The 144,179-nt window shown below is 35.4% G+C and overlaps 2 protein-coding genes across 4 annotated transcripts; both read right to left on the bottom strand.

Annotated features, from left to right (window-relative positions):
• Positions 1-2,912: 2,912 nt before the first annotated feature.
• On the bottom strand, positions 2,913-25,808 carry LOC111064244 (vacuolar protein sorting-associated protein 54). The gene is made up of 5 exons (XM_039429450.1): positions 25,550-25,808; positions 22,185-22,365; positions 11,543-11,695; positions 5,239-5,383; positions 2,913-4,191 (listed from the first exon to the last, which is right to left on the bottom strand). The coding sequence occupies exons 1-4, from the start codon at positions 25,806-25,808 to the stop codon at positions 5,260-5,262; spliced, it is 717 nt and encodes a 238-aa protein (XP_039285384.1). The 3' UTR covers positions 2,913-4,191; positions 5,239-5,259.
• A 14,690-nt stretch (positions 25,809-40,498) lies between these two features.
• Positions 40,499-107,218, bottom strand: LOC111046234 (vacuolar protein sorting-associated protein 54). 3 transcript variants are annotated; one of them, XM_039428179.1, is made up of 14 exons: positions 106,797-106,896; positions 105,867-105,969; positions 85,459-85,741; positions 83,185-83,307; positions 79,506-79,608; positions 72,534-72,730; positions 71,416-71,558; positions 69,752-69,851; positions 68,912-69,054; positions 61,999-62,128; positions 59,643-59,903; positions 57,751-57,945; positions 43,990-44,374; positions 40,500-41,100 (listed from the first exon to the last, which is right to left on the bottom strand). In XM_039428179.1, exons 2-14 carry the CDS (start codon positions 105,878-105,880, stop codon positions 40,991-40,993), a joined length of 2,187 nt encoding a protein of 728 aa, XP_039284113.1. In that variant the 5' UTR covers positions 105,881-105,969; positions 106,797-106,896; the 3' UTR covers positions 40,500-40,990. The 3 variants fall into 3 exon arrangements, with proteins under 3 accessions (XP_039284112.1, XP_039284113.1, XP_039284111.1); XM_039428178.1 differs by lacking the exons at positions 105,867-105,969; positions 106,797-106,896 and adding an exon at positions 88,920-89,124 and having other exon boundaries at positions 40,499-41,100; XM_039428177.1 differs by lacking the exon at positions 105,867-105,969 and having other exon boundaries at positions 40,516-41,100; positions 106,797-107,218.
• Between the last annotated feature and the right edge of the window lie 36,961 nt (positions 107,219-144,179).

Raw genomic sequence — 144,179 nt, 5'->3', positions numbered from 1 at the left:
CCATGAACGCTTTATTAGCGAGTTATACAGAGTGAAAGATTTCGCCCGGAATTCAGTTCCTCTGGTGAAATACACTGATGCTGAATTGTTTGGGGACTATTTTTTGGAAAACTTATGCTGGATTCATATGGAAAAATATCTGAAAATTGAATAAAACTAGTCTGGCAGCTGTAGTGTGAGTAGTTTTTGAGAAAAAAAGTTGAAATATGCGAAAAAATCCAAGTAGAAAAACACAGACTTCTGCGTTTCATGCCAAATAACTTTCTTTAATGACCAGTAAACAAATAACTTTTCGCAATAAAAATTGAAGAGAATTTAATTCTGAAAAGAATTATTTGAGCTGTGTAAACTAAATTTGAATAAAAATTGAATAAAATGTATTCTTATGTAGTACATTACACCACAAAAATGTTCTGTTTTATGAGGAGAGAACTAATAAATCATAGGTTGTAGCTGATTGCAAATAAAACATGGATTTAAATAGCAGCTGTTCCAAAACAGATGATTCATTTTGTTTTAAATAAGAAAATATTTGAAAGAACATATCAGCTAAAAATTATTTTCAGAAATATTTTAGCTCACTGTTGAACAAAACAACAAACTGTAAGTTAGGCCTACTGTAACCGCGCTGTGTTTTTTGTTTAATCTATTAAACAGTTATTTGTAACCATTTCACTTTGCTTTTGTGTTAATTTTTTTATAAATGGCAGGTAATTTTAGACATTATTCATACTCCGAATTAACATTAACATTTAATGTATGGAATGGGACACTGTAATAGTACTGAAGCAAGACGTTTGTATCAAGAGAACTTTCCTAACCGAGTATGTCCAAGTTCAAGGTTTTTGCCACTATTCATCAACGTCGGTCTGGAACAGGTTCTTTAATATCCAAAGATCACATTTATGCAGGCAGACCCCGATCTAATATGACTGTTGAGTTAAAAGAACAAGTTCTTAATAAAATTAATGAACATCCAGAGAAGAGCACAAGAGAATTGTCAGTGCAGTTTAATGTCAATGAATCTATTGTTTGGAGGATACTAAAAAAGAATCAATTATATCTATACCATCTCCAGAAAGTTCATACTCTATTGCCACAAGACTGTATTCCCCGTGCTGGTATTTGCCGATGGTTTTAAAAAAAAAACTTGTAAACCCAAACTTTTTAACAACTGTTTTATTCACCGACGAGGCACACTTTACAAGAACAGCTATCTTTAACGTCCACAACCAACATATTTGGGCAGCTGAGAATCCTCAAGCCATCAATCCTAATCGTCCACAACATCAGTTTTCAGTAAACATTTGGGCAGGAATCATAGGAGATAATCTACTTCTGTTCGAGCTTCCTCCCAGGCTTAATGGCATAATCTACTTAAACTTTTTGAGAGAGGAGCTATTTATCTTACTTGAAGATGTACCTCTTCAGTTGCGCCAAAACATTTGGTTTATGCATGATGGAGCTCCAGCACACCTCAGTGTTGCTGTTCGTGAACACCTGAATCACAGCTTTCCAAATCAATATATAGGCCGAGGTGGGCCAGTACCATGGCCAGCTAGGTCACCACACTTAAATCCTTTGGATTTTCATCTGTGGGGACCCTTGAAAACCTTAGTATACAATACTCCGATTGATACCATTAAAGAACTCCGATTAAGGATTTTGAATGGAATAGAAATGATAAAGCAGACTCCTGGAATATTTGAACGGGTACAACAATCGATGAGAAGACGTCTGAACATATGCATTCAGAACAACGGAGGTCACTTTGAGCATCATCTTTAGTCTTTTGGTATAAGTTAAATGTCATTTAGATATGTTACTTTCATATAAAAATCAAACTTTTCATAAAAAACAGAATAGATTATTTTCAATCAGCTACAACCTATGAGTTATTAGTTCTCTCCTCATAAAACAGCAAATTTTTGTGGTGTAACGTACTACATAATAATACATTTCATTCAACTTTTATTCAAATTTAGTTTACACAGCTTACATATTTCTTTTCAGAATTAATTCTCTACAATTTTTATTGCGAAGAATTATTTGTTTACTGTTCATTAAAGAAAGTTATTGGGCATCAAACGTAAAAGTCTGTGTTTTTCTACTTAGATTTTTTGCATATTTCAACTTTTTACTCAAAAACTACTCACATTACAGCTTCCAGACTAGTTTTATTAAATTTTTCAGATATTTTTCCATATGAATCCAGCATAAGTTTTTTAAAAAATAGTCCCCAAACAATTCAGCATCGGTATATTTCACCAGAGGAACTGAATTCCGGGCGAAATCTTTTACACTGTATAGCTCGCTAATGAAGCGTTTATGGATATATTCTTATAGGAACTTTTCTTCTTATTTTTACCACGTATCAAATTCTTACTTATCACGTATTAAATTATTTCACCATAATTAAGAATCACCCTGTATATTGTTTTATTTTTTTTGTGTGGCGAAAAATAGCATTCGCACCACGGGCAAAAATGTGTTTCCGGCTCTCAATCTTTTCTAGTCCTCGGTCTACGGCCTCGGACTTGAAAACCGATTTCGAGCCGGAAAAGTCTCATTTTCGGCCCTAGGTGCGAAATATACTATTACATTCAAATAATGATTTACTATAACTTATTATCGTCTACAGAAGCATTAAAAACAACCATCGAAAAATAATTTACTATGAGCTGTTTTCCCATCGAATCTTTACAGATGGCAAGTTAATCCAAATTATTTGGTTTAAACCTCCTGCTTTGGAGGTTTTAACTTTCCCAGATTTTAAACTCAATACAGAGTTTGAACTGATACTGTGCAAACGGAATTTTAGTTTAAACCAAAAAAAAATTCAGATTTGGTTTAAGCTTTAGCTTTAACTTACACTGTGCAAACGGCCCTTATTGGGTCAATTAAAAGTCCAATGAATACAATAGATCATTGTAATTCGTAAAAATAATACACATTTTTGTGAAATTTGAATTCGATTTTTGGAGTGTGAAAAGAAATATTCAAGAAGCTACACTCAAGATTTCCAAATAAATAATCCGACTAGACAATAATTCATAGTTATTATCGTAGGTAATTAAATGACAACAAATACAGCGACATAGATAAAAATATATAACAAATCACAGCCTTAAGCAATTTCCGACATACAGCTATAATTGAATACTCTATGCAATCACCATTGAAAAGTCTTTTAAGAACCTATTCCCTCTCATTCATCACAATCCAATTAAGTTATAGGAAGCTTTTTGATTACGCTTATGAATTTTAATTCGTTCTCCTATTCTCCGTCTCTTTCAGTTTATTACATGAACCACATATTGAAAATACTCTTGCAGAACTCAATTGATGTGGAGAATATTTTCAGAAAATGATTAAATACGTTTTGCTCCTCTTGCTGGAGTAGAACCTTTACTGAGTTAAAACTTGCTAATCAAGCCACGTTATAGAATCATGACGAATCTATAGTTCAGGTGGGTTCTTAAAAGAACTAGAAAGTTCTTTACTTCATATTCAACAAGTTCAATGGAGAACCAGTTCTTTACTTCGAATTCAATGGATTCATTACGCCAAAATACTAATCTAACAAAATTCAATTATTCATCCAGTATTTTGAATTGGCGTTTAAAGAAATTGATATTCAATAGCAAATTTTGATAAAAACCTTCCAAATTTATAGACTTGATATCGAATTTGGTCTAGCTGTTTCAATTCACTAACTCACCAAGCAATTCTTAAATATGATTTCAACTCATAGTTTGAATTGATATAAACTACTTCAAAACAGATTCAAAATTAGAATGAGCGATCCTGTGTAGTGGGTGATGGTCACTCCTCCAATATACTTCAATAATACCGCCTGAAATATACGTACCAAATATAATGAAAATATCTCTATTCAGTAATATTTCTTTGAAGAACAGCGGTAGTCTGATTTCACTTAATCTAAAACACTGCATAACATTCAACGGAGATGATGTTGAATCACACACATATTTCTACTAATTGAGAATGATCACTTATAGAAAACTTCATCCTCCTAGTTGAAAATACGATAACCGACAATTTCTCAATACCATTTTCATTCTCCCGCAAATTGGTTCATTGATGGCAATCGTCGTTCACTCATGAATCACCATATCCATACTGTTCTTACTGTAACTCTCTCCAGTAAACTCCAAGTTAACAGTAAAACTACCTGGAAAAAATTGTCAGCTTTGTTTTAAATTTAAATTGGTATGATATAAGACATATTGACCAACAACAATATCAACAATATTGACCAAAAACAAGAGTTTTTAATTACATTAAGTTTAAGTATCATAATTGAGAAAACACGCTATCAATAGTAATCACTCATCATATATGACAGCTATAATATTTCTACCATATTGATAGCAGTAACTGTCAATAATTGGGAGAAGAGATCAGTATACCAAATGTATTCTAGGTACATTGAGTATACCTGTGAAATCGTAATTCAAGGTGGGTTTTGTTTGTGCATAAACTCCCGTCGTCGATGAGGACTTGCATTGTTGTCTGTTGATATTCATTTTGTTCAAACTTCAAATGTGCTAAAGCAGCTGATTAAATAGCTTTACGTTATTCGTACAGTTTATTATCTAAAGGTGCGTACAGATATACGCGCCGCGAACATGAGCAATTCACTTTTAATCAGCTGACTATATCTGTATTTTTATAGAAACTGTAAGATACAGATATAAAAAGCTTGGCATCATCTGATTAAAAGTGAATTGCTATGTTCGCGGCGCGTATATCTGTACACACCTCTAGAATCAGAAAACTTCTAATGATATCAACATATTACCATTTAGAAGTATAAGCATAACCTCCCATCAAACAGAATCTTTTAGGTTATTTAGACAAATTGAAATCTACCCAATATGAGATTTTCACCCTGTCGTGGTCGACGACGGCATTTACGCACAACACCTCCAGGCAGTAATAAGTAGATGATTGCTAAAACTGAAATGTTATTAAAATGAAACTAATTCATTATTGATTTCATTCTTCAAAATCGAACAGCTTCTAGCTTTAATAATTATTCTACACAAAAATAGTCCAATAACCTCCTCAATGAAAAATATTCCAAATATTGTAAATAGCGCTTTGTTGAAAGCAAAAAAGCATAAATATTACTTGAATACGAAGAATGGTATTAAATTCTATCTTCATTTTTTTAAATCATCGTAGAGTTAAATAAAATGAATTTGTGGTTACCTCATCGTTGCTTAAGAGTCACTATCTTATAGCCAGCTGCTTTGTCCAAATATCATCCATGGAATTAAGGCTTAGTTCATTTTCCGGTAATGCTTTTATTCTTTTCAAGTCTTCTAGATAGAATATTAGCTCAGAAGTGACTAGTCTGAAAATAAAAAATCATCAATTTCATGAGAAAAAATGAACTCAAGAGTAGTATGTGGAAGATTTTCAGGAGGTTTTAGACAGTTCAAGGGAAAGCGTCTGCTAACTGTGTATGTGTAAGCTATATTATATAAGAATTTGTGCTCTATCACTTATCTGATTAGGCTATCTTAACAATAAACTTGGTATGGTATCACTAAGACATTGTAGAATGCTGTCTCCTTAGCTTCCTCACCCACAGCTGAGTGAGTATTAGAGATGGGCCTAAAGTTTTGACAGTAACATTTTTCAACTGCCCACTAGTAGAAGTGAAAGTCATAGATTCAGGTAAATCTTATCATTAAATCTTAAAATCTTAAATTCTATGAAGCAAAATAGCAAACAAATATAATTTTATGAATTTTAAAAAGCAGGAACTAAAGAATAGTTATTTACCTTTATTTATAGAACAACTTGATAATTATATGAATTGTTCATGCTTTAATTTTGATTATTCATTAGTGATAGGTGATGTAAATATTGATCTGTTAAGTAATTCTAAAAAAAACGCATGATTATTTGTCTGTTATGAGTTCGCATGGGTTTGAGTCCTTTGTCAATAGAAAAACTCGTCCTGCTTCAAATACTTGTTTAGACCATATTTTTTCTAAATCTAAACATAATGACTCATTAAAAACTGCTGTTTTAGAAATGTCAATTACTGATTATTATGCGACTGCTCTTCTCGCATCAATTAAAAAAGATGTTTGTTCTCAATCTAATCAGCCATGTGAGTTTATTGAAGTGAGGAATGTTGATAAAGAAAAGTTGTTAGAGGAGAGTGCTTTAATGAATTGGGAGATTGACGTGAATAAAAATATTGAAACATTAGTAAATGAATTTGTAAATAATGTAAAAACATGCATCAGTAGAGCAACAGTTATTAAAAAGGTCAATTTAATTTAAAAACATTTGAAGCCTTGGATGTCCAATGGAATTTTAAAGTCCACAACTATAAGAGATAGATTATATAAAAAATTGAGAAATGAACCATTCAATGTAGAACTGAGAAGGAAATTCCTGTCTTACAGAAATGGAATAGTAGATATAATTAGAAAAGCAAAAGATTTTTATTATCAATCAGAAATAAATAAAGCTCAAGGTGACCCTAAGAAGATATGGTCTGTGATAAATCAAGCAATTATTGGGGTAGATAAGAGTTCACAATTAAACTTTAAAACCTTTATTTGTTCTACAAAAGTTAGTTATCAAAACAATAATGAAGTATCCAAGAGATTTCCCAAGTGTCACATTGTTTCAAAATTCCAATCTGTTCACTAAAAGACAATTGTTCATTTTAAAGACTATTAAGAAACATGTGCTCAAATTGAAAAATATGCAAAATTTTCAAAGAGTAACTAGACAAGTCGCTCCAAACTAATTGAAAGAGTTGACAGCACCCTATCCCGTAGAAGTACAATTATTTGTATTTCATATTTGAGAAATGAGCTCTATAATAAAGTTCCAAGAGGATGGTTGATGAAGAAGCCTAAAATAAAAGAACTCCATACCTGGGTGAAAGAAAATTATTTTTATTCAATTAATGATTTGGTTTGATATTGATTAATGTTGTATGAATTTAAAATTCAGCTTTATGTATATCTTTAATTATTGTTATTTTTTAGAATGGAATATTGAGTTAGTTGAATGTTAATTATTGTAAGCCTATATTATAATATTTATTATTATTTTATATATTAATATTAATTTAAAAGTGAATAAGATCTATTAGAATAGAATAGAATATCTTTATTAGCCTCAATAGTACATCACAATTTGACATATAGGCCAGTCAACACAATACAATACAGCACAATAAAAACGGGCAATAAACCACTACAATAAACAGTCACAGTAGTACATTGGATTGAAATTCAAATATACATTACATACAGTTCATAATATACAACAATACACATCATTCAAAAATATACATTTTTTTTAATTCATTTCAAAATCCCTTGGATATAATTTTTTCTCCATATATTCTTTGACGGAGTAGAAGGGATTATCTAAGAGAAATTTTTCTAGCACATTTCTAAACCTTTTGTAATTAAGTTGTCTTATTTCAAAGGGCAGTCTATTCATAATTTTGATTGCGGCATTAGTGGGGCTTTGATCTGTCTTGTGGAGTCTGCTTCTTGCTAAATTCAAAGATTGACTTGTTCGAGTATTATGTGTGTGTGTAGCACTTCTCAACTCCATTTTATCGGGATTAGCTTTCAAGAACAGTAAACATTGTAATATGTATAATGAAAAGAGTGTTGATATACGCAATCCCTTGAAAATTTCTCTACAATGTTCACGAAATGGAGCTTTGGCAATGACTCTGACAGCCTTTTTCTGCAACAAAAAGATATCATGCGCTTGTGCTGCACAACCCCAGACTATTAGGCCATATTGGATATGCGACTGAAAAATGCCAAAATAGGCCTGACGAATGCCACCTGGTCCAGCTCACCACAAAGACGTTTGAGGGCAAATACACTGCTGCTCAACTTATTTTTCAGACTGGCAATGTGATGGGTCCAAGTTAGAGTAGGGTCTACAATGATTCCCAAAAATTTCTGAGCCTTATTATTTGTGCTATTGGAAGCAGATCTACTTTTAAGCCCAAACGTGATTGTTGTTGTTTTATCTGCATTGAGAAGCAGCTCATTCGCATTCAACCACGTTTGAACTACCTTCAAATTAGATTCAGAAAGTGCCACAGCCTGAGTGTCATCTGAATGCCTATTGAGAACTGTGGTGTCATCTGCATATAAGACTATTTTCGATGGGACATTGATGCTCAAATCATCAATCATAATAATAAAGAGCAAAGGACCCAGGACCGAGCCCTGAGATACTCCACACTTAACAGACAAAGTACCCGAGCTTTTACCATCCACACATACATATTGAGTTCTGCCCTGCAAATAGCTGGAGAATAAATCCAGTGCTAATCCTTCAATCTGTAAGTGCTTCAATTTTGCTAACAGGATGTCATGTGAAACACATTCAAAAGCTCTACTGAGGTCGCAGAATGATACAGCAGCAGAACATTTCTCCTCAAAACAGTCCAGAATTTCCTCCACCAATTTAATCAGAGCATGGGTGGTTGATAGGCCTTTTCGGAAACCGAACTGAGTCTTACAGAGCAAGTCATTCTCCTCCAAAAATTTGCAAAATTGCTTTCCAAGCAGAATTTCTATTATTTTCGAAAAAATAGGAACTATAGCAATGGGCCTGAAGTTTGTAATATCTTCATGTTTACCCTTCTTGAAAACCGGTATTACTTTAGTGATTTTGAGTGAGGTGGGAAATTTCCCTTCCGCAATGACTTTATTTACAAGGCATGTGAACGGGGTTAGAATACAATTGATAATATTCTTTATTAGAGCATTGGACAGTCCATAGTGGTCCTTCCTATTCTTTGTAGACATATGCTTTACAACTTCCAAGATACAATTTTCTGTTACAGGTTTGAATCGGAACTTCTTAATATTTTCAGGAATATTTTTCTTTTCTAATAGTTCAGCCGATGTTACTCTATAGTAGCTTACTATACTCTAAGTTTTTTCTTAATTTCTTCAGCTGTATTTACAAAAAAGCTATTAAAATTATCAGGAGATATATTTATTTGCGGTAACTCCTCTCTTTTTGTTTTACTTTTATTTACAATGTTCCACAACATTTTTGACTTATTTTCAGAATTTTCTATAATATTTCTGTTTGCTACTTTATTTGCTTCTCTTATCATTAGTCTATAGGAACTTTTTTCTCTAATATACATATATCTATAATCTAAGTGTGTTTTAGAAAGAAAATACAGAAAGTCCAACCTATTTTTCTGCTCTTTCAGCTCCGGAGTGAACCAATAATTGATTTTATTATAAGAATGCCTAGCGGTTCTTGAGTTAGAATTAATTTTTTTGATCATGTTGAAACTCAGATCATAATAATATATAACTGTATTCTTTTTTTTTTTTTTTTTATTTTACGATTTTATTTGATTTATTCAACGATATGAACCTGTAACGATACTACGCAATTTCGTAATGATAACATGATTGTGATATATCTATCTACAAAGAAAAACGGCTGAGCATGAACGTCCATTCTACGAAATATTCATCTGTGCAACTAGTGCGCAAAGTGACAGTTTGCTGCACCGAAAGAAAAATTTACGCACGAGCCATAGACCAGTGTGGAATGGTTTCTTGAGTGCAGCAGAGAAACTTTTCACACGTATTTCACATAAAATTTTTTCTACAGTTACCATTGAATATGAAAAGTGGGTAATTATCGGTAAAATGATGGCTGAAATCCATCAAATGTTTGTCTGTGTGATGCTGTTATTAATAACAACCTTAATTCATTTAAAAATTAATAATCCAATTGAAGTTGAAATTTTTCAGCCAAAGTTCTCATTTTTATTCATTCAAGAATCAGAAAAAATACAGATAGAACAGAAAATTTGCATTCAAAATATACGCCAACAGCTGATTGGGATGGCTACAAGATGGCTGAACCGACAAGTACGTGTACCTAAGTTTGTTCATCCAGCTAAGAAGTACTGAAACAGGATTCAGAAATTTAGACTTTTGCTTAAATTACCGAAAAAAATGCTCAAAGTAAACTGAAAAATATTTATAAAAATAACATAGACAACAGAGAATATTTTTGTAGTATTCTTAGGTATTTTATTATTTTTATTTATATGGATATCAAACGGTAATTATTTAACCTCAAAATTCAAATTTTATAATGTATATTTGCTACTTTTCTCATTGCTTGCAGTTGAAATAATAATTATCAATAGAAAAGAACTATTATTTATTATTAAATGATGAGAATTCGTAAATGATGATTATTCAATTATGATTTATATGAACATTATTCTTGTTTTGGATTTCTAGATTAGGATTTTATCATAAATGTAGGTTAGCCATTGTACTGATTCTTATCTAAATCTAACCACAGTCATTGTTACCAACTTAATTTTTCTTTTCGTGCACTAATCCTCCATATAACCCACCAACAATTTTGTGTTGTCATGTTGCAAATCTGGAGTATGCAAAGTAATCACTTTGTGCACTAGTGCGGAAAAGTGATTCTTTGCGTTCTGTAATCAGTGCAGGAATGGTCACTTTTCAAGATAACTGTAGGAAAAATGATATTTTCAGTACCTGACATGACTGTAAGATCAATTTTGAGTGAGACAGTTTGTAATTTATTTTTCCTACAGTTACCTTGAAAAGTGACCATTCCTGCACTGATTACAGAACACAAAGAATCACTTTTCCGCTCTAGTGCGCAAAGTATTACTTTGTGTACTCTTAATACTTTGCATACCGGTATTATCTAGCAGCCATCCCAATCAGCTGTTGATATTGACGGCATGTATTTTGAATGCGAATTTGTTCTATCTATATTTTTTCTGATTTTCAAATAAATAAAAATGAGAACTCATTAAATTATACATTTTTAATATTATTAATTATCCATTATTTCAAATGATATTTTTTTCATTCATCAATTGATTGGTTGAAAAATTATTTAGAAATTAAGATTTACTCAAATTTATTCAAATTAATTGGATTAATTTAATTTTTAATTTGAATAAATTATCGATTATTAATTTTCAATTGGATTATCAAGTTTAAAATAAATTAGAGTTGTTATTAATAACAAAATTATACCGACAAACATTTGACGGATTTCAGCCATCATTTTACCCATAATCAACCACTTCTCATATTCAATGGTAACTGGAGGAAAAATTTAATGTGAAAAACGTTCCTCTGCTGCACTCAAGAAACCATTCCGCCTACGGCTCGTGCGTAAACGTTTCTTTCGGTGCAGCAAACTGTCACTTTGTGCACTAGTTGCACAAATCCCCCTCCTTCCTCTTGTCTTATCCCTCTCCTACAATTTTTTGGTGTTTTTTCAATATTCAACTTTTCACTGATATTTATCTTTGCTTTTATCTTCTTGTATTCATTATGTGAACATGTTGTTATGGGTTTAATTGACAGAAAATTAGAGCGAAATCGTTGTTATTCAACCAACTTAAACATTGGTTTGTTAAATGAACCACTTATAGATAAAATAAGTGAAAACTACAGATGACTCTTACCCGTGTTGGGGTCCTCCATTATTTACAATATTCATTCTAATTAGTTGCTCTCTTAGCACATCCTTGAATGTTTTATTTATATTTTTGTACAATTCGGCAACTTGCTCTTCAGCTAGAACATTTGAAACTGCCTCATAGAGTTTTCTTAGCTGCCTGGAATACAAAAATATATGATACAGATATAAATAAATAGTAAAGTAGTAATAATTGATAAGAGTACTATCAGAAAAATATACATTTTTATAATCCTCCAATTATTATAAATAGGACTAAAGTTTCCGGGCAGGTTAGCCAGGTTAGTCATCTGTGAGACGACTAAGACGATGTACCATTCAGTCTGCTAATGCTACCTGGTCGTGAGTATTTACTGGTATTTTCACATCACTTTAAATCTATTTGCGCTTATATTTTGTTTGGAAAGGATCTCGTGAATATTTCTAGTCATTACTGTTATTATATTACTATTATAATTATAGATTATATTCAAAAATAGTGTGAGATAATTTCGAGATGAGTAGCTCGTCTAATACAATAGAATAGAATCAGAAATAACCTTGATCAATAGAAGCTTGACAAGGACTCAGTCAACCAACCAGGCACAGACTTGAACGCACTCTAATTTTGTTGGTGAGGCATACATTAACTATTGGATTATAGTGTTATGGATGAGGCCTTTAGAAGGATGGCAGGAGGCGAGGGATTTCTGGTAAACAACATGGAGGATGCAGGGGGGCTTCTGGATTGTTCTAGTGTGTTCCAGTTTTGATGAGGGGAGCCATCGACCAATGGCAAGCGTAATCTAGAAGTCTCTGGCAAGCTCCATGCACTGCGATTGGTCGGATCGCCACACCTCCAGACCCTTCCGGAGAGTTTTGTATGAGAAGTTAACACAGTATTCTCCACCTTCTAGATTGTTCTGCCAAGCCTATAAAATGGCGCGTGTTGCAGTTGGGAGTAGGTTGACAAACTACAGTGGTATTGCTCGTTTCTTCTCTTATCGTGACAGACTTGTGATGGAGTGATTTTCGTCCAAAAATAAATATGAGATAAATATATTAGTATAGATATGATATATTAGTTTACGTAAGTTTGTGATAATTCTGTGTAATTTATTAGGTGGTTATCAGTTTTTAGTAGTTTCTAGTTAACCTCCGTGTGCTTTAGTGTTATCTATAATTACAAATCTATCTTCTATCTATATAAATAAAAATCGAGCCTCAAATTTTAACATTCAATAACTTATTTATGTATACACCGAATTTGATGATTTTTTTAGTTGTGTTTGTTATGTTTAGGAGCAGGTTTATGGCCTATCAAATTTATGATCCTTCAAATTTAGGATCCTACGGTCCTTCAAAGTTTACATGTAATCCTTATGAGAGAAGATTTGTGAGCTGGCCACACACAGAAATAAAAATCAGCTGTTATAAACATTGCGTCATCCAACAGCCGTCGGTAGATCTGTTTTTTTTTCTTTTTTCTTTTAGTCCAGTCACTATATACATTGGTGCATGCAATTTATATTGTCTGATTTTTACTTTCCTTGCCCTATTACTATAGGTAAGGAAAGTATTGCTTTCCGAAAAAAATTAAGGTACCCCAATTTCCAAATTTCTATACGTTTCAAGGTCCCCTGAGTCCAAAAAGTGGTTTTTGGATATTGGTCTGTTTGTATATATATATATATATATATATATATATATATATTATATATATATATATATATATATATATATATATATATGTGTGTGTGTGTGTGTGTGTGTGTGTATGAGTGTATGTGCGTCTGTGTACACGATATCTCATCTCCCAATTAACGGAATGACTTGAAATTTGGAGCTTAAGGTCCTTACTTGTCTGCAGCGTTATTGTCCTGTCACCAGCTGGCTTATTCTTTGAATAGTAGACTTGAGATGCGCGGGAACACTAGCGTCAGGTGATCAATTTTCATAACTGCAAGGAAAGTTGTGTGAGTGCGCCACACCAGATTTTTTAATATATTATTTGGGTACCTAAGAGAAGTCCAGAACCAATTTCTTCATGCAAAATTTCCTTGTGCTAGATACAGAGTGGCCCAAAAACCTCGTATTTTCGGCTCATTTTCCAGTTTTCAGCTATTTCTGCCAAATCTCATAATCGGACAGATAAATCTGTTCTCGCCTTTTTTCTAGATTATAGAATTCTGAATAAAATGAGATCATTCGGAACTCTCATTCTCAATGAGTACAGAGTTATAATTTTTCAAAAATGAGTGAAATTTGAAGAAAAAATTAATTTTGATGAATTTTAGTTTTTGATCAACAATATCTTCCGATTGTTACCATTTAGATGTATAATTCAAAATCCCTCTGGGCATATTTTTGTGCTCTACAATCTGAGATCTGGTAGAGCGCTCTATCTCATATAGATTTCCAGGTACACCTGACAACAATGCTCCTTGTATTGTGAAAAACACCTAATTTTCAGCTTCAACCATCATCACCAACTACATTGTCCTCACATTGATATTTCGCACAATGACATAAGTTCATGAGATTATGTTCTATAAGAATAACCCGTTAGAAGCACTTTATTTCAGTATTTCCTAGTGGAGAGGCGCGCTTAAGGACACCTCAAAGATCAAAATTTCAAACACTTATAACTTGTGACACAATGCTCAGATTACATTGTACTACACTTCATTCTTCTCGCAGAAATAGCTGAAAACTGGAAAATGAGCCGAAAATACGAGGTTTTTGGGCCACTCTGTATATGAAGAAATTGGTTCTGGACTTCTCTTAGGTACCCAAATAATGTATTAAAAAATCAAAACTACAATATAAATTGCAAGCACATCCCCATTTTTATGTCTATATTGACTGGACTATTTCTACTGTTCCACTAAATCTATTCTAATAATAAAGCCGTACGACGACGTTCAAACTTGGGTCGTAGAGCTCGAAATGCTGTAAATTAATGCTGTAAATTTAGAATATGCAGGGAAAAATCAGCAGCAAAAGGAGATATACCATTCAATTTTCCAGCAAGCTGAATTCAACTATATCATAAAATACAAACTGCTGCACAATTAACTAAAACCATGGACACACAATGAGCTTTGGTTAACGTGTGAGGTTCTTTGAACCTTTGGATCTTTGAATCCGTCTCTTTAAAAACATAAACATAAGCGTGATACAAAGTGTTGATCTAATGGAGATTGCCTTATCACTCCGTTCCACGCCATGCCCGATTCAGTGTGTGTAAGTTCTTCTATTCAAACCAATGAGCAAGAAGCACCTGGATGAAAAATGCCGCATCGAGCCTCCTCAGGTGTGCATCCAGCTAAAGTTTGTCAAGAGATGCATTAACTATTTGGCGGTACGAAGTTCGCCGGGCCAGCAAGTAAGTAATAAATCTAATCAGTATAAATCGCTCTAGTGTTTTATTAGTGTAGAAACCCGCAACAATATAATGGATTCAGTTATGTGGTCGGTTTCTCCCTAGTCATCCATTTAAATCCGCTTCTATAGAGTGATTACTGTGAAACGAATGTTAAAGAAATAATTTCATACTGCAAGAAATTAAATATTCTTCATTTGTTTGATAATAAATTATTAAACATTCATAGTTTATAGAATTAATTAAAAACTAATAAAAAATCAAAGTTTGGAAAAATTGGTCTTAGTGCATTTTCCTAGTAAGCACAAGACATGTTCTTAGGAACTCATATCATTGTGCAAGATCTCACTGTGAGGACCATTTTTAATAAAATATCTAAAACACTATTAAATGATTCCCAGTTCTTTTGTGTAATAAATTGTTTAAAATTATTACATTAAAGTTTCAAGATTATTCCAGTTGGGACCCATAGTTTTTAATCAATAAAAAAATAACTGAAATTTGTTGAAAGAAAGCAATCTTTAATAATGATTGTTGGAGCCAGCTCTAGTTTTCATTTTTCGTTTTTGAATTGGACGCGCGCTCCTCGTTCAGTTCGTATTTCTTTCACTTGAGTGCGTCGCGCTCACTAGCCGGTAGGCTATTTTCTTTCAGTTCAGTCTCGCTTTGAAATAGCTTGCCTCGAGTCGGGAATTGGTAATTTTCGTCGATCATTCCCAGAAGAAAATCGTTCTTCAAATTATTATTTTTTCGTTAGTGTTAAATCATACACCATAAACCTACGTTTGGAAGAGTGTTTGCCAAACTCCCTTTAGTTGAAAGTTTTAAACTATTATTTTTCGATTGGAAAGTTCACCGATCTATAGTCTTTAAAGACATTGTAAATATCTCGTCAGAAATATATGTGCAACGTTTTATGATGGAAGCCGAATTTACCAACAGTAGATGACAATTAAGCTTGCCTTTTCACCATCCTTGATTCATCTCCTACCTCGGGGACACCTGAATACCTTACCTGGGAGTTGTAAGCTCAATAATATAAATATTACATTAGGTACTCTGCAGATTTTCGGTGAGTTGTTCTTTTATATATTCATTGCATGTACTTGTTTCTGTAGAGATATCACTTGTTTCTTTTCTATTCAATACAGTCCACTTTACATCAAAATTATTGATTACCAATTTAAAATCAATATAAATTTCTTAAAGTTGAACCTTAGAGTTTACACTGGTCATCCAGGCCAGATTTTATTGGCTATTTTTTATTCAAATATTTGGCAAGCACTTATCCAATTTTATTGTAAATCGTTTGTGCATGCTAGGGTTCAAACCTGTTTGTACATTATGAATTGAGCCGATCAAGTTGGTTCACTCTTATCTCTATTGTCCGATCGGAACCGTTACTTTGCAATGCTGATAACGTTATCGCTTAGCTTGCTTCGTCTATTGAGCTTTCTCTGTTCAATTTGTACTAACATTATCATTTTGCTTGCTTGAATCATCAATGAAAATCGTTCATTGTTGCATTCGTAATTTTATTCGAAAATTAGTAAATGAAAATCATTAAGACCTTTCCAATATCCAATCATGAGTGAAAAGAAGTTAAAGCTCAAACGAGCTAAACTTGAGCAATATTTCTATCGTATTCAACGTACTTTCGATTTGTCGAAAAAGGCTTTAAAAGAAGAAGCTAGTGCTAAACAATTTCTAATTCTCTATAGTTCCACTCTTAAAACTGTTCAGGATTATGAAGCTGTTGAAATGGAAATACAGGAGCTTGAAATGGAAAAAGACCCGGAATTTGTACCCAAATTTAGTAGTTCACATATGGAAATGTTCGAACATATGGAAGCAATTGCTAGTGAATTGAAAAAACGCAGTCAGGTTGTACCTAGTGTTTCTACCCCGGCTCAACCTGTATCTTCCAATAAGGATTCGTCTAATATTTTACCGAAAATTGAAATTCCTGTGTTCGACGGAGATCAATCAAAATGGGCGGTATTCTACGAAATGTTTAAATGCATGATTCATGACAACAAATCGATTCCAAATCAACAAAAGGTCCAATATCTGGTGTCCAAACTATCTGGAGAAGCGGCTAATATTTCACGTCATCTACCACCTATTGCTAATAATTATGAAATTATTTGGGATGCATTAATTAAGCGGTTCAATGACCCCCGCTCACTCTCAAATGTGTACTTGAAACAAATTTTCGAATTCAATTGTCTAAAATCTGAGTCTCGTGCAGGTTTAGTTTCTATAGTCGATCAGTTCTGTGGTTCAATTACTGCTTTAAAACGCCTACGAGGTGAAGATGTATCTGATGCAATATTTCTGTTCCAAGCGTTGAAAATTTTAGATCCTGTTTCTCGAAAGGCATTTGAAGCTTCAGTTCATACTAAGGATGATCCCACATATACTGATTTTGTTTCATTCATCGAAAGGCAGATTAAATCGTTACCGCATGACGAATCGTCTAAACAATGCAAGCCAGTAGTGAAACCAATACCAAAATCCAAAGTGTTGGTTGTTCAATCGAATTCGCAAGTGACCAAATCACCGGTAAAAATATCAGAATGTCTGAAATGTTCGATGACAAATCATAAATTGATCAATTGTCGTCTTTTTCGTCAGTTATCACCTTGGGACCGTTTTCGTTTTGTTAAGGAGAAGGGTTGCTGTTTGAAATGTTTCTCGCCAGCCCATCGTAGTAAAGATTGTACTTCTTCCAACTGCGAGGAATGTAGTCAGAAGCATAATTCGCTTTTACATTTCGGAAATGCTTCAAATTCGTCATCAAATTCGGATGCGAAAAAGGTAGAAAATAATACTATTACCTGTTGTTCTATCGATTCGAAGTCGGCACCGTATAGTGTTCTACTATCAACTGCTCAAGTCGAGGTACCTGATAAGAGAGGTAGATTGCACAAAATAAGAGTTTTAGTTGATTCAGCTAGTCAAAGTCATTTCATTACTCGTAAACTTTGTCGTAAATTGCAACTATCGATTTCTCCTTTCCAATTAATTGTGAATGGTTTTGGCGGAAATTCGCAATCAGTTTTTGGTCGTACTTTTGTCACGCTTCAATCTCGACTCGATTCTAGTGTTAAATTTTCCATTGAACCATTAGTTGTCGAAAAAATCATGGAACAGCTTCCCACTAGTAAAATTGATAATTCTAAATTATCAAATTTGTTTGGTCTTCGACTTGCTGATGAAAGTTATCACATTCCCAGCGAAATTGACGCTATTATAGGAGCTGAATTAGTGCCCCATATTTTCCGAAATGGTCGTGTGGAAATTGATTCGAATTATTTGATGGCCTTGGAAAGTGTTTTCGGTTATATTTTGATGGGTAGAGCCCCTATTTTAACTCAATCTTCAGAAAATTCAACGTGTTTGATGACTTGTCTAACATCACCGTTGGATAAGTTAGTTCGAAAATTTTGGGAAGTGGAAAGCGTTCCAGATGTAGGAAAACAACTCACTGCTGATGAGTTGGAATGCGAGAAGGATTTTGCATCGTCCGTTCGTCGTGAAAATTCGTGTAGATTCGTTGTCTCATTATCGTTTTCAAAATCCCCTGATTGTCTTGGTGATTCTTATGCTATGTCAGAACGTCGACTCATCAGTTTGGAGAAACGACTGGCACGTGATCCAAACATGCGTTTAGTGTATCACGATGTCCTCTTGGATAATCTCAAACAAGGACACATGGAATTGATAAAAAATCAGAATGATATAAGTGGTTATTTTATACCTCATCATGCTGTAATCAAAACTCAGAGTCAATCAACGCCTTTGCGTATTGTCTTTGACGCAGGCGCGAAAACTACTACTGGAGTATCATTGAATGATATACTTCATATCGGCCCCAAGTTGCAAACGGATATTTTCGTTCTGTTAGTCAATTTTCGGTTATTTTCTATCGCTGTAACTGCTGATATAAAGCAGATGTATAGACAGATTCTTGTCGATGAATCGTGTCGCAAATTTCAGCGTTTGTTATGGAGATTTTCGTCCAATGAAAAATCGGCCTTGTCTAAAGATTTCGAGATGGGAAATTTGTTGGCTGTCCTAGGTTTGAAATGGCAACCTGGTAGTGATTCGTTTTGTTTTTCAGTGAATCCTAATCAGTCTGTTCCTACCAAACGTCACATTTTATCGGTAGTAGCACGAATTTTCGATCCTTTGGGACTCTTGTCACCCCTAACTTTGTTTCTTAAATGTTTAATTAAACAATTATGGAATGCTGGTCTTGATTGGGACGATTCAGTACCTCCCTCTATTGCGCTTCAATGGGAGACATGTCAGAAGGAGTTCCCTTTATTGTCCAATCTCTTCATACCACGTCATTTAGGAGTGATGAATGATTCGAAAATTACTGTCATTGGTTTCTGTGATGCATCGACTTTAGGTTATGGTGGTGTGATCTACATAAAATCTCAAATGGATATGCAACCTGCAACTATCACATTGTTGTGCGCTAAATCAAAGGTCGCGCCATCTAAGACTTTATCCATACCTAGGCTTGAATTATGCGCGGCGCTCTTGCTCGCTGAATTAATACAGGTTGTTGTCTCTGTTTTGAGCCTTCGTTGTCACGTGACTCGCGTTGTTGCATTATCGGATTCTACTGTTGTCTTACATTGGATCAGGGGCTGTCCATCCAGATGGCAATCTTTCGTCGCTAATCGAGTTACGAAAATTCAAGACTGTCCTATCAACGACTGGTTACACGTGGCAGGAAATTCAAACCCAGCTGATCCCATTTCGAGAGGTTTATCCCCTTCTGAAATAATTAATCATGATTTGTGGTGGTCTGGCCCCTCTTGGCTAATGTTAGAAGAGAGTGATTGGCCCGTCAAGGTCGATCTGGAACCTATAGAGTGTCTACCTGAGGTCAGGGTTCACTCAATTGTCACTGTAGTACAGTCGGAGAATTCATCTATTAATTCGATTCATCTTTAATTGCTCGTTGTTCCAACTACCAACGTCTATTGCGTATCATGGTGTTAATATTGAAAGTACTTCGTCTATTGCCTAAACCTCATGAATTAGATTTCGATTTGGCGGAAAAACATTTGTGTAAAGTTGTACAAAAAATTCATTTTTCGAAAGAATTACTGGAATTGAAAGCTGGGAAAGAATGTACTTCTCATCTTCAACAACTGTCACCCTTTCTTGATCATGATATTATTCGTGTGGGTGGACGTTTACAAAATTCTGAGTTGAATTATGACAGCTGTCATCCGATTATATTACCGAAAAATGATCCATTGGTCACGCTTTTGATTGATTATTTTCATGAAAAGCACTGTCACGCTGGACCTCATTTATTGGCGTCTATTTTGAGACAAAAATATTGGATTTTATCAGCCCGTGTCCTTATAAGGAGTCATGTACGAAAATGTAACAAGTGTTTTCACTATCGTCCCACTCTTACACCGCCGAAAATGGGCAATCTGCCAGCCTGTAGAACTCTGTCGTCTAAACCATTCGTCCAATGTGGAGTTGATTATGGTGGACCCATTCGAATCACCATGGCCAGGCGTCGGAATCCTTTCATATTTAAATCGTACATTTGTCTTTTTATCTGTATGGCAACTAAAGCCATTCACATTGAATTAGTTTCGGACTTATCGACCCAAATGTTCTTATCAGCTTTTCGCCGTTTCCTTGCTCGACGAGGTCCTTGTAAGGTCATGTATTCCGATAATGGTACCAACTTCGTCGGCGCCTATGATGAGCTAATAAAATTGTCACGGATGCTGAACTCCAAGGAATATCAAAACCTGCTCCAGAATGAACTTGCTGATCATAGCATTGAGTGGAATTTCATCCCGCCAGGTTCACCTCACTTCGGCGGTCTTTGGGAGGCGAATATAAAATCAGTAAAGTCACACCTGTTTCGAGTTATTGGTAACCAGTTGTTGACTTACGAAGAATTGAACACTGTCTTAGTTCAAATTGAGGCTGTACTTAACTCACGCCCGTTATGTCAAATGAGCGCGGATCCGAGTGAACCCCTCGCCCTCACACCGGCTCATTTTCTCACTTTGACACCTCTTAAGTACCTTCCTATGTTAAATGTGGAAGATCGTCCAATGAATCGATTGGATCGGTTTGAATTAGTCAATCAAATGGTTCAGTCTTTCTGGAGTCGTTGGCGCAAAGAATACTTACACGAATTACAAACCCGTGTGAAATGGTGTAAGGATTCCACCCCTCTCACGGTTGGTACAATCGTCCTAGTGGATCAACCAAATGTCGCACCGTTGAAATGGCATCTGGGGGTGATTGAGGAAGTATTTCCCGGTGCTGACGGTGTCGTTCGAGTGGCTATGGTGCGGTGCGCCAATGGTCGCTTCAAAAGGCCGGCTACAAAGTTGTATCCGTTGCCTACTCAATAATTTTCCTTTTGCATTTTTGGTTTTATTCTCGTTTTGTTTTGTTTTTTATTTCTTTCGTCGTTTATTCATTGTTTTTTTCGTTTCTTTGTTCTCTAGCCTTGTCTGAAAATAGCTTTTCAGCCGGGGGGGGATGTTGGAGCCAGCTCTAGTTTTCATTTTTCGTTTTTGAATTGGACGCGCGCTCCTCGTTCAGTTCGTATTTCTTTCACTTGAGTGCGTCGCGCTCACTAGCCGGTAGGCTATTTTCTTTCAGTTCAGTCTCGCTTTGAAATAGCTTGCCTCGAGTCGGGAATTGGTAATTTTCGTCGATCATTCCCAGAAGAAAATCGTTCTTCAAATTATTATTTTTTCGTTAGTGTTAAATCGTACACCATAAACCTACGTTTGGAAGAGTGTTTGCCAAACTCCCTTTAGTTGAAAGTTTTAAACTATTATTTTTCGATTGGAAAGTTCACCGATCTATAGTCTTTAAAGACATTGTAAATATCTCGTCAGAAATATATGTGCAACGTTTTATGATGGAAGCCGAATTTACCAACAGTAGATGACAATTAAGCTTGCCTTTTCACCATCCTTGATTCATCTCCTACCTCGGGGACACCTGAATACCTTACCTGGGAGTTGTAAGCTCAATAATATAAATATTACATTAGGTACTCTGCAGATTTTCGGTGAGTTGTTCTTTTATATATTCATTGCATGTACTTGTTTCTGTAGAGATATCACTTGTTTCTTTTCTATTCAATACAGTCCACTTTACATCAAAATTATTGATTACCAATTTAAAATCAATATAAATTTCTTAAAGTTGAACCTTAGAGTTTACAATGATAATTGGAGACGTTTACCTGCAAATGACTTGAAATGGTTTGGATGGAACAGGAGGCTTGGCCTCCCACAGCCTCAATTCGGTTGTGATGATGGGCTCGAGAATGGCATGCAGCTTTGTCTGCACGTCTCTCACGTGCGACCTCATCTGTGACGTCACCTGATCCAGCGCACTCATCTTTGTACTTTCCGGTAATAACCCTGAGCAAAGCAAAAGCAACACATTCATCACACCAACAATATTGCATTTTTCTTCTATTCAAATTCAATTCAATTTTTGACCTCGCAGTTCTGTTTAGGGTATTAAGGAGGTAAACATAATTATCAAAAGACCCCACTCCTACCCCATGTGCTAAGGGTGGGGTGTAGATTCAAAGTTACCATTTTTTGGTTTCTCGCATATAACTTGAAAATTATTTTAGGGAAAGCATTCCCTCCAAATTCCTTTGTCAATTTGGTCTACCGTTTTTTTGCAAAACTGAAGATTTCAAACTCAACACTGAAGCATAGAGCTGCTGCAGCAGTAGTAAATGCGTCTTACTTAAGTAAGTGCGAAACTTAAAAAAATTCAACAGCTGTGCTTAGTGAGAGAAGTTGTGTGTATTTTTGGGTTCAACATTTTATAAAATAACTTGACTAATTCAATATGAAATGATAATTAAGTGTTATATTTAAATATAGTTTGGTGTTTTAATTTCTCTAAATTCAAAATGTTTAGCTTATATATTTTTTTGGACGAAAATTGAACTTGAATGTTTCACAGTAGAAACATAACCTATTTTTTGGACATTTTATTAATTTATTAAAATTTGGGAATGAAATAGATTTGGGCCGAGCCTGTTGTTCCTTCCTAATCATATTTAAATGATTTGTGATTCTGTCCACGAATAAATAAATAAATAAAAATATAAATAAACTTGTGAAATAATACATTGAATTGGAGAATTTATTAGCTCTATAAGCTCATAATCAGCATGGATTTTTTCATCAATTTTTTAAAAGTTATGTCAGCAAAAAATTTAGGAAAATGTGTTTTTTTCAAAAATAACACACCTTTAAGAGCAAATATTTCGAAAAGTAAAAAATATATAGACAAAGTTGTAGGAAATTATGTAAGCTTTAATCTTATATAGAATAGTCATGACCGTAAAATACATCGTTTTCAAGATAATAACGGGTGCGGCAGTGAATCGGGCGATTTGGCAACACTGCAAATAGTCAATTGTTGTCGTGGTAGGGGAACGCGACTACCGCCATCTTATAGCGGCTGCCTTACCATGGCAACACTGCAAATAGTCAATTGTTGTCGTGGTAGGGGAACGCGACTACCGCCATCTTGTAGCGGCTGCCAACGATGGAATCGTGGAGCGGTGCACAACGAGCGTACGCACTGCTTATTAAAAAAAAATAAAGCTTATTATAAAAATAATGATAGTTACGTGTCCGCGCAGCGAGCATTTCGCAATCATTTTAACATTCCGCGTAACATTTCTGTACCTTCTGCCCATGCAATTAAAACATGGGTTGTGAACTTTGAAGAAACAGGCTCAACACTGAAGAAACGAACTGGACGCGTAAAAAATATCCGTACACCAGAAAACGTTGACAAGGTGCAAACGGCTATGCTAAGAAGTCCGACCCGTTCAGCTCGACGTCACGCAATTTCACTTGGCATTTCTGATCGCAGTGTGAGGAGGATTTTACACAACGATCTCCATTACTATCCATATAAAATTAAGCTAGTGCACGCTCTGAATAATGGTGATCACGCATCCCGTCTTGCTTTTTGTAATCGGATGTTGGACATGATGAATGACAATGTAGATCTTGTAAACAATCTTTGGATGAGTGATGAAGCGCACTTCCATCTTTCAGGTTTCGTCAACAAACAGAATTTTCGGTATTGGGCACGAGAAAATCCACAGAGAATACACGAAAAGCCGCTTCACAGTCTTAAAGTGACAGTGTGGTGTGCAATCTCATCAAGGGTTATTTTAGGACCATATTTTTTTGAGGACGTAAATGAACGTTCAGTTACGAAAAGCCGCTTCACAGTCTTAAAATGACAGTGTGGTGTGCAATCTCATCAAGGGTTATTTTAGGACCATATTTTTTTGAGGACGTAAATGAACGTTCAGTTACAGTGAATACTCTGCGCTATGTTAAAATGTAAGAACACTTTCTTCAACCTCAATTAGTTCGTAATCCTGTTTACCAAAACATGTTTTTCCAACAAGATGGAGCTACCTGCCACACATCCAGAGATTCAATTACTGTTCTTCGACGCTTATTTCCCAATCACTTAATTTCCAAAAACGGAGACATTTCGTGGCCAGCGAGATCACCAGATCTCTCTGCATGTGATTACTTTGTCTGGGGATACTTGAAATCACGTGTTTTTCAATCACAGCCGCCTCGAAATCTCCGGGAACTTGAAGAACGGATTCGCGAAGAAATGATACGAATTGATACAGCCACACTTAAAAATGTGATGAATAACCTTCGCACAAGATTGATGGAATGTGTCGAGCAAAATGGAGGACATCTTCGGAATGCTATTTTTAAATAATTGTAATTGTTTAAGTTTCATTTGGTATATTTTAAATTAATAAATCTCTTTTTTTAAATTACTTTCAGTGTTTTCATAATCGCCCGATTCACTGCCGCACCTTGTATATACCAGCAACCAAAAAATGATACCTTTTAACCACCTCTACCCCCTTGGCACTGGTGTGGGAACTTTCGATATATTTACCTCCTTACTACCCTAAACAAGACTGCAGGTTTAAAAATTGTCTTCCTAACTTTTCCTTCTATACCCTTTTTTGAGCATTCATTGCCTAGATTGGCGATGCAAACATTGATTGCATTCAATCAATCATTTAACAAAAGACAAACTCCAGTAAAGTACCACAGACATAAACCCAAAACGATTTCAATTCTAATTTATACGACAGTCCACATGTAGCTAGGCTAGGTTATGCGTCACTTTCACATTTTTGAATTACACACTGCAATTTACAATCCAATGTAAACAAAAAACACGTATTATTGAATCTGGATATACTTTAAAAATAAATTTAATCAATTACAAACTATTAAAAAAAGTTCAAACTTTAAAGTATCTGTAAAATTTTGTGACCAAAAAACAAACACCCCCAAACTGGTCCCAACAAAGATGCAAAGTCGAAAATCGTGTTCAGAACATTCCCTACAAATTCCTTGGTCAATTGGTCTATTGTTGTAAAAATGAAGAGTTCACACTGAACACTAAAGCCTCTGCAACAGTTGTAGGAAAATGCGTTAGTGTGAAATCATATATCAAATTAGAGAGAATTCAATGCTGCAACAGCTTGAATTATATATGAATAGAATGTTGACGCACTTTGGAAATGCATTTGTATGTGGGGCACGAGCCAGAGCAGCAGCTGCAGCGCGCGCATCACGAGTGCCAGATTGGTGCTGGTGATCTTCTTGAGGCCGGTCTTGTCGGAGACGGCCTCAGCTCCCAGCACCAGCTGAGCACTCTTCGAGTTGAACACCTGCAGCAGGTCAGCCAGGTGTCGCAGCAGCGAGTGTGACGTCACACCTATGTCCTCTGCCCGCACGCAGTACTCGCGCTCACAAAATAAACCATTAGTCATATTTACTTAATAAATCAATACACATTTTCACCAATCACTATGAGATAGAAACCAACGAGTAAGGACCAATAACTAAATGACTGAGGATAGCAAGAATAGTATCCTATGCTACCATTAGTCATATTATTATTCATCATTCATTTTCTTAATAAGTCAATGCAATACACATTTTCACTAATGAATATGGAATAGAAAATAAGATGACAGGTAATAATGCATGTCGACATACTTAAAAATAATAATAATAATCGACCTACTTGAAAATGACAAGCCAGTCACTAAAGTATAGTGAGATTCACGTTATCAGCGCACCTGATTAACATTGTTGTTGCTATCCTCGTCTGTCATTAGACAAAGCAGGTAGTTCTATCATTTTCTACCTCCGCACTGTTGCCAAATCGTCTGTTGACTATGAAGAAAGATAATGAACTACCAAAATATTTGGTTTCAATAATAGAATTTGATTATTAAATCATGAGAAGATATATTTGCTTGACCAATGTATTACTAAATCATGTAAAGGTACATTGTTTGATGAATAAAATAAATGAATTTGAGATAGAGTTGATCATTATTAAGGAATCCGCGATAATATCCAATCTAATATAAGTTACCGGAATAACTTAGCTACAGCTATGTAATATAGAAGGTGGTAACAGAGAATCGACAGCACTGTAGTCCTATCATTTCCACTGAATTTATAACGTGAGATTATAGTCACGTTCAGAAGTTAGAGGGAATAATAAAACTGGTTGGCTTTATTACCAATTGAGAAATGATAGGACGGCATGGTTGTCAATTTTTCAATGATAGGACGCCATGGTTGTCAATTTTTCAATGATTGGACGCCATGGTTGTCAATTGTTCAATGATAGGACGCCATGGTAGTCAATCTTTCAATGATAGGACGCCATGGTAGTCAATCTTTCAATGATAGGACGCCAAGGTAGTCAATCTTTCAATGATAGGATGCCATGGTAGTCAATCTTTCAATGATAGGACGCCATGGTAGTCAATCTTTCAATGATAGGACGTCATGGTAGTCAATCTTTCAATGATAGGACGCCATGGTAGTCAATCTTTCAATGATAGGACGCCATGGTAGTCAATCTTTCAATGATAGGACGCCATGGTAGTCAATCTTTCAATGATAGGACGCCATGGTAGTCAATCTTTCAATGATAGGACGCCATGGTAGTCAATCTTTCAATGATAGGACGCCATGGTTGTCAATTTTTACACTGCCTACTGCAGTAGTTAGCTGTGCTTCAAGTCATCCCATAATTGTTGAATCTTATTTATAGTAATTCTATCTCAAATATATTATACCCATCAAGAAAATTCAACTTCTCATGTATTAGTGATAATATATATATATATATATATATATATATATATATATATATATAATATATATATATATATATATAAGTTATATAGCTAATTACTTATATAGTCAGCACTCCTCATTTCATTATTGTTGATGTAGCATAGTTGTAGTGGAAGGTAACATTGTATTTAGTAGTCAGTTCCAAGCTAGCGGACATAGTGGAAGGAGCTCTATCGTGAGATATAAAATTATTGTAATATGTGGTTAACAAATAAATTCATTTTTTAAAAAGACTATTTGATTAATCACAATCTTAACTGGCGCAGTCGGTAGGACACTTCAAAAACGAGAATTTGGTTTTTCGGTTTTAACCGTTAATGAAGTGTTCATGAACTTGTTGTATCAGTCACCTAAAAGTTGTATCAGTCACCTAACATTGGGACTTAAATAAGTGAACAATCATCAAAATAACTTCGTAACAAATTGAATAAGTTGGTGAACTATTATATTATTAAAATTCGTGAGTGTTAATTGCAAAATTATATTCTTACTCAGTCACCTAATATCGGGACAAGTGTAAAAAATTATAAAATAAGTGAACAGTATAGTAAAGTGTTAACAATACCGTATTTCATCTACAAATTGAATCAAGAAAAAGCAACAGACTTTCAATATCAGGACAACCAAGGACCTTCATCATCTAAGGACTACTACGGACTTCAAATTCTAAGGACTACAACGGACTTCAACTTCTAAGGACTACCACGGACTTCAACTTCTAAAGACTACTACGGACTTCAACTTCTAAGGACTTCCACCTTTGGAGACTTTCAACCCGGGACTGTGACAAGATGAACTCGATTTTAGTATTGTGAGTAACGAACTTTTGTGATTTACAAACTTGGATGATATTAATTTAACTTACTATTTTCGTATTTCTTTTTCTTGTAATTTTATCTATAACTAAGAGCCATGAATTCCAACAATGATAAAGCAACCAATCCCCAAACTGTACCTACCATTAAGAAAGAATTCTTGGACATGATCCCTGATTATTCAGGAGAGCCTACTATGCTAAATCGTTTTATTTCAATTTGTGACAAACTTGTAGCGAAATTTTACGTAACTGCCAATCCAGATGATTTCCAAAACGAATACTTGCATTCTACTATTCTTGCCCGTATTAAAAGCCCAGCTCTTGACATTGTTACTAGTTCTAACACTTATGCATGGCCTGACGTAAGAAAAGTTTTGATCAATAGTTACATGGACAAGAGAGATTGCTTTACTCTCAATCTTGAAATGGCTGAACTAAAACAAGAATCAGGTGAATCACCCTTTTCATTCTATGAACGAATCCAAAAACTTCTGAATTTACAGATCTCGTATTTCCGAAACAAACAACCTACAATATCAGAAGTCATGTGTCAGTATGTAAATGGATTAGCACTTAGAATATTGCTAAGAGGATTAAGAGAGCCTCTCGGGTCTCTCATGAGAACCAAAAATCCCAGTTCATTGGACAGTGCTCTAAACATGCTATCCAACGACTTCCAGTTCAAATTTGGTTTCTTTCAAGACCACTCTAATTTGAAAAAGCCTAACACTTAAATCCAACACAAAAGTAATCCCAGCTATCAAATGCAAAACTATCCTCAGAGACAACAGTTCTATCAAACTCAAAATCAGAAAGGTCAATTCTTTCAAAACAAAAATCAACACTTCCAAAATCAACACATGAACAGACCTCAACAACATTGAGGTCTGTCAAAACAATCAACCCAAACCACAGTATTTCAACACAAATCAGCCAAGAGCTCAAAATCCAAACTACAACCAACCAAGACCCCAAAATTCGTATCAACCAACGCCAATGAGCATTTCCTCAATCAACAATCGTCCCCAAAAAAGACCAAGACTGTTTCAAATGACAGGTCTTGACGAAATGCAAAATGATGAGTTTGATAATAATTTCGGAGAAACCGCTCAGAAAGAATTATCAGACGAATTCAAACAGCTCTCCGTTGAAAACGAAAATGAAACGTATTTCCAGCCAGCCGAACAAACCGAATCAGAGTGTTTTTTAGAGGATACGAGCCTCGAAAGAAATTTTCAATTATGAACTTACAAGATGACAAAAATGAACTTCCCTACTTCATTGATCCTAAAACAAGATTTAGAGTTCTAATCGACACAGGAAGCACTAGGTCATTCGTGAAGAACTTCATAGGTATGGAATGTTACAAAGAAAACTTGATAGAAGACCCTTTTGAAGTAGCAACAGCGCATGGTATTTCACAAGAGAAATACAGTACAAAGATTTCTTTATTAGGAAAATCGAAACACACGTTCTATCTTTTTGATTTTCATAAAAACTTTAACCTTCTTCTCGGACTTGACAATATGAAAAAACTTAAAATAAATTTGGATTTCATTAATGACAGTATTGATTTCAATGGAATGAAACTACCTATTTATTATTTTAACGCTGAAGAAAATGATTCAAAAGTGAAGCCAACGAACCCTACCAAAAATCAAATGACACAAATAAAATCATTTCTGATACAAGCTAGAACTCAATCCATTATAGAAATTCCAATTGAAAATATGAATGAAGGTGAAGCTATAGTATCATACAAAAACATTTCCGGACTTGAAATTCCTCAGTGTCTGGTGAAAGTGAAAGAAAACAAAGCCTATTGTTCTATTTTGAACCCCACTACGTCAGACAAGAAATTTACCATTCACAAACCAATGTCAGTCGAATCGCTTTAAAACTATAATTTATTGTATTAATCCAAGTGAGTTACGTAATCATAATGCATGCAATAATTTGAATCTACTCCATCACAAAACTAACAAAATCGATCTATCAAAAATTAGAACCAATCATATGAATGCCGAAGATTACTCAGATATATTTCACATTGATGGAAATCCTTTGACTTTCACGAATGAAATAAAGCATATCATAAGAACCACCGACGAAATCCCGGTCTATACAAGAAGTTATCGCTACCCTGAAATCTATAGAACTGAAGTAAATCGACAGATTGATGAAATGTTGGAACAAAAAATAATTCAACCTTCCAATTCACCTTGGAATTCACCAATATGGGTCATTCCAAAGAAACAAGATGCTTCTGGTAAAAAGAAATTTCGACTTGTAATTGACTATCGCGGTTTGAATTCTAAGACTGTAGACGATAAATTCCCACTTCCTAATATTACGGATATTCTAGACAAATTAGGAAGAGCACAGTACTTCACTACCCTAGACTTATTCTCTGGCTTCCATCAGATAGAAATGGATCCTATCAGTATTGAAAAAACTGCATTCTCTACAGACACGGGTCATTACGAATTTTTACGAATGCCCTTCGGTCTCAAAAACTTGCCCTTCGGTCCACCCACTTTCCAAAAAGCTATGAATAGCATACTAAGAGGACTCCAAAATGAATTGTGTTTAGTATATTTAGATGACATTATTATTTATTCAACTAGTTTAGAAGAACACATTGATCGACTAAGACAAGTATTTGAAAGGTTAAGACAATCCAACTTCAAAGTACAACTTGATAAAACAGAATTTTTACGTAAAGAAGTTAGTTTTCTCGGACACTTAGTGACACCAAACGGAGTTAAACCAAATCCTGACAAAGTCGAAGCGATAAAAATATATCCTATCCCTAAAACAACGAAGGAGATAAAAGGATTTCTTGGACTTCTAGGATACTATCGAAAATTCATTAACAACTTTGCTCATTTAACAAAACCTCTAACTAAATGTTTGAAAATAAATGCTAAAATAGATATACAGGACCCAGAGTACATTAAGTGTTTTGAAACTTGTAAGAATATCCTTACTAACGAACCAATCCTTCAGTATCCTGATTTTGAAAAACAATTCAACCTTACAACAGATGCTAGCAATATAGCTATTGGGGCAGTTCCTAGTCAGAACAAAGACGGTGCTGATTTGCCTTGTGCATAGGCAAGTAGAACCCTCAACGAAACTGAAATGAACTATTCAACTATTGAAAAAGAACTTTTAGCGATAGTTTGGGCTACCAAGTACTTCCGCCCCTATCTCTATGGTAGAAAATTCAAAATATTCACTGACCACAAACCCCTACAATGGTTATTTTCTATGAAAGAACCGAATTCAAAATTATTAAGATGGAGACTGAAGTTAGAAGAATTTGATTATGACATATGTTATAAAAAAGGAACAGCAAATCAAAACGCAGATGCCCTTTCCCGAATTCAGTTGAATAATAATAACACACACAACCAAAACTCACCCAGATTATTCAGTGATATTGATGCGATTATTAATGAAGCCATTGAAAATGTAGTGAATATCATACCTAACGAGGATGCACAATCTATGATAGCTAATGTGGATGATAACGAAACGTTATTTCAAACATTAGAAAATGAAACCGGTACAGATGATAATGAAACCCCATTTAGAGGATTTGAAAACGAAACCCCATTTAGAGGATTTGAAAACGAAACCCCTTTTCGAGGATTCGAAAACGAAATCCCTTTTCAAGGATTCGAAAATGATGAACCAGACTTCATAGGTCCTGCTGAAGATGAGTTCATAGAAAATAATTCTCATACGCAACATTCTAATTACGAAAGTAACACATCAGTTAGTAGAAATACCAGTTTCAGATGACCCAGTTAACTATGCTAAAAACCAAGTCATATTGAAGCTTGTGAGCAATAACCCAAAGAAAGTCACTATCCATAAAATATTTGATAGTAAAACAAGAATGATAGTAGAGATATCTGAGAATAATTTCGATAAAAATGTGATTGACTTCGTGAAAGAATATTTAGTGCCTAATGTTAGATATAGCTTGTATTTTGAAAATGAATTCTATGAAAGATTTGCTTCAGTGATTGCCAAAAATTTTAAATTTTCAAAACTCATACTTGTACGATGTAAAGTTAAAGTAATTGATGTAACACATGAAGATGACAGAATAGAAACTATTGATAATTATCATATTGGAAAAACGAATCACAGAGGTATACAAGAAACGTACGATAAGATAAGAAGAAAATACTATTGGCCAAACATGAAAAATTATATTCAAAATTTTATTAACAAATGTGAGATATGTCTCAAAACAAAGTACGAACGAAATCCACTTAATTTAGAAATGAACTTGACACCGACAGCTACAAAAGCGGCCTTCAAATCATTCACGTGGACAGTATAACATTTGAGAAAAAGAAATTTCTCACGATCATTGATAGTTTTTCAAGATACGCACAATGCTATCCAATAAAAAGTTGTAACAGTGTTGAGGTAGCAGACAAACTGCTTAGTTTCTTTTCCCACCATGGTATCCCTCAAACTATAGTTGCCGACAATGGATGTGAATTCAATAATGGCTTAGTAAAGGAATTGACAGAATTGCACAAAATCAAAATGCACTGGATAAGTACTCAACATCCGCCTTCAAATGGCTTAGCCGAACGTTTTCATTCTACGATAATTGAGCACATCAGAATATTCAATAATCGCGACGAGTTCAAAACAGAAACAATTGAAAGTAAAGTAAAGTACACCGTAATTGCTTATAACAATAGCATTCACTCGGTAACAAAACTGACACCTTTGGAAGTTTTATACGGACACATAGAATCTAATCCCATTATCGAAATTGACATTCAGAACAGATTTATTAACGAATATGTTAATAATCACAAAGAAAAAACTAAACGACTATTTGACCATATACAGAAAATAAACCGAAGTAGAAAAGAACATGTCATCAACGAAAGGAACAAAGATCGAGAGGAACTACCAGAAATTCCAAAAGAAGTTTATGTGAGGAATTTACAAAAACAAAGTATAACTAAAAATAAATTCAACAAAGAAACTCTCCTATCAGTGAATCGAGAACTTAAAACTGCCAAAATAAATCCCCGACATCATAACACTAGAGAGAAAATTCATTTATCCAAGATAAAAAGACCTAGAAAGTTTAAGAAACTGAACAAAGATCAAACTAATGAGAGAGCTGAACAAGTAACAACCGATCCTAATTCGAATCCTGTTCTTCCAGGTTCCTCCTCTGCCTAATGAGTATGGCGAATCATTCTTCTAAAGCTGAAGAATTCAGGAATATAAGTAGTAATCTAGGAATAATTGCAGCAGATTTAGGCTCTGCAAAGTCAGAGATTTCAAAACACACTTTCATCCACTATTATGAACTAGAAAGTATTTTTGATCATGTTGATAATTTGAATATGTATTATGATAAGGTATCTGAAAATATTAGAAATAAGATTCCAATAATGGAAAATGTAGAATATATAACTGATAATGGTAGTAAAGCAAGAGATATAGTAAACTATTTGAAATTTATTAATCATACTAGGAATGTAATAGAAGATAAGTTAGATATCATAAGTGTGACTAATGATAAGAGATCTAAAAGAGGACTATTGAATGGCATAGGAGCCGCAATAAAATTTATTACTGGAAATTTGGACTCGTATGGTGAAAGATACGATTATTTACTTGAACATTTGAAAACTAATCAAAACAGTTTGTTTGATCAAATATCAGCCCAATATTCATTGAGTTCAGAACTTATTGCTGAATTCAATCAGACGTTGAACATTGTTAATTATAATTTTAATGAGTTGGAGAATAAATTTAAATTTGTAAATGATAAACTTAGCGAATATGTAGAACTAGAGAAATTTAGAGATTTGCTGAACCAGTTGAATATTTTATATAACATTGTATTAAGTTTGATCCAAGACATTGAAAACTCTCTTTAACATTCTGCAAATTGAAAGTTTTACATCCTAGCATTATTTCAACTAAAGAATTGTATTATCAGATAACCAAGATTGCTGGTTACTATCAGAATAAATTACCATTGAAACCTGAATTGAAAAATATGTGGGAATACGAAAATTTGATAAATGTAAACTGTAAACTAACGTCTAAAGAAATCATTTACTTTTTGAACTTACCAATCGTAGATGAATTAAATTATAACTTATACAAGTTGTTTTCTGTACCTAGTATGTTTCAAAATGTATATGTAACTATTGTTCCTAAGGTCAGATACTTACTCAAGTCAAACAATAATAATTATAATAAGAAAGAAATATCAATTGAAGGTCTAACTAGTGAATGCACTGGAAAAACAAGTTCAAATTTTATTTGTTCTGTAGAAAGTTTATGTAATGACAAATTGAAATGTGAAAAAGAAATTATTGAATCAGGAACTACATCAAACTGTAAATATAGTAAGATGAAAATAGGTAATAGTATTGTAAAATGGATTCCAGTATTGAATAGCTATTTGTGTATCTTTCCAAATGAAGAAAACATAAAAATTGACAAGCAAGCAGAAACGATAACAAAATCTGTAAAAGGAGTTTATTTAATTAATAGCAACAACAATACATATTATTATAATGGTAAAATACTTAATCATTTGTCTGAATCAAAATATCGACCTAAGTTATTGAACCTAGACAACGTTATCAATAGTATGAATGAAGACCAAGAACCAGAATTCACAATTAATTTAGAACATCTTAATTTTAATCCGATTGCTGTTAACAAGTACACCCCCATAAGGGAAGAAAGTATTTTAACTACAAACATAAGTTTTTGGACAATTATTTTGTATGTAATTTTTATTCTAATGTCAATTGTTCTATTGTATCGTTATCTAAGTAGAAAAGTTTCACCCAATGTAAACATTGTTAACAACCCTACCCCCGAAGTTCTTTTTAGGGATGGAGGAGTTATATAGCTAATTACTTATATAGTCAGCACTCCTCATTCCATTATTGTTGATGTAGCATAGTTGTAGTGGAAGGTAACATTGTATTTAGTAGTCAGTTCCAAGCTAGCGGACATAGTGGACGGAGCTCTATCGCGAGATATAAAATTATTGTAATATGTGGTTAACAAATAAATTCATTTTTTAAAAAGACTATTTGATTAATCGCAATCTTAACTTATATATATATATATATATATAATGTATTTCTAATGTAAGTTTTTAAGTGTTTTCAATTTAATTATATATATATATATATATATAGATATATATATATATATAGATATATATATATATATATATCTATATATATATATATATATATTATATATATATATATATATATATATCTATATATATATATATATATATATAAATTGAAACAGGAGACACAGGATATAATTAAATTGAAAACACTTAAAAACTTACATTAGAAATGGGGAAATATTCGGGAACTGAGTTCCCTTCCTCAACCGAGCAGACTGCAATTTTGAATCCAATGGTCGTGTGACCACAGAGTATGCACGGAGACTCAATTGTAGCAGCAGAGACCACAGATTACGCGGTGCAGATGGATGGAGAGAAAAAGGGTACAGATTCAGGGGACATTATGGGGTATTTAGGGGGCGGATACAAATGGGATATTTGAGATTTGAGTGAGTTATGAATAAGGAAAGGTGTAGCTTATGAATTGATAGAAATATATATATATATATATATACATATATATAGATAGATAGATAGATAGATATAGAGAATGTTCAAATCTGCACTTCACTTCCTGGTTGATTGACAAAGGGGGCCCAGCCTCCGAAAATTCTCGTTTAAATATAAGTTTTTAAGAGTTTTTAATCTATCCGTGTTGTGTGTATCCTGTTTATATATATATATATATATATATATATATATATATATATATATATATTGTGAAGTACTTCTTGGGGAATCACTATCGCCGCCCAAGGTTAAGTCGACACACATATAATGAATCTTGTACTGAGTCCCCAGTATTGAGGTTAGGAATTTGATAATGCGTGCGTGGACGCTAATCGAACACCAGACTGACTGAGTCACTACAAGATTCGATACAATCATCTGATTCGCGGGAGGCATGAACACTCACTCACCCTTGATTCTTCTTATGACTGATTGTATAATGATAAAACTTTCAGAGGTAGTGTAGCGGTCGCTAAACACTGAGTACGGTGATCTTAAAACTATTACCTGTGATGAAACAGCATACAAAATCATACAGGTCGAGCAAAAACCCTGAAGTAGATAATCTACAGGACTGCGTCTCTAATAAGTTCTGAAGGATTAAGATAGGGTACTAAGGACCAGAGATCGTTCGGAAAATACTTCGAGAACAGTCTTGTTGGGCTTTATGCTCTATTGTTGGAAATTATATCATCTCCAGCTGCATCTGCCGTACAGTAGAAAAAATTCGCTCCCAAGCCGAAGTTGGTCACAGATAAAAGCTGATATATGAACAGGTAAGGACAGAGAATAGATAATCTCGATCTGACCCCACACACTATATCCACTTAGATCTGTTCCAATTACCAGGTTGAATCAATTATTTCAATGATCATACTTGACCAGTTCTTGATAATATAGAATGTGTCAGACACAATAATTGACAGGCTTAAGAAATAATCGAACTCAGAAGACGAATTGATAAAGTGGAAATATAATATAATAAAATATATAATTTGACAGTGCAGATTTAAAGTTTGGATTACAGATTGAACATAGTTTAACATCAACAAAATAACTAGAAATTTGCTTGTGCTGGCGTGATACCATGCATGATCCAACAGAAATATAAAGAAAATAAAAATCTCAGTACCCTTTTTTTAAAATATTTTATCACAACATGTTTCGGTCATTTATGCCATTTTCAAGTGATATGAATTAAATAAATAAATACTACTGGAAGATTCTTATTTTGATCTTATATGATATATTTAATTCATGTCACTAGAAAATGGCATAAATGACTGAAACATGTTGTGATAAAATATTTAAAAAAAAGGGTACTGAGATTTTTATTTTCTTTATATTTATATTACAAGTAGCCCTATAGAGATAAATGATCCAACAGACTTTATAATTGACAAATTTAACGGTTTTTTAAAATAATGAAAACAAATTATAAAAGATTTTTAGAATTACTCAAGGTCGTGGTGCTGGCAGCGGAGGATACTTAATCTACTACAAGTTCTTATGAATTCTATACCAGATAAAATCTAGGATCTTAATGACTAGAAGCGCTTATTGGCGTGGCCATTAATTTAACAAAGAAAATTTTATATTTTTCTGCACTATGTTTTTTGAAGCGAAGATTGGGGCCCCAAACATAAAAGATAACTCACCTGAATCCTCTTGGTGGTCGTGGTTCTTTAAAATCAAATTTTTGTATGATTGGTGGCTGGTCCAGGCTTCGGTCTTAGCACGTGTGGAATTTTAATTAAATATTTCCTTCACCAATTGAATTGGGGGATAATTAAATTTGAATTTTTAGAACAATCAATTGATAAATAATTTTATGAAATAATAGATTAATTGGCCTTAGATATTGGCTCACAGATAAAAAATACAAAAATCGAATAAAATTTCACTAATAGGTCTTTGGTAACTTTTTAACAAGGTCTTAACGGTGAGGATTTTGAAAGGGAAGTGTCTTGCCTTCTTCTAAGCTTTTGGCTAGAACCTTTTTCTTGGAACCTCTGTGTAATTAATTTGCATGAAAATTTGCCATTGGTAGAATGATTATGACATAGGCATGACGTCAGTGGCAATCAGTAGAATATAATTCCTTTGATTAAAATAATAACTTAATTTGTATAATTTTATAAATTGCTCAATTCTCTATATAAAGTTCCCCTATACAGTGTACATGCACTAGCATAATTATATGATAAGGCAAGTTTGCTGGCTGATAACAGATTAATATATGATGCTTTCAAACGATCATCCCTTTTGGTATTATTTTTATGACATATGATTGGCTTAGACTTGCCAAAGAGATTCATTCACCATGTGACTCAGTTGAAACAATAATTTATAATTTAATATTTCTATAAAATTCTTATTATATTCGAAACTGTTATAATTAATTTTGTTGCTCTTATCAATGATACAATATTCATGCTATGACCTTGTTTGTTACTACAATATTCAACATTATAATGTAATTTTGTGAGTAATGAATAATTTTAACAATAATACATTTTTTTTTATTTGAATTCTTTTCCTTTTTCAATAGTTCTTAATTTTAGAAATAATATTATAGCTTACATTAAATCCTGGCATGACATTGATAATATTGAATCAGTCAGCTGTGTCTGAGCTGTTACAAACTATCTGATCAATTGTAAACAAAAGTATAACCTCCAAAAATTCAATGAGCAATTCATAAATGATTTGTACTTAATTGGCAAAATAATTATAATTTTATTAAATAATTCTTTGAAAAAATGCGTAGTACAAAACGGTACTCTTATCTTATACTCAGCTGTTGATAAGTGAGCCTTATCGCTCGGGTACTAACTGTTTGTTTGACAATCCTTCTATTTTATAAGGGAGATTTAATCAAAAGTATCATCACAATATATATATATATATATATATATACCTTGACCAGTACCTCAAAAAACTCCACCAATCCCTCCTGAAATCCAACTATCCTGAAAGGTTGTTACAGAAACAAATCTCCTCCAAAACAGACACTAATCCAACCACAAAAAATTCCCAAATCCCACAAACTCCAAAGCTCTGCACTACCTACTTCCCTGGAATCGAAAACCTCATCCTGTCCTTGAAGATCTGTTCCATGTTGTCTCCTCCAATCCCTCTACCAAACACATTTTCCAGCAACCACCCACCCTCATTTATAAGCAACCTCCCGACCTCAAGAAAATTCTCAGTAAAAGCAAATCACTCACCTCTGATGAAATCCCAACTCCACCTGGTACCCTACCTTGCAAACGCCCCCGCTGTAATACCTGTCCTATCACTGATTCTTCCATCTCCTTTACCAGTCCCATCACCAACTACACCCACCAAATCCATCAATCCAGTAATTGCATCTCCAAAAATTGCATCTACCTCCTTTCCTGCAACTTCTGTCCTGACTTCTACATAGGTGAAACCTATGCCCTAAACCTCCGGATTAACAATCATAGGTCTTCCTTTAAAAATAATACTAACCTACCCATCCCTACCCATGGCTCTGAGCACAACAAGAACTTTGACCAATGCTTCAAAGTCAAAGTCCTTGCCACCCTCCCTCCCACAGCCCCCTCCATAGATGTCAAGACGAAAGAATTTGTCTTTTATTTGGGTGCTTGGAGCTGCTTCCAGTCCTGGTCTCAACAGACAGCAATAGTACCATAGCTACACAACTGTTTAATTAAATTGAGATAAATTTAATCATATCATAATAAATTTCACAGCTATAAAAAAAATATATATATATATATATATATATAATATATATATATATATATATATATAATATATATATATATATTAAATGTTCAATAAAAATGAAAAATAAATTTCATTCCAGTTCAATTCTACAATTCCTTTCTCCAATTTTAGTACAATTCTTTTTTTATTTCTAATTTTAAATCTCCTCTTTTCTATTAATAGATAAGCTACCATACACCTTTCCTTATTCATAACTCACTCAAATCTTAAATATCCCATTTGTAACCGCCCCCTAAATACCCCATAATGTCCCCTGAATCTGTACCCTTTTCTCTCTCCATCCATCTGCACCGCGTAATCTGTGGTCTCTGCTGCTACAATTGAGTCTCCGTGCGTACTCTGTGGTCACACGACCGTTGGATTCAAAACTGCAGTCTGTGCTCGGTTGAGAAAGGAGACACAGTCTCCGAAAATTTCCCCATTCCTAGTGTAAGTTTTTAAGTGTTTTCAATCTATTTATATTGTGTCTCCTGTTTTAATTATATTACAAACTTTAAAGTGTCTTCTGTTATGTGCTATATTATATATATATATAAAAAAATTAATGTGTGTTTGTTTGTTCCCTTAGAGTTGTTCATATTGCATTCATTGATAATTACTGGAGAATGACAGAATAATTTACTTTTTTTTTAATTTATCTCAGCTTTTATTTATCCTAAAATGAAAGATTGAAAGAATATGGAATTTTGGGTGATTCATCGTACATCGCATATTTCCTGGACCATCTATTGACAATCAACAACTATGAAAACATTAAATTCATCTTTGCAACACTGATTTAACCTATCTATATTTTTTTAATTCAACACTTTACTGATAGATATTATTACCAGTTGATTGAGAAGAATATGTTTTCGGAATAATAAATGCTGCATGACTAAGCACATAGGAAGTCCGATTTGATATGTAAATGAAAATATTGATTGTCAGATAAATTTCATGATTCACCAAATAAAGAATGTCAAGTGTGACATGAGATACATTGACTTTTTGGCGGTACGAAATTCGCCGGGTAAGCTAGTTATATTATATTAAATTGTTAAAAACATTGTTACAAATCACTTTTTTTACCTAAACTTTGGGACAACTTTCATAAATATTATTGCAGTTATCCTTTTTTTATTACATTTAATTTATTTCTTCTTTAAATATTCTATTCATTATTTATTTTTATACTTATTATTCAACACTCCTTTTCTGCGTAAACATCAATTCACAAGAATTTGATTATGAAAATTGAAGTGAAACGTGTTTTTATAACGAAGAGCAGATGAGCTCCAGGGATATCATTCCCATTAACTCTTGAACGTGAGACTGTGAAATTCTCAAATTGTGATAAAGAATGAAAAATTCAAATGTAACATAGAATGCATTGACCATGATTTTTTTCTATGGAAATCTAGAGTTATTCGCTTAAAAAAGGGGTACTTTCACGTTAGAAAAGTAAAGTAAAGATCACAGAAAGAAAGTTGAAGACAAAAAATTAAAATTATATAGCTAGTCACAGAACATCTATTGTTGACTCACCCCACAACAGCATATTTTTCAGTTCCAATGATGAGAAAATGAGACTGTCTATTATTTGTTTGCTCACTCATTTCATCAATTTCTTCTTTGGACAACGAAAACCTTCCTGTAATCAAACGGGAAAACAATAATAGAACTTGAGAATAAGATTATACGCATGTTAGAAGACAATATAAATGTTTAATTCTTTTTATTGATAAAAATACACATCAATTTACCCGTCGCATAATCCCTTATACTATTTATACGTTCAACTATAGTAAATGCTTTCAATAATTTTACTTCATTAACATCTAGTAAACACCAATTTGAATATCAGAGTAATAAACTAATAAATAAAATTCTAGAAGACTTTATTAAGGATAAAATAATAAAAACCAAATTGAGATTAATAAAATCGTGGGTAAAACAAAACTATTATTTCAAAATTGAGAACTGAATTGAAATGTCATAGAAAAACATTGGGGAAGACAAAAACGGATAGAATACGAAACACCAGAATAAGAGAGGAAGTTGGCATGAGAGATGTAAGTGAGAGGATAGAAATGAGGCAGCTTAAATGGTATGGACATATACAGTGGATGGATGACAGTAGAAAAGCGAAACAGTTTGTGAATGTGAGAGTGCAGGGAAGGAGAAGTGTAGGACGACCGAGGTACTCATATGAGGACAGAATTGAGGAGATTGGAAGGAGAAGAGGGAAGACTGTTCTGGAGATGAGACGAATGGCGATGGACAGACGGGTATGGAAGAACTGGGTCGAGGCTACCCCAACGCTGTAAAAGCATAGTGGGGAGAGACAGAGAAGAAGAACAAGAAGAAGAAGAACAAGAAGAAGAAGAACTGAGTTGGCTGAATCACCAATTTTGGCAATTATAATTATTAATTATTGTGTAGAAATTATTAGAACTCGACAATTATTATATTATTCTACTGGACATTTATATTTTGTTTATCAAGTAACAACTTACTTGAATTATTGATGGAATTCAACATCCATAGATTATCATTCATCAACAGAATTGTTTCATTTGTACTGCTGTTATTAGGTTAAAAATGTATTTCTTATTCTTAGAACTCGTGGCTGGAGCTCAAGGCTTCTTTTTCCAGTCACGCCAAAATGTATTTTAATGATTAGGCCTATTTTTTTTGTAAAAATATTTCTTGTATTTGGCAATAAATTCATTATTGATTCTTTCTATTATTAGTTAGTCATCTGTTATCTATACAAAGTATAATTACAGTGGCGTATCAACAAGAATTTATTAGATTCCATAAAAAAATACACCTTTATTAAAACTAAACTATAAGCCTTAAACTTATATACCTTAAACTATATTAAGCAAACCCAGGCTCTATCCAACGGATATGGTTTTTAGTGATTTTGAGGTCATGACTGTACGTCAATTATACATAAAAACCGTAATTGAGTACTTAATAAAATATAGATCCGATTTTCCTCTCACAATAAACTCTACTCTTAATTATTATAATCTAAGGGCCACTGCTAACAAATATGTAACCTATAACACTAATATTGAATGTATAAGGAGGCAATTAATTTACATAGGTACTAAAATAATAAACCTCATTCCAAATCACTTTCTCATGGACAATAAGATCGGCGGAAAAATTAAACTGGATATAAAAAACTGGACATACAGTAATTTCTTCTTCCATTTAGATATATGACTCGAGATTTCTTCTCCAGCATTTTTTTTTTCATCATTTTTTTTCATTTTTCAGTGGACTCGCTTACCTTTATTTTGAGTACCTATTCCTCTGTTTTCTTCCTTCCCCCCATTTCTCCCTTCCTTTTTTCCTCATTACTTCTCTTCTCTTCTTTGCCTGCTCATTACATGGGAAACCATAGTTGGCTAGGTATCTTCCTCTCTTTTTTTTTTCTCTTCTCCAACACACCCAAACACTGAGCCCATGGTTTTTTATATTTGTAACATTTTATTGTGTTTCATTTGTTTCGTAAATCTTTGTAATTCTGTTTTGTCTTGTTTTGTGTGTTTTTAATAAATTGAATTGAAATTATTCATTCCATTACTGTTACTATACAAATCTCTATAAGGATATAAAATAGGACAATTTGTGTACTACACAGGTTCTGTCTACTCTAGTATACAGTATGATTATCACTCAATACCACATATAAAAATGAGTTTTTCTTCTTTATTCCTTCTCGAAGTTCAATATTATATTAAATGTTTACTGTTTACAAACTCGAATTAAAGTTTATGATTTGTTATTATTGTAGTATATGTAACGATATATATGTTATTATAATATAGTTATATTTATAAAATATAACTATATGAAAAATGTTATTATAAATATGTAACGACTCAGCACTGTTTTCGAGTGTGATCACATAGAGAGCAGAGCGGTCAGGCGTTCTTGGAAAATGAAAGTAATTATTGATTTGGACCAAGAGAGATACGCTTATCAAATTGATACTGGAGATACAGATACTGGATTGATAAACCCAACTAGAACTCCTGTATTTGACCGCTGCCATTTTGCCCATTGAAACAACGTGTACCGCAGAACTCAGAACGTCTAACCTCTCCTTGGAAAGAGCACACTAATTATTGACCACCTACGTTCAGTTGAATACGGCTTATTTCGTTTTCATAAAGTATAATTTGTTGTAATATTTCCCAATATTCCTGGATTTTAATTGTGTCAATTCTGATTACCACAAGGCTCAGTTCTTTCAGCCTATTTATTATCTTTGTGATGCGAATTTAATGTGTTTTTTTTTGCTATGCAGACGATACGGTACTAGTCAGTTCGGATAATTCATTGGAGGATCTGAATAGTATAAGTATTTACATTTTGAGTTTTTTATCTCTTATCTCTTTAAAAGTGCACACACACTTGCTCAGGGTGACGTTAAATTCTCATTTTTTTCTTTTAATATAATATTTTGTATTATTGAAAAATAATATCTCTCTTACAATTGATTATGATTGTGCGTTAATACCTTGCTCGGATATATGATTGACGAGCTGCTGGAGGACAACAGGCACATCGGTTTGTCGCCAGGTCTCATTCTCCAGGATGAGAGTAATCTTCATCATCTGCTCGATGTGGAACTTGTGCATGAATCGGTTGGCCTGCGACTTGAACGCGGCGCGCAGGTGCGACTGACTGGGCTGCTGGCCGGGACACATCTGCTCGCAGTTGACGCTGAGCGACTCGACGTGACGCGACAGCTCGCTGAGTTGCGTCAGTGTGGCGCGCTCTGCCAGCCAGTGGAATGACATCTTGCCGGTCTCCTCTCCTCCGCCTCCTCCTCCTCCTCCAATCACCGCCTCCTCCTCTGGCCACACCAGCGACCGGCTTGACAGCAGCTGCGCGCATCTGTCCTGTTACCACACACATAACTAAATTCAATTCATAACTCACAAAAATACAAAGGAAAAATATACAATATATATAAAACAATTACAATAATAGTTATTGTTACTTTATAGTGAATCCAGTGTAATATTTTTGTTTTCTATCCAGTGTCTCAACCGTCAAAATTCAAAAATTCATAGTTTCTGTTGTTTTTAAGTGAAAAAGGACGAAGTTTCAGAGAAGTGGAATCATAACCTCATTTCAGACTTTTTAAATATTATCTAAATTTGGGAGAGAAATAGTACAACGAGTATCCTTAGTTTTACTCTCCCATTCAGTGCTTTCTTGTGAAAAAGATAAAAGGATTCAAGACAAAATTGCTAAGATGATGTAGTGTGCTGGAAAAAAGAGGGGAAAATACCTTGTCAACTATGGTTTCCCACGATAGTCACGTCAAGTCGAGTCAAAAATGGGTATATTTCCAAGATTTTAAATGTTACAGTGCTTAATAATTAAAATATTAAAGATATACAAAAATAAAATACAATTGATGAGATATTCTATAATACCATATCATACCCAATGATTACAGTGTATTAACTGAAAAATAATTTACAATTTCGTGGAAATGCGCCAACATAGAAGCCTCAGAAATCTTTCTCTTAAATATTTCCTAGCTATCAATGATTTTTCAAGTAAATAGGAATATTTCTGTAAAGGATTTGTGGAATGTAAGAGGAATCAGTAACGGAAAATGTTCGAACCAGTCTATCTCTTAGTTGTTTCCAGTATTCTTGTTGTATTGGAACTGCAGTGATTGTGATGTACAAAGGTGTTTTCTGAATTATTATCAATGTGAATAAATAATATTTTCAGATAGAGCTGCCTCAAGTTGAAGACATTAAATTCATTAAATAGGGCATGCGTTAGATATTCATTTATTCATATGCAAATACAATTCAGGTAAAAACAACAGGATATCTAGGACCTTTTCCAAAAGCTGCTTTTATGATGAATTTTTGTATTACATTTAGTTGCAAAACAGATATGTATTCTCCACCCCAAGCTATTATACCCGCCATAAGCAATGATTGACAGTAGGCGAAGTAGCAGAGAAAAAAGAAGCATTGAAAAGGTTGCAACCAAGCATCGTTATCACAAAACTGTAATAGTACGATATTTATTCATTGGCATGCAATTAAAATTACTAACTAAAAAAAAGTTAAATTAAATTTGATTTTAGCATCTCTTCAAATGACAATCATCAGGTGATTGTTTATCTATTGTAAATACTGTGCGTTCGGAAATTCCCTGTGCACCAAGTGACATGACGGGAATAGTTTCACGGTTAGGTTGGTAGCGCTGTGCTGTTGCCGAACACAGCGAGACCTGTTAGTCGTCGAGTTGAGGTTATACGTGTTTCACTTATTGAAGTTCTGTTGTACATCTTTTGTTGTTGGACACGATGGTTCTTTCAGTAGGCGAGCGCATTTTCCTCGTTGAATACGTATTTCGTGAAGATGATAAGTACAGTGATTTAGTGAAGCGTAAATTTTCTGAAAAGTTTCCAGATTCAATTATTCCTCACCGTAATGCAGTACGAACACTGATTGAAAAATTTCGGGCAACTGGCTCTGTTGAGGACGCTGAACGTAGTGGTAGGCCCCGTAAGCTAGACGAACAAAAGCTACTGGACATTTCTGATTCTATGGCTCAAAGTCCCAAAAAATCAATGCGTAAGTTAGCACAATAGCATGATATAGGAATTGCTACCGCATATAAAGCTGTCAGACAAGAGCTTAACCTATTCCCATACAAAGTGAGGTGTGTTCAAGAGCTGAAACCTTCAGATAATGACAAGAGGCTAAATTATTGTCATTGGTTTCAACGTTTCATTAACCAAAATTCTGAAGACATTCTTGACGTAACGTTTTATAGTTATTAAGGTATTGAATAATTTTTTTTTGAAATGCTTAGTCATTTCTTTATACATATTTTCATTTTTCCCTAGTCAAAATTCCACTGCACAGCGACTTTCCGAACGCACTACACCGGATGTAGTACATCATATTCGAATAGCATGTTGAACAGAGCTTACTCTCTATTTTTATTAGGTTATTGATAATTACTTCTTTGTTAACTTCTATCTAGATATCATGAATTACTTCTTCCACAGTATTGATCATGACTTCTAACATTATCACTGTGAAAAACAACAATCTCACCTTACATTGAATTATACAAACCATAATATACATTATATGATATATATATATATAATGCAACAAAAAACAATTTAAAACCCACTGCCTTATACGAGTATAAAATTATCTATAATCAAATTATCATAATTGAATTTCATCTTTTCAGCAGCCATATGTATTTTTAAAGTAAAATTATCATTGCATTTTATTAGTTTCTCGGAAAGAGATAATGTATTTCTTACAAAGTAATTTATTAGGGCTACCTAAATGCTTAAATTATAGAAAATCACTAGTACTCTTGTCATATTTCAATGCATTTCTTATTCATTTTTGATCCAATTCAGCTTCATTAAAAAATATCTGCAGATGTAAGTGGAAATGTGTAAATGAGTGGAAACCAAGTTATAGGCACAATTAGAATAAATCACATAATATGATACAGGTTATTATTTAACCATTTTCAATACAACCTTTCTACTTGAAAGAATCAGAGGGGTTCAAAATCAAATCTTGTGATGTCTCAAAAAAGTGAGAAATGTTTAATATAACGACTAACAGGGGTTATTTTTATGGGGGGTGTTAGAGATATTTTACAGGGTGCAACATTGGTCTCTGTGGATGGGCGTGGTCACCCCTGTGAGAATGAAAATAATTAAAAGAACAGCTAATAAATACATTATTCATTATTTAATGTAGTGTTAAATGATTGTGGTATAAAAAATCTAAAAGAATGAATGTGGGAAGAACAGTGATAATGAGAGAACAGAGATGATGAGAGTGATCATAGTGTAGCCTACACAATCTAGATAGAAGTTATGATAATAGAGTTTAGAATTTAAATAGTTTCAAAAAAAATCAAACTGTTTATTCCTCAAAAACAAAAACACAATACATGTTATAGCAGCAATAAAACCCAAAATATACACAGTAGCCTATGTTGATATTATAATGTTATAATGTATATAAAATACAATTTCTAAAAATACACGACCATGATTAACAAAACTGACTGTTAAATTAATAAACATTGATAACTATTATTGCTGTTAACAAAAATAGCTATAAATAGGAGGAAGGTCCCAGCATGGGCTGTGCCTGTGCGCGGGGACCGAGTTGCATTGTATTTTGATCAAGTACTGCACCGTGTAATAGTTTAAATTATTATTTTTAAGAAGAAAAATAAACATACACACATATGTTCATATATGTATATACAGGCCTACACATACAAATGCATACCGTACATACATAGAGAGAGGGGAGAGAGAGAGAGAGAGAAAAAAAAAGAAAGAGAAGAATATAAGGATAATAAAAAAATAATGTAGAATAGGATCTAAAGAGAAGATATAATATAGAATTGAGAATACAAAGATAAAAATAAGATTGGAAATCATTGAAGATAATATATCAGAAGGGAGGATAAACTATGAAATGTATTTTTAAATATTAGGTAGTGGTGTGGGTTGACCTTAAAATATTTTTAGAAGATTCTCTACCAGATTGAATTGGCCATGAGGTAAGCATTCTTTTGTAGATAATATTTGTGCTTGGTAAAACAGTACGAAAATCTGTTGGGATATTCTGGTAGATAATGTGGATAAGATGGTGGGGGTTGGATGCTGCTGCAGATCTACTGATAGGGGGGACAGTTATCCCAACATTAATTCTTTATCGAGTTGGATAAACATGGTTTACAGGTTGCAACATATTGAAATTTCTTTTAAAACCAAACAAAAGCAGGTTCTTGATAAAAAGTTGTCTCAGGTCCAGCACTTTAAATGAATTGAACGGATCGGAGCACAAGAGCTGCCTTGATAATGGCCTTCTGGGTTATTTCCAAACACTTTACTGATGCATTTGTGGAACCTCCCCAGACTATAATGCCAAATTGAAGAATGCATTGTACAAATGCATAATACACCATTTTCAACTGTCCATGGTTGAGGATTTTGGACAACACAGAGAACACATAAATAAACTTCTTCAGCCTACCATTGATGTATGCAGTGTGAGCCGACCAGGAGAGCCAGCTATCAAAAACAACACCCAAATACTTGTATTTGTCGACCAGCTCAACAACTGGACACTGGCAGCCCTCTGCAACAACACATGTATTGGAATGCAAGTGCAGCACCCTGTCATGAACATCACCTTGAGTGCGCAGGGCTAGCTCCATGCATTTAGTTTTACCAACATTCACAGACAACTTATTGTGGTCAAAACATTGCTTGACTTTCTTAAGCCCCTGGGCAGCCACACTGTAGATATCCGCTCATGTAGGTCCCTCAAACAGCAGGGCAGTGTCATCAGCATACAAGAACATCTGTCCATTCTGGAGGTTTACTCTGCCAAGATTATTCTGATAGATCAGAAAGGGGAGAGGTCCCAGAGTGCTGCCTTGAATTACTCCGTAATCTATGCGTTTGACATCGCTCTCAACTCCATTCACTGACAACGTTTTAAATCAGAGAGGTAACTCCTGAACCAGCTCAAGGCATTTCCATTAACCCCAATACACTCAAGCTTGTTCAGAAGGATGCTCCTATCCAAGGAATCAAAAGCTTTGGCAAGATCAATAAAAACTAATAGAGCCTTTTAATACGATCAGTTAATTGGTGAACCTGGTCTGTGAGGCTAAACAGTGCATCATCCATGGTGAGATCACTCCTGAACCCAAACTGATTATCAATAAGCAATCCATTCTGTTGAAGGTAGTTACAAAGTTGAAGTCTCACACATCTCTCCAGGATCTTTGAGATAATACTCAATAGAGAAATAGGCCTGTAACTACTGCACTCACCCCTATTACCCCCCTTATGGATGGGCACAACCTTGGCGAGCTTGAAGGCATGTGGAAAGACCCCCTGCAATATGCTTGAGTTGACAATATGTAGGAGAGGGACCTTCAAATACTCCAAAGAGTCCTTGATCATATCTGCAGTGATACCATCACATCCAGGTGCTGACCCTCCTCTCAGCTCACTAACGCAGTTCACCAGATCCTGCTCAGTGACAGTCTCCAAACGAAAATTTGTTCTGGCCCTATAATCCTGATCATCTACCTTGCTATACACAACAGGAACCTTGCCAAACCAGCACCCAGTTCACAATAGTAATTGTTTAAATCATTAGCTACAGCCTTACAAGAATCATGAATATTATTATTGTTATTATTATTATTAGAATAAAATTATTATAATAGAATAAAATTACTTATCTTGATTGAGACCAATCTAAAAGAGAACGGAATAGAGTCATATGATATTCCAAATTATAATCATTTGAGTCACTGAAGAGAAGAAAGAGCTGGCGGAGGCATACTAATATATTATAAGAAAGAATAGAATATAAAGATAATAGATTACGATTTTCCTGCTAGTGAGTCACTCCTATTTGAATTCTCAATGAACAAAAAATATTATTTTATTGCAGTATTCTACAGGCCACCTTCAAAAAGTATTAACCAATTCAATGAGCAAATAGAGAATTGGCTGCAAACTGGACATGTGAATAACAAAAAGAATCTTATAATCATGGGAGATATGAACATTGATATCTTGGAGCGAAACATCAATCCACAATCAGAAAGCTATCTTAATATATTGTATACAGCTGGTCTGCAAAATGGAATAAAAGAGCCAACCAGAGAAGAACTGTATGCTGATCATATAACGTCTTCATACATAGATCACATCAATTCCAGAATAAACCCAAATCAGATAGAGACAATGATTATTAAAACAAAAATAGCAGATCATTATATGATTGGTTTCAAGCTGAATGGAATTGTAACAGAAACATCAGTGACAGATGAAAAAATAGAGATCATCTCGGATAGGCCTGTAGGAAATATGATTAGGAATACTAACTGGAATAATCATTTAACATCAAACGATCCAACAAAGATATATGACTCAATTGTTCAAAAATTTGAAAACATTTATGCAAAAGCTACAATAAAAATCCGCAATAAGAGAGATGAAAAAACCCAGCCATGGATAACCGAACACATTAAAGACCGAATCAAAATGAAAGATGTATTGTGGAACAGATTAAAAAGACTAAAAAGACAACCAAATAATAACCAATTGAAGAATGAATATAAAAACCACAGAAACAATCTAACTAACGAAATACGTAGAGTAAAGCGTAACCACTACTACAATAAAGTCAAAGATCATATCGGAGATGCCAAGAAAACATGGAATGCAGTTAACGAGATACTCAATTTAAGGAAGAAACCAATCCAGTCAATAATAAGGGGAAATTTCAAAATCGGGAAAGAAGAAGATCTCAATAAATTATGCAATAGCTTCAATGAACATTTTAAAACCAAGATAGGAGAAATGAACAGAAACATATCAACAGATGAGCTGTACGTACCAACGATTGAAACTGATGAACTTGACTTGAGAAACGAACCACATACCATAATAAAAACAATACAGATGAATAAATTACACAGTATAGTGAAAAAATTAAATAGAACTGCCTCTCCAGGAATTGATAATATCAAACCAAAACATATAAGAGACCATTTTGAATACCTAAAAAGAATTCTCCTTCACCTATACAACACAATAATTGAAACAGGAAAAATCCCAACGAAAATGAAAACAACCCTACTCAAACCTATTTATAAAAACGGACAAAAAAGATATTCAAAATTACAGACCAATAGGTGCAATCTCAATACTAATGAAAATATTTGAATTCATCATTCATGATGATCTTAAGAAATACTCCATTCAGCATAACCTACTAAATAGAAACCAATATGGTTTTGTTCCTGGTAAGTCCACAACCCAATTACTGGAGAAAGTGTCATACTCAATCAATAAGAATATAGATAGAAGAAGTTTGACCTTGGCAGTGCTATTGGACCTCAGCAAAGCATTCGATACGATTCAACATGAAATACTCCTTAAGAAATTGAATATAATGGGAGTATGTGGGATAGATTTGGAAATATTCAAGAGTTATTTTAGTAACAGGGAAACAATTGTTCAAATTGGGAAGAGCAATAGTACTCCAAAATCGCAATCTTTTGGGGTCATTCAAGGCACACCACTATCACCTTTGCTCTTCAATCTGTATATCAGTGACCTGAAAAACTGTGATTTCAAAGGGGAGGTCTACAACTATGCAGATGATACTATAATCTTATCTACACATAAAAACTTATCAGTTGCAGCCGAAAAAATACAGAGAGATATAAACACAATTACAAAATACTTTCATAACAATTATATCCATATAAGCAGTACAAAGACTAAAACAATAGTATTCCATAACCCAAAACTGAACATAGATACCATCGATCCAAACAATAGAGTAACTAGCCACAAATACGAATGTTTTAAAACTAACAACCCCTTGTACCTGCAACAAAATCAAACACTCAGATACAGTGAAGTACCTAGGAATGCATTTCGATTCGAATATGAAGTGGTTTACTCACTCACAAGTGTTGGCTAAAAAACTAAGGTATATAGCACATAGATGCTTCCAACTAAAATATCTGCTACCAATGAAAGCAAAACGTACAGTATACCTTAGCCTAGTGGAATCTCAAGTAAGATATGGAATAACCGTTTATGGACATGCTCCGAATTATATCTTGAATCCAGTAGTTCAACTGACTGACAGAATAAGAAGACATTTTTTCCAGAATCTAGACACAAATGCGATACAGATACTCAACTTCAAAAACTTGTACAAATTCATAATACTACAGAAATACTACTTCGAAAATAATTATAGACAGACCAATGAAAATAGATACAATACAAGACACTTGCACTATAGAACACCAGACTCTTATACAGAAATGGGAAAGGCTATACCGGAATACTTTGTACCAAACATCCTCAACAGCATCCTCAATCACCTCAAGAGCCTCAACACATACGCAGAAGTTAAAAGAGAAATAAAGAGCTATTTCATAACAAAACAATAGAAGAATAGAAGATCAACATATAACTCAATTTAACATATAAATGTAAAAATCATAAAACATATGTATTAATAAAAGAAGAAGAAGGAATTATATTATGTTTATGAACCTCTTGCGAATCTGATAAATAATGTATTAAAACAACACCCCAATATAAGCTAAAATTAGCTTCATGGGGTAGCCACAAAATCTTAATAATAATAATAGGAGATCTAAATTAATTCTTTCAGTTCGTATAGTTATCATTATTATTGTTATTATTATATTATGGAGATCTAAATAGATTCTCACGACATATGTGATAAAATATAAGATTGAATGAAAAAGACTAAGAAATTGTCAAAAAACCACTGATTTATTGATAATTAGAAAGACCGGTTTCGGTTATTACACCATTGTCAATCTCTGATAAACTCTGTGATTCGTGATCACAGCTGTGATTCGTTTATCAGAGATTGACAATGGTGTAATAACCGAAACCGGTCTTTCTAATTATCGATAAATCAGTGGTTTTTTGACAATTTCTTAGTCTTTTTCATTCAATATGAATAATTACCACAATATCAACTTCTCAACTACAGAAAAAGGGAAAATATAAGATGTTATTATTTTATGATCAATCTAATGTAAACTATCATATTATGTAATGTGAGAAAAAATTGAAAAAAAAAAATTATTATTATTATTATTATTAAGAAATGAATCAACCTGTAGATTTCCTTTGCAAGGTTTAGAACCAGATAATTCATTAATATGTTGCCACAGCAACTTTGGCTTACCATGAGATTGTAAAATTTTATTTTTGTAGTAGTTTTCTTTGGCTAACTTGATAGTTGTGGATAAATAATTCCGGTATCTTTTAAACTCATTAAGAAGTGCTAAATTGAAAGGCTGCAGCTTAACTCTTTTACTCAATTTGTCTCTATGTCTGATAGAGTTTATAAGTCCCTGACTGATCCAAGGCTTGATCTTTACGTTTCTGTGTCTGTAGCTAGATGTTATAGATGATGCCTCAATCAATTCCTTCATTTGGCTAAGAAAGATATGAGAAGATTCTCAAACAGGTTCAATTATAGCGACCGCATTCCAGTCATGCTCTCTGATTGAATTCATTAGTCGGATCTCATCAATTTTTTTTATAGGGTCCCTTTGAGAATTACTGAAGAAATGTTGAGCCACCCTTCCCCACTCAACCATCGTCATATAGTGATCAGTTACATTGGTCTTAATCACACCCGCCCGAAAACCATCAACACTCCTTGAATCAACAAAAAGTGATCTATACAACTACTGGAATTAGAAGTGACACGTGTAGGTTTGTCAATGCAAGACACATAACCTGCACCCTACAAAGTGTTCATATACTGTTCTCCTAGAAACGTACTGTTTTCCTCCAAAATACAACAGTTTAGATCCCCCACAATCCAGTTAATATGGTATTTGGATCGGTTATTGCAAAAACCTTGCAATTCATCAATACTCGCATATCCGCGTCAGTAGATGGGCTGCGATACAATGCCAAGACGCAGAACCTGACATTTCCTCTACTAAGAAGGAGATTCAGACAAGTGGCGCCATGTAACCGGACTTCAATGGAAGATACGTTAAAATTATTAGTTACATAGCAGATCACACCGTCGTTTTGGTTCATTCTGGACGTGCTGCTGAAAGGAGTGTAGCCCTGCAGATGAGTTAGACAACCATCATCGCTGAACCAATTCTCTGTCAGGACAATAATATCAAACTTGACTCTACAATCCTCCAACACCACCAAAAGCTCATCAAAATTCTTCCGATAACCTCTGATATTCGTGTGCAATATTCTCAAACTATCTACAAATGAATCCCTAACATCAGATATACTACCCCATTCTACACATTCAATACTTTTAAAAACATTCAAGTTTTGCAATGCTTCCTCAGCCAGTGCTCTAATTTAGATTGACAAAGCCAGCCTGTTCAGTAGAGACAATGAAGAGAGTAGAAATAAACAAAAAAAAAACAAAAATAATAACCAGACGATGAGAGAAACAACAACCACACACCTGAACTGCAGGCAGATATATAGATTACCAGGACGAGAAATTAAGTAAAGCAACTAGCAACTGGGAAAAAAGAAAAATACAGAGTAAGGATATTCAAATCGAAGATTATATGGAGAGATACTATTGAGTTAGGCTGCAAGGAAAGATAAAAATAATAGAGACAATGAGAGGATAATAATGTTGTGTGAGAGAAAGAAAAATAAGACAAAAAGGAAAAAACCAACAACGACAACAACAAAACATTAAATTAATCGGAAGATTACACGATGTAAATGTATCTTCATGTAAGAAAAAAACTAATTAAATAATTAATAAAATGCATTTTCCGCGAAGTTGAAGAACTTTTTATGAGTAAATTGCTTTTAGTAAGTTATGTCTCATATTGAATATTTATTCATGTTTAGCTAGAAATGAAAGTGAAAAAAATATTATAGGCTATGCTTTTCCATATTTTTAAAAGAAAGGGCCTAGTGCACCAGGTACAGTATTATTAGAATATTTAGCATTGGATTACGGTAATTCACAATGATGAATGAAGCATTACTGTACTACTTTGCCTTAGAAATTGATTATACATAGTCTACTTTATGAAGTCAGCTGAAGCTTATAAAGATCATGCACCTTATTGACAAAAAATCAACAAGTTAGCATTTTATCTTTAAATAAACATTCCTATAACTTACTTAATCAGATATACACAACAATACCATAAATTTCAAAGTAGATCATTAAGGAATATGAAAAAGGAAAGTTATCTATTCTATCAGTTGACAGTGATAAGCAGTGATGGGATAGAGATAGCAATCATTAAGATAGAGATTATCAATATGAATGGCAAGAAGATTCTATTCTACACCACTCTAGCAGATTATCATGCTCATTCAAAGGGAGAAATGGAACAGCATACAAATAGTCGCATATAAGTGTAGTTTTGAAATAATCTTGATCTTTTCAGAAGCTTGAAGTCAAAATTTTCTCTTTGTTTTAATTTAATATACAATGAAATATGTGGATTTAGAAAATGTTTTAAAATATTTCTTCCTGGTATGTATTAGAAACATGAAATGTAAATGTAGGTGTACAAGAACTATACTGATAAAATTTCTAATTTTTCTATTTCATTCTGAGCGAGATTAGACAAATTTCATTAAACAAATTAAAGAACATAGACAGAAGGGAAATGAGTTCTTATCATGTGCCAGTTCATTTCATGCAAAGCTGAAAAATTTCATAACCGAGCCTATTGATAAATAAATGTACGTACCATAAATGCATAGTAATGAAGCATAGTACTATAGTGACAGTAATAATGGCTTTATGTTTGATAAAGAAAGATTCATTTTCAAGTATTAAATTTACGAATGTAATATATGTATATCAAACATTATCATATAGATAAAAAGAAAAATCTTTCAAAAAAGGCGAGTGTTCCATTTATTTGTAAGTTGAAACCATCACTTATATCATCGATTTTATAACCAGGAAAACAATTATAAAGAAGGACAATTTGCAAAATAAATTCGGTTTTTCTATTATTGTGAGTTCATCGTTCGGCAAACGATTTTAACTAACATTGCAGGCGGCCATTTGCTGTTCCGAGGTCCAGGCAGACGATGGGAAATGGATATATCTTCATGTTTGTGATGTTTTAAATTGAGTGCTTTCGCGACAGCATTCACTACCAGGTAGACATTTTCACCGACTGTTGTTGGAATTCCGCGAATTTTTATATTCCATCTCCTTGTATAACGTTCAAGCTCCAAGGTCTTCCACTCTAGGTATTTCAGTTGATTAATTAAATGTGCATTTGCCTGTTCCAGGTTTTGATTACTCATTTTCAAGTTTATATTATCTTGTTCAACAGTGGCCATTTTTAGTTGAAAACCAGCCAATGTAGAATTAATTGAGGACAAGATTGTTTGAAGGTTAGTGAAATTGTCTGCTGTCTCCTTCTTATTATCATCTATTTGTTTTTGGATGTATTTTAATATACCGATAATACTTGCGTCATCACCGTCGTTGGTCTCAGCAGTGCAATTTTCGCATCTCCATGCTACACCGCTAGCATTCCGCATTCATGGCGTTCAGCTTAGCCGCAGTGTGTACTCGACAGCATGCTGAATGAAACTCGCAACTACACACCACACACTTCACTGTCTCTTGAGGGTTTGTAGGCTGACTACATTTCACACACACCATTGTCCGAGAATACGAAATCAAACAGAGAAATAATAATTGAACTTTTCGGCAAGTAATTGAGTATATTTTCAGCGAGTTGAAATATAAAAAGTTTCTAATTATTTAGTACCGTACGTCTCGAAGCCACAAACCAGTCACACCAAAAGGAAAACGAATCACCACATTAAATAGCTCCCAATTTTCAATCTATGCTAAGTTCTTTTTCGTATCTATTATTATAGCCACACTTTAATTTGAAAATACCATTGAACACGATTCTACTTCAAGTCGACATTAATCGGTAGGACACGTAGACGGCACGGTTATCGAACCATACGGCTTGGCAGTCCGATAGCGATAATTTATTCTATTACAGATATGTTTCTATGATATTTTTTATTCTATGGCTATCTTCAATACTGATGAAGAAAAAATTCATTAGGGCTGGAAGTAGGCATTTATTGATACTGTGGAAAATAGCTTTGCTCAATAACACTAGCTCCAGGTTGCATGTGCGTCTATAACCACTATAAAATGAAATCATCTAAAGGTGGGGTTTGGTTTGAGCGTAAACTGCCAACGTCGACCACGATAGGCATTTTTGTCGGGTGACATTCATAATGTCCAAATTTCAAATGTGCTGAAAATAGCTGATCAATTATTTTTAATATTTGTGATCATTATTTAAAACTATCAAAACATATCGAATAATATCATTATTATTTGCCATTAGAAAGCAAAACCCTAACCTGTTTAACCTTCCTCTTTGAAACATTATAAGGCACCTATCAGGTTATTTGGACTAATTGAAATATAGCCTATCTGAGAACCTCCCCCTGTCGTGGTTGACGACAGCATTTATGCACAGACGAAAACCCACCTTTATGGTATCAATTCCAAAAGAACCAATAAACGAATCGGAGGACAATGCAGTGAAATCATTCTATGGCGGTTACATTCAATAGACGTACATGTTACATTATTAAAACTGATCGATAAGAATAATGGTATTGACGAACCTGAGCATAGTGACAGGTATAGAGCAGCAACGACCTGAGCTTATGGCTGACTCGCTCGTAGTCCTCGGCGCTGAGGAAGTGTTCGCACATGACAGAGAGCGCTGCAGTGGCGCTGTTCGCACTGTCGCTGTCACTCTGCTGCACTTGTCTGCCGGCGCTCTCGTCAGCCGCTCGCTGCATCACGTCTCTTGCGTTCTACAACAAAACACCATCACATTTCACAAAAACTCACTTCAACCAACTCCTGTTTAACGCATGGTTTTACTTGATACTGGTAATACTTGAAACACCAGTTTGAATAGATTTGAAACCTATCAACCTTTTACTCTTTCTTCATATAAAAAAATAAATAAACAATCAAATACATCCCAAAATGACATTTTGGGATCAACCTCATATGAATTCAAGTGAGCTGTCTTAGGACACATATTGATAATCTTTGTGCACATACAGAAATCACAACATCAGTATCAACAAATGGGAATAAGTTTAATGAAACTGAGCACACCAACATAAACACTCCTAAAGATAAAATAAGCAGATCAAGAACTTGATACAATAGAACAGTTTGGAATATACAAATCTTCTATAAGAATAAGGTCCGCCGCAAAGTAGAACCACGCTAATCCACGAAAAGCAACCCACGCCGTGGGATGTTTTGTAAACCATTGATATAGATTTATTCATAATCTATCAGCTGACAAATGGATTATTAATTGCATGTATAATTATCATTACACATATGTCTGGATAAGCCTATAGTAAACGCAAATTGGAGAGGCAGGTGATGGTGGCACCATATCTGAGTGAAATTGGTAAATTTCAAGCTTTAAATTACATGTGTTATCCTAAATATTGGAGATGTGTCAATCATATGACAATTTTAAAATCAGGTTTTATTTATGTTTTGAGAAAAACAAACAAATACTCGTCACTTGCCCAATTACAATGGTTCAGTGAAGGCTTGAGGTGGTGCTAATCGTTTCTTATTTATGGTATATTTTTTTACTTGAATGTGAAAATGTAAAATTTACATAAATGTATGACTGAATTTGAAAAATCTTGAATAAACATATTTTCAATGAGAAGTTAGCTTCACAACAACAACACTGACATATTTTACAAATATTTTTACAATGCATTTATTATAAAGAAACACTATCATGATGGAAAAAAAGAAAAAAACTTCAGTAGGTTAACAGCTGTTGTTGAAGTTCTACACTATTGTTATTGTACATAAATATGAACGAGGCAGATTATGATGATATTTCGAATGTAAACAAACACAAAGCAGACGAAATTTTTTACTGCTTGAAATTTACCAATTTCACTCCACCATGATCCGCCTCTCCAATTTGCGTTTACTATAGCAATGGTTTACAAAACATCCCACGGCGTGGGTTGCTTTTCGTGGATTATCGTGGGTCTACTTTGCGGCGGGCCTAACCAGGATATATTTGAAATGAAATATTTTATAATATAACTATAATTATACTATAATAACTATAATATTCAAGAGATTCATCTCATTTCAAGCACTATTTTCACGATGGGTGTAGCTTCAAGTATCAAACTGGTACTGTGCAGACGGAATTTTAGTTTAAACGACAAAAAATCCAGATTGTTTACTTTAGCTTGAACTTATACCGTGCAAACAGCCTTGCGAGTAAGATTTTTCAAGAAAAGAATCATTATCAACATTAATAATTGGATAATATATTGTTATGAAATTAGGAGGAATAGAAATTTTGTTTGCATCATGTGAATAAATGATCTTTTCTCTCTCATCACAAGTTTGTTTAAAGAGGTACAGCATTTCACAGGTTTGGGTACCGAACTAAATTGAAATGATAGTTTTGCTGTATAATAATTGATTGTTGTTTGTGGTATACCTTGACCCTGGTGACAAGCCTGAGCAGTGAGACAGTGGTGTTCTTGAGGAGCAGGGTCCACTGGTCGACAGTGAGCGCCTTGAGCTGGTGGTCGAGGGTGGCCTCGGGGGCGGCGTGGGCGTGGTCGCTGGCTGCCACCACCTCTATCACCACCTGCTTCACGGCCGCCTTGATCGCCGCCACTGCCTCCCTCTGGTACGCCTCCACAAATGCCACGCTGCCCTGACGCAGCATGCCCAGAACTATGCACAACAGCTTGTCCTATGCACAACACCAGTCAACACATTCAACTATTACACTATCACTATTCAGTAGTGCTAATGGTACTAGTTTCTAGTAGTAGTGTTCAATGCATTTCTGAGTAGTAGTTTTAAGGCTAGGTTGTGTCGGTTTCATGTTTTATCATGATCGAATCAAATCAAGTTTTATTCAATGACAAAATGTTGAGAATAATGCCACTAACGGTAGGACATACATGATATACATGCATTTTTATCATGCACACACACACACACACACACACACACACATGTTAATCATGTTTTGTCATCAGCATGAGGCTTCTAATATAATTGAATGAAAAAGACTAAGAAATTGTCAAAAAACCACTGATTTATTGATAATTAGAAAGACCGGTGTCGGTTATTACACCATTTTCAATCTCTGATAAACTAAAACTAAATACAAGAGCAGCAGAATTTATATTAGCAGAAGAGTACTGCTATTGGTCGAGGGCATGAACGCCTGCCATTGGCCTAGCTAGACAGTCTCCTCCCCCTCAACGGTGTGACAAAATGGCGGCTCAAGAAACAGAATCGCCATGATAATAAAATTTACTTTTAGTACAAAATAAGAACCAAGAAAATAAGTGTGAAAGATAATAAAACAAATATGTAAATGGAAAAACTATTGACTAATGTATGCTTACAATTTTATGATAGAACTAAATTCGTAGTGTTGTATTGGTTGAAATGAATCTGGTCATTTAAACTATACTGAGAATTTTCCTTAATTACTCTTATTATTTCTAAAGCCTCTAGAATATTCAAAGATCTGCCTTTGTTATTAACATGCAGAAACTCAACATTCTCCTTAACTGTGAAATTGTGATTATTTGTTATCAAATGTTCTGCAAAGTTAGATTCCCCATTTTGTTTATTCCAATCTCTGATGTGTTCTTTAATTCTACTTTCAAAACTTCTACCAGTCTGACCCACATAACAAGCATTACAATCATCACATTTAAGTTTGTACACCACGCTAACCGGTTTTTCTAACTATCAATAAATCAGTGGTTTTTTGACAATTTCTTAGTCTTTTTCATTCAATATGAATAATTACCACAATATCAACTTCTCAACTACACAAAAAGCTTCTAATATGAAATGAACAACCAATAACAATGAATAAACTACTGAAAAATTACATAATTATAAAATTATAATTATAATGATACAAAAATAATTTAACCTCAAATGCGGAGAAGAATGCGAGCGGCAAAGAAGAAATACACAACAAAAATAGGAAATTCAAGAATCTAACAACAAAAAATTTAGCTCGAAGCCTTTCGCTGTGATGACACAACAATGTATGTGTGTCATATATGTTCATCACCGTTAGTGGCCACCCTAACAGTTCTAATGGGGCTATTCTCACTCAACCTCTTCAAGTAAAATAACTTTAATATACCTTTGTAGCTCTAGTAAAACTTTATCTTACTCTAGTGCTTTTATATCTAAATTTTTATATTCCAAGTTTTTAGAATTTATAATTTTGGACTGCAAGTTATATTGGATTGTGTGAATGTATTTTCAAAAATTTTGAAAATTCAAACTGGGAAATTGCTCAAGGTCAGCCTTTTTTCTTAGAAATATTGTTATGAAAAAATAGCATGAAAACATATCTAAAGGAACATATTAAAATAGAACATAAAACAAAGACATTGTCGAATTTCACTAAAAACTTTAAAACAGTACCATGGTTTCACGTTTACCAACACATCATCAGCTGTACTGAGGAATGAGGATACAGAAACATTCTTAACCTAATCTTAGTAGTCTAGAGCTCCTAAATAATTGGATGGCGATAGCTATAACCAAAGTAATGAATATTATACATAATATTAAAATATATACACCTTTTTAGTTAGTTTCTAGGTAAAATTAACTTTTTTCAATGAAAATATTAACAGGAAAGTGAATAAATAAGATTATGGATCTATATGGAAGATTAAGATATAATTATATCTTATTATGGAGAGGTTTCACAACATCACCATCAATTCTAATAATTTTATTGAAATAGGACATCTGAATTGGAGTATTCAACAATGTTGTGATATGTGATTGTTATTTACCCCTTCGAGAACAGAGGACTCGGACTCGCTGAGTGGTCGATTGAGGTCGGCGGTCGCGTACCGCTCGAACTCACCCGCCATCAAAGTCTCAATCACCTTCACCATCTCATTCAGTTCTGAGCTCAGATGCCTGCAACACAAGCCAACACATCCACCTAATAGCACAATATAGCCCAATTAGCCGTCCTACACTTTTCATAATGGACACAATTGATAAACGCCTCAACACGGACAAAGTGTACACTTTCTATATTGAGATTCACTTCAGAACTGTTTATAAATATCCTAATGCTTTCAATTCAACCAATTGCGACAGTTTGAATTGAATTTCACAATAGATAAGTCTCAATACCGTACTAGTTAGCTATCCATCAAATCCCTTCTGCTTCTTCCCTGTTGGTTGCTGGAAATTTTTCTCTAAAATACATTTCTAGTATTGACTGTCAGTGGATTCAAACTTCGAATGGATCAAGCTACATGTCATCTATGGTCATTAACCAAAGACACCATTATCAGTCGTACTCTTGATGTAGAGTCCGCCCATCTTTGGTTGAAACTTCAGTCACAATACCTAAGTATTAGGTATATATTACGCCCTACTATAAGGCTGGTCGACGGAAATTTTTGCTCGTTAATAGGATGCATTGCCTCCTATAGAGAACATTATACAAGCGGATTCCGCTCGTATAATCAGAATTCCCTTTATACAGAGTGTCCCACCAAGGTTGTAACAGCCGTTAATCATAGATTTTTCACAACATTTCTGACAAAAAATGTTCAGTATACTTTTTTCCTATCGACCTTAGTTTTCGAGATATATCGATTTTTCGATATTTTCAGAATATGCCTACTTCCGTTCATTAAATACTCAATAACTCAAAAACTACTTGTTGAATTTCAATTTCAAGGGTATTGTTGGAAAGAGAAAAAACATTTCAAACAAGATTAATCGAATTAGTTATACAAATTTCTGATTAAGTGGACTGTAATTTTAATCGATTTAATATTCAATATATTCTGACAGAAAAGTAGTAATGAATCCATTCATGGTGCAATGAAAAACTCTATTATTAAAACTTACCCTGGCTGATGATCTACGCTGTAAGTCAGAGTGAATTTTACCTATAGGTTTGGGTGGTAAAAAGGTTAAGGAAAGAATTAAGGAATAGAGAAATGTAAATAAATCACTTGACCTCTGATGATTTATGTGTAGCCAGGCACTGCAGAGAGTTGTTGAATCATGTATGGAATTTTGCTTCTCAATTTTACTAGGTATTAATTCACTACTACTTTAGATATAAAAAATACTCAAATTCTCACATGTACTTTAAATTCAATTGTTACTCCCTACGATCGGAGACACGGAATTCCAATTAATAATTTCCGATTGAAATACAAATCAACAAACGAGTCGAACTGTCCTGTCAACGAAGGCAGCTATGCGAACCGACTGAACTTGAAAACTACAGAACAAACAATTAAACAATTATGCACTAGAGTGCACCAGAAGACGGGGAAGATTGGAAACTAACTACTTAGCGCCAAACTCCATTATATTCAAACGGCGTCAACATACCCCCGACCCTGAAAAATTAATTTTCAGCCAAAGCTGGAAACACAAAAAAAATCCGCAAACCCCAAAAAAACATGCTAGAAAAAACCAACACCAAGTAAAACAAAAGACCAATAAACAAAATGTGTGAACTACACACAAAAAAAAAACAACTTGACGAATACAAGGCTACGGGAGCATATAATGCTCATTGATTTGGCAATGGATACAGTTTTGTAGCCGGCCGCTTATAACGTCCATTAGACTGGTCCACTATCACCACCATTCCCACTGTGAGTGACGCTGTATTTTTACACCACTTCTATCTAACCTGTAATTCGTGGAAGTACTCCTTTCGCCATCTACTCCAAAAAGATTGAACCATTTGACTTAACTCGAAACTATTCAAACGATTAATTGAACATTTTTCGACATCCTGCATAGGAAGATATTTGAGAGGAGTCAATGTCAGGAAATGTGCGGGTGTGAGCGCTAGTGGTTCACGCGGATCTGAGCTCAATGGACACAGGGGTCTTGAATTCAGCACGGCTTCGATTTGTACTAATACGATGTTCAACTCTTCGTAGATCAACAACTGTTTCCCAATCACACGGAACAGGTATGACTTAACTGACTTAACGTTCGCCTCCCATAAGCCACCAAAATTAGGACTACCTGGCGGTAAAAATTTCCATTCAATACGGTACTCCGACAACTGAGATGAGAACATTTCTTGAAAGGCTGCTGAATTCAGACAATTCTTCGTTGGCACCAACAAAATTCGTACCGCAATCGGAGTGCATCACACGACAGGGCCCACGACGCGATAAAAATCGCTGGAAAGCATCCAAAAATTGAGGCGTTGATAAACCTGACACCAGCTCAATGTGTACTGCCTTTGTCGCCATGCAAACAAACAAACAAATGTAGGCTTCAAGGATGAAAGGATTCCTGCGCCTAGCCATGGTGATATTTATTGGACCTGCATAGTCCACTCCACATTCTTGGAAGGGTTTACATAACGTGACTCGACAAGACGGTAGGTTACCCATTTTGGGTGTGATCTCTCTTGGACTACATCGAAAACAGATATTACATTTATGAACACGATTACGAATAACTGTACGAGCGGACAATATCCAGAACTTCTGTCTAATTAGTGACAACAATAAATGAGGCCCTGCATGACAGTTTGTTTTATGATAGTGATCAATCAACAATGTGACAAAGTGATCTGTTTTCGGTAACACAATTTGATGACAACTATCAAACTCAATGCTCACATTCTGCAAGCGACCACCAACTCGAATAAGCTCGCTATCTAAAAAGGGGATAGCCGCTGAAAACGAGTAGGACAATCTTTTCCATTTTTCAATAAATTCAGTTCTGATGAAAAATGAGTTTTTTGAATCACTCTGCACAAATACAACTCGGCTATCTCCAAGTCCGAAATTCCTGGTTTCGGTAATATTCGGTACAGTCTTCAAAGCAATGACAACAACACGCAACAAATAATTATAGTTGGAACAGCGCTCAATCAGACGATAGATTACATTATCAGACAAATTTTCTGACTCGAATACAGTCAATACAGTGTTCTTTTTCGCCTCTGGCAGATTTTCCAGCTCAACGAATTCCGTATTAACCGGCCAATGACTCTCATCCATAGACAACCACTCAGGCCCCGTCCACCATAAATTGTGCTCTACAAGGTCACGCGGAGTCAAGCTTCTCGACAAACAATCCGCTGGATTCTCCACACCTGCTATGTGCATCCAACGATCAATCAGACAATCTTGAATGCGGGAAACTCTATTTGCGACAAAAGTTTGCCACCGAGATGGTGATGCTCTAATCCACTGAAGTGTAACAGTGGAGTCTGAAAACGCTAACACTCGATCCATTGTGTCCTTCTGTTCTGAATTCACGAGAAAGTTAAATACGTCAGTACTAGGCTGCCATTCAAGTCCCAAAATAGCCAATGTACTAGCCTCAAATTCTTTTTCGAGAGAGGATTTTTCGCTATCCAACATTTTTGACATTTCCGGAGAATTTGATGCCCACTTCGTCAATTCAAAACCTCCCTTTTTAAACAATTCTTTAGACTGATGATAGAGCGCGTCTGCTTCATGTAATGATGGAACTGACGTGACTAAATTTAACCATCCATGAACATCGAACACGGGATTCTTTTCTCTGCGATCGGAAAATTTTCACCCCCTTCTTGTACTAATTGATGTACTGTTCTCAGCGCTAAATAAGGCGAGGAAGTGATACCAAACACTACACAATTCAACTCGTAAATCTCGACTGGGTCATCAGGAGAAAATCTCCATAAAATTCGCTGAAAACAGCAACAAGACTCGTCAACAACAATCTGACGATACATCTGTTTGATGTCCGCTGTTAAGGCTATCGCGAAAAGACGAAAATACAACAACAAAGAGAAAATATCCGTCTGCAATTTCGGTCCCACATGCAAGACATCATTCAGAGATAGGCCGTTTACCGTTCTAGCACTCGCATCGAAGACAATACGCAACGGTGTACTTGTACTGCGAGCTTTAACAATACAGTGATGAGGAATATAATATCCCTGTTCATCTGACTGATCATTCACTAAAGACATATGACCCTGTCTCAAATAGTCAACCATAATAATTTCATGATACGCAATTTTTACACTTTAAGTACGAGCAAGACGTTTTTCTAAGTTTAACAGTCTTCGTTTCGCCATTGAGAACGAATCTCCTAGATTATCAGACGATTTCAAAAATGGTAATTATACCACAAACCGACCAGAGTCCAAACGACGAACCGACGATTTAAATTGATTTTCACAATCAATTTCGTTCACAGTGAGAGAACTCTTAGCCTTAGGACATTCTTCAATTTCCCAGAACTTTTGTACAAGATTATTCAATGATGGGTTACAAACAAATAAACAACTATCATCTCCATCATTGTCTAATGCGTTCACAACTGGTGCACGGCCCATCACAATATGGCGAAACACACTGTTGACAGTTTTAACTGGACCTAAACGATCAGTAGACTGCTTATCTTTCAACAATTCTGGGATCAACTCGGCGCCAATAATGCCATCAATATAGCTAGGTAAATAATATTGCGTATCAGCAAGATCAAGACCCTTCAAATACGACAATTTAGATCTATCTACTCTTCGAGAAGGCAATTTATCGACAATATGATTTACGACCAAAGTTTGTACAGAAAAAGAAATAACTGGCTCTTTGAGAGAGGAAATCATAAAGGCCGTTTCACCCCGCACAGCTCTCGACCCTCCGCCGAAACAATTAACTGTTGTCGCCAGACGTGTTATCGGCAAATTAAGTCGTTTACAAGGTGTTGTAAGAAAGTTACACTGACTCCCAGAATCTATCAGCAACCTAACCCTACCATGATTTCCCTGTCTACTCAAAACAGTAGCCACTACAGTAGACAACAACACAGTTGATTCAGCATTCTTACTGTCATTGACCTTGGTCGAACAGTTGACCACTTCCTTGTTTACATTATTCACATCACCCTGAGACGATTTTTTATTAAAATCGAAATGCAATAAGGAATGATGCGGCTTTTCACACTGGTTACAACGCACTATACTAGTACATTCACGAACAGAATGACTATTAAGCAAACACTTGAAACAACATGATTTGTCTTTGACAAAACGGAAACGTTCCCACAGTGACAATTTCAAAAAAGAACGACAATCAAGTAAGCTATGAGTACCTTGATTACACTTCAAACAATTTGACTTTTCACGAACATTACCAGTCGAAGTCGTCTCTGATTGAACAAAAATCTTAGAATTTGACAAGTTCTTGACTGGCTTCACACCACTTGATAATTCGAATTTATTATTTTCATCACATGGCAATGACTTGAACTGTCTTTCAATGAAGTGTACAAAATCTTTGTAAGTCGGGAGGTCCTTACTCGACAAGAAATCTCGAACTCTCTACGAGATGTTGGATCTAACACTTTCAATCCCAGGTACAAAAAAATACAATCCTCCAAACCCTCATTTTTTACCCGCTTCAAAGCTGTAATAGAATTACAAAATCTATCTAATATCGATGCTAAGCCGGCCCTAGATTCAACCTTCAAACTTTTGAACTGAAATATTTCATCTAAATGAGAATCTAGGGTCATTATAACGGCTAACCAATGCATCCCAAATAATTTTGTAATTAGTGGCTCTAGGTTGAAGATGTTTACAAATATTTGCGGCCTCATGAGTAAGCTTTGAAACTAAATACTGGACCTTATGTTGATCTGATAAAGTGGTATTGTCATGGACTAATGATTTGAATAATTCAAAAAACGTAGACCATTCAGCCTGATGTCCGTTGGATCTTAGCACAATATTGTGTTTCAAACATTTTATTGACAGATCACAGATAATGTTTGTGAATTTCCTCATTTTGAAGGTGTTCATTCCAGATATTAGCAGTTTTGAATACTTGAATTTATACTCATTTGAAAGCTTATGAAATGGAGAAGTTTTTGAAATATTGAAACCACTATAATTACCTGGAGAAAAATCGGTTTGAAATTTGACTTTGAATTTGAAGAATAGCATTTTTTCATGTTTAAGCCCTGATAAAAAACTACAAAATATCTAAAAACAAATAAAATTAGACTAATCTTGTTTGAAATGTTTTTCTCTTTTCAACAATACCCTTGAAATTGAAATTCGACCAGTAGTTTTCGAGTTATTGAGTATTTAATGAACGGAAGTTGACATATTCTGAAAATATCGACAAATCGATATATCTCGAAAACTAAGGTCGATAGGAAAAAAGTTTACTGAACATTTTTTGTCAGAAATGTTGTGAAAAATCTATGATCAACGGCTGTTACAACCTTGGTGGGACACCCTGTATAGTGTTCCCCTCAACAGACAACGTGTTCAGTAACGAAACAAAAAAAAACGCGGCAGGAAGGCGACCGAAACTATCACGTCTATCCAATCATTTGTGTCTAGGCAAGGTCACACCTTTTAGTACAGGGAGTACTAAAACTCGGATTTTGCTTCCTAATCAGCAACATTGGAGCAATTCATCTTTATCTGTACTATAATAAAGGAAAGAACTGGCTTATGGACTGAACTACTGGACTGATTAAGGCTACTTGGAATTTTGCATATAAATTCTTAATTAACCAAAGATTGTTATAGACCTATTCTCAATTCTTCAAGATTTCAGTTTGTTAAGTTTTAAAATAGACCATGCGAAGCACTGGTTATCTGCTGATTTAAAATAAAGCAAAATCAATTTTGCTTGATTGAATCGTCTCAATTTAAAATAAGCAAAAGGAGAATAGGTTACTGACCTGAAACTGTGGACACCAGCCAGCTCTTGGGCAAGCAAATCCTGAGTGGTGTAGATGAGATCGAGGGCGGCCACATAGTCTGGCGTTGACAGAAGCAGCTGAATTGTGGGTTGAGTTTGTAGAACCGACGACATTAATTTCAACTGAAAACGAAAAAATTCAACTTTTCATTCTAAGTTTACGTCACAAACAGAAAAAGAAAGTAACTAGTAGAAGACGTCACAAACAGCTATAGCAAGTAACTAAAAGGCTACAAAAACAGATATGGGAAGTAACTGGAAGGGTTTAAAGTGTTTCTGAACTCGAATTTCTTTGAGCTTTATAAAATGTGAAATCTGTTTGGGTATAAGATATCTAATCAATGTAGATATGTAGTGATACAGCTCATTGAATTCCAACTTAAAGTAAAATTAGCATCACATTATATAAAACGGAACTCATATTATTTAAAGACTGATTGATTCAAAGAAGAGATGAGTAACCCTTTATAGATATTTCATTACTGCAGATAAATGAAGCACTGGAGAAGTTTTTTAATGAGTAGCATAGACAATCTTATCTTTTTTATCAAAGTTTTTTGTATCCGTATTTTATGTCTTTAGTGACGCTAAATGAAGCTACTCTCACGGTTTGAATTTTCAAACTTCGAAGCGTTCAAAAAGATAATAGTTGATTTCCATCATTAATGTTTCCCATATTATTTACATGGCTGTGTTCAAATTAATGTTATCAATATTGTTTTAAAATCATGTTATAAAAATACTCGCATATTGTTAGCTATCGCGATAGCAAAATGTTTAATTTCTAAGAGGCTCAATATTATTGTTACTCGGAACTTACTTTTTCTAATATAACGTAGTGATTTCGTTTCGTTCGCTCATGATTCATTATGGTAAGGGGTGCATTCACCAAATCTCTGTCTATACTTTGGATCTTTTCCCTGGAAAAATGAAATTTCATTTCTTTATTGTAAATAAACACTTTTACATTTCTGAAACATTAGATAAGCATGAGATCCAATACTTAAAGTGAGGAAAAAATTTCAATAAGATAGTTGAAATTGGAATGTAACTATGAAAAATAAATTAACTTCATGTCACCACTGAAATAACTTATATGCGATTCTCTATTCCTACCCAGTAGATTAGCAATGATTTAGCACAGTTTGCACAGAAATATAATATAATTTTTCATAATAAGAATACTTTTATTCCATTTAGGCATTATACAATGCAATAGGAAACGTCAATAAAAGTATAACAGAAGTCGATAATATGAAAAAAAACTATTACAAAAACCAAAATAACCAACATTACAAAGATATGAAGTTGACGATATACAGCACTATCAGAATTGAAAAAAGCAGACCTAATACAAGAGGAATGACAAAACAAACAATTCTTAAGTCTAAAAATGAACTAACACGGGCAGATGAATGAACTTGGAAAAATGATAAATGGGATTCTTTAAAAGGAGATTCTCCAATCCTTTTGGAATAAAGCTACTGTTGGTTCCCTAACTGTGATAGGGAGGATATTGAAAAGTTTCAAAGATAAGTGGCCAGGACTAGTCAAAATTTTACTCAATTTTGTGTAGGGCACGTCAATTCTGATCCTATTCCTTGTATTATAGCTGTGAATGTCATCTCTACAATGATAGATGTCAATATTCTTCCTTACATTCATTAAGAGTTTGAATGATCAAATGTTTTAATAATCAAATAATTGTGATTTGTGAGTATTTGTGACTCCCACAAATACGGATAAAGTATAAATATAAAATGATAATACTATATAATAGTATAAAAATTATAAAATAATTAAATTAGGTTTTCATTATTATAGAATGAGACTACATAGGCACTGTGCATACTAAATAGCTTGTGCGTAGACACTGGGAATTCCATTATAAAGGGAAAGGGGGAAGAAAGCCAAAATGAAATCAATTGATTAATGAGGGTAATTTAATTCAAATGATTGTCATAGTTTTGTATCGTATAAAGTTATTCTATATTGTATAGTCAGCCTGTATCCTACAGTCAAATTTTATTGTACAGAATCAGTATTGACATTGAGTCAGTAGAAGTAATGTTATTTGTAATTGTAAATGTAATTTTGCAGTCACGTGAGTCCACCGCCCGTCAAAACCAGAGCCACAGCTTCCTCCTCACTTAATTCAAACAACCAATACTTAAATATTTTTCGATAATTGCTGAAAAAAATGTTATTTTGAAGTGAAAATCTCCTGTGATTGCGGTAAATTACTTAGGATATGAAAAACGATTTGTTGTTGAAGAGGATTTCGTTAAATGGACAGCTCTGTCTCATAGTACAAGGCTTTATGAACCGATAATTTTATAATGTTTATTTACAAAACTCTCTTGCAAAAATTAATTCTACACACCACGATTGATAAATTATATATTAAATAGTACTGGAAAGCACATGGGAATACCACATTTTTTTAGATATTATTTGTTTGAAGAAATTATATTACTTTGTTACCTTAGAGTTTTAACAATTGAAACAGTTTGGCCTAGTTGTTCCATAAGCGTGTCATGAGACGTCATAGCATGGAAAAATGCATCGGATTTTTGAGCAACTTGCTGGGCTATTTGCACTTCCACAATGTCCAGGTAATGGGTTAACTGCAATTGCAGAAATTTCATATTAAAATAATGATTATGGCATGAAAAATGGTTAAACACATATATATTATATTTTATTTGAAGCGCTGACTAAGCTGAATAGTTCACTTGTTCCAACATTTCGAACGTGACACCACCACACCATTATAATATATCAATAGAGAAAGAGAAATAGATGGAGAAGATGAAAATATCACTTTTCCACAGAAAAACGAACTTCGGAAAGAAGTTTAATAGTATTCAAATTGTTTGTTTGTGATATTTTTGATTCAGCTTTTTATTTTAAAATTGAACAGAATGATTGCTGATGGCATTGAAAACAGTTTTTGTTTTCGATAAATACTCTATGGAGCAGCACTATATTTCGAGTGCACCAGTGACCAACTGATCGCCTAATAAAATATCGATAGTATCGAGTTCCAGTGCATTTTATTTCATTTTTAGTAAGTCAACTATAGAACTTCAACTCAAGTTATAAGTTGGTTAACTAGTTTGGTAGTTATAAGTTATTTCAGTTTTATTTCCAGTATATTAATTCCAGTTTTATTTTCGATAGCATTGATACTGAAATTCGATACCATCAATATTTTAATATCCATAGCACTAGTGCTCTCAAGGTACAGTGTCCTCCTCTATGGTTGTGAAGCTCGGGTTCTTGGTTTTCAAAAAGTCTTTTATTAAGACTTCCTGAAATTTTTGAGAAAATAGCATCCAATATAATAAGTTAAAGAATAAAACCAGTAAGGAAATCAATGCCATTTTACAGGGAAAAATGTTAGTGAAGTACCTATTAATTCAAAGTCACCTGGCTGGGCCATGTACCAAGACCTACAAGACACACGTATGGTCTACAAGACGTAGGTCTTGCATGTACCCAGAATGAAGCAGTCAAATCAGAGTGCAGGCGAATTGTTGAGGAGGCCAAACACTACTGACAAGTGACAAATGATTCAAGTAGATAAATAGAATACTTGCCTTTTCTTGGAGCAATTTGGCTGAGCTGTTAGTCGAGCTGACAACACTGTCAGTCAGCTGTAGCGGACTTTGAGGTGACTGAGCTTCATCGGCAGTGATGTGGGGAAACACTTCATTGAACGTTCTCTTCGAACTTAGATTAAAATTCTGTTCTAAAAATATTTTCGGTATAGTACTAACGTCAAAATGTAACTTATCTGCAACAATACAAAAAACGCTGTTTATTTATTTCAAAAGAAAATGTTGAGGAATAGAATAGGATGAATTCAATACGCAACGTGAAAGCTGCGGTTCCAAGGCTAAGGCTAAGATAAGACCCCAATAAAGATAATTTCACTACGCCATCTGCAACGTACCGTTATATTACGATTTTCTTAATGATTATTCAGTCTCATCCTTATTAAATAGTAGGATAAATTTACGACAGTTTGAGTTTGTGGCCTAAAGGCCTACCCGACTGAACTCTGGTGAGCCTATTGAATGGTTGCTATCATCAGACTCCCCAAAGTTTGAAGTTAGTATCTATTGCATATTTCGTTACTACGGTTTTCATGCTATAGAATAGGATCAGCTATCTAGTTTTACAACAACTTATCCTCTAGAATGGAAATAGACCTAACCCTAACCGTCCACTGGAACCGTATTCAACCGATCGGCCGTTGGATCGGTCGAATTTGCCGGCCGTCAACTCGGCCGAATACGGTCGTCCATTGGAACCTTTTTTGTCAGTCCAGTTCAGTAGTTATGCTACTTGGAAGTACCTACTAATTATCAATTATTTATCTATTACATTCCACAATCACAATATATTATAACACAATTATTTCTACTTTCTAATTCCACATCAGTGGAATTTTCTACATTTTTTCTTCAGTTTTTTCTCTTAATTTTGTTGTTGTTGGAAACAAAATAGATTAACTCATAATTTCCCTAACACATTAAAATAAATGTTTAAATTCACAGATATTTATTCATATATTCATATCATCATATAAAATAATTATTAAATATCTATTTATTAACTAAATATCAACGAAATTAGAAGTATTTTAACTTAAAATGATATTGTTTCATGACTTTGGAGGGTTATTTGAGGATGAACGCTATGACGCAATTATATGTAGAGTATGATGATGTGTTGAATTTTCAGCCGTCATTGAAATAGAACAATGCTTGTAAAACATCTTTATGACACAGAGCAACTTCTAAAAACAAAAACAAACAAGACTGTGGAACAATTTTAGGTTAGGAACACTAGTTGTCTCAGCCATGGGCGCACCCAGGGGGGGGGGGCTAAAGGGGCTGTAGCCCCCCCCTCAAGAAACAAGAGAAAATTACATTCCATTTTTAAATCCGATATCTACTAAACTTCTACTTCTACTAATTGCCCAAGAATTCGATGGGCTAAAAATGTATTTCCTCCAATGTTTGCACAGAGATAGAAATTTATTTCCTTCAATGTTTGCATTTAAATATTTCATCAGACAGACGCTACTACAGTATCGTAGGTTATGTCACAGTCATCACAGTGAACGGAACTGCTATATAACGGAACGTTTATAAGATTAATGAAAAGTTTTTGCAGTTTGTGCCTCTAGAAACAATAACTGGCGAGGAACTTGGGGAAACACTGTTGAAAGGATTTGAAGAGTGCAATCTTGAAATAGAAGATCTGAGAGGACAAGGATATGATGGCGCATCAGCCATGAGTGGAAAGGTCAAAGGTGCTCAGGCTATTGTGCAGAAACGTTGCCCAAAGGCATTATATGTACACTGCGCATCACACAGCCTTAACTTAGCCATTACAAATGTTGCAGAGGTCAGATCTATCAGAAATTGTTTTGGCACTACTGAAAAAGTTTGGTCTTTTTTTAACACCCCAAAGAGGCAAAATGTTCTCCAGGGTAAAATTAAACCCTAGCACCAAAAACTGAGAAACAAAAACTTAAACAGCTATGCCCAACCAGATGGGTTTAAAGGCATGATGCTGTTCTTGTCATGAAAGAGCTGTACAACCCTATCATTTCATCCTTGAATCATGTGTTGGGATGATAAGGACACATCTTCAGGGATCAATGTCCTTTTGACAGCTATATGTCAGTCAGAGTATATTGTAGCTCAAGTATCAGCTAAAAAGCTACTCAGCTACACTTTGATATTGTGTCAGAAGCTACATTCAAGTGATGCGGATCTCTGGGCTGCTTTGAAGTATGCTGACTATGTACTTCAGAGTCTGAAGTCACTAAGAGAAAAGTTGATGAAGAGTTTTCAGTCTTGTTTCAAGAGGCACACAAAATGGCCGAATTGAATGAAACTACAATTAGTGTTCCAAGGATTGTTGGGAGGCAGACACACAGAGGCAATGTCTCAACTAGTAGTTCCCACTCAAAACTTGCATTCAAAGAGCTTAGATAATCTAAAAATACCTTAAAATACTGGTGTTTCTAAGGAATTTTAAGAAAGTTCTCCATTGGTTGGCCCAGGGACCCCCAGTCAGCAGCCCCCCCCCCCAATAATTATTTTCTGAGTGCGCCACTGGTCTCAGCTCGCCTGGTTAGTTCGGCCGGATAGAGGCGGAGAATCCCATTTTCAATTCGGATCGAAAAATTGATCGGCCGGAGCCGGCCGTATGAACCTGTTGCAATGTACGAGCATCTATTCCTTTCTTTGTTGGGGGATCGTTCGGACGAGTTCGGTAGTTTTCGTCCGATGCTAGTTTGGACGAAAACGGTTCAAGTGGACGGCCCACCTTAAGCAATCATTAACAGACAATTACGCTAAATAATAATTTCTAACGATTCTTCAGAGTAGTTTCCTACTTCCTTTGGCGAAAGTGTTAATGAGATCTTAATAAGATTTTCATTAAATCACAGCCTGGCTAGTTAATTTCCTATTTTTTAATAAGTTCAAGAGTTTCATGAAACATCTATAGAGTGGAATTGTGATCAGTAACCTGATTTCTTCTTGATTTTTATTGTTATTAGATTCTGAAAGGATTACAGAGAAAGGGAATATGGGTGATGAATAATAATAACTTGTAAATTATATCTTGTCATAAGTGAAACGGCAATATCTTTCGGATGGAAAGTATTATTCAAAAGTGGATTGAATTTTATATAACATCAATAACGCTACCTATCATACGTTTAAAGCATATCACTAATAAATGCTGAGTAAAGTTTTTCTTCTATGTTATAAATAAGATAATATATGTTGCCTTTGTCACCAGATTATTGAATTTGTTGTATTTGATTTGATCATTTATCATAAGAAAAAGTTTCAATGACTGCTATTTTACTCATAAATTAAAAGAGTCCAAATCACAATTTCATTAATTTTCTTCAAGTTCAGTGAAAAAAATGTCTCTGAACAAACGAACGTATTATAACGAGGATTTTTATTCTTTCCTAACCTTTAAGGTTCTTTGGATCTTTTCCAAGAGTTTGAGAATGAACTAGACTGAAACATATTCAAGAATACTTTGACAGACAATATAAGTAAATGTAACATTCGTTAGGACCGTTATTTTTGTAGGGCTACTCGCACTAGCTAGTCGACAAAAAAGAAGGCCATTAAAGCAGAAAGATACAACTCACCAACTGGTTTTCCTATTCTAAGATTGGGGAAATTCTGTAGCAATTCTGCATGAGAATGTGGCTTTGGCACAGACAGATTCAGCCTCTCATGTTTTCGTTGTCTCTGTTGAAAAACAAAGAGAATAGCATGAAGAAATTACTAATAAATAGTCGAATTATATCACATTTTTAAAAAATTCCAAAGTTCACAATATATTGTATTCTCAATTATTACTTTCAAATTTGTGGAGGTATTAATTTTTTACTTTCCTTGCCCTATTACCATAGGTAAGGAAAGTATTGCTTTCCGAAAAAAATTAAGGTACCCAAATTTCTAAATTTCTATACGTTTCAAGGTCCGAAAGTGGTTTTTTGGGTATTGGTCTGTATGTGTGTGTGTGTGTGTGTGTGTGTGTGTGTGTGTGTGGTGTGTGTGTGTGTGTGTGGTGTGTGTGTGTGTGTGTATGAGTGTATGTGCGTCTGTGTACACGATATCTCATCTCCCAGTTAACGGAATGACTTGAAATTTGGAACGTATAGTCCTTACACTATAAGGATCCGACACGAACAATTTCGATCAAATGCAATCCAAGATGGCGGCTAAAATGGTGAAAATGTTGTCAAAAACAGTTTTTCGCGATTTTCTCGAAAACGGCTCCAACGATTTTGATCAAATTCATACCTGAAATAGTCATTGATAAGCTCTATCAACTGCAACAAGTCCTATATCTGTAAAAATTTCATGAGCTCCGCCCCATCTATGCAAAGTTTGATTTTAGATTTCCAATTATCAGGTCTCAGATATAATTGAAACGAAAAATTTCGAGTGGAAAAAATTGAGCATGGAAATCTCTTCAATTAATGTCCAGTAACATGTTCACCTAAAATTGAAAATAAGCTTGAAATTTGAGAAAATTTAACTATTCAATATTGCAAACTTTTGGCAACTGTTGATTCTATTAAATCATTCACTATGAAGAGATTGCAGATCTCGTGTGTATCCAACATTATTGTCCTATCACCAGCTGTCTCATATCTTTCAATCAATCAATCAATTTATTTAGCCTGGCGATACAGTAGTACATAAGGCTACGTCACAAAATATTTTATAAAATTACGATACATAATAAAATCATAATTAGGTCAAAATACATAATAAAAAATCCTTAAAATGAGTAAAGACAACAATATCAATGAATAGCATTCAATAGTTCACCCATAATAGGGCTACGTTATAATTAACTATTTCATGTAATAGTTGACATTAATAATTTATTCTACCTACCACTGTCCTGAATTCCTCAAAAGAGTAGAATAGATTTTCTATGAGCCATTTTCTTAAATGTCTGAGGAATACAGGAAGGGGAAGGGTACGGAAGGAGGCTGGTAACAGGTTGAAAAATGTTATCCCCACTATTGGAAAACTTGAAAGAGATTTGCTGAGTCTGCACCTAGGTACATGCAGATCTCCACTGGCCCTAGTCGGATAATTGTGAATATCACTGGCAACCGTCAGTACATTTTCCCTCAATTTTATCTCTTTCAAGCACTGATACAAAAATTCATTGAAGACTGTTAATATTGAATTTTCCTTGAATAGAGGTTTACAATGATCTAGGTAATCTGCATTGCTTATTATTCTGACTGCATTCTTCTGTAAAACTAATATTTTTTTACACCTGAGGAATGGCCCCATAACCTGATACCATAAGACATGATGACCAGCTGGCTCAAATCTTTGAATAGTAGATTTGAGATGCGCGAGAACACTAGCGTCAGGTGATAAATTTTCATAACGGCAAGGAAAGTTGTGTGAGTGCGCCACACCAGATATTTCAATTTTTACATAGGCTTACTATCATAGAAAAAAGATAGCATAAGAAGATAGTATCCCATATGGTACAGTAAAAATCTGGTGTGGCGTACTCAAACAACTTTCCTTGCCGTTATGAAAATTGATCACCTGACGCTAGTGTAAACGCGCATCTCAAGTCAAAGATCTGAGCCAGCTGGTGACAGTTCAATAACGTTGGATACACACGAGATCTGCAATCTCTTCATAGTGAATGATTTAATAGAATCAACAGTTGCCAAAAGTTTGCAATATTGAATAGTTAAATTTTCTCAAATTTCAAGCTTATTTTCAATTTTAGGTGCATGTTACTGGACATTAATTGAAGAGATTTCCATGCTCAATTTTTCCCACTCGAAATTTTTCGTTTCAATTATATCTGAGACCTGATAATTGGAAATCTAAAATCGAACTTTGGATAGATGGGGCGGAGCTCCTGAAATTTTTACAGATATGGGACTTGTGGCAGTTGATATAGCTTATCAATGACTATTTTAGGTATAAATTTGATCAAAATCGTTGGAGCCATTTTAGAGAAAATCGCGAAAACCCCTGTTTTTGACAGCATTTTCACCATTTTAGCCGCCATCTTGAATCGCATTTGATCGAAATTGTTCGTGTCGGATCCTTATAGTGTAAGGACCTTAAGTTCCAAATTTCAAGTCATTCCGTTAATTGGGAGATGAGATATCGTGTACACAGACGCACATACACTCATACACACACACACACACACATACAGACCAATACCCAAAAACCACTTTTTTGGACTCAGGGGACCTCAAAACGTATAGAAATTTAGAAAATGGGGTACCTTAATTTTTTTCGGAAAGCAATACTAAAAATATATAAAAATTAATCTATAGTAAGTATAGAGTAAAAATAGCGTGGGAAGATATCCCATGCTATAGTGTGTTCATGTTCCAAATTTCACTTTTTGTTCAAGCCTATAGCCCACATAGTTATTTTTCGTGAAGCTAGGTGCCGTTGGTAATCTCTCATACTGTGCCATTCATACACTTTCACCCTGCCAAGATAGTAATAATCAACAATAGACTACAGTAATCGACAATAAATGGCCTAAACAAACAGTGAAATTTGGTGCAATAACACACTATTAACATGATATTTTTCTTCTATGTTATAAATAAGATAATATATGTTGCCTTTGTCACCAGATTATTGAATTTGTTGTATTTGATTTGATCATTTATCATAAGAAAAAGTTTCAATGACTGCTATTTTACTCATAAATTAAAAGAGTCCAAATCACAATTTCATTAATTTTCTTCAAGTTCAGTGAAAAAAATGTCTCTGAACAAACGAACGTATTATAACGAGGATTTTTATTCTTTCCTAACCTTTAAGGTTCTTTGGATCTTTTCCAAGAGTTTGAGAATGAACTAGACTGAAACATATTCAAGAATACTTTGACAGACAATATAAGTAAATGTAACATTCGTTAGGACCGTTATTTTTGTAGGGCTACTCGCACTAGCTAGTCGACAAAAAAGAAGGCCATTAAAGCAGAAAGATACAACTCACCAACTGGTTTTCCTATTCTAAGATTGGGGAAATTCTGTAGCAATTCTGCATGAGAATGTGGCTTTGGCACAGACAGATTCAGCCTCTCATGTTTTCGTTGTCTCTGTTGAAAAACAAAGAGAATAGCATGAAGAAATTACTAATAAATAGTCGAATTATATCACATTTTTAAAAAATTCCAAAGTTCACAATATATTGTATTCTCAATTATTACTTTCAAATTTGTGGAGGTATTAATTTTTTACTTTCCTTGCCCTATTACCATAGGTAAGGAAAGTATTGCTTTCCGAAAAAAATTAAGGTACCCAAATTTCTTAATTTCTATACGTTTCAAGGTCCGAAAGTGGTTTTTTGGGTATTGGTCTGTATGTGTGTGTGTGTGTGTGTGTGTGTGTGTGTGTGTGTGTGTGTGTGTGTGTGTGTGTGTGTGTGTGTGTATGAGTGTATGTGCGTCTGTGTACACGATATCTCATCTCCCAGTTAACGGAATGACTTGAAATTTGGAACGTATAGTCCTTACACTATAAGGATCCGACACGAACAATTTCGATCAAATGCAATCCAAGATGGCGGCTAAAATGGTGAAAATGTTGTCAAAAACAGTTTTTCGCGATTTTCTCGAAAACGGCTCCAACGATTTTGATCAAATTCATACCTGAAATAGTCATTGATAAGCTCTATCAACTGCAACAAGTCCTATATCTGTAAAAATTTCATGAGCTCCGCCCCATCTATGCAAAGTTTGATTTTAGATTTCCAATTATCAGGTCTCAGATATAATTGAAACGAAAAATTTCGAGTGGAAAAAATTGAGCATGGAAATCTCTTCAATTAATGTCCAGTAACATGTTCACCTAAAATTGAAAATAAGCTTGAAATTTGAGAAAATTTAACTATTCAATATTGCAAACTTTTGGCAACTGTTGATTCTATTAAATCATTCACTATGAAGAGATTGCAGATCTCGTGTGTATCCAACATTATTGTCCTATCACCAGCTGTCTCATATCTTTCAATCAATCAATCAATTTATTTAGCCTGGCGATACAGTAGTACATAAGGCTACGTCACAAAATATTTTATAAAATTACGATACATAATAAAATCATAATTAGGTCAAAATACATAATAAAAAATCCTTAAAATGAGTAAAGACAACAATATCAATGAATAGCATTCAATAGTTCACCCATAATAGGGCTACGTTATAATTAACTATTTCATGTAATAGTTGACATTAATAATTTATTCTACCTACCACTGTCCTGAATTCCTCAAAAGAGTAGAATAGATTTTCTATGAGCCATTTTCTTAAATGTCTGAGGAATACAGGAAGGGGAAGGGTACGGAAGGAGGCTGGTAACAGGTTGAAAAATGTTATCCCCACTATTGGAAAACTTGAAAGAGATTTGCTGAGTCTGCACCTAGGTACATGCAGATCTCCACTGGCCCTAGTCGGATAATTGTGAATATCACTGGCAACCGTCAGTACATTTTCCCTCAATTTTATCTCTTTCAAGCACTGATACAAAAATTCATTGAAGACTGTTAATATTGAATTTTCCTTGAATAGAGGTTTACAATGATCTAGGTAATCTGCATTGCTTATTATTCTGACTGCATTCTTCTGTAAAACTAATATTTTTTACACCTGAGGAATGGCCCCATAACCTGATACCATAAGACATGATGACCAGCTGGCTCAAATCTTTGAATAGTAGATTTGAGATGCGCGAGAACACTAGCGTCAGGTGATAAATTTTCATAACGGCAAGGAAAGTTGTGTGAGTGCGCCACACCAGATATTTCAATTTTACATAGGCTTACTATCATAGAAAAAAGATAGCATAAGAAGATAGTATCCCATATGGTACAGTAAAAATCTGGTGTGGCGTACTCAAACAACTTTCCTTGCCGTTATGAAAATTGATCACCTGACGCTAGTGTAAACGCGCATCTCAAGTCAAAGATCTGAGCCAGCTGGTGACAGTTCAATAACGTTGGATACACACGAGATCTGCAATCTCTTCATAGTGAATGATTTAATAGAATCAACAGTTGCCAAAAGTTTGCAATATTGAATAGTTAAATTTTCTCAAATTTCAAGCTTATTTTCAATTTTAGGTGCATGTTACTGGACATTAATTGAAGAGATTTCCATGCTCAATTTTTCCCACTCGAAATTTTCGTTTCAATTATATCTGAGACCTGATAATTGGAAATCTAAAATCGAACTTTGGATAGATGGGGCGGAGCTCCTGAAATTTTTACAGATATGGGACTTGTGGCAGTTGATATAGCTTATCAATGACTATTTTAGGTATAAATTTGATCAAAATCGTTGGAGCCATTTTAGAGAAAATCGCGAAAACCCCTGTTTTTGACAGCATTTTCACCATTTTAGCCGCCATCTTGAATCGCATTTGATCGAAATTGTTCGTGTCGGATCCTTATAGTGTAAGGACCTTAAGTTCCAAATTTCAAGTCATTCCGTTAATTGGGAGATGAGATATCGTGTACACAGACGCACATACACTCATACACACACACACACACACATACAGACCAATACCCAAAAACCACTTTTTTGGACTCAGGGGACCTCAAAACGTATAGAAATTTAGAAAATGGGGTACCTTAATTTTTTTCGGAAAGCAATACTAAAAATATATAAAAATTAATCTATAGTAAGTATAGAGTAAAAATAGCGTGGGAAGATATCCCATGCTATAGTGTGTTCATGTTCCAAATTTCACTTTTTGTTCAAGCCTATAGCCCACATAGTTATTTTTCGTGAAGCTAGGTGCCGTTGGTAATCTCTCATACTGTGCCATTCATACACTTTCACCCTGCCAAGATAGTAATAATCAACAATAGACTACAGTAATCGACAATAAATGGCCTAAACAAACAGTGAAATTTGGTGCAATAACACACTATTAACATGATATTTTTCCTCTATACATTATATAAATAGACCTACAATGCATTCATTTTTACTGTTTTACTATTTGTTCTGAATCATTTGATTGATAGTCGGCTTTCCTGCTTCTTCAAGAAACTTTTCAATTGTATATTACTTAATTACTAAAGACATATGATATACATGTCTATAAGAATATACAGTATTTATTATAAGAATACAGAATAGTTTTTGGTTTTGGATTAGAGCTAGCTCGGAATCATTGTACAGTAAAAAGAACAATCACAGATATGTTGTTTGATACTTTAACTAGCAAGTCAGATTAATGATAAATGAAAGATATACACAAGAATGTATAAAATGATTAGAAAATTGCTTTAAATAAATAGACATATTTATTTATCTTATTGAAATTGAGTTTTATATTCCACTCATATAAGATCGATCATCATTAATTTCATAATATTTGAGATGAAAGTTTTCTTCATCCAATTTATTCTTGGATCAATTCAAATGAAATGTATAAAAGTCTTAGCAGCCATAACATGATTGGATGATTACATCATGTTGTATTCAATTATTCAATAGCAGTGACATTTTAGAGTTCAGATTGATATATTACCCAATACGAGTTATTTATAATGAGTAAAGAGAACAGTTAAAACTATCACTGATATTTTTCGAAACATAATTATAGACTGATGAGTAGGATACATCACGCGTAACAATGATAGAATAAGAATAGGAGTCACTCACCTTAGCTATCTTCTTGAGATAAGATTGAAAGTGTTGTATGGTAATATTTGGTAAATAACTAGGTCCAGGTACATCGAATACTTCAACAAAGCCATCTCCCCATGTTTTTGTAAAAAAGTCTTTCTGAAAACGAAATTTCAAACGTTATTGAGAATGAATCATTTTTTACTATTACTATTTTCCTTTCTTACAATTTGCTTGACCACCCTTCCCTGAGCTCTGATTCTCAAGGGAGATTGGCGATAACGTGTGGGTTGGTGAATTCTGAATTCACTTACATTTATTTCAAATTAATTTTCAAAAAAGGCAATTGAACAATTTCATTATTTTTCTGAATGAATTCTAAATAATTTATAACTGAATAAATTAATGATTTCCTAAAACCGAATACAATAAAATTAGTGATTATTACTTGATTTGAAAGTGTTTCACAGTTTAAAACTATGGACTCGTTGAAAATGTATTAGTTATTTTTTATAAAGTGACTGTTTTTTACAAAGCAAGTGACGCTTTGCGCTGCACGGGGTGCCTAGTTTATAAATAATTATGTTATTATGTTATTGTGCTTTCATGTATTTAAAAGCACAAACTCAAAAGGTTTTTAATACGGCTAGAAACACATGAGGAGTTTTTTTTCAGACGAGTCGGCACGACAGTACAGGAAGATCTCTGATTGACTGATAGGGTTGGCGTATCGAGAACTAGCCAATCGGAGAGCTTCCTGTCCTGTCATGCTGAGCTGACTCACCTGAAAAATTCCTCATGTATTTAGCCTAACAGTTATCCCTGGTTCTCATGATTTTGGTAGACGTTGTAGATACAGGAGACATTACCGGAAGCATTCAACTAGAATCATATCGACATTTACTTGAACAGGTTACAAGTTCAGTTACGTGTAAGTACCAAAGTAACTCAAATGTGTAACTCAAACCGTGCCATACTTCGGTGTCTTCAAGTTACATGTTTCCGGTGCTCCAGTAACTGGAACATCTACTGAAATCGTGAAAACTAAATTATTAACGAGATAATATTAATATTAATATAATATTACTTACGAGACAAATTCTTTTGTTTTTGAAGGACAGTGATTTATTAATTTATTTTACAGAATACCACAGGTTTCCACTAGAATATGTCATTGATACATGAAATGCTAACAATAAATACCACAAAATTCATTCCTTGCAATGAACAAATCAGCTTAAAATAGAATTAAATTAAGAAGAACATAACTAACAAATGAAAATAAAATTAAAATAAAACAAACTGAATACTAACTAAACTCACTATCTTACTTACGAGACAAATTCTTTTGTTTTTGAAGGACAGTGATTTATTAATTTATTTTACAGAATACCACAGGTTTCCACTTGAATATGTCATTGATACATGAAATGCTAACAATAAATACCACAGAATTCATTCCTTGCAATGAACAAATCAGCTTAAAATAGAATTAAATGAAGAAGAAAATAACAAACAAATAAAAATAAAATTAAAATAAAACAAACTGAATATTAACTAAACTAGCACCTACATCTACTGTGACTTTGCTCCAACTATTTTAGAATCCTAATTCGAATAAAGGTATGTCAAGAGTAAAAGTGATATTTAAGATTTGCAAGGGAACAGTCCCTTGACACTAATTGACCGAACGTAGTGAGGTCTATGTTTCAACTCGGATTTTCTTTTGTCTGTCTGTATGTAACGCAATTACGGCCCAACGCATTGATAGAATTCGATGAGATTTGGCAGGAATATTCATTCCTTTTTCAACTGCGCGTCGATGTATAGGCTACACAAGGTTTTTTGAAATTTTGCATTTTAAGGATAATATGAAAAGAAAAGAAATTCCTCCATACTCTGATATCACTATAAATATATCATCTACTTTGAAGATAGGATTAGTCAGACTATAGAAATTATAACATTCTTGATTGAAAAAAAATTAATATTAAAATAGTTGAGAAATATTTTCATCAGATGGAAAGATTATCACGGAACTGGATAAATTATCATATATGGGATACAAATTCAAACGTGAAACGAGTTTATTAACATAAGTGAGTTTTTGATCTTGGAGAAAACAAATAACAGTTTTTAAGAGTAAACTATGATTCAATTGTGAATTGTGATTTAACTGAATCAACTAGAACAGGTGACATCAGATACTTGAAGATGAGAAAACTGCGTGAGGTCTACTGTTCACAGAACTACTAGTCATATTGTGCTGTTCAATGATTAATAGAGAACTATTTGATGCGCCGGACGAACCTGTTTGCCCTTGCCGGGATCATTGAGCACAGCGGGCAGATTCTGGGAGGCGGAGTAGAAGGACCATTTGATGACGTCAGCACCGTCTCCTCGGGAGGAGCTGGAAGCGGTGGACACCTTGCGCCGGGGGTGGTTGTTGTTTGCCACATGGTGCCTGTGGATGTGCTGCTCGTAGTCCGCTCCATTCACCCCCTCCACCGGCAGAGTGCAGCATACGCGATTGTCTCCGTAACGGCACACGAATGAGCCGCCCTCCCGGGTGCAGTGCTTTTCCCCAAGGTGTCTGGTTAACAAATTTAAAATAATAATAAAAACATTCACTCTTCATAGCTTTACATGATAAAATGTAATAGGAATAAATTATCACTTTTCCACTCTTTCTGATCAGTCACTGTCACTCTCTCTCTCTCACTCTCTCTCTCTCTCTCTCTCTCTCTCTCTCTCTCTCTTGGCTGCTCTACAGCCCGGGGTGGACTTTAGCATTATCTACCACTCATCCACTTATCCCTGTCAGCAGTCTTGCACTGCCTTTCTCTCACCTCAAATCCTGCCAAGTCATTTATTACAGAGTCCTTTCTGATCAGTAGGTTAACATAAATATACAAATATATACAACCCAGTAATATATCTACAATACACAATTACCCAGTAAACGATCTCTAGTGAACACTAGAGAATATTGTTAACATCTACTAGCATAAGGCCCATATGTACCATCTCGATTTAAACTGGAATACATCAGCTGTTAGTTTATTATTATATATTTTTATATATTTTTTATTAGTGAGGGTGATGTCCACATAAGCTAATAGGCTTGTGCGTGGGTAATGAGTGAGAGGGATGATGATGAGAGATGACAACTACTAGGTAGTCGGGACCGACGGTTTATCGTCTCCTTCGAAAGACGGGGTGGCCGTATCTATGTGATTGTGCTGTGGTCAAAAACTTTTGCTCCGGTCGAAATTCGAACTCGGGTCTCTTGATTATTAGACCGACGCTTTATCACTTACTCCAACGAGCCACGTTTAAACGAGCCGGGTTTAAACCCGGAATGGGAGACATTTTATTAAATGCGACCATGCCTACATCTACTCGCAGATTACCGCTAAACGTAGATGGAGGTGGATGAAGTTCAAGGTGCACTGATGCTCACATTGGATGCACATCTCAAAATAGCAAATATTCAAAACCACAAATCGTATCGCACTCTCACACTCAATATTATATTATATTTAGTACTGGATGGTTTCTATTTTTACTTTCCTTGCCCTATTACCATAGGTAAGGAAAGTATTGCTTTCCGAAAAAAATTAAGGTACCCCAATTTCCAAATTTCTATACGTTTCAAGGTCCCATGAGTCCAAAAACGTGGTTTTTGGGCATTGGTCTGTATGTGTGTGTGTGTGTGTGTGTGTGTGTGTGTGTGTGGTGTGTGTGGTGTGGTGTGTGTGTGTGTGTGTGTGTGTGTGTGTGGTGTGGTGTGTGTGTGTGTGTGTGTGTGTGTGTGTGTGTGTGTGTGTGTGTGGTGTGTGTGTGTGTGTGTGTGTGTGTGTGTGGTGTGTGTGTGTGTGTGTGTGTGTGTGTGTGTGTGTGTGTGTGTGTGTGTGTGTGTGTGTGTGTGTGTGTGTGTGTGTGTGTGTGTGTGTGTGTGTGGTGTGTGTGTGTGTGTGTGTGTGTGTGTGTGTGTGTGTGTGTGTGTGGTGTGGTGTGTGTGTGTGTGTGTGTGTGTATGAGTGTATGTGCGTCTGTGTACACGATATCTCATCTCCCAATTAACGGAATGACTTGAAATTTGGAACTTAAGGTCCTTACAATAAAAGGATCCGACACGAACAATTTCGATCTGATGCAATTCAAGATGGGCGGATAAAATGGTGAAAATGTTGTCAAAGACAGGGTTTTTCGCGATTTTCTCGAAAACGGCTCCAACGATTTTGATCAAATGTATACCTAAAATAGTCATTGATAAGCTCTATCAACTGCCACAAGTCCCATATCTGTAAAAATTTCAGGAGCTCCGCCCCATCTATGCAAAGTTTGATTTTAGATTCCCAATTATCAGGTTTTAGATACAATATTTAAACAAAAAATTCCAAGTGGGAAAGATTGAGCATGAAAATCTCTTCAATTAATGTTCAGTAACATTTTCACCTAAAATTGAAAATAAGCTCGAAATTTGAGAAAATGTTATTATTTCAATTACAAACTGTTGATTCTATTAAATCATTCACTATGAAGAGATAGTGAACTTCGTGTGTCTCCAGCGTTATTGTCCTGTCACCAGCTGGCTTGGATCTTTGAATAGTAGACTTGAGATGCGCGGGAACACTAGCGTCAGGTGATCAATTTTCATAACGGCAAGGAAAGTTGTGTGAGTGCGACACACCAGATTTTTGTATAATTTATTTACTTAATCACAATTGTCACATAGTAGGTGATATTCAGAATAATAAGAATTATAATAATGCATATAACTAGACGTATGTTAAACATTAGAGATTAAATACATCATCTATGAATACATAAAAATATACTGATTGCTATAATAACGCATCAAATATATAAAATAAATATATATATATAATCAAATATATATTCAGGAAGTTTTATCCCATCACTTGATTAATTATTATTAAAATTGAAATTCGGCAGCGTTGTAAGTAGTTTTGTAAAGTAATATTTCCCTGTTTTTTCAAGAGTTTAACAATAATATTATTGTCTTTGGTAGTTTTTGAATGACTAAATTTTGACAGGTAAGTAGACAGTAAGTTTTGACTTACGTGAAGTAAGTAGATAAGTTGACGTATATGAACACCCCCTGAAGCTACTGTTTGCATGAGTGCATGAAAATTTATCAGGTAGAACTTTTCAAGATAATGAGGCCTACCTAAGTGTCATATAATAAAGAAAAAAGTTGCCAAAAGGATTTTCTATTGAATATAACAAATTGAAAAACGGAAATTCAGATTCCACTAAAAATTCAAAGGGTTTGAAAATGTTTTTATTCGACAAGAACTTGAAAAATACTGAGATGCATTATACACCTTTCTCTACGGAATTTCACCAATAAGGCCATCCAAAACTACAGAAATATAACACAGATATTACCTATCTCAGTTATTAATTTTACCATTACGGCAATTTTTTGTATAATATATCATCGATAGAAATGTTTCAGTATTGTAATTTAACTATAAGACACTAAGTTGATATGTAATGCATTTGGCCTTTAATTGAACCAGGATTTCAAAGAATGATATCAAATACGTAATGACAGGCTCAGTCATCAACAGGTGTTTTTAAATTGACAGATATAGAGGTGCGACTGTCGTATAAGATTATCAAAATACGATCTGAAAGAATTTCTCTACAAAATATTATACGATCAAACAAACTAACTCAATTGTTTTAATGAGTTAAGCTCAGGGCCAGATAACATGTCAGCATGTAAAACTACTCACCTATCAGCAAAACATGATGGAAAAAATAAGTACTGTATTTTAAGCATGATTATTATAAAAATGTCCACATAAAATAGCTAAAAAAATTTTTGTTAATGTACAAAATAAAATTGAACACATCAAGGCAAAACTCCATTAGAATATGAAAGTGGAAAAAAAGTTTATTGGTTGTCAGTGGCCACATATCACTATTGCAGCACCTACTGAGTTGATAGCAACCGAAACTGAATTTATTATCACCATCAGGCTGACAACGTGACAAAACAACTAATACTGAGCCTTTTCTGGATATTATAATCACCAAGGAGCTCCACGTAGTGAAGCATTCAGTTCTTATCAGCAATGTGAGTAGGTCAATAATTATAATGGTTGTCATAAACCTGCACTTATGAAGTATAAATAATTTTCCAATTGAAAAGGAGATACTATGCAAAGATTTATGTTGCTGTATTATTTATCTTCTAATTGTAATATATATTCAACCACTATCTACATCTCTAAATCTAATCATTCACCTATTTATTACTACATGTGTTATTCCATAAGTTATACGTTTAATAAATACACATTTCAATGCTAAATTTATTGATTGGAGTTTGTATTCACTTGAACATCAAAAAGAGAAATTAAACTATAACATCATAGTTTTTGTACCTGAAGGTTGAAATTGATTATTGAGTAAAATCTCTACTTAGTTCCTACTCGTAGAATATTTGTAATGTACTGTTGGCAAGTGACTGATCTGTATAGCCTAATCAATAATCAACTGATTTGATCGACTGACAAAAACGTTAGTCGATGTGCACCTGCAGCTCGTTGAATGGAAACATACGGCAGACGCAGAGCATGAAGCGCGGTTTGTCTCAATAATGCAAATCAGTATTACTCTCCATTACGTAAGCAATTGAGCCAAGAGAGGCAAATACGAGAGGGCGGCAAAGTTCATAGTTATGAGAGTATGCATTATCAAACCTCAAACTAAATTTAGTAGTCTTAAGAACGGATTCCAGATCCAATACAGTAGAACATTTTGATAATTGATAACAGATTCCAAATCAATAAAACAGCATATTTTCATCTATTGAATAATTCCAGTGTATTGTATTTAGAAAAAAAAACTACGTGTTAGGTCTTCAATTTTGATTTGATAATATTAATTATTATTTCATATCGTTCTCAAAATTATTTTAAATATTTTCTACTGTGGATGATGCTTATAAACTTTTTGCTCCTGTATGGCATGGCTAATAAGACGATGAAATGACGTCCATGCCAACAAATGGGATTCAAACCCATCCACGATCTGGAGCGATAGCAGACTGAAAGCCTTGGAACAACACTTGGCTAACGTGGCCGGCGGTTGAATGTTCCATTCTATCAAGTCTTACTCTGTTGAAGCATTCTATTTTTCATTGACATAAAGGTTAAATTCACGTTGAGACAAAGATTGAAAATGGGATAACTATACAAATAGTGTTAAGATGGGAGCAGTCAAAACTGCGCTTCAATACGTGAACAATTTCGAATAGGTGCGGTTCTGATACTTCTGACCTCAGCTTCACCTCAACTATGTGATCAGATAACTTAAACTACAACAATATTTGACCAATAAGGTACCGTAGAGCAAATCGTAACATGTTTGACCATTAAAAGCTACATTTTTTCACGTAATGATCTTTTTATGGTTGAATCATGTGTGTGACAAATTTATTACGAATGAAAACACCAATAAAAGAGAGTTCATTTGATAAACTGGAACTAGAGAATTTTTGACAGAAACTTGACTTGCAATGATATTTCTTGATTGAATGGACTTGTATCATTATAACTGACACACATTATCAATCTTTATCTATTTATATAAAAGCGAAATGGCACTCACTGACTGACTGACTGACTGACTGACTGACTCACTCACTCACTCACTTACTCACTCGCAGAACTAAAAATCTACCGGACCAAAAACGTTCAAATTTGGTAGGTATGTTCAGTTGGCCCTTTAGAGGCGCACTAAGAAATCTTTTGGCAATATTTTAACTCTAAGGGTTGTTTTTAAGGGTTTAAAGTTCGTCTTTTAGCATGTATATTCTTCTTCTCCCAATCTCTTAATTATAATTGAAATTTCCATATCATATGTTACTATAGAACTATAATCTAGATAGAGTACCTCTTCGAAACAGTTGTTAACTGGCACCTAAATTAATAATTTTGCCAGGTTGGCATTAAGTTAAGTTGACTTTGTTAGGTTGGCACCAAGTTGAAGATTTAAATGCATTTATCGCGGAAAAATTGATTGGGCACTGCTACTTCAATCCTGGGAATATTATATTACTAGCAGTCAGGCTCGCTTCGCTCGCCATATCCGTTTAGCCAGACGTTTAGTCTGGATCGTCCTAACATATGATAAAAATGCCCAAATAAAAAATGCAGGCGAGCGAAGCGAGCCTGCTGATCTCATCCTTGGACGATCCAGTCGGGGGTCCAGGGTGCGGAGCCCCCTGGCTAGACGGATATGGCGAGCGAAGCGAGCCTGACGGCTAGTGTTAATATAGAACTATAATATAGAGAGAGTACCTCTTCGAAACAGTTGTTAACTGGTAACTTTAATAATAATTTCACCAAGTTGAAGATTGAAATGCATTTATCGCGGAAAAATTGATTGGGCACTGCTACTTCAATCAGAGCTATTCCTGGGAATATTATATTACTAGCCGTCAGGCTCGCTTCGCTCGTCATATCCGTTTAGCCAGACGTTTAGTCTGGACCCCCGACTGGATCGTCCTAACATATGATAAAAATGCTCAAAAGAAAAATTCAGGCGAGCGAAGCGAGCCTGCTGATCTCATTCATGGACGATCCAGTCGGGTGTCCAGAGGGCGGAGCCCCCTGGCTAGACGGATATGGCGAGCGAAGCGAGCCTGACGGCTAGTAACTGTATAATCCAGAAAGTTTCATCCTTGATTCTGGTAAAACAAGTGTGGCGAAAATTAACAGTATTGAGAGCTAATTAATCACCACGGAAATTTACTTGGTCAACAGGTAAATTTGCCATATTTGCTGCATCTCAATTTTCACCATACTAAGGCAGTTCAAAAGTAAATTATAAAATTAATACAGTATTAAAAAATAAACCCAAATTTTTATGACTATTTCACAGGAAAGATAATGAATTGTTCTTTTATCTATGTTATAACTGGGATCCGTTTCTGTTATTCAACTAGGCTACCTACTCATCTCTTGAGTTCAACGTTTGCAAGATATTTTTGATAAATGAATCAAATAAATCATTACAGAAAAGGAAATCGGTGTCGCATTTAAAGGAATGGCCGTAGTCTAGAGGTTTAGACGTTGACTTTCTAATCCAGAGGCGCCCTGAAAATGAACAGTTGCTACTCGAAAACTCTGACATGCACCTGAGGCACCTATTATTCTACATCTATATTTATGGAAAACTTTTCCTCAATATAAAAGCACAGAAAGCATAAAATTATAGAAATATAATTTTATTTGGCTGCACTTCTCTCTCACTTACATTGATATTAAAATATCAATAGTATTATCATCTTATTTTAGTTTTAGTTGCGAGAGTATTATTATTTATTTATTCATGGAGACAACAGGTAAACCCCATTTTGCCTCCTTCACACAATACAATAATTTTCAACATAATACAATTTTCAATAAAAATAAGATGGAAAATGTGAGAAAATAATAAATTTATACCTAATTATAAAATTATAAAAATGAAATTAGATGTTAAATAGAAGAAATATTCAGTTGTATATAAAATAAAAAAAATACAGTAACTGAATTCAATATGAAAAATTCACATTAATACCTTAGCAAAGTATAATCATTACTAGTGTATAAACAAGAGAAAAGAATGTCTGTGTAATGTACTACCACTAGCCTTTATGAGGAGAATTGAAAAAAAAATAAATCGAAGGAATAAAAACGAAATGATGGACCACATACTACCATACTAAATCATATGAAATCGTTCGGAATTTGGAAGTGGAGAACCAGAAGATGTCCAAGTGCTCCGAACAGCTATTGAAAATTCTTTGAGCTTTACTTAAAGAAAAGTTGCAATGGTATTTATGTATATGTTAATTTTAGAAAGCAGGTAAGAAGAATAAATTTTATTATACAATAGATTGTACAAGAAAAAACAAGTAATTTAACATCACGTCTTACTTTCAGTGATCTAAAATTGAACATACTTCTGAAGGAATTGGTTGGATAGTCAAAGCGACAGAAAACACTGCGCTTTTTATATTACATGCACCTCAAAAATTTGTTTTGAAGGCGTTCTAGAAGGTGAATCTGTTCATTATGATAAGGATTTCATACTTTGCATGCATACTCTAACTCCTCACAATTGATTTGTACAAGAGTAGCAGAGGTACCACATTAGTGAAGGGTGAGAATGTCCTCAAAATGAAACCCATTTGTTGATAGGCTCTATTAGCTATGTAATCAATAAGTGCATTGAAAGAAAGGCCAGGGGCCTTTTACATAAAACCCTTGTAAAATCAAAATTTACAATCCTCTAAGATTATGTTTCATAAAAATAATTCTACACTTGTAAAATCACCTGTAATATTCGTCTGTATTACAGTTCCTTTTTTTTTAATTAATGTTTTCATTTGCCAGCGAGCCTAATATAATATTTGAACAAAGTGCTACTTAAAATGTTTTAGTGGAAAATCCACATTATCAAATTTCTGACGATGGACAGATTGCATTCATGCTGGAAAATAATTTTGTTTATGATAAATAGTTGAGAAATTATAATAACTACTTAACTAACATAACTTATTATAACAGTTATGTGAGTAGTAATGTTTCAAAAAAGTTAATTATCAAATGTTAATCATTAAATTAACGTGATTGATTAAATTTGTTTAATTAAAACATAGAACATTATGGACGAACATTTTATGAATATTTCCAATAACGCTTTATTGAGGGAAGCTTAATCTAAACCGTTCATTATATTGATAAGTTTCCTGTATCATATTGTAAGAAATTCTGTCCTTGAAAATTCTTGGCCTACGAATAATAACATAGTCATCTTTACCAGAACTAAAACTACTACCTTCATTCATTTCAACACGTTGCCTTTTCAACAAAATGTCGCTTTTCAAGATTCTACCTACACTTGTAAAAGTTTTAGGATGGTCTAAACAATGATAAAATATTCAACATCTTACAGGTCCAGTAAGTAATACAGGAAGTTTCTTTTTATGAAACACAACTATGATAAAATCCTATATTATTTACTTGTAATACAGGCGAATGTCTTGTAAATTGTTTTTCGCCCCACTTGGATGTAATGAGCTGGTTTACGTGCGTCATATGGAGGCTGAAAGTGATTGTTTTCTGACCAGGCCGGTAAAAGTTTTACGGCCCTAGGGCTGTAAAATAACCTTGAAGTCAGCTGATTCTGATTTGATGTGAACGTGTTTACAAAATAGTTTATGAAACGGAATCAGTTTATGCTTCTAGAATTGAATAAAGTTTTTGCAATAAGATACTATCATTTTATTTGGATGAATGAAATACAAATAATGAGATATTATAAACTATTCAAATTCAATTTTCAGAGTATAATAGAATCTAACCTCAAACCTCCTAGTACAGCGTTTATCATGGAACATGGTGGATAAACGGAATCATTTTATGCTTTTAGAATTCAATAAAGTATTCTGTAATAATATGCTATCATTTTATTTGGATGAATAAAATATAGATAAGATATATATTATAAACTATTCAAATAATTCTATTTTCAGAGTATGATAGAACTTCTAACCTAAACTTCCGTTGACATTCAGATTGGCCAAATTTCAAGTGTGCTAAAACAGCTGATCAAAAACTTTTCATTCTTTGTGTTTATCATTCAATAATCAAAACATTTATAATAATATCATCTTATTGTCATTTGGAAGAATAAAAAGTATCAACTCAATCTCTTACATAATTGAAAATCATCTTTTAGGTTATTTAGACAAATCAGAATAAAAAATAAAAATACTTGGACAATTTCTTGATATTCAGATTACCTCAGATTTGCTAGAGCTATGACCTTCCACTTTTGCTTTCGGAAGTGCTTATAATAGACAATTATTCTCATATATATATTGTTTATTTTCCTGTGTGGCGAAAAATAACGTTCTCACCATGGGCAAAAATGTTTTTCCGGCTCTCAATCTTTTCTTGTCCTCGGCCTACGTCCTCGGACTTGAAAACCGATTTCGAGCCAGAAAAGTCCCATTTTCGGCCCTAGGTGCGAAATATACTATTACAGGGAGAATTGTTTATGAAACACAAACTTCTAAATTTTACCTGTAATACAGGAACTTTTCCTGTATTACACAGGGTGTCCACTGAATCAGGCTCAGAAAATTCCCGTACAATTCCCGTATATTTCACGTTTTCCCGGTTTTCCTCGCTGGTTAAAACACATGTTTAATAATATGTAAAAAATATAGGTTGGAGAGGGGTTACTCAGAGCTTACACAGTAACTTACTATGAGGTTACTCAGAAGAGGGGTTAATTTGGAAAAAACGAAACTCCCTAACTTACTCTATACCCTATACCCTATAACATTATAGTCCAGTCACTACCGGTATATACATTGGTGTTTGCATTATATATTGTAGTTCTGATTTTCAATATATTGTTTGGATACATTAGAGAAATCTAGAGTCTAGAATAAATTTTTCATGCAAAATTTCCAATATCTTCCAATTGCCACAATTTAAATGAACAATTCAAAATCCCCCTGGATACGCCCAAAGGGATTTTGAATTATACAATTGAATTGTGGCAATCAGAAGATATTGTTGATTGAAAACTAAAATTTATTAAAATTGATTATTTTGTTGAAATTTTACTCGTTTTTGTAACTCAGAACACATTACTTATAGAAAGCTCCAAGTGATTTCATTTTATTCAGAATTTTATAATCTGAAAAAAGGCAAGAGCAAATTTAACTGTCCGACGACTGGATTTGGCGGAAGAAAGCTGAAAACTAGAAAATGAACCGAAAATACGAGGTGTTTGGGCCATTCTGTATCTAGCATAAGGAAATTTTGCATGCAAAAATTGCTTCTGGACTTCTCTCATTTGAACAATATATTGGAAAATCAGAGCTACAATATTATATTGAAAGCACACCCCCTTTTTCATGTCTATATTGACTGGACTAATATTGAACAGAACATTTTAGGTTCTGAAAAACATGTGTGTAATTTGATTTACTATCAATAATTTCGACATCAATAATACCTACACCAGATACAGAACTATACCTCAAATGGATATAAAGGTATTTCCACACATGCCGAACCAAAACTCGAACAGCGTAGCGAATCGTAAAATCCGCCCTGCAGCGAACATTAGCCATAAAAAAATGTTAATAATTTTAACACTCAGCTGTTTTATATTTAATTTTAATTTTATCCAATAAATTATATGTATGAGTAATTATGTTTATTTAATTATATTTTCAATGATATGTCATATTATAAAGAGTTTGTAATATGTTTTGAATATTCTAATTGGAAATAAATTAAATTGAAATTGAAACAACCGCCGCGCAGTTCTCCGAACCGTTCGTTGTCCCACTAGCCGCTCTTTTAACCGTACTTCACGCCGTTCGCCGAACGCTGAACTTTTCAGCTAATCAGAGCCCTGCTTTGATCAAAATTCGCCGTGCAGCTTGTGGTCCAATTTTGGCTATCCATCACAAGTGGAAAACATGTGAATACTTTCGCGAATATTTATTAATACAGTACAGGCCTCTTCTCAAAATCTATATTTTGAACAATTCATTGTTATGAATAATACATTTATAGGAATCGATGAATAATGTTTAATGCAAATAGAATAATTTTTGAAAAATTAATGATTGGATAAATTTCAATAATTAAAATATTGTTGATCAAGAGCTCAGTATCATGACAATTATTTCCTTTCAAAATTTATAATAATGTTATTTTTAAACTAATATTTAATTTCACCAACTAACCAATAAGTTGACTGGAATAGATTCTGTAATTTCAATATCCTATCTATTTTAATAAATACTACAGCATATACTAACTCACAAAAATTGACATCTTTATAAATATTTTCCACTTGTCATCGATTTTTGTTGGTAAGAACATTGATCATTTTTATTTCACGAAAAAGTGGGTAGAGTTGAATAATTTCCCCCAAAAGGTGTCTGGTTTGGTCTATGCTTTGGCAACTCAAAAAAACGTACCTACTTGGGTGGATAGGACCTTTTCAGGCTCACCGATCTATACTATAATAAAGTTAAGAGTTGGCTTATATTAGTACAGGGTAGGAAAATTATGTTTGACTCATCAACACGTCTGATCATCCTGAAATTTTGCATATAGATTCTTAATTAACTGAGGATGGTTATAGGCCTGTTTTAAATTCTTCAAATATTCATTAAATCAAGTTTTCAATTTGTCACGTTTTAAAATAGACTCTTGCAGAGCACAGGTTACCTGCTCGTCAATAATAAACTTTTGATCAAAGAATAAGGGAGTGTTATTTCCATCGATTTGCAATATTCAGAACAGTACTGAACTGTACTCTGCACGACCCTACACAGCGTTTTCGGCCAACTGTACAGTGCGACAGTCAGTCTATCAGTGACTTGACTTAATAACTTAAATGAGGAAGGGGCTGAAAAAATTATAATTGAATAAAAATATGATAGAGATTTACAATTTGTTGATTCAAATATAAACACATCAAAGAATGCGTTTTCGCATTGCGGGTACTAGTCCAGGCAGAAGTATGAATTTGAATGCTCAAAAAAGGGTACAGAAGAAAAATTTTGGAAGACAATTTTTGACCCCGCAGATCTGATAAGGGTAGTAAGGTTTTAAACATGTCAAAAGTCCCCATCCCTACCCACTGTGCTGAGGGGGTGGTGGTGTGATTCGAAGATACCATTTTTTGGTTTGCCGCAAATAGCTCGAAAGCTATAGATCTAACGGAGATGACTGTTCTATACAAAATTGAAGCTCACATAATTTTCTACAATATGCATCTTACAATATTTTTCTATATCTTCCACAGTTTACGGAATATCTGCTCTTGAAGGTGTGATATTTTTGAAAGAAACACGTTTGCTTCTATTTTTCTGCTATTTTAGCTCTTATAACTTCTTAAGAATCGATGGAAAAATTCATGTTAATTATGAGCTCATAGAGCAAATTCTCTTCAAATCGATGTATAATTCCACACTTTTACGCATTTCCCTACGACTTTTGCAGCAGCTTTATTATAAGTGTTGAATGTGAAATCTACAGTTTTGCAACAATAGACCAATTCACAAAGGAATTTGGAAGGAGTGTTTTGAACACAATTTTTGTCTTTGCAGCTTTGTTTGATATTAGTTAGGAGGAGAGCATATCAGAAGTCCCCATCCCTACCCCATTTGTTGAAGCTTTTGCTTCCACGCTTATATCTTGGCAACAATGCATTCAACCAAGATGACTGCTCTAAAATGGAGTTTGATAAATTCTCTACAATTCCTGCGTGGAAGCAAAAAGTTAAAGAATGTAACATTTAAATCACCCTCATCCCTTCAAAAAATGGGGTAGGGATGGGGACTTCTGATATGTTCTCCTCCTAACTAGTATCAAAGAAAGCTGCAAAGTCAAAAATTGTGTTCAAAACATGCCTTCCAAATTCCTTTGTGAATTGGTCTATTGTTGCAAAACTGTAGATTTCACATTCAACACTTATAATAAAGCTGCTGCAAAAGTCGTAGGGAAATGCGTAAAAGTGTGGAATTATACATCGATTTGAAGAGAATTTGCTCTATGAGCTCATAATTAACATGGATTTTTCCATCGATTCTTAAGAAGTTATAAGAGCTAAAATAGCAGAAAAATAGAAGCAAACGTGTTTCTTTCAAAAATATCACACCTTCAAGAGCAGATATCTCGAAAACTGTGGAAGTTATAGAAAACGTTGTAAGATGTGTAGCTCCGTGAGATGTATAGCTTTCGATTTATTTGCGAGAAACCAAAAAATGGTACCTTTGAACCACCCCCACCCTCTTAGCACAGGTAGTAGGGGTGGGGACTTTTGATAAGTTTACCACCTTACTACCCTAAACAGAACTGTGTGGTCAAAAATTGTCTTCCAAACCTTTCTAGAACCCTTCCTTGACTTGACTTTACATAATTAGAAACAAAAAAATTAAGCAGATGAAAACAGTTTATCCAATATGTTGTTTATTTGAATCGACCCTGATCAAAACCGGATAAGCAAGTTGGATAATATTAATTTTTCGTAATAAGTTATTGTAACTACTCTAAATAGTTTTGTTACCAAAAATATATTATAATATCCTAGAGTCTGTTTGATTGAATTCTCCAATTCGTTTTTATTTATTTAGTACCCATCGATTCAATGGATGATCAATTATTGATTCACAAGAATGTATGATCAAATAATATTCTAACCATGTTTAGAAAAAAATAAGTGATTGGAACATTATTATGTCTTGAAATTATTTCAGATATCATTGACACTACGGAAACAGATGATTTGAAGCCGAAATAAGTAAAATGAATCAACAGTACAGATGTTTCATTATTAAAATTTGAAAAGATTCACCACTTGACAGAATTGTTTGAATTCGCTGCACGGCGCGCTGCGCAGCGAAGTGCACGGTTCGCTGCGCTGTTCGAGGTTCGGTTCGGCATGGGTGGACATACCTTAATAATGAATATCGAAAGAAGCCTCCTCCTCTCGATAGAATCTATCAATACACGGCACCGATAAAACGCCGTAACGAGACACTATATTTATAGAACGCCACATCGATACACCAACCTGCATCATCCATCACTAATACACCACTCATCCACTGGCTAAATTTCAACTCTGTCCTTAATATACAATTAGCTAGTTGACCAAAGTGTAAAAACATTCCCGTATCTCGACAAAATTCCCGTACATTTCCCGCCCAAATAAAATTCACGTACAATTCCCGGATTTCCCGGTTTTCCCGCCGTGTGGACACCCTGTTACAGGACTTGTACTTGTAGCTTTTATGAAACAAGCCCCAGGGCTGAATTCTTCTCCAAGGTCCTTGAACGACTCCACCTTTACCAATGGGATACCATTTATATAGTAGACACCTGCATGAGTGGAGGACTGCTGAGTATAAATCATGAATTTACATTCGCATTTATTTTCGGTCCATTTTTATCACACCATCATGACAGATTATCAATATTCCTGCTGCAAATCATAGCAATCACTAATTGATGTCTTTGTATTGACGACGTCAATAGGAGTTTCATCCATGAAACTAAGGCTTGGCACACACCATTTAGTCAAGACAAGACAAGACATAATCAGACACAATACTTCACATAGTTGCTTATGACGCAACACACACTGATTAATCATTGCAATTAGACATGTCTTCATAAGCAGCTATGTGCAGTATTATGTCTGATGATGTCTTGTCTTGACTAACTGGTGTGTGCCTAGCCTTACAAGGCATTGAAATTCATGTACTGGCAACATTCATTGACAACACTCAACACCTCAACCAAAGACATCTAAACTGGGATGGCGTCCACCTAGATACACCTAGATTCTGCAATACTGGCCAAGAGGCTGATGGGCGCGCTTGATGCTGGAGAAGAGGTGGAGGATGACAGACAGCACCCAAACGGCAACACAGCCTCGCTCCCTTACCCAAACTAGGTAATACAATAACTTCAACACATCCAAGTCAATATCCAGTCATCACTACTGAACCAAAGCAACCAACTCAGAACCTGAACCAGTTCACACACAAAAAACCACATACACTCAAGATCATTTCATCTCAATATTCAAAGAGACCTCCAAAGTAAATAGACAAACTACAAATAGAACTCCACAATCTCACTCCTGATATAATTATTATGTCCGAACATGGCCTAAGACAAGAAGAGCTTCAACTCACAAACATCCCTGGCTATAGGCTATATACACTTATAGCATGCTTCTGTAGAACAGTATACATGGGGGTCGGGATAGCAATGTACAAAAGAAACGATAATTATAGTGTCTAATATTGATGAAATAGACCTAAATGAGTCATATCTACTTACAGGAAAAGCATTTGAGATCATTGTAGTAAAAGTTCAACTTGACTTTTCAACCTAATAATAATATGTTCATATAGATCACCGGACCCCCACACTTTAAAAGAATACATAACTAATATAGAACATATTCTGCTGAAATACTCAGCCAAACACCACAGATTAGTCATTCTTGGAGACACTAACATTAACATACTTAATAGCAAACACCAAATCTATAGAGAATAAAAAAAAAGATGCAAATCAAAGGCAAGGTAGAGAAGGCTGATAATAAATCAAAGGTGCTTTGGAGAATTATAAATGAGGAGAGGAGCAAACGAAATACAGGCAAGCGTGAGAACCTTCACTTTACAATAGATAACAGGGTAGTAGATAAACCATACTATGTTAGCAATATGCTAAATGCTTATTTAACACTAGCAGGTAACCCGTGCTTCGCAAGGGTCGAAAACTTGACATAACCTATTTTAAAACTTGACGTAATGAAATCCAGAAGAATTGAAAATAGGCCTATAGGAATCCTCGGTTGATTAAGAATTTATAAGCAGCATTTCAAGTAAATCAGTCCAGTAGTTCAGACGTGATGATGCGTCAAACATAATTTTCTTATCCTCTACACGTGTAAACGTGTTTAAGCCAGTGTTTTCCTCTATTATAGTATAGAAGATTATAGATAGATGGATATATCATCCATCTATCTATCATTTTCTAAAATATAACAAAGGAAATGAATGAGAATACATTTTGAAAGGTTTGAGATATCGATGTGCAGTTTTCACCATACCTTTTCTCTGGAAATCATGTATCATATGATCACCTTTCAATTAAAAAAAGAAGTTGGATTCAAAATGACGGAAAAAATTTGGGTGCGACAGAAACCCTGTTTTCATCATTCGAAAAGGATCCCCAATCATACCTATCTTCTAATTTCAATTTTAAGAGAAATGTTCTGCTTACAACAACAACAACTGAAAGCATGATAAATAATTGAGAATTTGACAAACTGAAAACTTGATGTAATCAAATATTGAAGAATTTGAAATAGTGAAAACACAAATTTGAAATTGTCAACCACTTTTTATTATTATAAATTATTATAATATATACAGAATTGTAATTATAATAATTTATAATAATAAAAAGTGGTTGACAATTTCAAATTTGTGTTTTCATTATGAAAAAGTACCACAACATCACTCACAACACAATCTAAAATAGGTTTATAACCATCCTCGGTTAAGCAAGAATCTATATGCACAATTTCAAGTTAATCAGTCCAGTAGTTCATACGTGATGATGCGTCAAACATAATTTTCCTATACTTTACACCTGTATACGTGTATAATCCAGTTCTTTCCTTTATTATAGTATAGAAGATAATAGATGGATGGATGATCATTGTTATTTTACTAAAAGATAGAATAAGTTTAATATTTTCCCTTTCAGAGGGAGTTTGACAACCCACAAAACTCATTTTTCATTTGAAGATATAACGAAAAGGTGCATAATATGACCTTATTTTTTTGCTCAGCTTGACAAAAAACCCCTGATTCCAATATTAAAATTTTCGACTGACTACAGTGAGTCAGTCATTCTATCAGGGCTTGAATAATTTTGAAATTTTAATTAAATAAAAATGATTAGAGAATAATTTCTTTATGTAAATAACAACACCTTTATTCAAAGACGTATCAACTGCATGCGTTTTCATATTGCCGATACAGCATTGATGAAACTGTAGACGTTTATTTAGCACTTTGTTTCAAAAAGCTGTTCTAGCTGAAAAATTAATAATGCATGCCGCGCGTAGGCCTAAACATTGCATCAGGAAAACGAAGTTTCAAAACAATGGGCCAGTTGCACGTACGTCGTCTGTTAAATATGGACATTAACGACAAATATGGACAGTAACAGCATTGATGAAACTGTAGACGTTTATTTAGCACTTTGTTTCAAAAAGCTGTTCTAGCTGAAAAATTAATAATGCATGCCGCGCGTAGGCCTAAACATTGCATCAGGAAAACGAAGTTTCAAAACTATGGGCCAGTTGCACGTACGTCGTCTGTTAAATATGGACATTAACGCCGATTAACAAATCAGCATTACTTTTACGGATTCATTTCTGTTCCACAAAGATCAGTTACTTTTTAATTCCGATTAAGTTTTCCGGTTAACTAACCAAGATTTTAACGGTTTCACAATCCGGCAACATTGCAATTCATCCGACAGTGATGTTATTAAAATTATTACTCTAAACAATTGGCAAAAAGTGAGGTTATGTTATTGAAGCAGTGACTATTCATTATGCATGCGCCATAAAAATGTTTTGTCTGTCGCCAGTGTCGTGCTATCTGCAAACAAAGAAGATCGAAAACTAACCTCAAAAATTAGAATCTAATTTTGAATGCTAATATCAGCTAAATGCTCTTTTCTATTTTATTAACGGATGAAATTCATTCATATATTCAGCTCATACTTTGAATTCTGTAGTTTTTTGAACAAAAACTAATTTTGGAAGACAGCTATCAGTAGGTACCTAATCGGCGTTAGTTGGATTTAATTCCCTGTGAATGGCCTGTTAATTTTTTTTATGTCGATTTGGCGTTATCGCTTGAAATTTCTTTTTTGTGCAACCAAAATGCATCAGTTAGCGTTAATTTCAATTAAAGTATGGCATTTTATCGCGTTGTACGTGCAACTGGGGGAAATTTTTTTCTAAACAGATTTTTTTGAGATAAATTTGATGCAGCTGTTTCACATACACCATATTATTAAACAGAGTTTGTAAAAATGAAAATATTTATTATTATCAAAACAATATTATTGAGGTTAAGTGGTATCGGGTAGAAAGCAATAATAGAAACAAATGTTCCTTTTTTAATTTCGACCATATGATTTGGTGATTCTTTTATGAAATCGTATGTACCATTAATGAAGTATGAACATTAATTCTTGAAGTATGAACATTAATATTAAAATTTGGGCTTCCAGGTGCATGAGATTGATATTTTTAGAATCTATGTTCAAAATTTGGAGATCTAAATTTAATCATTCCCGTTTTTCTGGTATGCTATCCACAAGTTTACATGTTTTGATGCAAACAAACGAACAAACACAACCCTACTCTCTCTTATTATATAGACAACATAAAAGTTAACTACTACTAATGAAACAAACAGTAACACAATAAAACATAATAGTTGCCCCAATACTCTGTGAATTAGAAAGACTGTCTAAAACGGGATTGGATCAACTTCTAAAAAAGCTAAAGTTCAATAACTCAGCAGGGTATGACACTATAACAGGCAAAATTCTGAAATTCTTTTGTGAAGAATTAGGAGTTCCACTGTTGGACATAACAAACTAATCTATTGAACAAGCGACCTTCCCAAAAATCTAAAAATAGCCAAAATATTCCCTAAATTAAAAGGAAGTGACAAGACAGACTTGAAAAATCATAGACCAATAGCCAATCTACCTGTAACGTCTGAAATATAAGAATGGGCTGTATACAATCAAATAATAACACATCTGGAGAGCAACAAATTATTGTCAGTGAGGCAACACGGATTTAGGAGAGGTCTGGACACAGATACAGCTATATCGGAGCTCTGCAATGACATCAGTAAAATGTGGGAGAACCAAAAAACCAGTATCAGGACTCTTTATTGTCCTACAAAGGGCATTCGACACCCTGGATTGGAGCACCCTGAAAAATAAACTAAAACAACTGAGAATAGACGGTAAGGCACTACATTGGATTGAACATTATCTTACAGATAGGAGGCAATACGTGCAAATTGACCACCAAAGCCATAATACAACCACCACTTATAAATCTTCTCTCCGGACAGTGACCAGAGGTGTACCTCAAGGATCTATCCTGGGACCACTATTATTCTTGGTATACATCAACGACTTGCCAAATCAACTTCAGAAAGATAAAAGATCAATCTTATTTGCAGATGACACAACAATATTAATCTTGTTGAAAAAAACACTTCAACTACAAATATAATATATTCAGCTCTGGAAGAAGCTACCACCATTTGCAACGAACTACATCTAACAATCTATAGAAAGAAAATAGTACACATAAAATTCACTTCCTCTAGCAATAGCATGTACAATGAGCAGATCAACAGCAAGATAACTACAGCTGACAGCACCAGATTTCTAGGCATAATAATCGATAACACTTAACTTGGCATCCCTACCTAGAAAGTTTATTGCCAAGATATTCATCTGCAGTTTTTGTCTTCCGCAGGATACGTAACATTTCGGATGAAGACACGGCTTTCGTTGAATACCATTCTCTCTTTTCCTCTCACCTGCGCTATGGCATTGCCGCCTGGGGGTCAGCCGTTCAAACAAGTTTAGAAAGAATATTAAGAATAAAAAAGAGCTTTGAGAAAAATAATAAGAGTGGACAGGAGAGAACACTACAAAGACCTTTTCAGAAAATACAGAATTCTTACAGTTATTTCACTTTACATTTTCGAATCCAGGCTAAAAAATCCAACCCCTTACTAGGACTAAACCGACACAATTACAATCTCAGAAACAACAAAGACAGCATTATTTGTATTGGACTTGGACCTGCCTTAACACAGACTGGAAAAATTCAGCAGATCACCTATGTATGCTGAGTCTTATCTATACAACCTGCTGCCTCTTAGCATGAAATCGGTCACTAACCTAGAGAAAGTTTGATAGTGCTTTGAAAGTCTACCTTACAGCTAGACCATACGAATTCAATGAGAACCACACATATGTACATATGAGATAGGAACTCACCGCAAACCCCCCATGGAGGAGAAGATGGATGACGACTCCCGCAGTCCTATGACTGTCGGCGAGGACCAAGAAAGTATCAAAAGTAAGTACAATTTTACATCACCTGCATACAGAAGGCAGAAAAATTTACTTACGGTTAATCAATAAACAGAAGAAACAGGAGTGGTCTGAGGTTATAGTCCTGAGGAACCACTGTTGTGCACTTAAAATATTCTAATTTGAAATTGTGAATCTTGTATTCTTGCCTCAAGATAACTCTGTAGAAGATTAACCATTGTTACACAAACACTTTGAGTTTCCTTATGAGAAGTCTATGATTTATGGTGTCAAACGCTTTTGATAGATATGTGAAAATAGCATCTATACGAAACCCATGATCCAAAATTTGTGAAAAGCCACTACTAAAAACTATAAAAAAGAACACAGTTTAGCGACCAGGCAGAAATCCATGTTACTCAGGTGCAATAATCCCTCTGACCCTGCTTATAATCAAATTATATTACTTTAACATTTTTGAAAAACAATTCAAAATGAATATTGGTCTGTAGTTTTGAATATTATTCCTATTCCTAGAGCAACTCTTATGAGTAGAGTTCTATACTATCTTGATTTTAATATCAATAGTTCTAGTAAACCTGGGATGTACTATTCAAATACATGTCTGGACTTTGCTTTGTGAAATTATATAATAGATTGTTGTTTCAAAAATAGCAGTTGGGTCATATTTTGTTAACAGTACCTAATTTTGATGGTTTTATTGAGTCAATAAATTGATTCAATCCGAGGAAAATCATGAAAGCTTATAATAGTTAGTTAGGTACTATTCATTCAATCAAAAATGGTTGACTTACTAATCAAGCGTAGAATCTTTCAAATGTTTTCTTAAAGGAGAAAAAATAAAAATGTTTTAGCAATAGAATGAATACGTACTTGACAAAGTCCGGCAGTTGATTGAAAGATGAAGATGGACAATATGCACAAATCAAATTAGTTTTTTGTACAAAGTATTTACCAGCACCATCATCAACACTTATACTAGCCATTATTACAGTTTGCTTCTCTACAATATCTATTTATATGATCAAAATATTCATTTGAAATAAAATAAACAGTAATAACCGCATACATTGCCAAGTATTAACAAAAACATCTGTTATCATTATTTACAGTATTTTTTATATGTTGATCATGATTAATGGAAATACTCAATGAGTACTCATAATATCTTGCGTCTACTAATTACATAATTATACTTCAATTATACAGCAAAGTAAAACTGTCTCAAAGTTAATCTCTGGTAGTATAACCTATTTTCCAATGTCAATATCGCCTTTCTTTGAGATTCTTGATTCACTTTTTATTTGCACGTAACAAATCAGCTGATAAGATGACAAATATTCAAATCTGCCAACCTTACCTTAAAATATTGAAATAAAAATGGAATTGACAAAGATCATATATTCAATCAACAGAATAAGAATAAGTAAGCATTTTAAATTTTATTGTTAGTGAGGAAAAATATATATGAATGATCTTAGCGAGAGAGAAAACGCAAATAGACCAAACATAGCCAGCTTGACCAACATAACGGTTTAAAACTTCTACTGATCATGTTTTAGGTTATGTTTAACGGAATTGTATGTAAGAAGATTAGGTTATGTTTTATCAACAAACTGAACAGTCAGATTAACAAAGTACAGTAGATACAAAATTATTCATAACTTGGTAGGTTTATTCTTATAAATGAATCCTTCTTTAGCAGAAGACTAATCGAACACAAATACATAATATTGATGAATTCGTTTAAAACAGAAAGTTGAACCGGTTAATAGTATGATTAGGCTATTCATAGATGTAAGAGGTAAGATTAAAATAATATTGCCTAGACTCTATTTTTTTCTATTGTAATTTTACTGCAATCTAACACTTTGGTTAATGAACAGTTCAATTCTAGCTTAAATTAATATGTAAAAGTTTGACATTAAAGGGGTATATCACTCCTTTACAGTCTAAGTGAGCAATGCCCATGCACTGTTTCTTTCAGAATCACTCTTACTACATTTTAACAAGATCTGTAGGCTTCTTCCTTTTCAGTCTTCTCCCTGTATTAGAGTTGTCAATGAGGTGTAGAGCTTCGATGTTCTGATGATTATGTAGAGTCTCTTTATGGTTTCTGGCAGCCTTTGTAATCATGACATCGACTTCTTCCTTCTGCAGGTCCCTGTAGAGATCCGAGTTTCTGACAAAGTATGGAGCATTGACAGCATTCCTCAAAACCTTTTTCTGGAATTTCTGGATGGTGTTGATGTTACTTTTTCTTGCACAGCCCCACAGCTGAATGCCATACAACCACACAGGCCGAAGAATTTGTCTATACAATAGTAATTTATTGTAGGTTGAAAGGCTTGAATTTCTCCCCAATAACAAGTACATTTTTGAGTATTTGAAATCTAGTTCTTCTTTCTTTTTTTTTTGATGTGTGACTTCCATTGTAGTTTTGCATCTAGAGTCATTCCAAGATACTTAGCCTCATTTGCAAACGGAACTTCTTTGTTGTTTAATCTTATTGGGATGTACACATGTCTTTGGCAAGGTGATTGAGGCAGTGATAAAGCCTCAGCTGGAGGCTTTCTTCGAGGAGAATGGCCTGTTCTCCAACATGCAGTTTGGCTTCCGAGTTGGGAGATCAACAGTGGGTGCAGTTGACTATGTGACTGAGCGGATTGATGCTGCCTTCGAGGATGGTGAGTCTCTTGCTCTGGATCTGTGTGATCTGAGCCGAGCTTTTGACTGTGTGGACCATCACATTCTACTTAGAAAGCTCAGTTTCTACGGTCTAAGGGACTCGGCCCTTTCAATTTTGGGCTCATACCTTTCTGGAAGGACTCAGCTTGTCTCCCTCTGTGGTGCAAACTCCCAGACCTTTCCGGTGGCTTTTGGTGTTCCTCAGGGATCGGTGCTGGGGTCTACACTGTTCCTTGTCATGATAAATGACCTCGACGACAATGGTTCTTCTCTGATGTTTGCGGATGATGCATCACTTCTGTCATTGGGTGCTGAGCTTGAGCGGATTTTGGAGGCGTCTGCAGAGCATCTTTGATCTGCCACTTCATGGTTCCTGGCTAATCGATTTCAGCTGAATGAGGACAAGACCCAAAGGCTCATATGCAGCTTGTCACGAGAACTGCATGACCCTCAGAATCCAGTAAAGCTGCTGGGTTTGTCTTGGATTGCAAACTCAGCTGGAACAGTCATTTACAGCAGGTAACGAGCCGACTCTCCCACATTTGCTTCCTGCTGCTCAGGATGAGGGGCCTGGTGATAGAGAGGTAACTCTTAATGATGTATCACGCTCTTCCATTGCCACATCACTTATGGAATGCTCCTGTGGGGTCATTCGACAGGGGCTGCTGATGTTGTGAGGCTGCAAAAGAGAGCTTTAAGAATTATAGCAGGCAGCGACCATCTTGCCCACTGTAAGCCTTGGTATACTGACTGTCTTCAGCCATTACATCCTCCTGTGCTTGGTGTATGTAAAGAAGATGATACAGCATACTCTAGCTGCCCGTAGTGACATCCACCACCACAACACCAGGCGCAGTGAGCTGTTGGATATCCCCAGGAGACGCCTTCACCGATCACAGGCCAGTTACAGGATTTCAGCCCTGAAATTCTACAACAAGCTGCCTAATAGCGTGAAGCAAGTGGATGAGGCCGCCTTCAGGAGAACCGTCTGGAAGCTACTGTGTGCAAAGGCATACTACAGTGTGAACGAATTCATGGGTGATAATTTGAAATTTTATTGAGAGCATGAGCACTGGTTCACTGCCATCTGAACTGTAACAGTTTTTTTTTTCATGTGTTTGTACGTGTTTTGATTTTTTGATGCCATCGATCTCACAATTGTGGGTAATGGATGAAGCTGAATGTATTAAAGGTATGTAATGCCCATTTGTGAAGACAACATGTGTGGACTTGCTTTCATTCAACTTAATCCGCCCAGTTCTAGTCTTCTTGCGCTTTACTTGTAGCTTCCTCATTAGTTTCTCCAACTGCTAAGACAGCTGTGTCATCTGCAAAGGCTGCAATAGTGTCATTTTCTGGCACAGGAAGATCGCTGGAGTAGAGCAGGTACAGAGTAGGGCCCAATATACTTCCTTGAGGTACTCCAGCTTTAATTGGTGTTAGTCCTGAGTAGGTATCACCTTGTTTCACTCTAAAGAATCTGTCTGATGGGTAAGATTTTAGCAATGAGGCATATTGCTGAGGTAAAACTTTTTGTAGTTTCTTAATTAGACCTACATGCCACACTTTATCAAATGCCTGAGCGACGTCTAAAAAGATAGCAGCACAATATGTTTTTCCTTCTAGAGTCTTCTCAATTACATGAGTAATTCTATGGACTTGCTGAACTGTTGAATGTTTTCCTCTAAATCCAAACTGATGATCAGGAATCAAGTTGTCCACTCTCTATCACATTATTCAATCTGGAGAGCAAAACTTTTTCGAAGATCTTGGCCATTATGTGTAATAGAGATATGGGTCTATTAGATGATGCCTCATGTGGTGGTTTACCTGCCTTGGGGACCATGATGACTTCAGCTACCTTCCATGACAGTGGCACATACTTCATGCTCAAAGCTGCATTTATGAGAACTGTGAGTTTTTTCAAAGCTCTATGTGGTAGGTTTTTCAGAACTTTACCAGTAATGAGATCATATCCTGGAGCTTTCTTACAACTGGTTGTCTTGATGATACTCATCATCTCATTTGTTGTTAAGGCTGGAATCTCTCTCATATCCTATGATATTCCCATCTCATCATCTTCTACACCACCTTGGAATTGATGAGGTTGAAAGACACTTTCCAGGTATTCTGCAAAACGTTCAGCTTTCTATATTTCAGCTATTCAGCTTTCTTATTCCTTGCCCACTACCATTAATTTTTTTGATTGGTGTTTCTTGAACTGAGGGTTTTTTCAAGTTCTTTGTAGCTTTCCAGAGTGAATAATCTTCTTAATCGTAATCTTCTTATCTGTAGCAAGGTTTCTGAGATATTCACTGATCATATCATTCTTATAGCTACTGATACATTCCTTCAGTTTCTTAGCTAGAGAATTCAAATGAGTTTTATCCACTGGTGCTATTGTTCTCTGCCACTTTTTCCTCGCTTCTTCCCTCTTCTCATAGATAAGTTCCAATATGTGATGTGGATAATGTGAACCAGAAGATCTTGTTCTCTGTGTTGAATGTGGAGTGCTGTCCCAGGCTGCTTCTTGGATGTCCCTTGTGAACTTTTCAACCTCAGAATCCAACTGATCACAGCTTGTATTTTCTAGCTCAAAATCTATTTTTACACACAATAATTCTTGGAATGCTGACCAGTCTGTTTGCCTATTAACTAGCCTCAAATTACATTTTTTCATCACCATGGTTTCACCCACATTGAGGATCAATGCAGTATGATCAGAGCTCAGGTCTTCAAAATCTTCTATCTCCATGTAGTTTAATGATAAATTCCTGATAACAAAGAAATCTATCAAATCTGGTAATTTATTTCTATCAGTTGGCCAATATGTGGGTCTATTTGATGACATTACTGAGCATTGCCTATTATTTATAGCTTGAAATAGCTGTCTTCCTTTTTGAGAGTTCAATCTTGAGCCCCAACTTATAATGTTTTGCATTAAAATATCCACCTATGATGAATCTGTTTCCTAGGTGATCGAATACATTCTTGTAAACTTCATTGGTTACATTGTGTCTTGGAGGACTGTAAATGGCTGCTACAATAAATTGAAATCTTCTAGTTTCCACTGTAACTGTTGTCACTTGCATTTCTTCTGTTTGAATAGGTGAGTTTTCATAATGCTTCAGACCCTCTCTGATTATTATTGCACTTACACCTCTAGCTTTATTTTGGGGATGAGAAGTATGATACAACTTTTAGCCTCTGAATCTCAGGTATGACTGGGTTGTGAAGTGAGTCTCAGAGATTAAACATATATCCATTTTCTTAATTTGAAGTACTGCTATTAATTATCCTTGTCTCTGTTGAAGGCCATTGGCATTCCATGTCATTATTCTCAATTGCTGGCTCATCTCTTCTTAGAGATTGAATGACTTTGGTTTATTTCTATTTCACTTAGTCTTTGCTCAAATACAGTCAACATCGACTCCTGTTTTATAAGCTTCTCCAAGATGATGTTCAGGATACCACTCATACTTTCTTGTTGTTTTTCCTTCTTCTTTGAAGACATGGCTTCAGAGTAGCTCTTGTTCGGATTTGTGATGGAGAAGGTGCTGCTCTTGAATGCTCCTTTTGCAGGCTGGTTGTTCAATCCCTTCTGCTCCTCCTTTTCAGGCTTTTTGTTGGGTTTCTTTTCTTCAACAGTCTTCTGAACATTGGTTTTTCGTTGTCGTTGATTTTTTATTTTCTGTAGTTCTAAAACTACACTACATCCTCTGTAGTTAGATGGATGCTTTCCTCCACAGTGGACACATTTAGGCTCAGACTCCTTCGGTTTTGTGCAGCTGATTGTGCTGTGCTTCCCAGCACACTTCACACATCTTGGCTCTCTGTTACAATATTTCTGTGTGTGCCCAAAACCTTGACATTTTTTACATTGAGGCACTAATCTGGATGAAACCAATGACTCAATCTCCACTTTGCATCCCATTATATGTTTTATTTCATATACTTTTTCCACATCTTCTTCAGTGCTAAAAGAAAGAATAAACATGTCAAGTGGCTCCTTGGTCTTCCATTTTAATTTATTTACAGCATTCATTATCTTGAATCCTCTATTTTTGAGGTCAGCAACTATGATTTCTGGTTGGCAAGTTCTATGCAGTTTCTTGGCCATCACTCTTATTGGTCTCGTTTGTTTGTTCTCATACGAGTACCATGAGTATTTTGCTTCATTCAACCATTTTGTTGCTTCTCTGAAATCTTTTTTTGACTCAAAATTTATTTTCAATGAATTTCCAGTCATTACTTTGAAATTAAAAGTTTCCTTACTGGTAAATTTTGTTATCTCCTCATATACTTTTTGAAAAGATTTTACGTTTTCCACTATCACTGGTGGAAGGGGTGGAATCTTTTTGCTCTTAGCTGGCAACTTTTCTGCAACCGATGATCCATGTTGTGCAACATCTGACTGCTTTTGAATGTCATGACAGGATGAATCTATCGGAGGGGAATTCAAGAGCTTCCTCTCCTTTGAATATAGCTTATTGCGAGCTCTAACCCACTCAGTTTCTTCTGCTAGAGTGTTGTCATCGGTTCCATATATAACCTGGTTTGATGAAGATGATTTTTCTCGATTATCCGTATCTTTGTGTGACGTACTACCTCCTGAACACAAAGCTTCAAGATTTTCAATTCTCTTGATTAACTATTGTTCTTCTCCCTCAGATTTCTTCCACTTCAGCTCAGTCTCCTTCCAGGCATTATATAGGATCTACTCTGTTGCTGATTTGAGTTTGTTAATTCTAATGTACTTATCTGGTGAACAATCATCAGCAATTCATGAACAATCAGCAGCATTAGATGATTCCTCCATTTTTGTAGGCACAGTTTCTACTTCTTCTTCTTCTCCTTCAAACTCTGGCACCAAGAATTTGGGTAGGTGGATTAGTTGTTTATTCGACATTATTCGCGTTTATTGAAACATATTCTCCAAAACACTCGAATAGCACTCGCGCACGTGTGCGAACGCGGATCACAAAAACGGCCTCATTGAAAACACAATCGACCAATTTCTGCTTCGCTTGCATAGATATCCGAAAAATTTATCCGTCTCGAACTTGTTCTAATTAAAGAATATTCAACCAAACAAACTGCTGACTTTACTTTTCTACACTACACTAGACTAAACGGCTACATAACCTATCGCTACGAGCTCTCACACAATACTGAGGCACTATTTGATATAATTTTTAGATTTTAACATCTAAAATGTACATTCGAAACAAGTATTGCTAATTATACAGAACAGTCACTCTTAATTTTAATAAAACCAAACGATTCCCTGATCTTTGGACCATGGCAAATAACTTACACTGGATAAGTAATGACGTAAATGCTTGTCACTTATCATTTTTGCCTATCCATACTCAGGTAGGCTACAACAAATCGGGACCTGATTAGGAAACTTAGATACTGTAATCTTGAATATTGAATTGGCTACCTGCCCACTGAAAAATGTTATTGATAAAGCATGTAAATAATAAAATTAGGATTATTAGAATCTGCTGTATTTATCAGCCTACAGAAAGAACGGTAGAGTTAGGAATACAGTAGTTTTAGTCAATCTAAAGATAAACAAAATTAATACAAACATATTTAATAACCATTGAATAAGATCAAAATAACTAAAGATAATCTATAGAATATATGGATAGAATAGAGATAATCTATGTGCATCTTCTATTTTCTCAATAGAGTTTATTGAAGTAGGGCAGGTAGCCTATTGTATTTTAGTAGTTGATGGAGGAGTATAAATTTGGTCAGTATATTGAATAATACACGTTACCTATTATCTTGTAGTGAGCAACTACAAGACTTAACCTATTTTGGACTATGTGTCTAACCTTAACTGAATCTGGGAGAGGAATAGCTCAAGGTTAACCTATTTTTTTCTTTCCCAATCATTTTGATGATGTACTTAGTGTATCAATCAATAAAGAATCAATCTTTTCTTTTTTCCTCATTATAGGTTTTGCATTATATAGCATGCTTTAGGTTGCATATTATAAAGCTTCACGTTATAACACCTGACTCCTGTCTCACTCAGGATTGAATACCTCAAAACCAAATCCAAAAAATAGGTTTTGAGAACGTTTTTTTTTAAAGAATCATCAAAATACATATGATACAGGTAGCCTACTGTATTGTCATATAAACTCTTAGCAGGTCTAGAAACAATTATTTTTCTTTTTTCAGAGAGTAACAGGCTGATTGAGCTATGGTTGAAACTTGCTGCTGGGTCTATCTTGCTAGTTATGGATGGTGGATCACAGTATCAAGTATCAGGTGAGCTTTCTTGTCATTATCAACCTATCAAATCATGTTTGTTTTTCTGTCGATGCTGTATAAAAATTAAAAATTGCTTTTAATACCAATAATAATAGAGTTCGCATTATCGTGTTATCAGATGGGCACGCTAAACTGTCGGTCCCGGCTGAAGTATGACAGTCGTAAGGCCCATTGACGGCTTGAATATATTCAGGCGGTGAGACCTTCCCGCAAGAGACTCGCAACCAACAAAAGCTGCACGAATTCACTTTTTTCAGAGTTTTGCATTCTAACATTACAATACTGCCTTGATCTCCTATTGGAGGCCGCCCGGAACATTCATAATAATTATTGTTGGTGTTTCCAAAACAAATGTTTGATACAGGACTGTTCTTCATTGGTTGGGTTCTGTAGATGTTCCCCACTAATTGTTTGTTAGCCCGGGTACACACGGGCCGGTAGGCCATTAATTTCGATTAGTTCAACGACTTCAATTTCGTGGAGTCAATATTAGAAACCACACCTAACAACTAAGAAGACATTAATCAGCTCTAGATTCAAAAAAACGTTCATTGTACAACTACTAACAAAGCTGGTTGCGCTTAAATTCAAATTTTAGGCCTATTTATTGCCCAAGACACATTATATAAAATATTGTACAGGCACTGTAAATTTACAAAATTCACAACTTAACACTTAACATAAAAAATTATCACATCATTCTATGCTGTTCAACCTAATACTAAAATACTGTTCAAGACTATAAAAACATTTCTTCAATAAGAACTTTTTAATTTTCCTCTTGTATTCCTTCTCAGGTAATTCCCTAACTGGTTATAAAATATAAAATAAAAAAATGGTGGTTATAAAAAATGCTTGCTCAGGCCTTATAGATCTATAATAGTAAAATTAATTTCAGATCTTTAATCAATTCAGTGTGTAATGAGAGTGGACATCATTACTGGAAAATACATTTAAGACTTCACAAACAACAAGCATGTGTATATGAAAATACATGGTAAATTCATAATTCCTAGTCTTATGAATAAAAGCTTGCAATGAGTGAGAGGTGGTTCATTTCAAATTGTTCTATCTGTTTTTTTTTGCAATAAAAGATAGAAGTAAAATATAGAAATTGGCCATTTTTGTGTATTGGAATATACGCTAAGTACACTCAACAGCAATTTTTCCATTTCTCAACCGAATTTGACTCATGATGCATGATTTTGGACCGCCTTGACGAGTCTAGAAGAATGAAGTGTAGTAAGATGAAATCTGAGCATTGTGTCAAAAGTTATAGCCTAAGAGTTTGAAATTTTGATCCTTTAGGTGTCCTTATGCGCGCCTCTCCACTAGGAAATGATGAAATGAAGTGCATCTAATGGATGATTCTCATAGAAAATAATTTCATGAACTTCTGTCATTGTGCAGGAAAATGTAGTTGGTGATGATGGATGAAGCTGAAAATTAAGTGTTTTTCACAATACAGGAAGCATTGTTGTCAGGTTTACCTGGAAATCTATATGAGATGAAGCGCTCTACCTGATCTTAGATTGTAAAGCACAAAAATGCTCCTATAGGGATTTTGAATTATACATGTAAATGGTAACAATCGGAAGATATTGTTGATAAAAAACTAAAATTCATCAGAATTGATTTTTCTTTCAATTTTACACATTTTTGAAAAATCATAACTCAGTACTCATTGGAGATAGAGAGTTCCGAATGATCTCATTTCATCTGTAAAAAGGCGAAAGCCAATTTTTCTGTCTGATTACTGGATTTGGCAGAAATAGCTGAAAACTGGAAAATTAACCGAAAATACGAGGTTCTTGGGCCATTCTGTATCTAGCACAAGGAAATTTTGCATGCAGAAATTGGTTCTGGACTACTCTCATGTATCCAAATGATATATTAAAAAATCTGGTGTGGTACACTCACACAACTTTCCTTGCTCATTGAACTGTAAGCCTCATTCTTGAACAAGAATAATTCAGGGGAATAACATAATGATGATTGGAGGTAACATATTTGAAACTATGATCAGACTTCTTTATGTGTGTATATAATTATAATTGTTTTCAGAGTACTTTTTCCTTTGTGTAAATTGTGAAATTTGATGATTTTTTTGAAAGTCGTCAAAACAGCTGTTCTACAGATGGAATATCTTGACTATGTGTTCTTTCTATGAACTGCTCTACCTACCTCATGCACAAGAAGGAGGTTACAAAGTCCATTTCTCAAGGATGGGGTGGACTCCCCATTAGTTTCCCAGAAAGGAGACTCATGCCAGTTGATAGACCTGATAAATAACTATACAGGGTATGAATTTGAAAAAAATCGGTCAAGTCATTTTTGAGAAAATCGTGAAAAACATGGTTTTTTAGTAATTATCCGCCATTTTTCTCAAGAATATTATGGAGTTCCTGCAATTTTCCCAGAAATGAGACTCATGTCAGTTGATAGGGCTTATAAATAGCTATCCATGGTATGAGTTTTAAGAAAATCGTTAGAGCCGTTTTTGAGAAAACCGTGAAAAACATGGTTTTTTAGTTATTATTCGCAATTTTTCTAGAGAATATTACGGAGCTCCTGCAATTTTCCCAGAAATGAGACTCATGTCAGTTGATAGGGCTTTCAAATAGCTATCCATGGTATAAATTTGAAGAAAATCGTTAGAGCCGTTTTCGAGAAAACCGTGAAAACATGGTTTATTAGTAGCTATCCACCATTTTTTCCACCATCTTAAATTGAATTTTATTGAATTTCTTATTGTCTGATCTTCATTGGATAAGGACCTTAAGTTTAAAATTTCAAGTCAATCGGTTAATTAGGAATGGAGTTATTGTGTTCACAGACATACACACACACACACACACACACACACACACACACAACACACACACACACACACACACACAGACCAACACCCAAAAATCATGTTTTTGGACTCAGGGGACCTTGAAACGTATAGAAAAATTGAAATTAGGGTACCTTAATTTTTTTGGAAAGCAATACTTTCCTTACCTATGGTAATAGGGCAAGGAAAGTAAAGATCAGAACTACAATATTAATTACAAGCACCAATGTATATAGTGACTGGACTATTGTGTGACAAAATTTCTGTAAAACTCATTACTTTTGTTATTAAGTGGTATTCCTTTCATTCCAATCGATTGCAGATTTTGGAAATAATTTATTTTATTTTTCATTTCAGGCACCAAAATATATCACAAAGGCCGCAAAGACAGTTCATCGAGAGTGTTGTATCTCATTCTGCAAAGACAGTGAACATGTAATCCTATAGTTTGACACCATACACATCGTTTTACCATTACCATAGTATATCAGTAGAGGGAACTTAAGAGTTTAGTTTTTTTGCTCGAAAACCCCCTCCCCCCTCTCCGCCCTCGACCATCCCGCCTCCCCTTCCCCCCGCCCGCAGGGTGGGGGGTGTTCTAAAAATAGATTTCCCTTCCCCTTGCCCAGTGGTGATGAGGGGGATGAAAAGAGAGAGAGATATATATCTTTCTCTCTCTCTTTCTAAAAATAGATTCCCCTCCCCTTGTCCAGTGGAGATGAGGGGGATGAAAATAGAGAAAGATATATCTCTCTCTCAAATAGATTTCCCCTTCTCCTTGTCCAGTGGAGATGAGGGGGATGAAAAGAGAGAAAGATATATCTCTCTCTCTCTCAAATAGATTTCCCCTTCCCCTTGCCCAGTATAGATGAGGGGGATGAAAAGAGAGAAAGATATATCTCTCTCTCAAATAGATTTCCCCTTCCCCTTGCCCAGTATAGATGAGAGGGATGAAGAAAGTGGGGGAAAAAATAATTTGCCTTTGAGGAGGAAAAAATTCCCTTGCTGACAGATTGAAGTGAATCCTTCTCTCTACATCTATACTGTCATATTAAAGTGAATCCTTCTCTGTACATCTATGCTGACGGATTGAAGTGAATTGAGAAATTCCCTATCGCTCTACATCTAATGCTATACTGACAGATTAAAGTGAATTGAGAAATTCCCTATCACTCTACATCTATACTGACAGATTAAAGTGAATCCTTCTCTCCACATCTATACTGTCATATTAAAGTGAATCCAGAGAGAGGTCAATGACTCTCTCTACATCTATTGCTTAATAATCTATTGCTATACTGTCAGATTAAAGTGAATCTCTACAATAATCTAAGTTCTATAATGGGCCCATATTATGCTTGGTTTCCAACTGACAGTCAAGAGTTCAATCAAACCGTTTATGAATGTGTTAAAAATTGAGCTCTTTTGCTGTACAAACATCCCAGTCATTATTGTTTAAGTGTTTTCTCCGACAATATGTAAGTATAATTGGAATGAGCTAGCATATCTAAAAATACTTACATATTCTCAGACCTATTTCACTCGGGCAAAATAATACTCAATGCCTATAGTTACCATGAAACTGTCTTAAGAAGATACGATTTCCGCTCACATTCAATTCCCATGAACGAGAATTAAAGCTTCTGATGTTATCCTCATTCAAAACCACTGAATATTCTTTTGGCAACTTAATAGTGTGTTTAAAGTCGCCTTCACTATCAACATCGATAATTTTAAGGTGAATTTCGCCATTATTGGCAAATGTTACCTTTGTTAGCACAAACCAATCATAAGGATAAAATTCAAAACCCCAATCGGCTAGTGGATTTGCTTCTACAGAGAACTCGTTGAAACTTCTCCAATCGAAATAGTTAGACATCATGTGTACTTCTCGGCTCAAGTGTTTAGACTGAAGTGTTGCGTGCGCCCGCCCCTGTGCATGCCTGCTACACTCCCTTGTTCAGACAAATGACACGTGTGTGCGCTACACTCCCTGTGAGGTCCCCTTCTACAGATAAGACCGAGATCATAATAACTCCTCATAATAACTCCTGCATCGAAAAACCGTTACATTCAATCATAGACACATGAAAAAAATGTCTAGACTGATTTATCGTGTTGAAGCGACATGTGTTAGCAAGAAAATCGTTAAAGTTCATTATGCTTCAAATTTCTCTCTCACATAATATGTCAAGTGTTATCCTTTCACAAGATTTTATGTTTTCAGAGTCCAAACCCTTTATACTCACCGCCTTCATCTTGAAGCAGCATGTGTTAGCAAGAAAACCGTTAAAGTTCATTGTGCTTCAAATTTCACTCTCTCATAATATGTCAAGTGTTATCCTTTTACAAGATTTTATGTTTTCGGGGTCAATACGACCCCTTTGTACTGTGCTAAACCCATTTTTTCTGTAATAATTTCGGCTACCTGATTTTCTGTAAGTTTATGTAGTTTAGCCTCTATCCAGTTCATATTAAAGCTCACGCGTGCGTATCCGCTCACAATATCGTAAGCCACCCTGTGGATGAATAAATTAAGATAATCTATGAATGCAGCCGAACATTGCAGTATCATAACAGAGCCCTCTTCCGAATTTTTAATTGCCTCAGCTATTTCATCACGAACGCTTGCCACAGCGACTTCCATCTCGTTTTTCTTAATAAAATCTCCTATATCATTTTTAGTTGCATACTTTTCTGCAATTTGATTAATCAGAATAGCAATAGCATCTTTTGTAATGAATTGTTCAATACCATCCATAATATTAGCTTTTATTGCACTCGCCATTTCAGATAATCGCTTTTCAAACTCTTCCTTTGTTAATGAAGAACTAGTCAATTTCTGCAAAGTAGATTCTAAATATTGCTTATCAATTGGCAATGGGTGTGTTTCATTTACTTTAGTAAAAATTTCTGTACTAAGCTGTTTTAATTTAGTATTGAGATAGTTTCTGTCCAACACCTCCAAATTCTTAATTTTATCTGATATGACTTTTAATTTCTCATCTAAATAAGCTTTATCAACTTTATTGTTGTTAATACTGTTCAACTGGGATGAAAAGCTGTCTGTTAAAGTTTTCACTTCTCCTAGAGCAGATTCTAAAGTTAGAGTTCTCTCTGCAATAACTTTATCGATATTGGCGCTAAAATTTTGTAATGAACTTAGAATATGTTCTCTTTCAATTATGCTCACTCCGATATTCTTGGTATTTTCCGAAACGAGTTTGGTTATTTGCGAATCTAAATAAAATTTCACAGCTTCGCTGATTCCTTGTTGATTTATCGATTCGATTATTTTCTGTGTTATCGAGTCAATATCACACGTAAGATTAGCACCACCACCACCACCGCCAGCACTAGGTGTATCAATCCGACCGAATCGATGCAGAGTCATCGTAACACTAAACAATTAGTCTTGCTTCTTTTAGCTCTTCAATTATAGAGGCGATCTCAACATCATGTCCAGTGTTGCCAGAAGCTTTTGAGGAATAGAGTAAATTTAATCTTTCCACTAATTCGTCAAAATTATCAAAGTATTGATAAATTCTATCATGAGAATTATTTTTTGCAAATTTCAATAAACCCCATCCCTTCTTTTTACTAATTTTTTTACTGGGAAATAACTTCTGAATCATTTGCAATTTAATTCTCTGATTTTGTTTAACATAGCCTCTTCGATCTAAATGTATGCCTGTAAGTGTTAAGATTTTTTTATACTTATCCAGATCTCTCTGATTATAAAGACTCGAATTCGGTCTTGAACTGAATAATAACTCAAGTAGACCATGTGTTAAACGAAATCTTCCATTATAAATATCTATATAGCCGTTATCGAATATTACCTGCTGATTTCCAATATAATACACATCATCTTTAGAATTGTATGAAATTCCATAACTAATTGAATTATTCAATTTTTCTGCATGAAACGTTTTTAGATATTGTGACAGCACCTCATCGTTTTTACTAGAACCAAGTAAACTGTTTTCAAATATAGTTGAGCTTAAAAGATTGCCTGTTGAACTCCCATAGCTTTTATCATAACTCGACTGCTCATCATCAATCTCCATGCTCTCTTCTTCTTCCTCTTTTACCTCTTCCTTTTTTGGTTTTACACCATGATTAGAGTGAAAACTAGATTTGTTTTTTCCCAGTTCAATTATGGGCTCTATCAAGGGTGAGAGCGTTTTCCTATTGTATTCCTCCGATCGTTTTTCAAAATTAACTAAGCTTTTATGCTTGTCGCTGATTACTTTTCTCAATTTCTCAATCTTTTCGATTAAACCAACGTTCTTTCTATTCAGTTTTCTGCTGCTGCGTGTTTTAGACAACATGACTGCACAAAGAATTAATCTCTACTGAACGGTAAGAAACGTATCGAGCGAATCTCGGTACTTGCCGCTATTAATTCAACACTCAGTCTAATAGTTACAAAATTATGAGGTTTATGATTCCAAACTTTATGACAAAGTTTAGCGAAATCTTTATAAGAAATATCTCCTCCAACATGATCTCTGTGAATTAATTTCAGACTCAATAAATCTATCTTGAAGATTATAATCATATTTGCATTGTCCCTAGTGAAATGTTTCTGTGTAGCTCCATAACTCTGAATTAAATATGCAGTGTCAATATTACAATGTCGTCCCATAGTAAAATATTCTCTTATTTGAGGTACATGATTAAGTTGTAAGTCGTCAAATATAACTAAAGAATATTCTGATATTTTGTTTGGATGAGGTATAGATTCAGAATTGTTGTTTATATGAAACTCAATATATTTCATTTTTGAAAAGACTTTTCTCAAAAACAAGTACTTATCTTGATACTCGCTCTTCGTATGCAAGTATATAGTTTTAAATCTCAACCCATTCTTTGAAAAAATTAAATTAAATAGCAAAGAGGTAACAACTCACCATTTTTACACCATGTTGGCATTTCTTTCTGTCTTATAACTTTGTCGAAATCAACTATCGGGATATTACTCATGTTAGTCACATGTGCAGCATGTGATCTGATAAGGAACTAATCATTTTTCGTAAGTTATCAGGGAGGAGGAGGAGGAGGAGGGTTTGTGCTAGACACCACATAGCTGTGTATAGCTTATCACATCGGGAATGCAAGCGACAGGTGCTCACTCTCCCCTTTCACAGCAGTGCACTGATAGAAGTTTCTCACTTCAATATATCGTTCCCTCTCTCTCCCGCACCCTCTTCACGAGAATGCATGTGTTCCCCCTTATCTAAGCCTTAGCAAATTATGAAAATGAAACTGAGAAGCATTTTTGATAAAGACGTATTATATTTACACCAAATCTTTGTCATATTTACACTTAATGGAATGTATTACAATGTGATATGAATGGAATGTATTACAATGTGATATAGATTATTTTTCATCTAATAGTTGACTTCTACTAATATAACTAGGCGTTGAAAATCCAATCCATTTAACAAGCAATCCTTTTTTGTCACGCTTTAATATTTTTTCAATCAGATATACTTGTCTCTCCGATTCATTCAATTCTGTTTTTTTAATTTCTACTCCATAAAACCTACCACTAATTACTTCTTCGTTTAGATCTCGCAAGCTATACGTTACAGGTTGAGAAGGAAATATAGAATGAATTACAAAATACTCTGCGCTCCAATTTATGTTATAAGATTTATCAAAAAGAACCCTTTTCTTTGAGATTCGTACAACATCTCCTAGCTTAAATTTTGGTTTTGAATTTTTCAATTTATATCGTCTATTGAATGCAGAATTCAAAGACATTAAAACACGATTACAATCTTTTTTCCTCACATCTTTAGGTTTCATTCTAATTGAAGTGTGCATTGTTGCATTATAATCACGAACCAAACTGTCTAGCTGTGATATCCAGTTTTTGGTTCCACGTTCAGTTAAATATCTATAAATTTTTGCTTTAATTGTTCTATTAAATCTTTCAACTATGGAGGCTTTCTTATCGCTAAAAACATGATAATGTTTAATACTGTATCTATCTAATAATGCTTTAACTTTTGAATTAAAGAATTCTGTCCCCTGATCTGATTGAAACAACTTAACTCCCTTATTTTTAGAAATAATTGGCTCGAGTGCATCAAATACAGATCGACTTGACTTGTCTTTTAATGGTATACAATATGCAAATTTTGAAAAACAATTAATAACAGCTAAGATATACCTATAACCTTTATTAAAATGTGATAAACTGCTCATCTCAATGAGATCGGCTTGAAGCAAGTCTTTTTCACTTTTCAACTCATATTTGCGAGTGGGATGGTTAACTATGAAGTTCTAATGCTATCTTAGATCTAATAATATTCATATTTACAACACAAAATCAAAATTAGTGGTGTTGGATGATCGTCACGGGACATACTGAGCAATCAGTTCAGAGCGTTGTTGGCACTCTATAATGTCCAAAAGGTAAAGTGTCTACACCGTTCTCAGTAATATATCTCTTATCATCATAAGGACTCAAACAGATTTTTGCACATTCAATCTGATACATGGTGTGATTATAGGACCTCATCATATTAATTTTTTCAATTGTTCACAACGTTCAATCAGCGATTTCTTATATAAATTAAAATTAAGTTTTCTACATTTCACTCCGGTCTGTTCACCCTTTGCTACACATTTATTTACAGGTTCTTCATTCTCGTTACATACTAAATAAGAGTAAACTTTTGATCGAAGCCCTACAAATTTATGGACAGGTTTTGAGGCAGTCTCATCCTTGAACTTTCCTACAACTTTATTTCTCTCCATGGAAAAGCATGGGTGGTAAGGAGGGTAATTACTAGTGTGGAAAAGGTTCAAATTTTCTCTAATCAACTGATACATGTCTTTGACTTTTACGTTTAAAAGAAAACTATCTGTATCGGTCATACAGAGTTCTACGCGATCCCACGGTATAATTTTTTGTAATTTGCAATAGAAAAAATCGTACATATGGAATTTACTCAACTCCAGTATGGAAAACCCAGAATAGACAGGCTTGTTCATTTTTAGTTCCAACTTGCGAGAGAGAACCGCAATCACGTTCAGACTAATTATTTGCCAGCGTTTGCATAACGGACTTGAAATGTACTTATCTAACCGTTTTTCATCCGTGATAATTTTAACATTGATATGCTTGCGAACAGATTGAATCGTTTTTCCAAAGATAAGATTGCAACAGGCCTTAAAGAAGGATATTTCAAATTTATTTTTCGCGTTCTGCCTATTCCGGATATTGAAGTCGATGTAGCTTTTCAGCCAGGGAGATTGGGAAAAGCTAATGACGCGATGTACTTTTGATAATTGCAAGCCGAGCTGAAGGTAGAGCTTTAAATTGAGGTAATGGACAATGTACTTTTCATGGTCAAAAAGTGTGTTCATGAGCTTTTTGGTTCCAGTTCGACCGTTCTCATTTGTTTGATAGTTTGGCAGCAATTTGTGTGGCGGTGTTTGGTGGAGAGGTGCGAGTGGGAAGCTGGCATGCTTATCACGCAACTCTTTTGGATACTTGAGATCACATTCTATTATATATCCGGTTTCTGAATTGCTGTCCAAATTCACGAAATCAAGCTTGGAAATTTCTTCCTCTGAGAGCAAGAACTTCACCACTGAGTGATTGACAAAGATAGAAAAATTTCAATGAGTCATTAATATTATCCTGATTACCAATAATATTGGTAAAAGCACTTGAGAATGCTTGCCATTTTGAAAGCTCCCCATTGAAGCGTGGAAGCAGAATCTGAGGCAACTGAAAATTTGCCAAATGTGAGTTTTGAGTTGTTGGCCGCTGGGAAGCACCAGCAGTGGCCTCATTGTTGCGTTGTCTGCTTTCAAAGGCAGTTAATGGAGCGTTTGCCTTAGAGGCAATGGAGATGAACTTATTAAGTATTTCAAAATGAAAGCGAGCTAAATATGATTATTATAAGAATAAAGTTGATGAAGTATCAGACAATCCACAAAAGTTCTGGCCCGTTGTGAGAGAAATTGCTGGAAAAGCTACAGCACATCAACCTTTCCCAATTGGAGCATTTGCTAAAACTGGAGATTCAGCACAAATCCAAGATGTCAATGATCTTTGTAATAATTTTAATAAATATTTCACTGCTGTTGGAGCTTCATTATCTCGATCCCTAAGCCCGGTTGGTGAACCAGAAATTAATGATCACGAATATGGAGTTAACACAGTATTTGAGTTTAAGGATGTTACCAAAGAGGAACTTAGGGTGGTAATAAACAGTATCAAAGGAAAGAGTGCCCCTGGGCATGACCTCATACCCACAAGAATATTCAAAGAAAACATAGATTCACTAATTAACCCTATTCATCATCTAATAAATCTAAGCATTCATGCAGGTCAATTTCCAGAAAAATTAAAAATTTCAAAAATCATTCCAATTTACAAATCAGGTCCAAAAAACGAACTAACTAACTACCGACCTTTTTCTCTTCTTGCTACTTTGTCCAAAATTATTGAAAAGTGTGTTAAAATACAGTTGACAAAATATTTAACAAAAAATAACATCTTAGCAAAAAATCAATATGGTTTTTAAAAATCTAAAAATACTGACGATGCCCTATTTGAAGTAACTAAATATATAACAGAGTCAATTAAATTGAAAAATAAGGCTATTATCACATTCCTGGACCTGGCCAAGGCCTTCGATTCAGTTGATAGAGATAAGCTATTGCATAAACTTGAGGCCATTGGAGTTAAAAATACCGCCTTGCAATGGTTCAGGAGTTATCTCTCGGAGCGCCAGCAATTTGTTCAAATTGAAGGAAAATCCAGTGAAATGGACAATATTGACTTTGGAGTAATTCAGGGAAGCACTCTGGGTCCAACATTGTTCCTGGTATATATTAATAATATTTCCCAATTGAACACAACAAGTAAAATATTTCTATTTGCTGACGACACTGCTGTAATTTCTGTAGGTAGAGAATGGGAGGAAGTTTATAGAAATGCCACAAATGATCTCGCTAGAATAAAAAATTGGTTTGACCACAATAGTTTAACAGTTAATCTGAGTAAAACAAAGTATATGCCTATAGTGACCAGGAACCAATCTTATCCAGGTTCTAGGCAAGTAAAAATGCATTCCTGTAGGGATATAGAATCTACTGCATGTGCATGTGGGTCAATCAAGAGAGTCGACCAATATAAATACTTAGGGGTAATTTTTGACAATCATCTGAGTTGGGTCCCTCATGTACAGAATTTGAAACAGAGGGTTAGGAGGTTGCTTTATGGTCTGTCTCAACTCAGTAATGTACTAGACATCAGGTTGTGTAGGAGGATTTATCATGCCTACGTGCAATCAGTGTTGCAGTATGGCATAATAGCATGGGGAGGGGTATCATCCACATGCCTGGAGCCACTGGCCGTTACCCAACGTACAATCATGAAGACCATCCTGAAAAAAGAACCCAGGTACCCCACGTCGCTGCTTTTCTCGGACTTCCCTGTGTTAAATTTAAGACAGCTATTTATTAAAACAATTCTTACATATATTAGGAAACATAAAATAGAACTTCTTGCCAACATACAGCACAATTACCATACTAGACTAAGAAATAACCATGGCTATTCTATCCCCAGATTAATGCATGGAATAGAACTTAAATCACCGTTTTACTTAGCTCAAATTATCTATAGGAATTTGCCGGAAGACATGAGGGAGGCCGAGGGTTGCGGCGATGTGGTGTATAAAAGGAGGTTGGTGGGGTGGCTCTTTGGCTTGGGCTGGAATGGAGCTGAACAACTTCTTCTTTCACCCTACACGTAGCATCCCAGCATTGATTATATACTAATATTACATTTGCATCACCGCTTGTCTTGATCCCTTTGCTCTTTCACTTTTCTGTATCTTACTTTTATGATCACTCTGCGCTAACAAACAAAAACAAAATGTTTTGTCTTGTTTTTTTCTCCTCTGATGTAGACAAAATGATATCTTATTAATTAAGTATGTTTGTAGTATATTATTATTTGATGAGATACATATTACTCTTACTTGATAAGAACTCTCCCTCAACCACAGACGAACAGTCTTTTTGGGGGAATTCCACTCTATATATGTATTATGGTAATAGTGTATAATATGTAAAAAAAAAATCTTTAATAACCTGTTTGAAATATTGTAAAAACAATGAAATGTATGCACTTTTACATATTCTTTTAATGTACCAAATGTGGAAATAAACTGATTTGATTTGAATACATGTGTAAATGAAAGTTGATTAAAATGATTCACGTAACCTGAATAAAATTTTGAAGAAGAGATGCAGCCAGGCAGACAGGCAAGGAATCCACGATACCCAAAGAACAGGACATCAGCAAGCGACAATGTGATCTGGTCATGCGAAGACAAGAATGGAAGCGTCCAACAGTAGGCGAATCCCCCAGTGGAAATGTGAGCAGGAACATGTAGAATTCCAAACAAATAATCCGAATTTCAAGTTGTGGAATTTTTAGATTGATTTCAAAACGGTAGAGATGATGAACTTGAAAGTTTGAGTTTCAAGAGGCGAAACCAATTGTTAGAAGAATGGTGATAGACGCCCACACGAGGTTGTGATCTTGACAAAGTTTATCAGCGTAAATATGTGAAGAAATCGATGAATAATTGAATCACAATTGAAGAATAGAGTAAACGAATTAATTTGAAAGAATAATTCACTTTTTAAAAAATGTTCCATAGATCAGAAGAATGGCGATAGATGCCCACACGAGGTTGCGATCTTGACAAAGTTTATCAGCATAAATATGTGAAGAAATCGATGAATAATTGAATCACAATTGAAGAATAGAATAAACGAATCAATTTGAAAGAATAATTCACCTTTTAAAAAACGTTCCGTAGATCAGAAGAATGGCAATAGACGCCCACACGAGGTTGCGATCTTGACAAAGTTTATCAGCGTAAATAAGTGAAGAAATCGATGAATAATTGAATCACAATTGAAGAATAGAATAAACGAATTAATTTGAAGGAATAATTCACTTTTTAAAAACGTTCCGTAGATCAGATGAATATGGATGAAAAGTTTAGACCGGGAGCGAAATGCACTCTCCGACTATACTTGATCAAAAGACAAGGAAACAGCTAATGCATGGCTGAAAAAGGGACATGCCGGATATGTTTGAAACGTACGTAAAACGTTTTCAAACGTTTTATGGAAAAGTAGCAAATATCTAGAAAGTAAGATGCCTAAAGACAAAATAAATTCCAAAAAATTGAATAATAAAAATATTAAAATTGAAACGACAAATAACACAACGAATAATATAGAAAACCAACTTGATTGGGGCAGTGACGTGGAACCCTGACTGTGACATCACTGGCCAGCGCAGATGGACAAAATGACGACATGATGTCTACGTAGTAATGGAACGAGTAACAAGTGGAACCGTTCCAATAAATGCTTTGTCAGATTTTACAGATTAGTAATTTGATAAAATTTTTTGATGAATAATGATTTTGTATTTGCTTTGTATTCTGAATATTTCTTTTGTAATTGATATCATTGTATTTATTTCACTACGATATAAATGTAAGGAGGGGTATTACATTTGTATATTGAGTATCGATACCAAACGTTGTAATATTGTATCATAAAATTGATATGTGTACTATCGATTGTTGTTGTTCCAAGCAAGATGGCGACCAAGAAATTCTTATGTTGTAATGCTCCTAAAGTTTTTTCTTTTTCAAAATGTTTTTCCAAATAAATAGTGTTGAAAAGTTGAATAGTGTTTATTCCAATGGCTAAAGTGCACGTCCAGTGCCAACATACCTGTCATCAAATTTTTGGTTGGGATCGATTTAGTATGTTATTTTGAGCACAAAATCACAAAAATTAAACGGCGCTCACTATTGTTTTTAATATAAACTAAGTTCAAAGTAGCAGAACTTTACATGCATTTAACCTATAAGTAGCAACCATAAGTAGCTATGGTTAGGAAAAGCTTTAGGTTACAAAAAGCTTTAGGTTAGGAAAAGCTTTAGGCTAGGAAAAGCTTTATGTTAGGTAAGCTTAGGTTAGGAAAAGCTTTGGGTTAGGAAAACTTACATTGGGAATATCATAATTTGATGATTTCAATAATCATAATGGCTGCTACTCATAGGTTAAATGCATGATTGTAAAATTGTGCTACTTTGAACTTAGTTTATTTAAAAAACAATAGTGAGCGCCGTTTAATTTTTGTGATTTTGTGCTCAAAATAACATTGTTCTGAACAAAGCTCAGGCTAGAGCTACCAGAGGACTGTAATTTACTATTCAAATAATCAAATACAAACAAGGGGCAAAATTTAATCTTCAATTTGAGCCAGGTTATTTGTACAGTTAAACTCTGCATTAATGAACAATAAAAAAGAGCAAAAACTCACCAGATTTATTCCAATTTTGACTACTTGCCCTTCGAAGCCTTTATTAGGTGTTTTGGTCAGGTTCAGGGTGGGACGAAACTGGGGAATAGACAGGTTATGGCTTACGGGCTGCCTTCTTGTTGATTCTGTGTTCAACTTGCAGGTCATACACTGTGTTTCGAACAAAGCTCAAACTGGATTCTTTATAAATTCAAATCCGATTCAAATTAATTCAATTCAACACTATTTACGCTGTTATATTCATAATTCACACACACGACACTCAAACAATTATTTACAAGGAATTTCCGATCGAAATTACATGACAAATACAAATTCGGTCTTGCACAACAACGTTGACGAGACAAGACAGACTGGGGCTTTAACATCGACAAGGCCAAAAAAAGCAGGACGATCTGCGCTGGCACGAACACAAGCCTGCTATTGGCAGAACTGCAGTCTGGCATTTTGGTGCTACAGTTCGAATTCCCTGGCCAGACCATACCCCCGCCTCTGAAAAACTATTTTTCAGCCAAGTTACAAAAACTGAAAAAACCACAGAAAGGAAAAAATCCAGACATGCCAAAAAGAACAAAAAAACACCAACACCAAAAAACAACACAAAGAAAAAATGCAACAAGCACAACAACTTTTGAGTTGGGAGTGGATATAATTTTGTTACTGGTCTTTTATAAATACCAGTTTTTAGGCGAACACTCGCCACTCAAACCTCGCCATCACTTCCAGGAAACACTTGTTCAATGACACCCAGTGGCCACTGCAATGGAGGTGTGTTTGGTTGGTCTACTACCACAACCGTTCCCACACTGATAGAAGTGGGTGATTTCAACCATTTTTACAACTTTGAAGTCTGTGCAGGTACTCTCTTCTCCATCGGTTCCAGAACGATTGAATAAGTTGACTGATTATACTGGGTGAGACGCTCGGCTATCAGCAATGCTAGCCGACCGCGGAGATAAGGGAGTACCGATGGCGCACCATCTTCCGCGCATCAAGACGATTTCCACCGCCTCTGGCGGCAGCTCAACTCCATCCCCTCCACTTTGGGGGAGTATTTAAAGGCCGGACGAGCCCCAGACCACAGCATTCCGCTCACAAACCTTCCTGCTCCTGGTACAGCGGCCTGTTGGCTGCCGTACGTCCCCGACCTCCTGCCCTGGTACAGCGGCCCGTTGGCTGCCGTACGTCCCAACCTTCCATCTCCCTAGGGCACAGCGGACCGTTGTCTGCCGTCCCTGTCCTCCATCTACCTAGGGCACAGCGGACCGTTGTCTGCCGTCCCTGTCCTCCCATCCACCTAGGGCACAGCGGACCGTTGTCTGCCGTCCCTGTCCTCCCATTCCCCAGGGCACAGCGGACCGTTGTCTGCCGTCCCTGACCTCCCATCACCCTAGGGCACAGCGGACCGTTGTCTGCCGTCCCTGACCTCCCATCTCCCTAGGGCACAGTGGACCGTTGTCTGCCGTCCCTGTCCTCCCATTTCCCCAGGGCACAGCGGACCGTGTCTGCCGTCCCTGTCCTCCCATTTCCCCAGGGCACAGCGGACCGTTGTCTGCCGTCCCTGACCTCCCATCTCCCTAGGGCACAGCGGACCGTTGTCTGCCGTCCCTGACCTCCCATAACCTAGGGCACAGCGGACCGTTGTCTGCCGTCCCTATCCTCCCATTTCCTCAGGGCACAGCGGACCGTTGTCTGCTGTCCCTGTCCTCCCATCTACCTAGGGCACAGCGGACCGTTGTCTGCCGTCCCTGACCTCCCTCACCCTAGGGCACAGCGGACCGTTGTCTGCCGTCCCTATCCTCCCACTTCCCCAGGGCACAGCGGACCGTTGTCTGCCGTCCCTGACCTCCCATCTCCCTAGGGCACAGCGGACCGTTGTCTGCCGTCCCTGTCCTCCCATTTCCCCAGGGCACAGCGGACCGTTGTCTGCCATCCCTATTCTTCCTTCTCCCCAGGGCACAGCGGACCGTTGTCTGCCGTCCCTATTCTTTCCATCCCCTCAGGGTACAGCGGACCGTTGTCTGCCGTCCCTATTCTTCCTTCTCCCCGGGGCACAGCGGACCGTTGTCTGCCGTCCCTATTCTTCCTTCTCCCCAGGGCACAGCGGACCGTTGTCTGCCGTCCCTATTCTTTCCATCCCCTCAGGGCACAGCGGACCGTTGTCTGCCGTCCTATTCTTCCTTCTCCCCGGGGCACAGCGGACCGTTGTCTGCCGTCCCTATTCTTCCTTCTCCCCAGGGCACAGCGGACCGTTGTCTGCCGTCCCTATTCTTCCTTCTCCCCAGGGCACAGCGGACCGTTGTCTGCCGTCCCTATTCTTCCTTCTCCCCAGGGCACAGCGGACCGTTGTCTGCCGTCCCTATTCTTCTTCTCCCCAGGGCACAGCGGACCGTTGTCTGCCGTCCCTATCCTTTCTGTCCTTCCTTTTCCCACTCCACTGGAGCGGAACCGAGGCCGTAAGGCCGATACAAAATTACATCAAAGTGGTGTCATCAGAGAAGAGAGCGACCTTCACGCCGTCAGAAGCACCAGGAGGTGCTGTCCACGCCAGCTGAGGGACAAAGAAGAAGGAAGAAGAACTTCGACTTGCCTCCTTTCCCCGCCCACATTACGACTGAGCGAAGTCATCCAGGAGCAACACCTGGGTATCAATCACCCACCTCTGAAGCTACTCAGGGTGTACGTGATAGATTGGCGCCCGCACTTGGGGCACGAGGCAACGAAGTAAGAACCACTCAGCGACAGGTGCCCAAGCTGGGTTCAGAACCAACAGTAACACAAACCCCACTCATGGACCCAGGCGTTGTATGTGACAAAGTAAGAAGCTGGAGACTGTCATTCGACGGCCAGTCAGATGCTCCCAGCTTCTTAGAAAGGCTAGACGAGCTACAACAAGCCTATGGGCTCACGGGCAACCAACTACTAGTCGCGCTACCTGAGCTACTAGTTGGTAAAGCTACTCTATGGATGCGTAATCGTCGTGACCAGTGGAAATCGTGGGACAACTTTGTGACAGATTTCAGATCACGCTACTACCCACTCACCTATGAGGAGGACCTCGAGAATTTAATACAGGCAAGGAAGCAAAGGGAAGGTGAATCGTTGACGAATTTGTCGAAGATGTACTGACACTCATGAGGCGACGAGGAGGTCTCACAGACGAGAATAAATTACAGAGAGTGTATAAAAATCTCCTCCCACGGTACAAATTGTATATTCGGCAATTGGATGTTCATAGTATTGATGAGTTGGAAAAATTCGCGAAAGAGTATGAACAGATCAAAGCAGAGGAGAAACAGAACAGACAGAGTTTGAGAGCTCACAAGACCGAGGACACAAAAAAAACCACAAGATCCAAGGTGGAAATAGAGAAAACTCCTAGTAACAGACCCTCTCTTAATGAGTCTGAACCAGTGTGTTGGCAATGTAAAAAACCGGGACACTGGAGATCACAATGTCCCGAAGTCCCACCATGTAAAAAATGCGGGAAGAAGGCACGGAACTGTGTCTGTGACATGCAAAAGGGGAATGAAACATCGAACAAGACAGCAGTGGTGCGAACGACACGGACAATTTCTGTGATCAAAGAGTCACCAAGGGACAACCGACTATTCATTGCCGTAATAATCAGCGGTAAAAAGTGCCAGGCCTTGCTAGATACGGGTGCTGAAGCTAATTATATGAGCAACGAGGTCTATGAAGTCATCCGGAAAATAGGGATGATACGGAAAGAACCAGCACGTCACCGCGCGATATTAGCTGATGGACGGTCAACCCCGTTAAATGGGAAAGTGACTACTAATGTGACCATAGAACAAACCACAATTCCACTAGCGGCGTCTATAATGGAAGGACTGGGACAGGAGTTACTATTAGGCATGGAGTTCATGCGTGAGAACAGAGTGACAATTGACACATTCACGAGAGAGGTACAGTGGGATCCTCACCCATTGAATACTTCATGTCAGCTTATTACGTCGCGATCTCTCTTATTGGGAACTAATACAACAATAATCCCAACAGTAGCAGCTGTACAATCCGAATCTCAGGACAACAAGGATCGCGACAAAAGGATATTCATGCAGGTTGGTTTGAATGGAGTTGAACCCAATGCCTTGATTGATAGCAAAGCAGAGTTGTCATATGTTCCAAGGCAAGCATCCTGGGGCAAAATAGTGATGGATCACAGGAATGAGATGACTGACTCTGAACGCCAGGCCACGATTCATGCCCCAGCCACCAACACAAGTGGTGAATCCGAGAGGGATGTGGAAAAGTTAATATCACCCCCCTCGGTCATGGATGTGAACGAGACAACACCACCCCCTACTGTCATGGATGTGGAGGAGTCAATACCCTCCTCAACTGATACGGATGTAGAAGAGCAAACACAGTCTTTGACTGTCAAAGAGGTAGTCTCACAGTCCCAGGATCCCAAACCAGGACTCTCAAGGAATAAGGATCCAGTGTTGTGTCACCGAGTCTCAACACCTGGTAAGCGTAAACGGGCTGGCAAGCCACGCATAAAAGTCCAATTTCCAGATGGACGACGTAAATATGTGCCCGTAGATCAGGCATAGATGATGCCCATAGGCAGTGGCATACACCTCTAAAGGTGATGCCTGAGCGGCATACACCTCTTAAGGTGATGCCTGAGAAGGTGTACACCTCTTAAGGTGATGCCTAGATGGCTCACGCCTTTTAAGGTGGTGCCATAGAGGGCTCCGAACCCCCCCCCCCCCAAGTAGGAGTGGGGTGTCACAAAGTAAAATTGTGACGAGAAAATAATAAATAATATATTGAAAGACGCTCGGCTATCAGCAATGCTAGCCGACCGCGGAGATAAGGGAGGTACCGATGGCGCACCATCTTCCGCGCATCAAGACGATTTCCACCGCCTCTGGCGGCGGCTCAACTCCATCCCCTCCACTTTGGGGGAGTATTTAAAGGCCGGACGAGCCCCAGACCACAGCATTCCGCTCACAAACCTTCCTGCTCCTGGTACAGCGGCCCGTTGGCTGCCGTACGTCCCCGACCTCCTGCCCTGGTACAGCGGCCCGTTGGCTGCCGTACGTCCCTAACCTTCCATCTCCCTAGGTTAAAGACAAAATAAATTCCAAAAAATTGAATAATAAAAATATTAAAATTGAAACAACAAATAACACAACGAATAATATAGAAAACCAACTTGATTGGGGCAGTGACGTGGAACCCTGACTGTGACATCACTGGCCAGCGCAGATGGACAAAATGACGACATGATGTCTACGTAGTAATGGAACGAGTAACAAGTGGAACCGTTCCAATAAATGCTTTGTCAGATTTTACAGATTAGTAATTTGATAAAATTTTTGATGAATAATGATTTTGTATTTGCTTTGTATTCTGAATATTTCTTTTGTAATTGATATCATTGTATTTATTTCACTACGATATAAATGTAAGGAGGGGTATTACATTTGTATATTGAGTATCGATACCAAACGTTGTAATATTGTATCATAAAATTGATATGTGTACTATCGATTGTTGTTGTTCCAAGCAAGATGGCGACCAAGAAATTCTTATGTTGTAATGCTCCTAAAGTTTTTTCTTTTTCAAAATGTTTTTCCAAATAAATAGTGTTGAAAAGTTGAATAGTGTTTATTCCAATGGCTAAAGTGCACGTCCAGTGCCAACATACCTGTCATCAAATTTTGGTTGGGATCGATTTAGTATGTTATTTTGAGCACAAAATCACAAAAATTAAACGGCGCTCACTATTGTTTTTAATATAAACTAAGTTCAAAGTAGCAGAACTTTACATGCATTTAACCTATAAGTAGCAACCATAAGTAGCTATGGTTAGGAAAAGCTTTAGGTTACAAAAAGCTTTAGGTTAGGAAAAGCTTTAGGCTAGGAAAAGCTTTATGTTAGGTAAGCTTAGGTTAGGAAAAGCTTTGGGTTAGGAAAACTTACATTGGGAATATCATAATTTGATGATTTCAATAATCATAATGGCTGCTACTCATAGGTTAAATGCATGATTGTAAAATTGTGCTACTTTGAACTTAGTTTATTTAAAAAACAATAGTGAGCGCCGTTTAATTTTTGTGATTTTGTGCTCAAAATAACATTGTTCTGAACAAAGCTCAGGCTAGAGCTACCAGAGGACTGTAATTTACTATTCAAATAATCAAATACAAACAAGGGGCAAAATTTAATCTTCAATTTGAGCCAGGTTATTTGTACAGTTAAACTCTGCATTAATGAACAATAAAAAAGAGCAAAAACTCACCAGATTTATTCCAATTTTGACTACTTGCCCTTCGAAGCCTTTATTAGGTGTTTTGGTCAGGTTCAGGGTGGGACGAAACTGGGGAATAGACAGGTTATGGCTTACGGGCTGCCTTCTTGTTGATTCTGTGTTCAACTTGCAGGTCATACACTGTGTTTCGAACAAAGCTCAAACTGGATTCTTTATAAATTCAAATTAATTCAATTCAACACTATTTACGCTGTTATATTCATAATTCACACACACGACACTCAAACAATTATTTACAAGGAATTTCCGATCGAAATTACATGACAAATACAAATTCGGTCTTGCACAACAACGTTGACGAGACAAGACAGACTGGGGCTTTAACATCGACAAGGCCAAAAAAAGCAGGACGATCTGCGCTGGCACGAACACAAGCCTGCTATTGGCAGAACTGCAGTCTGGCATTTTGGTGCTACAGTTCGAATTCCCTGGCCAGACCATACCCCCGCCTCTGAAAAACTATTTTTCAGCCAAGTTACAAAAACTGAAAAAACCACAGAAAGGAAAAAATCCAGACATGCCAAAAAGAACAAAAAAACACCAACACCAAAAAACAACACAAAGAAAAAATGCAACAAGCACAACAACTTTGAGTTGGGAGTGGATATAATTTTGTTACTGGTCTTTTATAAATACCAGTTTTTAGGCGAACACTCGCCACTCAAACCTCGCCATCACTTCCAGGAAACACTTGTTCAATGACACCCAGTGGCCACTGCAATGGAGGTGTGTTTGGTTGGTCTACTACCACAACCGTTCCCACACTGATAGAAGTGGGTGATTTCAACCATTTTTTACAACTTTGAAGTCTGTGCAGGTACTCTCTTCTCCATCGGTTCCAGAACGATTGAATAAGTTGACTGATTCATACCTGGTGAGACGATTCACAGGGACACTGTCCACATCCCGCATGGGAAACGATTTCAACGGTGTTAGAGTCAAAAAGTGCGCTGGGGTTAAAGCCAGCGGTTCACACGGATCCTCACTCAGTACACACAGTGGGCGGGAATTCAGGACACCTTCAATCTGCACCAATACAGTGTTCAGTTCCTCATAGGTGAGAAGTTGATTGCCAATTACTCGGAACAGATGCAACTTTACAGATTTGACATTTGCCTCCCACAGACCTCCAAAATGCGGTGAACCAGGGGGAATGAATTTCCAATCAATTTTGTGTTTGGCGAGTTGACTAGTCAATGTGGTTTGAAACTCGGATGAGTTCAAAAGTTGAGATATTTTTTGCAACTGTTCCTTGGCACCTACAAAATTAGTACCACAATCGGAATACATCACACGACAGGGTCCACGATGTGACAAAAAACGATGAAACGCAGCTAAAAACATGGGCATTGATAGATCCGATACCAACTCAATATGTACCGCCTTTGTTGCCATACACACAAACAGACAAATGTAGGCTTTCAAAACACAAGGATTACGACGTCTCGTCATAGTAATACACAGAGGACCAGCGTAATCCACACCACAATTTTCAAATGGTTTGCATTTTGATACTCGACAAGCAGGCAGGTCACCCATTTTTGGAATAATTGCATTATTACTAGGTCGAACACGGAAACAACGATTACACTTAAAGACACAAATACGAATAATAGAGCGAGCAGACAGTATCCAGAATTTCTGTCTGATCAAGGACAACAATAACGAAGGTCCAGCATGACAATTCTTCCTGTGATGATAATCAATTAACATCGATAAGAAAGCATCAGATTTTGGTAAGATCATCTGATGACAAGTCTCAAATTCAAGTCCAGCATGAGACAAACGACCGCTGACGCAAATCACACCTTTATCAAGGAATGGAGACAGGCAACGTAGGCACATAGAACAATCTTCTCCCTTCTCTAATTGCACAAATTCAGATGAAAAATGTATCTTCTGTACCACTTTACATAGATACCTCTCAGCAACATCGAAATCTGATTCTTCTGATTGGGGTAAGATTCGTAAGAATTTGAGAACAAGAATTACAATTCTCAAAAGACGACCATAATCCGAACAACGACCAATCAATGAATATACTGCATTGCTGTTACAATCAGGAGATTTTGTGCCTGTCAACACTGACGGTTTTTTCGCCTCCGGTGGATCCACAATCTCTTCCATTTGAGTTCGGACGGGCCAATCGCATTCGTCCTCTGCTATCCATGATGGACCTGAGAGCCACAACGGAAAGTTCACAAGCTCAACTGGTGATAAACCTCTAGACAAACAGTCTGCGGGATTTTCAATTCCGGCAACATGCATCCACTCCTGTATACAAGAATCCTGTATTTTAGCGACACGATTACCAACAAAAGTTTGTTATTTCGTGGATGGAGCATTAATCCAACACAAGGTGACTGTAGAATCAGAGAGTGCGACAATACGAGACACATGACAACGTTCACTAATAATAGTGACTGCTGAATTCATGAGTTCTGCCAACAAGAGTGCCGCACACAACTCCAAACGAGGTATTGAAACAACTTTAGATGGTGCTACCTTGGACTTTGAACACAATAATACAACTCTTGGCTCCTCGCTCTCCTTCTGCGACTTCACATAGATAACTGCACCATAACCAGACAATGATGCATCACAAAAACCAATCAAATTGATGTGAGAATCCTGAAACAAACCAACGTGACGTGGAACAGCAAATTTCAACAATAGAGGCAACTCTTTTTGACAATTCTCCCAAAGAGTGCAGATAGACTCAGGCGGCTTCTCGTCCCAATCCACTCCTAATTTCCACAGTTTCTGGACAAGACATTTTAGAAATAATGTAAACGGTGACAAGAGACCAAGTGGATCATAGATACGAGCCATCACTGACAGAATAGAACGCTTAGTAGCGACGACCTCACCACTCTTGACTGAAAACTGAAACAGATCAGTACTAGGTTGCCAATTCAATCCCAAGATAGCCAAGGAGTTGTCTGCTTTGAAATCCTTGTACGAAATTGATTTCTCCTCCTCCGAGAATTTCTCCAACATTGATGGTGAATTTGAAGTCCACTTTGTGAGCGAGAAACCTCCTCCCTCAAACAGCTGCTTGGACTGATGATACAGCTCCGCGGCCTCTGACTCTGTGGTGACAGATGTGACTAAGTCGTCCATGAACATGTCTCTTGGTATTCTTGCCTTGGCTGCTGGAAAATGATTTCCATCCTCCTCTACAAGCTGGTGGACGGTGCGAAGCGCCAAATATGGAGAGCTTGAAACACCAAAAACAACACAATTGAGCTGATAAATTTCGATCGGATCCTCCGGCGAAAATCTCCACAATACACGCTGATAACGACGGCAGGAATCCTCCACTAAAATCTGTCGATACATTTGTTTAATGTCGGCAGTTAGTGTGATTGGGAACAAACGAAAATTAACTAACAAAACAAAAATGTCAGTCTGCAATTTGGGACCAGCATGAAGAACCTGGTTCAATGACAAACCAGATGATGTTCTGGAACCAGCATCAAATACAATTCGGATGGGCATGGTAGTGCTGCTTGCTTTCACGATGGTGTGATGCGGTATGTAGTAACCACCTTGGTCTGTCTGATCTGCTACAAACAACATGTGACACTGATGTAGGTAATCGATCAATATTTCATGAAATATTTATATAAATATTTATATTTTATGAAATATGAGTATTGCTGTCAAGCTCTAGTCGTCTCTCCAAAGTCAGCAGTCTGCATTCGGCGACAGCATACAAATCTCCCAAGCTGCTGGGCGGCTCCGCAAATGACAAGGCAACAACAAAACGACCAGAATTCACATGATGTACAGACTTCCGAAAATTCACCTCACACTCCAACTCTTCCAGTTTCAGTTGACAGCTTGGTGCAGGGCACAATTCCAATTCCCAAAAACGTTCCACAAAACTATCCAACGATGGACTACTAACGAATGGACTACAGATGGCTGTAAAACAATTCGACACATTCGTTGTTGAAGTGAGAATCGGCACTCTCCCCATCAGAATGTGACCAAAGACACTATTAATAGTCATCAATTCGTGCGATTCACCTGTACTAGGACTCCCACGTAGCAAGTGAGGAACTAACTCCGCACCAATGATGCCATCTATTCTACTAGGAAGGTAGAATTTGTCGTCAGCCAGTGTGAGATTTTCAAGATGATGAAGTTTGGATCTGTTGATTTCACAAGAAGGCAACTTGTCGATGATTTTATTTACCACTGTGGCATCCATCGAAAACTTGACGGTAGGATCCAACTTCGACTGAATCGACACACAAGTATGATATGACCTCGAACTTCACTAGTACCACCACCGAATCCACGAACAACGGTTTTCATGGGCTGGAATGGTAGTCTCAAACGCCGACACAATTTGGCTGTAACAAAATGACACTGACTCCCGGTGTCAACCAAGAAACGAACATCACAAAGCTGATCATTACAATCTCGAACATGTGCAGTGACGGTCGACAACACAACGGTCGAATTTTCTACATCGTTGGATGTAGAACAACAACTAATAGGTGATGTGCCACCTGCCTTGGAGTTCGACGAGGACGCAACACCTTCATTGGAACTTGATCTGGAAAAGTGCAATAAAGAATGATGAGATTCTCGACATTGAGCACACTGAGTTTTACTACGACAATCTCTACTCAAATGATCCACATCAAGACAACGAAAACAACAAAACTTTCCTTTAATCAAACAATAACGATCCCAAGGAGTCATTTTCAAGAAACTTGCACAATCTACTAACCAATGACCCAGTTTTGAGCACTTCAGACAATTGGGATTTTTACTAGATGCATCATTAGATGAATCATTAGATTGAACCACAAACACCTTTGATTTATTATCCTTTTTGTGCCTCATATTAAATGATTCAGTCTGTTTCTCATCAGAAGGAAGAGTCTCAATTTGCTTTCCAATGAATTTGACATAATCGGTATAAGTTGGCATAGCCTTGTCACGGACGGCCGATTCAAAATTTCTACGAGAACTTGGATCCAGCAATCTCAAGCCATGATAAAGGAATATCGAGTCTGACAAATCAGTGAGTCGCAATCTCTTCACTGCATTGATTGAACTGCAAAACCCATCCAAAATCGCAATACAACCTGCCTTTGATTCTGATTTTATTGGACAAAATTCAAAAATTTGTTTGAAATAGGCATCGACTTGCGCCCATGGATCGTTATAGCAGGTCATTAATGCCTGCCAAATTATTTGATAATTGTTAGCCAATGGTGGCAAATGACGACAAATATTTGCTGCTTGTCCAGTAAGTCTACTTACAAGATATTGGACCTTCTGCTGATCGTTCAAACTCTTGTTGTCATGTACCAATGCCTTAAATAGTTCATAAAACACCGACCATTGAGTCTGGTTCCCATCAAATTTCAGAAGGTCGATTTTAGGCAGTACCAACTCGGACACAACCAGCTGTGCACTAGCTGCTGTAGCTGCCGAATATTGAGCAATAGCATCAGTCGCCTCTTTCTGTTTGAGAGTGTTAGCCGCTACTTCAATATACTGAAACAGATCTAGGTGTGAGTCGTTGAATGCTACAACATGATCTTTATTCAACTCAAGTTCCAACTCATTAACCACTAATTCTGTCTTTTCATAATCTGAAATGGTCTGAGACACCCGAGGATACAAGATTGAAAATTGCTCAGCAACTTTTGGATCAGAGACATTTTTAGACAGTTCATAAATTCTTTGCAATCTGGCATACAATTGTTCCAGTTTAGTGCGATGCACCCTGATTTGTTTCTGTATTTTTTCCTCCATCTTGAACTCATACACAAAACAATTCAGCCCCGACAATACAAACAACAGACAATAAAACAAGAATGAGTTCAAAACTAGATGAAAGGAAGAATCACGACTAGTAAGTTATCAAAGTTAAACTTTGATTATCAATTCACAAGATAAGTTACTGCTGAAGACAAAACTATATGATTAGATAATGTTCTTCCAACAACTCACAAACAAACAATAACTTGTTGAATTGAACAAACAAAATCATGCTGGTGATTAACCTTCACTAACATGTATAAAAAAAAATGGACAATACAAATTCCAACAAACAAACAAATTCCTGAGAAAAAGAGCACAATGCAACTAGTTTCAGGAAATTACAATTTTAACTGAAATAAACTTAATTTCAGACAAATACAAATTGACAAGAAACCTTGCTCTAGAACAAGGCTACAACAAACTTAAGTTGAGCATAGATCAGACCATTCTCAACATGCCAACATTGGACAAATACGAAACTGCTTAAATCCAATGTGTGTGAATTAATCAATAAATTACAAATTTAAATTCATCCCGGTCTGGCAGGATCAAGAAATGTTCTGAACAAAGCTCAGGCTAGAGCTACCAGAGGACTGTAATTTACTATTCAAATAATCAAATACAAACAAGGGGCAAAATTTAATCTTTAATTTGAGCCAGGTTATTTGTACAGTTAAACTCTGCATTAATGAACAATAAAAAAGAGCAAAAACTCACTAGATTTATTCAAATCTTGACTACTTGCCTTTCGAAGCCTTTATTAGGTGTTTTGGTCAGGTTCAGGGTGGGACGAAATCGGGGAATAGACAGGTTATGGCTTACAGGCTGCCTTCTTGTTGATTCTGTGTTCAACTTGCAGGTCATACACTGTGTTTCGAACAAAGCTCAAACTGGATTCTTTATAAATTCAAATCTGATTCAAATTAATTCAATTCAACACTATTTACGCTGTTATATTCATAATTCACACACACGACACTCAAACAATTATTTACAAGAAATTTCTGATCGAAATTACATGACAAATACAAATTCGGTCTTGCACAACAACGGGGACGAGACAAGACAGACTGGGGCTTTAACATCAAGGCCAAAAAAAGCAGGACGATCTGCGCTGGCGCAAACACAAGCCTGCTATTGGCAGAACTGCAGTCTGGCATTTTGGCGCTACAGTTCGAATTCCCTGGCCAGACCAAACATACTACATCGATCCCAACCAAAAATTTGATAATAGGTATGTTGGCACTGGACATGCACTTACACCATTTCAATTTCCAACAATAATTTTAAACATTTATTGTAATCGAACTTCCTTTTGTTCACAGTGCCTGTGACAGATGTTGGAAAATTATTGGAATGACGTCAAAATAATTTACCTATGAAATACTAATTGTTGTCACACACAGCACATGTATGCAACTCATTCTCCCTGTATAGGGCTACTTGTAATATAAATATAAAGAAAATAATTGAAAATCTCAGTACCCTTTTTTAAAAATATTTTATCACGACATGTTTCGGTCCTAAACAATAACAATAGAAACATGAAATGACTGAAACATGTCGTGATAAAATATTTTTAAAAAAGGGTACTGAGATTTTCAATTATTTTCTTTATAACTCATTCTCCGTTCACTTCAATTTGGTGAGAAAATGTTCTTCGTCATTGTTTAATCACGTTATCATTGTTCTCAAAACTTGGAATACATAGTTTTCTGCAGTTTTATGAATAAGTGAATTTATTTGGTTTTTTCTACCAACCATCAAATTTTCATTCGCATCGCACCTGTGATGATAAAACAGCTGTAATATTTATAATCTGTTATCTCTGTTACTAAGACACATATTTAATGTTGAATAAAGCTCGTGTTGAGTCCAATTCTATTACAATTTATTCAACATTAAAAATAAAATAAATGGGTCCGAAAAGAAAAA

This window comes from Nilaparvata lugens, chromosome 5 (assembly GCF_014356525.2).
Source record: "Nilaparvata lugens isolate BPH chromosome 5, ASM1435652v1, whole genome shotgun sequence".
NCBI classification, from domain to species: Eukaryota; Metazoa; Arthropoda; class Insecta; order Hemiptera; family Delphacidae; genus Nilaparvata; species Nilaparvata lugens.
The sequence above is the reverse complement of the archived record's forward strand: the minus strand, read 5'-3'. Positions and strand labels throughout refer to the sequence as shown.

Excerpts from the sequence above, each read along its gene's own strand:
- LOC111064244 (XM_039429450.1), bottom strand. The coding sequence starts at position 25,808 with ATGACTAATGGTTTATTTTGTGAGCGCGAGTACTGCGTGCGGGCAGAG. Across the intron at positions 22,366-25,549 it reads CATACAAATGCATTTCCAAA|GGTTATTACCGGAAAGTACA; the intron begins GTGCGTCAACAT and ends TGCTTTGCTCAG. Across the intron at positions 5,384-11,542 it reads AATGGAGGACCCCAACACGG|ACTAGTCACTTCTGAGCTAA; the intron begins GTAAGAGTCATC and ends TTTTATTTTCAG.
- LOC111046234 (XM_039428177.1), bottom strand. The coding sequence starts at position 106,909 with ATGGCTAGTATAAGTGTTGATGATGGTGCTGGTAAATACTTTGTACAA. Across the intron at positions 79,609-83,184 it reads ATCTCAAGAAGATAGCTAAG|AGACAACGAAAACATGAGAG; the intron begins GTGAGTGACTCC and ends GTTTTTCAACAG. Across the intron at positions 69,852-71,415 it reads TCAATTGTTAAAACTCTAAG|GGAAAAGATCCAAAGTATAG; the intron begins GTAACAAAGTAA and ends TCATTTTTCCAG.